Source organism: Mustelus asterias, chromosome 13 (genome assembly GCF_964213995.1).
Source record: "Mustelus asterias chromosome 13, sMusAst1.hap1.1, whole genome shotgun sequence".
NCBI lineage: Eukaryota > Metazoa > Chordata > Chondrichthyes > Carcharhiniformes > Triakidae > Mustelus > Mustelus asterias.
This window is the reverse complement of record NC_135813.1, coordinates 44657855-44777915: the sequence shown is the minus strand read 5'-3', so window position 1 is coordinate 44777915 and position 120061 is coordinate 44657855. Positions and strand designations below refer to the sequence as shown.

Here is a 120061-nt window from a genome sequence, read left to right as displayed (position 1 = left end):
GGCCTATCAAGTCTCCACCCACTCTCTGAAAGAACATCATGCCCAGACCCATCCCTCTGCCCTATCCCCATAACCCGCTCATTTAGCAAAACTAATCCACCTAACCTCCACATCTTTGAACACTAAGGGGCAATTTAGCACGGCCAATCCAACTAACTTGCACATCTTTGGACTGTGGGGGGAAACCAGAGCACCCGGAGGAAACCCACGTAGACACGGGGAGAAAGTGCAAACTCCACACAGTCACCCAAGGCCTGAATCGAACCCAGGTTCCTGACGCTGTGAGGCTGCAATGCTAACCACTGTGCCACTGCGCCAACCTAGGTTGAAGTCCAACTCCAAGATCTGATTGGCTAAGGAAAGTGTGTTCCTAATGAGGCAAAACAGGTTGAGTATCAACTTGTTAAATCCTTCCAACAAATGGTAGGCAGTAAAAATGGCAGGGATCCCTGGGCAGAACACTCTATCACTACATATAGCTCCAGAATATAACATGCATGTAAAAGTGTGTGCTGCCACAGCTCCAATTTATTACATTCTGATTATCTTCTTACATTCTTACATAAAGTTCCACTGAAACGTTAGATCACATGGAATCGAGGAGAGCTGGCAAATTGGAGATACAGTTGGCTTGATGGTTGGAAAAGGATGTCCCGAGGCATGGTACATTGGGGAAACCATGCAGACGCTGCGACAACGGATGAATGAACACCGCTCGACAATCACCAGGCAAGACTGTTCTCTTCCTGTTGGGGAGCACTTCAGCGGTCACGGGCATTCGGCCTCTGATATTCGGGTAAGCGTTCTCCAAGGCGGCCTTCACGATACACGACGACACAGAGTCGCTGAGCAGAAACTGATAGCCAAGTTCCGCACACATGAGGACGGCCTCAACCGGGATATTGGGTTCATGTCACACTATCTGTAATCCCCACAGCTTGCCTGGACTTGCAGAGTCTCACTGGCTGTCCTGTCTGGAGACAATACACATCTCTTTAACCTGTCTTAATGCTCTCTCCACTCACATTGTTTGTACCTTTAAGACTTGATTAGCTGTAAGTATTTGCATTCCAAGCATTATTCTGTAAATTGAGTTTGTGTCTTTATATGCCCTGTTTGTGAACAGAATTCCCACTCACCTGAAGAAGGAGCTTAAGGCTCCGAAAGCTTGTGGCTTTTGCTACCAAATAAACTTGTTGGACTTTAACCTGGTGTTGTTAAACTTCTTATTGATGGTTGGAAGCAGAGGATAATGGTGGGAGGATGCTTGTCAGACTGGAGGCCTATGACTAGTGGTGTACCTCAGAGGTCAGTGCTGGGCCCATTGCTGTTTGTTATCTACATTAACAATTTGGATGAGAAGTACGAGGCATGTTCAGTAAGTTTGCAGATGACACTAAAATAGGTGGTATTGTAGACAATGAGGAAAGTTATCAAAAATTGCAGCAGGATCTTGATCAGCTGGGGAAGTGGGCAGAGAAATGGCAAATGGAGTTCAATACTGCTGCATTTTGGAAAGTCAAATCAAGGTAGGACTTTCACGGTGTGTGACAGGACCTTAGGAAGTATTGTGGAACAGAGAGACCTTGGAGTTCAGGTGCACGGTTCTCTAAAGGTGGAGTCGTAGGTAGATAAGGCAGTGAAGAAGGCTTTTGGCATGCTGGCCTTCATCAGTCAGGGCATTGGGTATAGAAGTTGGGAAATTATGTTGCAGTTGTACAGGACGTTGGTGAGGCCCCACTAGAGTATTGTGTTCAGTTTTGGTCACCTTGCTATAGGAAAGATGTTATTAAACTGGAGAGAGTGCAGAGATTTACAAGGATGTTGCCAGGACTCAAGGGACTGAGTTACAGGGAGAGATTGGACAGGCTAGGACTTTTTTCTTTGGAGCGTATGTAACTATTAATCTTTACAATAACTTCAGAGGAGGTGGTCTTGGTGCAGTGTGTAGGAGACTGAAGTGAGATCTTATAGAGGTGTATAAGACCATGAGAGGCATGGATAGAGTGAATGTACTCAGTCTTGTTCCCAGGATTGGGGAATCAAGAACAGGAGGGCAGAGGTTTAAGTTAAGAGGGGAAAGAATTTGAGGAGCAACTTTTTTAGACAGAGGGTGGTGCGCATGTGGAGTGAGCTGCCAGAGAAGTGGTTGAGGCAGGGACATTAACAACATTTAAAAGACATTTGGACAGATACATGGATAGGAAAGGTTTAGAGGGATATGAGCCAAATGCAGGCAAATGGGGTTAACGTAGATGGGCTTTTTGGTCGGCATGGACCAGTTTGGGTCGAAGGGCCTGTCTTCATGCTGTAGATTCTATGATTCTTCTGTGAATTTCAAAAAGGGAAGTTAAGAGGAGCAACTTACATTTGCATGGCACCTTTAAGTGTAGCCAAGGGCTTTCATTGGAACATTATCAAATGAAATGTGACACTGAGCCAAATAAGGAGATATTCTGGCAAATGGCCAAATGAGATCAGTTTTAAGGAGTTCTTAAAGAAGAGTGGTGGAGAAGTTTATGGAGAGAATTCGAAGACTTAGGGCCCAGGCAGATGAAGGCATAGCTGTCAATTGTCAAAAGATTAAAATCAAGGCTGCACAAGAGTAAAGTTTATTTATTAGTTACAAGTAGGCTTACATTCATACTGCAATGAAGTTACTGTGAAAATCCCTGAGACACACAGTCGTTAGCACTGCTGCCTCACAGAACCAGAGACCCGGTTTCGATTCCCGGCTTGGGTCACTGTCTGTGCGGAATCTGCACGTTCTCCCCGTGTCTGCATGGGTTTCCTCCGGGTGCTCCGGTTTCCTCCCACGGTCTAAAGATGTGCAGGTTAAGTGTATTGGCCATGCAAAATTGCCTCTTAGTGTCAGGGGGACCAGCTAGGGTAAATGCATGGGGTTATGGGGATAGGGCCTGGGTGGGATTGTGGTTGGTGCAGACCCGATGAGCTGAATGGCCTCTTTCTGCACTGTAGGATTCTATGATTCTATGAAGCCAGAATTGGAAAGCTATGATGAGTCTCATCACTCACCTGATGAAGGAGCAGTGCTCCGAAAGCTCATGATTCCAAATAAACCTGTTGGACTTTAACCTGGTGCTGTGAGACTTCTTACTGTGCCCAGAATTGGAAAAACAGAGATAGTTCAAAGGATTCTGAGACTGCAGGAGATTATGGAGATTGGGAGGGATGATCTGAAACGAGAGCAAACATTCTAAAATCAAGGCATTACTGGACTGGGAACCAATGTAGGTCAGAGAACACATAGGTGTAAGGGGAACAGGACTTGCTCAATGCTAGAATATGGGCAGCGAAGACTTTTAGATGAATTCATATTTATTTATGATGGAAGATGGAAGACCAGCCAAGAGATCATGTGAATAGTCAATTTAATAGAGGTGTTCAAAATTATGTGGGAGTAAATAAGGAGAACTTGTTTCCACAAGGCAGGAAAGTTGGTAACCAGAGGCAACTGTCAAAAGAACCAGACAATAAATTGTTTTATGCAGCAAAATGTAATGACTATAATCCATTGCCTGAAAGGGCAGTAGCAGTAGACTGAATTGTAACTAGGAACAGGAAAATACGTAAAAAGGAAAAAGAAAATTGCAGGACTGTGGGAAAACTCTTTCAAAGAACTGACATCCATGCAATGGGCCAGATGCCTCCTTCAGTGCTGTACAATTCTCTAATTCTAGAACTCAAGGAGCTACAGCTCCTTAAATTCCTTGGAAAACAATTGCTGGAATTGAATAGCTCTCAGTACATCTACAAATATTTCCTGTCATAAATAAAATTGAATAAATCCGACAGATGTAATAGAGGTATTCAAAATTATGAGAGTTTTTGAAAGAGAAGTAAGGAGAAACTGTTTCCTCTGGCTAGTTGGTCAGTAACCAGATGCCATAGATTTAAAATAATTGGGAGAAGAGGGAAAATTTCACATGGAGGTTTGTTAAAGTCTGGATGCACTACCTTATGTTGGAATGATGTGAAGATGCTGGCGTTGGACTGATGTGGGCACAGTAAGAAGTCTCACAACACCAGGTTAAAGTCCAACAGGTTTATTTGGAATCATGAGCTTTCGGAACGCTGCTCCTTCCTCAGGGGAGTGGAGAGTTGGGTTCACAAACACGGCATTTATAGACAGAGACGCAATTGCAAGATAATGGTTGGAATGCAAGTCTTTAGAGGTAATCAAGTCTTTACAAGTACAGACAATGCAAGTGGAGAGAGGGATAATCACAGGTTACCTCTTTAACCTGTGATTATCCCTCTTTCCACTTGCCTGGTCTGGTGAGGTGTATTGGCCATGCTAAATTCTCCCTCAATGTACCCGAACAGGCGCCAGAGTGTAGTGGCTAGGGAATTTTCACAGTAACTTCATTGCAGTGTTAATGTGAGCCTACTTGTGATACTAATAAATAAAGAAATAAAAAGATGGCAGCCGCCAGAAAGACATGGCATAGTCACATGCCCATGGCAAGTGTTGGATTGGATTCCTCTCCAACTGAAATTTATGAAATATAAAAACCCCAAAACCTACAGACACAATACTGCAAATAAAAAGGCCAAACCGCAACACAGAAAACACACAGAGGCGGGTTATATTTATGGGGTTAATTTCAAGCGTTCTATAATTGAAGCAGAACTGATACTATGATAGGACATTGGGACATTATCACAGCAGTGGCACAAAATAGCTGTCATCAGATAACTCAGTTAAGAAGTTGAGGAGGCCATTATTACAAATGGTCCCAGACAACAGCATAAACAGCATTCACAACAGTCGAGAAGGAGAGGAAAATTGAGGCGTTTTACATGCATATCAGTTTGGGAGCCAGAATTACCTCGCTTTAATGGAGTCCATTGTTTTTGGTTATGGAAATAACATCAGCACTGAATGAGTCTGTCCGGACCAGGTTATGTAACACACAAATAAGATTAAAAGATGCGGCTTGGTGGCACAGTGGTTAGCATTGCTGCCTCACAGCACCAGGGACCCCGGTTTGATTCCCGGCTTGGGTCACTGTCGGTGCGGAGTCTGCACATTCTCTCCGTGTCTGCGTGGGTTTCCTCTGGGTGCTCCAGTTTCTATCCATAGTCCAAAACACACGCTAGTTAAGTGCATTGACTATGCTAAATTCTCCATCAGTGTACCTGAATAAATGTGGAGTGTGGTAGCGAGGGGATTTTCAAGAAGGACTTGGTGGATGATGAGTCTGGGAAAGGACATGTAGATAGTTTGAGTGATGTTGAGATCAAAAAGGAGGAGGTATTGGGGTTCTTAATGAAGGAGGAAAAATATACAGATGGGTACACATAAGATGGTGGCCTGGCACACAAACAGTCACCTGGGAAAGAGACATTAAACAGACACTGACTTTCAGTACAAACAGCCACCTGAGATTAAAACATTAAGGACCGACAGCTATCCAAAGTTAAACATGCAGGAATCAAGTCTTACAGGAAGCCAGCTAGGGCTTAAAGATAAGGACAATAGGGATAGGTAATGAGATTAACTACAGGTGGGATCGGGAATACATAACTGCAGGAAAACCAATTACTGTAAACTACTGTATGAATAGACCGAAACTAAAGTCATTGATAGTCACTGACGTAGAAAATGTATACATTCATAGAACAATGCGATGTTAACATGCTTATGCCTGTATCTGTCTGTATTTGTCTATAACGATGTGTTTAACGATCGATCACCTACTTGATTACAACGATGTGATAATGGCTAGATGTCCGGTCCATCTATTGTGTAAAGGGTATAAAGATGGACCGCTCCTATTGTCTCATTGAGAGAAGGTTTTGCTGCTTGTTAGTGCCTTTTCTCCACAAAGCTTTGTTAAATAAAACTGTATTGTTGAAACCTTCAAGTCTGACTCACAAGTGGCATTTTTCCCACAACATTAAGAAACATTAAGGTAGACAAGTCCCCAGGGCCTGATGGGACATACCCCAGAATACTGAGAGAGGCAAGGGAGGAAATTGCTGGGGCCTTGAGAGAAATCTTTGTATCCTCACTGGCTACAGGGGAGGTCATGGTGTGGAGATGCCGGCGTTGGACTGGGGTAAACACAGTAAGAAGTCTCACAACACCAGCTTAAAGTCCAACAGGTTTATTTGGTAGCAAAATCCGCTAGCTTTTGGAGCGCTGCCCCTTCGTCAGGTGAGTGGGAGTTCTGTTCACAAACAGGGCATATAAAGACACTAACTCAATTTACAAAATAATGATTGGAATGCGAGTCTTTACAGGTAATCAAGTCTTAAAGGTACAGACAATGTGAGTGGAGAGAGCGTTAAGCACAGGTTAAAGACATGTGTATTGTCTCCAGACAGGACAGTTAGTGAGATTTTGCAAGTCCAGGTAAATCGTGGGGGTTACAGATAGTGTGACATGAACCCAAGATCCCGGTTGAGGCCATCCTCATGTGTGCGGAACTTGGCTATCAGTCTCTGCTCAGCGACTCTGCGCTGTCGTGTGTCGTGAAGGCCGCCTTGGAGAACGCTTACCCGAAGATCAGAGGCCGAATGTGCGTGACCGCTGAAGTGTTCCCCAACAGGAAGAGAACACTCTTGCCTGGTGATTGTCGAGCAGTGTTCATTCATCCGTTGTCGTAGCGTCTGCATGGTCTCCCCAATGTACCATGCCTCGGGACATCCTTTCCTGCAGTGTATCAGGTAGACAACGTTGGCCGAGTTGCAAGAGTATGTACCGTGTACCTGGTGGATGGTGTTTTCACGTGAGATGATGGCATCCGTGTTGATGATCTGACACGTCTTGCAGAGGTTGCTGTGGCAGGGTTGTGTGGTGTTGTGGTCACTGTTCTCCTGAAGACTGGGTAGTTTGCTGCGGACAATGGTCTGTTTTAGATTGTGTGGTTGTTTGAAGGCAAGAAGTGGGGGTGTGGGGATGGCCTTGGCGAGATGTTCGTCTTCATCAATGACATGTTGAAAGCTCCGGAGAAGATGTCGTAGCTTCTCCGCTCCGGGGAAGTACTGGATGACGAAGGGTACTCTGTCCACCGTGTCCCGTGTTTGTCTTCTGAGGAGGTTGGTGCGGTTCTGCGCTGTGGCGCGTTGGAACTGTCGATCGATGAATCGAGCGCCATATCCTGTTCTTATGAGGGCATCTTTCAGCATCTGGAGGGGTCTGTTGCGATCCTCCTCATCTGAGCAGATCCTGTGTATATGGAGGGCTTGTCCGCAGGGGATGGCTTCTTTAACGTGTTTAGGGTGGAAGCTGTAGAAGTGGAGCATCGTGAGGTTATCCATGGGCTTGCGGTACAGTGAAGTGCTGAGGTGACCGTCCTTAATGGAGATGCGTGTGTCCAAGAATGCAACCGATTCCGGAGAGTAGTCCATGGTGAGTCTGATGGTGGGATGGAACTTGTTGATGTCATCATATAGTTGTTTCAGTGATTGTTCACCATGAGTCCAAAGGAAGAAAATGTCATTGATGTATCTAGTGTATAGCATCGGTTGAAGGTCCTGTGTGGTGAAGAGGTCTTGTTCGAACCTGTGCATGAAGGTGTTGGCATATTGAGGTGCGAATTTGGTCCCCATGGCTGTTCCGTGTGTCTGGATGAAGAACTGGTTGTTGAAGGTGAAGACATTGTGGTCCAGGATGAAGCGGATGAGTTGTAAAATTGCATCTGGAAACTGGCCGTTCTCGCCGTTGAGTACTGAAGCAGTTGCAGCAATGCCATCATCGTGGGGAATGCTGGTGTAGAGTGCCGAGACATCCATTGTGACGAGGAGTGCTCCTGGTTCAACTGCTCCATGTGTGCTGAGTTTCTGTAGGAAGTCCGTAGTGTCGCGACAAAAGCTGGGGGTTCTTTGTACAATGGGTTTCAGGATGCCCTCGACGTAGCCAGAGAGGTTCTCACACAAGGTCCCATTGCCCGATACGATGGGACGGCCGGGTGTGTTTGTCCCTACGGACAAGCCCTCCGTATAAACAGGATCTGCTCAGATGAGGAGGATCGCAACTGAAGTCGGTAAAAATACCTCTAAAGTCTGAGTCAAAATAGAGTAGGCTTTATTCTCACAAGCTTGTGGGAGAACTTGACCCCTTCAAAGCGGAAGCCAAAGTTCTCTCTGAACACAGAAAAGTGGGGATATATATACAGTGTGGCTCCCAGCACCAGTCACAACACAAACACTGGTCTGGTCATGAATCAAAGTCCATACAACAGTCCTCGATCGCGAAGCAGCAGTTCTCTGGCAGCTGTCGTCACGATACAGTCTGAGGTTTCCTGCTCTTCCACGGCCCTTCCTTTGAAGTTACCGGCATAATTGTAGCTGGCCCAGCGGGAGTCCTCCTTTAAATGGCCGTTATCATGCCCCACATCTTTTAATGCTTTCTTCCGTTGACATTTACCACGCAAGCCTGTAGAAAAGGTAAGACTTGCATGTCTGCAAGCACATACACATTTGACTATCTATTGTTATAAGAATAAAAGTTAACTTGTATTAATGTCAGAAGCAGTATAAACAAGGGGATTAGCCATAATGAAGGGTTATGCTTGTGATACATTCTAAGTACAAAGTTCAACCTTTTAGGTACAAAATACATTAACCCTTTAGGTACAAAATACATTGAGTACAAAAAACATTAACCCTTTCCCTTCTTCAGTCCCCCCTTTTGGTCGGGGACAAGTTCAAACATGGCCCCATGACCAACTCAGAGCCAAATGTTACCAATATATATGGGCCTACCTCCTTCATCAGGAAGTCTGCCCCTTCTGCCTGTACACTTGCACTCGGCATAATTCGGGCTGTTCGTTCAATCATGTCATATAAATACAACAAGCCATAACAATGACAATTAATACAATTAACCCGTGCATCAGGTATGATCCCCATGACCTGAACCATTCCCCCAGCCATCCCGGAGGGTTATAATTATGATATTGGTTCCCTTCACCTTGTATTGTCATCGTCACTCGTTTGATATGATCTGCCAAACGAGTTATATTTTCCGAAACATCTGGGATATATGTGCAGCATTCGGATTCAATTATAGCACACGTTCCTCCCTGGAAAGCCAACACATAATCAAGTGTCAATCAGTTCTGTAAAGCAACAGTCCGGATAGCTACAAACTCGGCTGATACTTCAGAGAAGGCTGTGCTCACCTCCTCGACCTGTCTCTAGTTTCATCCGCAATTCTCTCCAAGGTCGAGGCCATATGTATAAGTTCCTGTGCTGCTTTTGCTGTCTCATAAAGTGGGAAAGCTATCATAAAGAACCGTTCGGTCTCACTAATGTTGAATATAGGGTACCACATCTACTAAATAACACGATCCTACCCAATCCCAAGGAAGCCATGGGTAGGCATTGTTTCTACAGACAAAACAGGTACCATCATATGCAGTCATGCTGCTCATATAAGTAGAGGAGAGGCTGACCAGGACATCAGCAATGGGGCAATGGACTGTAATCTGTTGCACCAAAGCCCAGGCACCACTGGTGACATTAACCTGCTGGGTACAGTAGCTACGGCCAACAAGTATGGTTCAGTTTCTTACCAAACAGATAGATTCCCCCCTTGTTGGTTTTTCACAACATGCCTGATGGGGTTTTAAATGTCACTTTCCTCGTCCCATCTTGAGTTCCATTCTGATTCGAAATCCCCTCTACCATTTCCGGAGTTGACAAAGGGATAGGGAATAAAGGACTTTCCCCCCTTTCCTCCGTGCATGGGAATATGTAAGCAGACCCAGCACTTGTTCAAAATTTTGACTGCAATACATACAAGTGAGACATATACATAAAAGTGTTCATGTGATAGGGTCGGATTTTAGAGGATTGGTACAATGATCGCTTGGATCGACCAAATCTCGTGTTGATGTACACATCCTTCCGAGCCCTCCGCTGATGCCGGGTACAGGTCCATCCCGGTCCCTCAGCTAAAGACCAAAAATTCCAGTTACATCAAGTTACATTGCATGGGAGACCCCAATCACCTCGCCCCTCCAACAGAGTTGGCAACATGGCATGGTTAAGGAATCCCAAGCAGCGGTCCCTACGGGTTACCTCCCAGGGACTTATTCCATCTAGCTCGAGGGGCTAGATGGCCTACTCCTGCTCCTATTTCTTATGTTCTTATGTTCTTATGTATCGGAAGGTTACAATAGACAGAGCCATCGTTACAGAGATGCTTGTGATGCTCTGTCCTCAAGTCTACACAATTTCATCTATACTTCCCCTCCGTAACTAGCAGGGCAAGGGTCATGAGAAGCAGCAAGAGAATCATCATATCACTTAACTAATAATCCGCATGACTGTTATACAATGGTCCAAAGGCTATACCGCCCGCGCACCACTGCCCACAAACCCATTCAACCTGCTTGGAGGTCAACCGTCTCACATATCTGTGAATTAAGCACACTACACAATTTTAACCTCATAGGGCCCTTCCATTTAGGGGCGAACCCAGGTTTATCAAGTAGTGCTTTTACTAGGACACAACGTCCCGCCCGTCAGGGAGAATTTCAAGCTCTCTCTCTCTCTGTGTCTCTTTGTTCCGGATTGTCTTTTACCAATTTGCGCATCCCTTTTAGTTGGGTACTTAGTTCCAAAACATATCTCCTGAATTCTTCTTTTAGTGAACCTACATCATCGCCCATTCTGTCATTAATTCATAAAGGGTTAATCCGGTTGTCCGGTTTGTGGTAACTCTTAATCTCATCAGTATAGTGGGCAATATCTCTGTCCACAATTTCCCGATGTCTGTGTGGCTTTAGCTAGTACATTATACAGTTAACTACACACCCCCCTTCCATAGAAAGCTTAGTGTGAATTAAATAACACTTTACTCTGGTTTTTGGCTGCAGTTGGACATCTATTCATTTGTATATAATCTCATCAAAAACCATCGCATTCCCCATTAAAATCACATACCATACAGCTCCAATCTTTATATAATGTACCCCGACATTATCTCTAATTTAATTATTTGTATGGCGAGGAAAACAGGAAGCTCCTACAGAATTATGTTTTATCAATACACAACATATAATATATAACTATTATACAAAATTGGTGAAGGCTTTTCAGGATTTTATTGTATTTTCGGGTCTATATGGCAGTGCTATACTGTATAATAAAAATAATCAAGCGGCAGTTATATCATATCACTTTACACATCATAACTGTGATATCCAAACCCTTTTAATCCAAGCCGTTTCCAATTTTAAACTGAGCTTCAGATCAAACCCCCCGCCCCCGTTGAGGAAAACAACAGGCGCCACATCAAAACCAAAGTAGGTACAATACACACTAGTTAATTAATCAGTAATATTTTGGTTTGATTTTAACTGGCTAGATTTTAAGCTTGACAGTGCTCAATATTTGGCAAACTTTGAACAATAGATAGCACATAAAATTCCAACGGCAGTACATAATTGTAACCAGTTTACAGAATATTAAACTATCAGACATTTGTAAGGGCAATTTGCATTGGCAACTAAGATTTAATTGATTAATCTCCTGCTGGAACTTGAAATAAGCAGAATTACAATTCATTTCACTTCACTTAAAATATTTTAAACTGACTCATAGACAGTACATTTACCACATTCTTTTGTTCTTGTTTATCTACTTTCCCATAAAATTACTTATTTTCTCCCAATTCTCAACTAACTCTCTCATAATCTTCACTTTAAGACAAAGGAGAGAGCACATGGTTCACTCCAAGGTTTAAATCCTTTCTTAACAAAATTCAAACACAGGTTTAATCAAAATTCAAATTGGCTATTTCCAACTTCAATTTATGTACTTCGATTTTGAAATTTCAATTTACTTTCTAATTTTATTTAAACTCTGTATCAAACCCTCTGTTGTAAAATCACAACAAAGCGAACAACTTTGTAAACACACATAGACACACATGGAAGCTTCCAACACTCATTCAAACTTAACATCTTAAACTGAGATGTAAGTAAAACATTTAAAAGAATACAGAACTTGGATTAAGACAGTCACTTTTATTCTTCTTTCTTCCAAACTGTAATTAAAACTCAATACGAGTTTTAACAACACCAGGTTAAAGTCCAACAAGTTCATTTGGTAGCAAACACCATTAGCTTTCGGAGCGCTGCTTGAGTGGAAATGTGCTCTCAAACAGGACACAGAGACACAGAAATCAAGTTACAGAATACTGATTAGATCCAGATCATTAAAACTCAAAACAGAAGTAAATTCAAGAAATCTTATCACTTCAATCTTTAACAGTCTTAACACCTCCCCAGCTCTCCTGAGGCTATTATGAGGTCATTTATTACCCGCAATAAACACTCCACAAGAACAAACAAAGGCTTCAACAATTCCTGCTCTCAATTTAATACAACAACAACCACCTACATTCGACTAACACCCAGATCATACAAACACACTGAAAAACAAAACCTAAGAGCTCTCCTATCCACCTCCAGGTATGCCATTAGCCCATTCTACCAACTCATCATAGTTCAGGGTACTGAGAATTCCCATTTTAAGGATTTTTTGGTGAACACTAAAGAATTCATCCTTAAAAGCCTGGATGAACGCTCGATCTCCTCGACCTGGATTTCCTTGTCCTGAGCACTCCTGATGTACCTGGAACAACCATCCCCCACATTCAGAAGCTCCTTCTCCTTTTAGCTGGTTCGTTGTGGTAATTCTGCTCCAGTTAGTGGGAGCATTCCCTACCACTCTCAGAATTTCTACCTTAAACTGGGCGAAGGGTGTCTGTTGGGCATCTATCTCTGATGTTAGGGCAACTACATGTGTCCACCGTCCTCCACTATAATCCTGTGCTGGAGGAGCGGCGGGTCCACCTGCTACCTGCCTCCACTTACCCGCTGGACAGGCTGCCCTTACCAGCTGGTGTATGTCTCTCAGGTGTAATTGGCGTCCTACCCAGATTGTGTCTAATTCTTCCCAGAAATTAGTGTTTGCGCTTCTAGGTTGTAATTTACCCAGGGAAGCCATTATCTGCTGCCTCTCACCTGGGGTGAATGGTTTGTAATTTACTTTTGGCTGTGCATCTGTTCCCCCTTGGATTACTAGGACTAAGTTGTGTTCTAGCGCTTCCCACTCCTCTGGAAGAGCGTTTAGTCCCTGTTGTGTGGACTCATAAGGAGGTAGAGGAACGGTTTCCCCTCTCCATAGCTTTTCTTCTAATACTTGGTTTTGTTTCTCCAGTTCCCTTACTCTGGATTCTAACTCCATAATCCTTTCTTTATCCTCACTCCACTTCTTAGTAGAGGTGACTACTTGCTCAATTAGACCAGCTAACTGATGTGTTAACATTACTCCTATTTTCTTTGTCATGTTTCTCTTTTCTTTATCCAACCACTTATGCTGTTGGCCCAGAGGGTAGGATAAGTTCCACCCCCCTTTTCTCATCTGTTTAATGAATTTGTTCCTCTCAGTCATACACTCATTTATCAGGGATTCCAGAGGTCCCCACTGTCTTTGTGCTTGTGATCCCGCCATAATACAGATAAGTTTTATACTCACCACCTGGAGCCTTCTATTCTCCCTTCTCGCTCCCCCACTCGTAGGCTGCTCTCATCGGAGTCCGGTGTTACCTGTCAGGGGTGATCAAATCCCTCCGTACCACCGCTTACACTATTAAGCTTACACTATTAAGCTTACTTCTACTCCGGTGATCACTTAGACAGTTTCTCTCTCACACAGACAGTTTCTTTCTCACTCACGTCTGAACATCACACCTCAGGCAACTTTTCTCCAGTCTTTACACTCACTTGAGTATTAAAGACAAATGCCTCCTTCTCCGTATGTGTTCAGTTCAGACGTCTTTCACTCTCACACTCTCTCATCACATACGATTACCCCACTGTAGTTTGACTCACCCTATTAGGCTCAGAACTCTATTCCAGTACCCTGGTTGTGGCCATTCAACCTGAGCCTGCAAACAGATCCCGGGAGTCTCCCGGCTTTCGGCACCAAATTAAGTCGGTACAAATACCTCTGAAGTCTGAGTCAAAATAGAGTAGGCTTTATTCTCACAAGCTTGTGGGAGAACTTGACCCCTTCAAAGCGGAAGCCAAAGTTCTCTCTGAACACAGAAAAGTGGGGATATATATACATTGTGGCTCCCAGCACCAGTCACAACACAAACATTGGTCTGGTCATGAATCAAAGTCCATACAACAGTCCTCGATCGCGAAGCAGCAGTTCTCTGGCAGCTGTAGTCACGATACAGTCTGAGGTTTCCTGCTCTTCCATGGCCCTTCCTTTGAAGTTACCGGCATAATTGTAGCTGGCCCAGCGGGGTTCCTCCTTTAAATGGCCATTACCATGCCCCACATCTTGTAATGCTTTCTTCCATTTACATTTACCACGCAAGCCTGTAGAAAAGGTAAGACTTGCATGTCTGCAAACACATACACATTTGACTATCTATTGTTATAAGAATAAAAGTTAACTTGTATTAACGTCAGAAGCAGTATAAACAAGGGGATTAGCCATAATGAAGGGTCATGCTTGTGATACGTTCTAAGTACAAAGTTCAACCTTTTAGGTACAAAATACATTAACTCTTTAGGTACAAAATACATTGAGTACAAAAAACATTAACCCTTTCCCTTCTTCACAACAGACACCTCCGGACGTTGGAAGATGCCCTCATAAGAACAGGATATGGCACTCGACTCATCGATCGACAGTTCCGACGCGCCACAGCGAAAAACCGCACCGACCTCCTCAGAAGACAAACACGGGACACGGTGGACAGAGTACCCTTTGTCGTCCAGTACTTCCCCGGAGCGGAGAAGCTACGACATCTTCTTCTGAGCCTTCAACATGTCATTGATGAAGCCGAACATCTCGCCAAGGCCATCCCCACACCCCTTCTTGCCTTCAAACAACCTCGTGGAGGATGCGGAAAGTCTGCAGAGAGATTTGGATAGGGCGAGGATCTGGCAGATGGAGTAAAACGTTGACAAGTGTGAGGTTATCCACTTTGGAAGGAATAATAGTAAAATGGACTCTTATTTAAATGGTGAAAAATTACAACATGCTACTGTGCAGAGGGACTTGGGGGTCCTTGTGCGTGAATCGCAAAAACTCAGTTTGCAGTGGCAGCAGGTGATCAAGAAGGCAAATGGAATGTTGGCCTTTATCGCGAAGGGGATGGAGTATAAAAGCAGGGAGGTCTTGCTGCAATTGTACAAGGTACTGGTGAGGCCGCAACTGTGTGCAATTTTGGTCCCCTTATTTGCGGAAAGATATATTGGCCTTGGAGGGAGTACAGAGAAGGTTCACCAGGTTGATACCGGAGATGAGGGGGTTAGCTTATGAGGAGAGATTGAGTAGATTGGGCCTGTACTCGTTGGAGTTTAGAAGGCTGAGGGGAGATCTTATAGAGACATATAAGATAATGAAGGGGCTAGACAGGGTAGAGGCAGAGAGATTCTTTCCACTTAGAAAGGAAACAAGAACTAGAGGACACAGCCTCAAAAAAAGGGGGAGACAGTTTAGAACAGAGTTGAGGAGGAACTTCTTCTCTCAGAGGGTAGTGAATCTCTGGAATTCTCTGCCCATTGAAGCAGTGGAGGCTACCTCGTTAAATATGTTTAAGTCACAGGTAGATAGATTTCTGATCAATAAGGGAATTAAGGGTTATGGGGAGCGGGCGGGTAAGTGGAACTAAACCACTATCAGATCCGCCATGATCTTATTGAATGGCGGGGCAGGCTCGAGGGGCTAAATGGCCTACTCCTGCTCCTATTTCTTATGTTCTTATAACCTCAAACAGACCATTGTCCGCAGTAAACTACTCAGCCTTCAGGAGAACAGTGACCACGACACCACATAACTCTGCCACAGCAACCTCTGCAAGACGTGTCAGATCATCGACATGGATGCCATCATCTCACATGAGAACACCATCCACCAGGTACATGGTACATTCTCTTGCAACTCGGCCAACGCTGTCTACCTGATACGCTGCAGGAAAGGATGTCCCGAGGCATGGTACATTGGGGAGACCATGCAGATGCTACGACAACGGATGAATGAACACCGCTCAACAATCACCAGGCAAGTGTTCACAAGTGTTCTCTTCCTGTTGGGGAACACTTCAGCGGTCACGGGCATTCGGCCTCTGATCTTCGGGTAAGCGTTCTCCAAGGCGGCCTTCACAACACACGACAGGGCAGAGTTGCTGAGCAGACACTGATAGCCAAGTTCTGCACACATGAAGACGGCCTCAACCGGGATCTTGGGTTCATGTCACACTATCTGTAACCCTCACGACTTGCCTGGACTTGCAAAATCTCACTAACTGTCCTGTCTGGACACAATACACATCTCTTTAACCTGTGCCTAGTGCTCTCTCCACTCACATTGTCTGTACCTTTAAGACTTGATTACCTGTAAAGACTCGCATTCCAATCATTATTTTGTAAATTGAGTTTGTGTCTTTATATGCCCTGTTTGTGAACAGAACTCCCACTCACCTGATGAAGGGGCAGCGCTCCGAAAGCTAGTGGCTTTTGCTACCAAATAAACCTGTTGGACTTTAACCTGGTGTTGTGAGACTTCTTACAGGGGAGGTCCCAGAGGATTGGAGAATAGCCAATGTTGTTCCTTTGTTTAGGAAGGGTAGCAAGAATAATCCAGGTAATTACAGGCTGGTGAGCCTTACATCAGTGGTAGGGAAATTATTGGAGAGGATTCTTTGAGACAGGATTTATTCCCACTTGGAAATAAGTGGACGTATTAGTGAGAGGCAACATGGTTTTGTGAAGGGAAGGTCGTGTCTCACGAACTTGATCGAGTTTTTCGAGGAAGTGACGAAGATGATTGATGAGGGTAGGGCAGTGGATGCTGTCTACATGGACTTCAGTAAGGCCTTTGACAAGGTCCCTCATGGCAGACTGGTGCAGAAGGTAAAGTCGCATGGGATCAGAAGTGAGCTGGCAAGGTGGATACAAAACTTGCTCGGTCAAAGAACACAAAGGGTAGCAGTGGAAGGGTGCATTTCTGAATGGAGGGCTGTGACAAGTGGCATTCCTCAGGGATCAGTGCTGGGACCTTTGCTGTTTGTAATATATATATATAAATGATTTGAAGGAAAATGTAACTGGTTTGATTAGTAATTTTACGGACGACACAAAGTTGGTGGATTTGCGGATAGCGATGAGGAACATCAGAGGATACAGCAGGATATAGATCAGTTGGAGACTTGGGCTGAGATAACAGATGGAGTCTAATCCAGACAAATGTGAGGTAATGCATTTTGGAAAGTCTAATCCAGATAGGAAATCTACAGTAAATGGCAGAACCCTCAAGAGTATTGTTAGGCAAAGGGATCTGGATGTACAGGTACACAGGTCACTGAAAGTGGCAATGCAGGTGGAGAAGGTAGTCAAGAAGGCATACAGCATGCTTGCCTTCATCGGCCGGGGCATTGAGTTTAAAAATTGGCAAGTTATGTTGCAGCTTTATAGAACCTTAGTTCGGCCGCACTTAATATAGTGTTCAATTCTGGTCGCCAGAAGGATGTGGAGGCTTTGGAGTGGGTACAGAAAGGATTTACCAGGATGTTGCCTGGTATGGAGGGCATTAGCTATGAGGAGAGGTTGGAGAAACTTTATTTGTTCTCACTGGAACGACGGAGGTTGAAGGGTGACCTGATAGAAGTCTACAAGATTATGAGAGGCATGGATAGAGTGGATACTCAGAAGCTTTTTCCCAGGGTGGAAGAGTCAATTACTAGGGGGCACAAGTTTAAGGTGCGAGGGGTGAGGTTTAAAGGAGTTGTACGAGGCAGATTTTTTACACAGAGAGTAGTGGGTGCCTGGAACGTATTGCTGGGGGAGGTAGTGGAAGCGGATACGGTAGTGACTTTTAAGGGGCGTCTTGACAAATACATGAATAGGATGGGAATAGAATAGAATAGAATAGAATAGAATGGTCCCCGGAAGGGTCGAGGGTTTTAGTTAAGACGGGCAGCATGGTCGGTGCAGGCTTGGAGGGCCGAAGGGCCTGTTCCTGTGCTGTAATTTTCTTTGTTCTTTGTTTCTTTGTTCACAGTAACTTCATTGCAGTGTGTAAGCCTACTTGTGACATTAATAAATAAACTTTAAACTTTAAGCACTGGCAGGATGGCTTCAAGAAATATCTTCACCATTCAGCAGGATGTCTACAGGAAATGTGTTGTCATAGAGGTTTACAGCATGGACACAGGCCCTTCGGCCCAACTTGTCCATGCTGCCCTCTTTTTTAAACCTCTAAGCTAGTCCCAATTGCCCGCATTTGGCCCATATCCCTCTATACCCATCTTACCCATATAACTGTCTAAGCTCTTTTTAAAAGACAAAATTGTACCCGCTTCTACTACTACCTCTGGCAGCTTGGTCCAGACACTCACCATCGTCTGTGTGAAACAATTGCCCCTCTGGACATTTTTGTATCTCTCCCCTCTCACCTTCAACCTATGCCCTCTAGTTTTAGACTGCCCTATCTTTGGGAAAAGATATTGACTATGTAGCTGATCTATGCCTCTCATTATTTTATAGATCTCTATAAGATCACCCCTCAGCCTCCTATACTCCAGAGGAAAAAGTCCCAGTCTATCCAGCCTCTCCTTATAACTCAAACCATCAAGTCCTAGTAGCATCTTATTCTGCACTCTTTCTAGTTTAATAATATCCTTTATATAATAGGGTGACCAGAACTATACACAGTATTCCAAGTGTGGCCTTACCAATGTCTTGTACAACTTCAATAAGACGTCCCAACTCCTGTATTCAATGTTCTGACCAATGAAACCAAAGATGCTGAATGCCTTCTTCACCACTCTGTCCACCTGTGATTCCACTTTCAAGGAGCTATGAACATGTACCCCTAGATCTCTTTGTTCTGTAATCCTCCCCAACTCCCTACCATTAATTGAGTAAGTCCTGCCCTGGTTCAATCTACCAAAATGCATCACCTCACATTTATCTAAATTAAACTCCGTCTGCCATTCGTCAGCCCACTGGCCCAATTGATCAAAATCCCACTGCAATCCAAGGTAACCTTCTTCACTATGCCATCAATCTTGGTGTCATCTGCAAACTTACTAACCATGCCTCCTATATTCTCATCCAAATCATTAATATAAATGACAAATATCAGTGAATTCAGCACCAATTCCTGAAGCACACCGCTGGTCACAGGTCTCCAGTTTGAAAAACAACCCTCTACAACCACCCTCTGCTTCTGTCATCAAGCCAATTTTGTATCCATTTAGCTACCTCACCCTGGATCCCGTGAGATTTAACCTCATGCAACAACCTACCATGCGGTACCTTGTCAAAGGTCTTGCTAAAGTCCATGTAGACAACATCAACTGCACTGCCCTCATCTACCTTCTTGGTTACCCCCTTCAAAAAAACTCAATCAAATTTGTGAGACATGATTTTCCACTCACAAAGCCATGCTGACTGTCCCTAATCAATCCTTGCGTCTCTAAATGCCTGTAGATCTTGTCTCTCAAAATATCTTCCAACAACTTACCCACTATGTGAGGCTCACCGGCCTGTAGTTCCCAGGCTTTTCCCTGCGGCCCTTTTTAAACAAAGGCACAACATTTGCCACCCTCCAATCTTCAGGCACCTCACCTGTGACTATTGATGATTCAAATATCACTGCTAGGGGACCCGCAATTTCCTCCCTAGCCTCCCACAATGTCCTGGGATACACTTCATCAGGTCCCAGGGATTTATCTACCTTGATGCGCTTTAAGACTTCCAGAACCTCCTTCTCTGTTATACGTACTCTCCTCAAGTCATCATTATTTATTTCCCCAAGTTTCCTAACATCCATGCTTTTCTCAACAGTAAATACTGATGAGAAATATTCATTTGGGATCTCACCCATCTCTTGTGGATCCGCACATAGATGACCTTGTTGATCCTTAAGAGGTCCTACTCTCTCCCTAGTTACTCTTTTGGCCTTTATATATTTGTAGAAGCTCCTTGGATTCTCCTTTGCCTTATCTGCCAAAACAATCTTGTGTCCCCTTTTTGCCCTCCTGATTTCTCTCTTAACTCTACTCCTACACCCCCTATACTCTTCAAGAGATTCACTTGATCCCAGCTGCCTATGCATGTCATGTGTCTCCTTCTTCTTCTTGACGAGGGCCTCAATATACCGAGTCATCCAGGGTTCCCTACTTCTACCAGCCTTGCCCTTCACTCCAAGAGGAATGTGCTAACCCTGAACCCTGGTTAACACACTTTTGAAAGCCTCCTACTTACCAGACGTCCCTTTGCCTTCCCACGGACTCCCCCAATTAACTGTTGAAAGTTCCTGCCTGATACCATCAAAATTGGCCTTGCCCCAATTTAGAATTTTAACTTTTGGGCCAGCCCTATCATTCTCCATAGCTATCTTAAAATTAATGGAATTATGGTCACTGGTCCCAAAGTGATCACTTCTGTCACCTGCCCTTCCTTATTTCCCAAGAGGGGGTCAAGTTTTGCCCCCTCTCTAGTCAGGCCATCCACATTTCGATGAAATTTCGATAATCATCATAAAAAGGCCAAGATCAAAGGGTATGAAACTAGTCTAGAAGGAGGGTCAGGAACAGTCAATCTTCCACAAGGACCTACAATTCTTTCCAACTGTGTGGGGAGTTGTAAGTTATCGGCCAAATCCAAAGGTTACTGGGGCTGAGGTTTTAAAGATAACAACAAAATCCTGAGGGGTGCTTGGGTTCGAATTGAGGAAGGCTTTGGGCAGAAATGTGGGGTTTTTCAGGAGAGACTTTTTAATAATTCATGACGATTTTATCTGTTTAAGTGGAAGCCAAACTTTAATCGTGGAGGTATTTAAATCAGATTAACCAATGAAGTGTTGTGCAATTTACTCAAATTCAAAGCTCTTTGTATTAGGGCATTAGTTTTTTTAAAAAAATAAACAATAAGTTTGTGGTTGAGCCAAACCCCGTGTCTGTGTAATTTTGTCCTGTATAAAATCCAAAAGTCAAGAACAATCAATAAGTGGAAATGGGAGAATGAACCTCTTACACAAGCCAGATATGACACGGAGCACTGACTGCATCTCAAACCCAAACAACGTTTGGCTGAAGGCCCCTGAATGAAAAAGGCTCTTGTAACTGAAATCACCAACAGAAGAGCAAAGATTATTTCTTTTGAATTTGAAGTGAAATCTTAAGGTAATTATTCCTTATTTGGTTTATCAGTAAGGAGCCTTGCTCATTGGTGGAAAAGCTTTGAACGCAGTGACATGTCCTGTAATTTTGCTCATTCATATAAAGAATCCTGTGTGACGGTAGTAGTTGCAATAGATATATATAATTTTTTTTTATGGTTAAGGAGACTGTTTTATAGTTCAGCTTTTTCTACAGGCAGTCGGTATGTCTGGAGGGAATGCAACTCAGATGTTGGGAGAATAAGATAATTAGTCATTTTTGTCATGTAGTGTTTACTGAGGATATAGCTAATAGATTTTTGTTTCTAAAGTTTTCCCCTGGGGCTTTGAATGTAATTGATTGACAGGGTCATGTGACCATGTGGTTAATGGGAGGAGCTAGGTGTGCAGCAGAGAAAAACAGCTTTCAGTTCTGCCTGGGGTTTGTTTAAAGACAGAGGTCTGCAAGCTCTGAAACTCAATGGGCGGAATTTTTCCAAACAAATCCTAAGTGCCATAAAAGTGAGAAATTGGGAGTCCTCTGAGGTGGTCTTTTCGGCAAGCTTGGCACTGCAACCTTCCAGTGCTGTCAATTTCTTGCACGACCTCCTGTCATTGTGTATAGTCTCCCTGACCCCACTTAGCCCCACCTCTTGACACTGCCCTGGTACACAGTGCCCAATTGGGCACTGCCAGGCAGGCACTGTTCAGTTATGCCTCTGACCAGCAGGGGACTTCAATGGCCTCCGATTGCCCCGGCATGGCCACAACAGCTGGTCCCCGCTATTGCAGAACGGTAATGAATCTTGCCAGTGTGACATCTCGCCAGTGAGTTTGAAGCACCCACAAGGGGAGAAGCAGCTGTGCCTGACTCGATAATGACATGTAGATGCAGGCAGCCTAAACTTAAAGGCACAAAGCCGTTCTCGCCAGTAAAACAGGGTCGGGAAGATAGCAATTTGATTTGCACCTGGTGCAAATTGCATTTTTGGCATCATATGCTATCCTCCTGGCTCACCACACTGATCAACAGGTGCGGCGAACTGGGAAGATCCCGCCCAACATCTCTCTCTGAAAGCTTCAAGACTGACTATACCCTTTATAGCAAATATATTTATGGTTGCTAACTGTATTTATAGTGGAATTTTATGTCTGTAAGAGGATGTTGCTTATTTGGAACTGAAACAGTGATAAGTTATAAGTTAGGTCACTGTCTGTGTGGAGTTTGCACATTCTCCTCGTGTCTGCGTGGGTTTCCTCTGGGTGCTCCGGTTTCCTCCCACAGTCCAAAGATGTGCGGGTTAGGTTGATTGGCCAGGTTAAAAAAAAAATTGCCCCAATAGAGTCCTGGGATGCATAGGTTAGAGGGATTAGCGGGTAAAATATGTGGGGGTAGGGCCTGGGTGGGATTGTGGTCGGTGCAGACTCGATGGGCCGAATGGCCTCCTTCTGCACTGTAGGGTTTCTATGATTCTATGATTTCTAAGTTACAACTTAAAGCTGTTTTCTTTCATTTTGTTAACTATCGTTCAACTGTTAAGATTTAAGCTATTTCATTTTGTTAAGAGTTGTACTTACTAAATATAGTTTGTTTTACAAAAAATCCCTAAATTGTCAGTGGAATTATTCCTGGAGCAAGGCATCCTATCCTCATATTTATGCCAAAATAGAAAAATTGTTGGTGTCGAGTTTGGCGTCCAAATGTTACTTGGGATTCTGGTCCAGGATCCTAAGACCTGGTGCCACAATCAACATTTCTTAGCCAGTCCCATTGGCACTTTTCAATTTTAAAGCACAATAATTTTATTGAAAGCAGAGAAATCAGTTCTTCATTGAATGAGGGTGCAAATTAAATTAACATTGTTCACTCCTTATAAGTGAAGAGCTCTGTCATGGTCCATGCAGCACAATGAATTTGAAGGTCTCAGAATGACATAACTCAAGGGCTTTTTAAAGAAAAGTGTGAACCCTATTATCATGTGGAATTGTGGGCCCAAAAACTTAAGAGTTCTTTGAGAGGAGGACTGAGAAATATGATCACAGCTGAGAGAAGCAGATCACATTGAAAGGGAGAAGTGTGCTTGGGAGGTTAGTACACAGGTGAACTTTCCATTGTATAAATCTTCTCAAATGAAAGCTCTCTAGTCTATCACCCACCATCAGTTGAAGAATATGGCCATACAGCTTGATACATATGGCCATACAGCTTGGGGCGGCACGGTGGCACAGTGGTTAGCACTGCTGCTTCACAGCTCCAAGGTCCCAGGTTCGATTCCCGGCTCGGGTCACTGTCTGTGTGGAGTTTGCACATTCTCCTCGTGTCTGCGTGGGTTTCCTCTGGGTGCTCCGGTTTCCTCCCACAGTCCAAAGATGTGCGGGTTAGGTTGATTGGCCAGGTTAAAAATTGCCCCTTAGAATCCTAAAATGTGTAGGTTAGAGGGATTAGCGGGTAAATATGTGGGGGTAGGGCCTGGGTGGGATTGTGGTTGGTGCAGACTCGATGGGCCGAATGGCCTCCTTCTGCACTGTAGGGTTTCTATGATCTATACTGAAGAACTGGGACGAGTTTGAGACAAGACCTCGAAGATTCTTAATTCCACCGATACAAAATCAGTGGTCGTTTAGTCAAGAGACATTCAGATCATTTGTTTCCTTTATTCTGTCATTGGAACAAATGTTGGTATTTAAGATTAAAAAGACTTAAGGGGAAAAAACAACTCATTATTACACAAAAACACAAACAGTACAAAATTAATTTGATATCCTTTTGTCCTTCTGATTTTCTTTCCTTTCTTCATTCTCTCTTGAAGACAATGATGATCTCTTTATCTCATTAAAAGTGACCATATTTCACACGTGAGCATGGCCAACAAGTGTCAGCACCTTATTTGACTATAAGAACAATATCCTTTTCTAGCCACATGTATGACGGACGTAGCCAGTGAAAACAGGAGATGGTACATGGTGTGATTTTTCTTTCCTTGACCAGGGAGACTGGGTCCAATTGCAATGTCCCATTATCATCCAAGCTGAAATCAGCAAACTCAGTTGGAGACAGGAATTAAACACAAAACCGACCTGATCTGTGGAGGTTCAGCTCCATGTCAGGATTTCCATTTCTGCTTCAGTTGTACAGAGCCTGGTCAGACCAGATCTGGAGTATTGCCTCCCTTGAGTTTAGAAGATTGTGGGATGATCTCATTGAGACATCAAAAATATTAACAGAATTTGATAGGATAGATATGGAGAAACGATTCCCTCTGGAAATCAAGAATTCAGGGACATAATTAGAGCTAGACTGTTTGGGAGTGAGAGGAAATCAGGAAGCACCTTTTCGTGCAAAAAGCATTGGGAGTCTGGAATTCTCTTGTTCAAAAGATTGTGGATTATGGTTCTTATCCTGGAATGACCAGGAGATATCTGGAATCAAGGCTCCATATCCTGAGTGCTGCCTCCAGCAGTACAGGAGATGAATGATTTAAATATCTAGCCTACATTAGTGTGCCTACATTAATGACAGACATTTATCCGAGATACTGTATACAATGACTGGTAGCCTGCGTTGGGAGTCAGACTAAGGTAAATCTTCATTCATGCAATGTGGCGTTGCTGGCTAGGCCAGCACTTACTGCCCTTTCCTGATTGCCCTTGCGAAAGTGGTGGTGAGCTGCCATTTGGATCTGTTGTAGTCCATGTTTTGTAAGAACAGTCACAATGCTGTAGGAAAGGAGTTCTAGGATTTTGACCCAGCAACAGTAAATACGGCATCATTTCTCATTTTTCCACACAGTTTGACATAAGCAACTGCTTAAAGAAGTGCAGTCAGCGGTGGGGGGTGGTGGTGGGGAGGTATTGAGAAATCTGGCAGAGGTGGGGATCCCTCAAATCCTTGGAGACTCTGAAATCAGGGATGGGTGCCTCTGAAGTTCAGGGTTTGAGAGTGCCAGGTGGGGTGGGAAGAAAGGAATAATGGGGAATGGCAGCCTGGGTGAGATGGAGACTGGGAAATGGGGGATCACAGACTGCATGTTGACAATCACTGCTGGCTTACAGTGCCAGGGTTCCAGGTTCAATTCAATTCCAGCATTGGGTGACTGTGCAGGCATTCTTCCAGTGTCTGCATGCATTTCCTCCAGGTGCTCTCGTTTCCTCCCACAGTCCAAAGATGTGCAGGTTAGGGGGATTAGTGGGGTTATGGGGATAGGGCCTGGATAAGATGCTCTATTGGAGAGTCAGTGCAAGCTTGTTGGGCCGAATGGCCTCCTTCTGCACTGTAGGAATTATATGAAAGAGAGACAAGAATTGGGGGCGGTATCTACGGAGACAGAAAAACTGAGTTAATGTTTCAGTCGATTCCAGCATTTTCTGTTTCTATTTTTAGCATCCACAATGATTTTCTTTTGCATATATTTTACATAAAATTTAAAGTTTATTTATTAGTATCACAAGGAGGCTTACATTAACACTGCAGTGAAGTTACTGTGAAAATTCCCTAGTTGCCACACTCCTGTTCGGGTACACTGAGGGAGAACTGAGTGCACCTAATTCAGACTGTGGGAGGAAACCGGAACACCCAGAAGAAACCCTTGCAGACACGGGGAGAACATGCAAATTCCACACAGACAGTGACCCAAGCTGGGAATCGAACCCAGATCCCTGGCACTGTGAGGTAGCAGTGCTAACCATTGTGCCACCACCATGCCACCTGTACATGTCTAGGAAAAAAATCATATTGTCTATCCCATTTAATTTCCAAAGTATAATTCTGTGGCAGAAAGGTAGATTGTTATTCCTAGGCAGTGGTGTAATGGTATTGCTGCTGGATTAGCAATCCAGGAATCCAGTGTAATGCTCTGAATATTGTGGATCTAATGCTCTGGGGAACCAGGTTCAAATTTAAATTAAAAGTCTAATGATGATCATGAAATCATTGTTTACTATTGTAAAAACCCATCTGGTTCACTAATAACCTTTAGTGAAGGAAATCTGTCCTTGCCTAGTCTGTCCTTGTGACTCCAGGCCCACAACAATGTGGTTGACATTTAAGTGCCCTAGCAAGCCACTCAAATCTATTAAAGGAACAAACCCAGGATTTAACTAGGCACCAGAAACATCCAAAGCAAATCCAGCCCCGTCGACCCTGTAAAGGCCACCTCACTAACATCTTGAGGTTTGTGCCAAAATTGGGAGAGCTGTCTCACAGACTAGTCAAATAGCCTGACACTCACAGAATCATACCTTATAGATAATGTCTCAGACACCACCATCACCATCCCAGCAAAGGTGGTGGGGCAGCACAGTGATATACAGTCAGGAGGAAGTTGTCAACATCAACCCCTGACCCCATGAAGTCTCAGCACTGCCTCCCCCTCTGTCGGGAGAGAAAGCAAAGTTAAAGTTTTAAGTCCATTTGGCTTTTCATCAGAACTGATGAGTTTTTCCAGCACCCTCTGTTCTTGTTTTAGATTCCAGTAACCGCAGTATTTTGCTTATTGCCATCTCCATGCTGGCTGACTCAACTTGCAGAATAAAAGCAGAATATTGTGGATCTAAAATAAAAACCGAAAGTACTGGAAAAAACCCAACAAGTGTGGCAGCACTGAGGGGCAGCACAGTAACACAGTGGTTAGCACTGCTGCCTCACAGCGCCAGGGACCCAAGTATGATTCCCGGCTTGGGTCACTATTTGTGCGAAGTCTGCATGTTCTTAGAACATAAGAACTAGGAGCAGGAGTAGGCCATCTGGCCCCTCGAGCCTGCTCCGCCATTCAATAAGATCATGGCTGATCTTTTTGTGGACTCAGCTCCACTTACCCACCCGCTCACCATGATCCTTAATTCCTTTACTGTTCAAAAATTTATCTATCCTTGCCTTCTTCCAGTGTCTGCATGGGTTTCCTCCGGTTTCCTCCCACAGTCTGAAAGACGTTCTGGTTAGGTGCATTGGCTATGCTAAATTCTCCCTTGGTGTACCCGAACAGGTGCTGGAGTGTGGCGACTAGGGGATTTTCACAGTTATTTCATTGCAGTGTTAATGCAAGTCTATTTGTGACACTAAAAATTAAACCTGTGGTGAAAGAAGCAGTTAATGTTTGAATAATTCAAATACACCTTAGAGAATCCTAAAAATAGGGGGCAAAGGGGACATTTGCTCTCCCTGTCCTTGACCTGCCCACACTCACAGGTACCGGTGCTCAGGTGCGGGAAGACAGGTGGCTCAGAGAGCTCTGCGCATGCGCGCCGGCAGCCCTTTGCCGTGAAGTGTGGCGGAAGGGTGATTTTATTTTCCGGCTGTTCTTTTGCGACAGGCGGTAAAGCAATGCCGACCAGTTCGCTTGTCGGCAGCAGGCGGTGATTGGTGGCGCGGGACCGGCCGCCGGATTGATCGGCGCCGACATGTCGCTGTTCGGGGTCGACGATGACGACGTGGATTTCCTGTCACCGAGCGGCGGGTGAGTGAACCGGAGGGAGCGGGGCCTGGCCTGGCCGGCGCTGACCACCCCTGAGGCGGGCCGGCCGGCCGGCGCCAGCAGCAGCAGTAGTGGTGCGCGGTTGCCTCCCTCCCCCAGCGTCACTCGGCCTGACAGTTGTCACTTCATCTCCCTGTTGTTGCCCTGATTCCCGCGGGGTTGTAGCCTGTCCTTGGAGACCCCCCCCCCCCCCCCTCCTGTGAGCACTAAGGGAAGGTGCTGTCCTCCATCCATCGCAGCCCCAAGCTCAACCCTGACCAAAACCCGGGTCACCCTCTCTAAAGAAAATGCAAGGCCAACCTCTGGCCATGAAACTATTTTTGACAGTTAATCATTAATCAAAATTTGGAGATTTCTGGATCATGTGTGACTTGTTGCGCCGAAGTTTGGGATTTCTCATCAGCTGAGAGAGGTGATGGAGAGTTCTGTTGGAGCTGGGTGGTTTTTGTATGGCCTGGCCACTCCCTATCTAATTTGTCAAGCTCTACAATCCCTACTCCTATACATCCCATTTCTCTGACTCTGACCTCTTGTTTCTCACCGCCCTGTGGCACAGTTGTGCCTTCAAACACCTGGCCCTCCTTATTGTTCCCTTTCTAATCTCTCCTTAAAATCCACCTCTGACTAAAGTTTCATTCACCTCTCATCCGCTTGTCTTTTTTTACAGCTCAATTCTTGAATCTCTAATTGCATTTCTGACCCTGCTACAGCACTGAATCAGCTCAAATCAAAGTCACAAATGACATCCATTTGCCCCTGCTCCCCTGTAATCTTACACAGTTAATGGTAGGGCCCTGGGGAGTGTTGTCGAACAGAGAGACCCTAGGGGTGCAGGTACATAATTCCTTGAAAGGCATCACAGGTATACAGGATGGTGAAGAAGGCATTTGGCACACTTGCTTTCATCAGTCAGAGCACTGAGTACAGGAATTGGGATGTTACATTACAACTGTACAAGATATCCTGAGATGCGTAGGTTAGAGGGATTAGCGGGTAAATATGTGGGGGTAGGGCCTGGGTGGGATTGTGGTCGGTGCAGACTCGATGGGCCGAATGGCCTCCTTCTGCACTGTAGGGTTTCTATGATTTCTATGATATCGGTAAGGCCACATTTGGAGTGCTGCATACAATTCTGGTCGTCCTGCTATAGGATGTTATTAAACTGGAAAGGATGCAAAAGACATTTACAAGGATGTTACCAGGACTGGATGGTTTGAGGAGAGGCTGGATAGGCTGAGACTTTTTTCCTTGGCGCCGAGGTGGATGAGGAGTGACCTTAGAGGTTTATAAAATCATGAGGGGCATAGATAGGGCAAATAACCATGGTCTTTTCCCCAGGGTAGGGAGTCCAAAATTAAAGGGCATAGGTTTAAGGTGAGAGGGGAAAGATTTAAAAGGAACCTGAGGGGCAACTTTTTCACAGAAGGTGGTATATATATGCAATGAGCTGCTAGAAGAGGTGGGTAAAATTACAACATTTAAAATACATTTGGACAGGTGCATGGGTAGGAAAGGGTTAGAGAAATATGGACCAAACGCAGGCAAATGGGACTAGTTCAGTTGAAGAAATCTGGTCGGCATGGACGAGTTGGGCCGAAGGACCTGTTTCTGTGCTGTATATCTCTGACTCTATGACTCTATCTCATCTGAATGACATATAAATATGGAATCTGACTGCATATCGATGACACCCAGCATCACCACATCACCAGCACTCTTGACCACTTCATCGTCTTTGTGTCAAAATGCTGTCCAATATCCTGTCCTGGATGAGGCACAATTTCTTCCCAAAATCACAGAATTGTTAGGGTGTAGAAGGAGGCCATTCAGCCCATCATGTCTGCACCGGCTCTCCCATTGAGCATTATGACTTAGCGCCATTCTCCTGCCTTTTCTGTGTACCTTTGCACATTGTTTCTATTCATTCCCATTAAACATTGGGAAGACTGAAGCCATTCACTTCAATCCCTGTCAGTGTTTTTGCTGAGCCAGAGGTTCCATGCCCCCTTGTTGATTGAACCAAATTGCTTGCATCCTTGGCCCCTTAGATCATCCTGAGCTGACCTCTTTATTGTATGTCCTCCATCACAGAGATCACCTACTTCCACCTCTGTTGTATCACACATCTCTTCTCCTATATCTGCCCATTTGGTGTTGAGACATTCATTCACGTTTTTATCTCTAGAGTTGACTATTTTAACACTCTTGGCTGGCCTTCTGTCTTCCACCCTTTGCCATAAACTTTAGCTCACACAAAATTCCCATATGCTAGCCTTCACTTGAATCCTGTTCACTGATCACTCCTGTACTCATTGACCTAACTTGGTTCCTAGTCTGGCAACATTTAAAAACAAAATTCCATTCTTCTGTGCAAGCCCCTTCATGCCCTTGCACCTCCCTATCTTTGTTTACAGCTCTGTTACTCCCTAAGCATTCTGCATTCCTTCAACTATGGATTATTGTGCATCTCACTCCTTTCACCCCAATCTTAGTGTCTGTGTCTTCCAGCTGTCTGTTTTCTCTCGAAAAACCAGTTGGTGAAAGATAATACTGGAGCCAACCTTTACTCAGTCTTACATTTGTTTAGAGTTAAACATTGTAAGCGTACACCCCCAGCATAAGCCTACTACAGTTTCAATCTGTGTCTCTTTGTATGTGCTTATGTGAAACCCTAGTTAATGCCTACAACCTGCATACAATCAATATATATTTAAATTAGATATAAATTCTCTTGGGGCTAAAGGATCAAGGAATATGGGGGGGAAGGCGGGATCAGGATATTGAATTTAATGATCAGCCATGATCAAAATGAATGGCGGAGCAGGCTTGAAGGGTCGAATGGCCTACTCCTGCTTCTAGTTTATGTTTCTATGATCCATGTTCTAGGCCATAAACTAGAATTCCTTCCCTAAATATCTCCTCTTGCGCATGCTCTCGTGCTTTTGATCTCTTGTCCTAATATCTCTCTCTTTGGTTGAGATGATTTTAATCTAATTTTTCTCCTGTGAAGAATTTTGGGCCCTTATTCCTGTTAGTCATGCTATGTAAATGCAAGTGTGCACACTATCTAGGAATCTTGAACATTGCAGTCATTCTGCTTATTCATTTTGAATACTGAGTTATGTCTCCTTGAATCCCATGATTTTCTAGATTTAAAAAGTCCCCGTTCTTTAAACTTTCTATGATAATGATGATAATGGAAGTTTTGAAACTAGTATTACTTTTTCAGAGGGCTCTAAATCACCCAACATTTCAGGGGCACAAAGCAGTATTCCAGGTGAAGCTTGTACAGAGGTGCTTGGTTTCTTTAGTTGCGTGCAGACTGTCTTTGCTATATATTGCAGTGCTCTATTTTACTTGCTTTTGCCATGGGCTAAATGACACAAACATACAGGCAGTTGATGAATTTAATTGAGGTGCTGTGGTCCTGAAGATAGCTTTATGATCAAGTGTCCTTTACAGATGTAGTGTGTGATTATTTAAATCTGGAGAGACATATAATCTGTCACAAGGCTAGAGGTTTTACATGCTTAACACCTGCCTAGTGATGCTGTGGAAGTTTACATTTTTTTCTTTTGGTGGAGGATTGTAGGAGATAGTTGACCATAAGTGGCTCTTCGAAAAAGACTTGCGTTCGTACAACATGTTATACCTTTCGAGGTGCCAAAACACTTTCACAACCAATGAGTTACATTTGATGGCCACAATGGATTTGTAAAGATGCGCAGCGGCCAATGTGTACTCACCAAAGGTCTCACAGCAGCAAGAGATAAAGAAGTAAATCTTAAAGAAAAGCTAAGCAACAGTTACCATGCAAGATCACCACGTGTAAATTTAAAGGGGACAAGTTGTGTTGGACAATACTATAACTCACTCACTTGTTAGCATTGTCCTGCCTGTTTAATGCTGCTGGTCTTCCATTTCCTATTTGTTTGTAGTTTGTGGAATTGCCAGTGCACAGTTAAATCAAATTTTCTATTAACTAGGATGTTGTGTTGACCAAGAAAGTGGATTAAAAGTGCATTAACCTTTTGACATTCCAAAGAAATTCCTGTGGTGGTTTAAAATGGAGGATATAAGACATTACAGCAAAAAGACAGGAAAATGGAATTGAAGCAAATCACTCGACAATAATTAAAACGCATAGTTGTGATGGGCTGAATATCTGTGACTCGGTAAAATACTTTATGTTGAGTTTGGAGTCCTGTCCGACCAATCCTTGTTTGTCTGGTGACTTTTTTATTCAGGCTGGTACAACTGGGGCTCTAGGAGTACAGCTTTAACCACTTCTGTCCCTCCTCTTGTGCTCTTACAGGGATGGTTGGTACCACTGATCATAATGGGGTGAACAGACGCAACAAAATATAACAGCACTTCAAAAGGGAGAAGTTGATTTGTTTAGTTTCTTTGAAATAGATTATCTGCTTTATTGTAGAACAGTTAAAATGCTTCATCCAGATTCATATTTTGTAGGAAAAACAATCTTAACATCTCGAGCTGTAGCAGAATTGTTTGCAATTAAAACTTTGCATTTTAAAGGCAAGTTAAAATGTGACCAATACAAAGAGAAAAAGGAACTAAAAGGGAGAAGCCACAATACCAGGAAACCTCTCACAAGGAACAGTAAAGCAAACCCAAGTTTTGTAGCTGGAATTTTTTTTGTCCTCATGATCTGCTCAGGATATTTTTTTTTTTTTACAAATTTCACTGCAATGTCTCCCATCCTGCACAATGTGCTTGAGAAAGTGCTTTTCTTGATTCTTATTTTCAGGGTCAGCACAAATAATGCCAAATTCATTAGCACTAAGGAAACAGAAGTAGGGGAAGTGAAAGAGGGTATGTTTATGGCAGCTCAAATATTTCAACACTGATAGATTAGTTAGTTTACAGGAAACAGAATAGGCATAAATTGATTTTTTTCGGGTTGGCAAGATTTAATGAGTGGCGTGCCACAAGGATCAGTGGGGCCTCAACTATTTACAATCTATATTAATGAGTTGGATGTCTGATAAGCTTGCTGATGATACTAAGTTAGGTCAGAAAGTAAGCTGTAAAGAGGACATAAAGAGTCTGCAAAGGGATACAGATTGGTTTAGTGAGTGGGCAGATAGGGTATAATGTGGGAAAGTGTAAACTTGCCCACTTAGGCAAGAAGAATAAAAAGCAGCACATTATTTAAATGCAGCGCGATTGTAGAACACTTGAGGTCCAGATGGATCTGTGTATCCTGGTACATGAATTGCACTAAGTTAGTATGCAAGGACAGCAAATGATGAGGATGACAAATGGAATGTTGGCATTTATAGGGAAATGGAATATAAATGTAGGGATGTTTTCCTACAACTGTATAGGGTTTTGGTGCAAACTCATTTTCGAGTACTATGGTTTCCTTATTTAAGAACCAACATAATTGCATTGGGAGCATTTCTGAGAGGATTCACTTGACTGATTCCTGGAATGAATAGGTTATCCTTTGCAAAAAGATTGGACAAGTTGGGCCTGTGTATCCACTGGAGTTTAGAAGACTTGAGAGGTGATCTTTTTGAAACAGATAAGATCCAGAGGAGACTCGACAGGGTGAGTGCTGAAATGATGTTTGCCCTTGTGGGAGACACTAGAGCTAGGTTTTACAATAAGGGGTCTTCCATTTAAGACAGATGTGGAGAATTTATTTTTGAGGGTTTTGAGGCTGTGGATGAGGACAGGCTTAACAGACTGAAATTCATATGTATGTTTGTAGATCCACATAAGGATTTAATTCATTGGCTAAAGCAACATACTTGTCCATCAGCTGTAGTGCGATAAATAATGCTCTTTTAAATCCAGCAACCAAGACCACCCACAGAAACACCAGCAAATCTCAGATGATGTGATCCAATGGCACTATTGTGAAGAAGAGCAGGGGAATTGGCCCCAATGTCCTGGTCAATATCTGGCCCTCAACCAACATTTCAAAATCAGATTGCTGTTTGTGGGTTCTTGCTCTGTGCTAATGAGCTGCTGCATTCCCTCTACAATATAGCAGTGACTCCAAAGTACCTGATTGACTGAAGTACGTTGGGCTGTCATGTGCTATGTAAATATCAGTTCTTTCTATCATCGTATTTTATGGTCCTGAAACTCATTGAACCCAGTCTCGCAGAGCAGTTTCTACTATGCAACAGGTTGATTTCCTTTTCAACCCCACCTGATCTTATCCTACCCTATTCTAAGGGAGGGTTAGTGGAAGAAGTGCAAATTAAAATAACCTGGATACAGTGTCTCAATATTGGCAACCTCGGGACTGAGTCCATGCTGAATTTCGGATCTTACTAGTTTTTGATTGGACATGAAGAGTAATGAGAGTATGGTTTTCAAATAAGGATTACCAAGGACAGTTTTGAATGCTGCAAGATAAAACCTGAAAATTCTCTAGAGCTGCTTCAGGTCTGTTGATGCGTGGCAGAAACTCTGTTTATGCACAGAAATGGGATACCTGCTACGTGAAGTGTTGATGGTGGAGTGGGAGCAGCTCCAGGGAATTTTCCAGTTGTACAGTTAGACCAAAGATGTTGGTGAGGAAGAAAAGTCAGGTGATGGCAGCTTTAAAAAAAAGTCTGGTTTTCAGACAGCCAGATTTTGAGATGCTATGCCTATAGTTGGAAACAGTGAGCGGAAAATGAACCAAGCACAGTACCAACTATCCCCTTCAGTAGAGGTATCAGTCTGGAGTTCAATGATGAACTTAGACTAACTATTTAACCATGTTTAATTCCCTTTTGTTTTGCTGTCTGGACAAATGCACATCTTCCAGTTAACAATTTACAAAACGTCTTTGTTAATTTTTATTGGCCTGATTTCCCAGGGTAGCCCAGTCTACTGTATTAGGACTTGTCTTAAAGAATGCAAAAATCTGTGTCTTTCACAGAGATATGGTGCTTGATACAGTATGATGTCTGGCTCTAAATCTGTTAAGCTGTATGCACCCAATATGAGACTTTGAAGTAGTGATAATGTCACTGGACTAGTGAACCAGAGACCCAGGCTCATGCTGTGGGGTGATTAGTTCAAATCCCACCAGCCGGCAGATTAATAAAATCTGGTGACCATGAAACTATCGTAGTTTAGATCCCTTTAGGGAAGGAAATTTGCCTACCTTACCTGGATGTGGCTCCAGAGTGGCATGGGCCACTAGTTATGAAAAAGTTGCGAGAGGTTGACTCTTAGATGCCACTCAGTTCATTTGGGATGGGCAGCGGATGATGGTTTTGCTGGCAAAGACGATGTCTCGTGAAAGAGTAAAGGAAAAAGAAGTGTGCATTATGTTCTGACAAGCATGGAGGCACCCTTCTCCCAGGGGAGATCTCCAGACACAGCCCTCTGCCTTTGTCACATTGAGCACTTGATCGAAGGAAGAGTTGCAGAATTTGAGACTGAAAATTTTAACTTTCATTTTCTGTTAAGCTGAGGAAATGTCTCCTGAGTCATGGTCCTGTTTTTTACAGTGACTTTTTTCCCCAATGATTTACACCCAGTGTTATAATTACTGGACAGAATTTTACAATTATAATTTTGATATTCAACCAGCGACCTCTCTTTATTCATTCATGGGATGGGGGTGTTACTGGCTAGGCCATTATCTATTGCTCATCACTAATTGCCCTTGAGAAGGCGATGGTGAGCAGCCTTCTTGAACCGTTGCAGTCCATGGTGTAGATACACCCACGGTGCTGTTAGGGAGGGAATTTCAGGATTTTGACCCGGTGACAGTGAAAGAACGGATATATTTCCAAGTCAGAATGGCGTGTGGTTTGGAGGGAAACTTATAGGTGGTGGTGTTCCTATGAGTCTGCCACCCTTGTCCTTCTAGATGGTAGTGGTCTAGACCAATGCTGATTTTTGCAGTGTTCTGGTCTTAAGTCCAGACAGATGGTAAACTGCAATTTGAAACTAAATCACTTCAATGGTGACTGGAAAGTAAAAGCTTGAAGTAAGAGTCCATTAAAATAATTGGGACCTCATATCCTGATTGGGAACGTCATTGAAATGTTGGAATACAGGGTGTTATGTCCCGTGTATACTCTATCTCCATATTGCATGAGAGGTTGATAAAGAACAATGGAAAAGCACCTGTCGCAACTTTTTAGTAACCAGTTCCCTACTGCAATTTACAGGCAATTGGAGAGCGTTGCGCAGAAAGTGGGAAAGAAGGCAGAAGAGTTGATCAAAGGCATGGTCGAATGGATAGATTTGAGGTTTTTGAAAGTGCTTTAGTCAAGTGAACAGTAGGAAGGGTTGGGAAATTTCCAGAATTTAGGAGAACCATGGTATACAATCAGAATCCAAAGATTGGAGGAAGCGTACTGGAATGTAGGGGTCCATGGAGATTGCAAATTTAGCCCTGGCCATAGTGATATGAAAATGAGGGTGAGGATCTTAAATTGATGCATTTGATGGACAGGTGGCCAGTGGATGTTGGCAATGACATGGGTGATACGTATGTGGATGTTGGTGCAAGAGAAGATAAAGCTCTTGTGAATGAATTGGTGTTTATATAAAATGTAGCAGAAATCAAAACTAGCGGGGTTTGAGTGTGAGATAAGAATGCATTTTACTTTATTATGGGGGTGGAAGTAACTGGTTCATGTCAGAGTTAAACAGGGCACTGAATTGTACTCTGATGGTTTTAGCCTCAAGGAGAGTGAGTATAATTGGGAATTTGGTTCTAAGCGGGAATTTGGTGCAGAGGGAGAAAGAGGTGCTTTGGGTAAGATTTATTGCAAGAAGTGTGATTTAGAATAGAGTGCTGGGAGTTGGATAATTAAAGGAGTTAGGGAAGGTAGGGAAAGAGCTGCTCTTTTGCTTTTCTTTCTAACTTTCTCAGCCTTCTAGAAGTGGTTCTACCCTGCCGTGGGAGAAAATTTAGTGAGTATCTGGTCGGTAACTAAGATTTATTCTATTCCTGAGGTTCATAATGGTCTAGAAACTGGTGGTTATATAAACAAAAGTAAAATATATGATTGGATAACATAATTAAATAATTAATTAGAACACATTAAGAACGGCAGAGCAGGCAGGAAAGTAATTTGTGAAGAGGACATGAGGCTACATTTGGATGGCAGGTCTGACAGCGTCTGTTTTGAGAAAATAGAGCCAACGTTTCGATTCTGGATGACCCTTCTCTCCACAGATGCTGTCAGACCTGGTGAGATTTTTCAGCATTTTCTGTTTTTGTTTCCGATTCCAGCATCTGCAGTATTTTGCTTTTACATGTGAATAGGTGAAGTGAGTGGCCAAAGATTTAGCAAATGGAGTATAGTGTGGCAACATGTGAAAATGTCAATTTTGAAAGGAAAAATAATAAAGTATATTTTCTAAATGGTGAGAGACTGCAGAGCTGATCTGGGTGTCCTAATGCATGAATCACAAAAGGCTAGTATGCAGGTACAAAAGTAGGGAAGTTATTCTTCAGTTATACAGGGCACTAGAGAGATCACATTTGGAGTTCTGTGTACATATTAGTCACCTTATTTGATGGAAGGATACACGTGTGTTGGAAGCAGTTCAGAAAAGGTTTACCAGACTAATATCTGAAATGGGTGGGTTGTCTTATGAGGAAAGGTTAGATAGGCTAGGCTTATATCTGCTGGAGTTTAGAAGAGTAAGAGCCGACTTGATTGAAACATATAAGATCCAGAGGTGTCTTGACAGGGTGGATGTGGAGAGGATGTTTCCTCTTGTGGGAGAATATAGAACCAGGGGGTCACTGTTTAATAATAAGGGGTAACCCAATTTAAAATGGAGATGAGGAGAGTTTTTTTTCTGAGGGTTGAGTGCCTGTGGAACTTGTCTTTCTGAAAAGTCATGAAAGCAGAGTCTTTGAATATTTTTAAGGCAGAGGTGGATAGATTCTTGGTAAGCAAGGGGGTGACAGGTTATTGGAGGTGGGTGGGATGCAGATTTGAGGTTACAATCTGATCGGCCATGGTTTTATGAAGTGGTGGAGCTGGCACGAGGCGCTAATGGCCTACTCTTGCTCCTTGTGTGAGGTCAGGTAGGAGCTCAACAGGGTGGCTTCAGTCTTGTCAACGTGCTGGAGAAGGTTCTAAATTGGATATCCAAGATGATATCCAGCAGAAAGTGGCACAATGCAACAATCGAAGAGTAAAGAGTGATCCCAAAGTGGAAACTTGACTAATTAATTTGGAAGCCGAACCATGTTTGCTTTTGATACTGCTGAAGTTCAGCATGTGAATGAATAAAAGGAGATAAAAAGTGAACTCTCAGGGTAGCACAAACCCTTGGGTGACATATGAGGGAAGGGTTTCTGCTATGCCTGTGTTTAAATGGTCTTTGATCACTGGTGTGCTGTGTTACTACTGAACAACACGGCATGGCGGCACAGTGGTTGGGGCAGCACGCAGCACAGTGGTCAGCACTGCTGCCTCACAGCGCCAGGAATCCGGGTTTGATTCCAGCCTCAGGCCACTGTCTGTGCAGAGTTTGCATGTTCTCCCTGTGTTTGTGTGGGTTTCCTCTGGGTGCTCCGGTTTCCTCCCACAGTCCAAAGATGTGCAGATTAGGTGGATTGGCCATGTTAAATTAACCCTAGTGTCAGGGAATTGCAGGGTAAATATATGTGGGGTTACGGGAATAGGGCCTGGGTGGGATTGTGGTCGGTGCAGACTCGATGGGACGAATGGCCTCCTTCTGCACTGTAGGGATTCTATGAAAAGTAGGCTATCTTTGGGGGAAGGGAGGTGAGGGGAACAAACTAATTTGGTCAAAAAATTGCTAAATGTAATGAGCTAAAATTTGGAAAAATATCTTTGAATGCCATAATTCATATAATTCTGAATGCAGTTGTGCCTCATGTGGGTGTTCCCAATTACAAAAAAATCTTGTACTGGAGTGAATGAAAGCAGTTTAGTCATTGAGCTTGGAGTCCCTGTCCCAATGTGGAACATTCTGTAATTCCATTAAAACCATCCTATGCTTTAAATTAGCCAGTACACAGGCAAGTCATGAGGGAATCCTTGCTACTTGTTTGAGCCTTGAGTCAGACTCTTCGAACTCTAACTTGTTTGTTTCGCTTGAGCTGTTGCATTCTGCGAGAATGTGTGATGTTTGTTTTTCTGATCTGTGATTCTGCGCTGATATTCCTTGTGATCATCAGACCATGTCCGACATGCTGGGACGCTGGGGCACCGAGTACATGTGGAATGAAATTCAAGGGTCAGTATCGTACAGGAATTGCATATGTTAACTCTGATCTCTGCCTGCTTAAAAGTGCTGAATCCGGTTGTGGTTGAATGAAACCAGCAGCAAAACTTGGGAGTTTCTGGTCATCAACATAGCGTCCTTACCTGAACAGCTGGTCAAGGCACTGGATTGTTTCTCCATATTCTGACTCATCACCCCACACTCTCTCTCAAATTTTACGTATTTTGTCTCCGACACAATCCACTTTCCCCCAACCCCACTTCAGGCGTCATCTCTTCCTTATTCTCTGCTCTGCCGGAATTTTAAGTTTTATAGTCAGTCACTTCTGAAGGTGAGGTAAACAGACTGTGTTAAAGAAACCTCCACTCCTGTAATAGTCCTTTGGCTTTTCTTTCCACACATTAAGCAGCTCAGCAACCATAATCCCTGTTGAATCACATGAGACTGGAGGACTCCTGTGATCATTTTGCAACTCGAGTACTTCTCAACTAAGACTTTCTGTATATGGATGGACACTGTGTACAGCAATCCAATCACCTACATAGTGTACGAAGCATTTTTTAGTGTTCCCATGAGGTTAGAGTTGACTATAGCAGCGTCTTTTGGTTATCTACATGTTATGTACGTATTCATTACAGAAACTAAAAAGATGTGCTTTAAAATCCCACACTTTGGTGGGCCCATGCAACTTTCTCCTAGACTGTGTTATTACATTGTAATCTTTCTCATGTTACCAGAAGCTGAAATGGAGATTTTAGCATTCACTTTCTGAACCACTTGTGGGAGCAAGGATTAGGCTGTGAGAAACCATTGCCCATTAGTGTTGTAGTAAATTTGCTCCCAGCCTTTCTGTGCTCAATAAATTCATGAACTATCTATCCCTCCTCCTTTCAGTTGTCTCCAGCTGTACTTGGACTGCCTGATAATACAGTATACAAAGGCTAGTAAACTGTGGTTAAGCTTGAAAGATAAGCCTGTAGAAGGGTACAATCAGCAGTGTGGGGAGAACTAATTGGAGTGGGAGGCAGCTGGTGGAACATAACAATGGCTCAGACCATTTGGGCCAGCTAGTCTGTTTCTGTGCTGTAAGCTGTATTATATATGGACCTGCATTGGGATTGGCTGCTTGTATTGTTTGGGCATATGCGATGGAAGTCAAATTATTTATTTTTCTTTTATTGTTTCAGAAGCCTTCCTCACACCTATATAGAATATGCAATATCTCCTGAATCCGGTGTTATTGCAAACTGGAGGGCTTTATTACTTGGAGATTCAGATAGAGTTTTCACACTTGTGCATACTGGGTGTTTTCTGCTTTTCATCAGTTGCCTAGCAGTTCTATTTCCCATAATTATTCTCACTTCTATTTTAAGTTTTATTATTAATTTCTGATTCATGTTTTTAAAAAAAATGCTTTTCATGAGACCAGAAGAAATGTTGCAAAATAATCAACTGAATACTGACTTTACTTATGTCACATTTTTTTCTTAAACACATGCTCACAAGTTGTAACTTCCTCTTGGATGATTTGCTAACTTTTGCGCTTTCCCTCTGCAGGTCCAAACTGGCCTCTCTCTTTGGCATGGATCAAGCTTCCACAGGTCAGGGGAATGAGTCCTTCCAGTACACTGCCCCCAAGCAGCCGAAGAAAGGCACACCACCTCCTGGTAAGAAAATGGAATTAGAGGATGAGTGCATGTTATTCTGGTAGATGGAGTCCTGCCTGTTCCAGGGAAAAGATCATGTGATCCATTGAACCAGAAGATCCGCACACTTTCCTCCTAATGCTCCCCCACCTCTCCTGCAGACATGTATTCTCGGAGAGGCAAAATGCCTAAGGACAATTCAAGGGGAAGTAATCTGTGATCCATAGAGAGTCCAAATGCTCCTGGAGACAGTGATGACTGTTCCCCAGTGGCATACCTACTGTTTATATGCAGACCACTTTTGGGATAAAGTTGCTGACTCTGCTTGTAAAAAGTCCTGAAGCTATCATAACATGACTTCCAACAATCCCACTCCCACGCTCCCAGCATTGTTTGCCCAACAGGTTCCATTTCCTTGGCCAATTGGAAAGTGAACAGATGAATCGTGATTGGTGGTCAAACTTTCTCTTGATATGCAGTCAATATTTTGCTGACTTGTAGCAAAAACATTCAAAAAATGAGACTGAGAAAAAAGAAACATTTATTTAATGCCCCATGATTTTTCTCCTGGGTTGCTCTCAGTAGTGTTCTGCAGATTAATGTCAGCTCTAATTGCTGGACCGTTCAGGACAATCCTGGATGCTTGGCAACCCAATTACAGGAGCTGGTTCTGATCTTTATTCAATTCTTTCAGTGAATTCACACTTTGTGGATTCTGTGAGAAGAAATAGTCCCTAACATCTAATCGACTTCTGAGTTTCCATGATATAGCTGCTTGGTATGAGTCTGATCTTTTCATTGTTTCAAAGTGCTCCGGTTAAATTAAAGCCAGTGTTTTTTCAAAGTGAGAAGCCCAAGTTCTCTAAGCTTGGTAAGATGGAGCCTTAAACTGGATATCAATCTAGTGGCACTCTTCTGAACTATTTGCAGGGTCTCTATATCCTCTACCAAATTGGACAGTGTATTCCATCTTCAGCTGTTCCTCATCAACAACCTTCCCTCCATCATAAGGTCGGAAGTGCAGATGTTCACTATGCAATGTTCAGCACCATTCTAGATTCCTCAGAATAAGGTAGACATAGACAAACTGACAACACAAATTTAAGGTCAATGGATATAATGTAGAGATATGGTGAAAAGGAAATCAAAACTGGAAACTTATCATTCAGAGATATTTGACCTTGTGGAAAGACAGGAGGGAAAGAAAAGGTGGTGTGATAACATTGTTAACAAGGGGTGAAATGAGGTCAGTTGTGAGAGACGATCAAGGCTCGGATGATGTAGAGTCCATTTGGGTGGTGGTTTAAAAAAGACAGCAAGGGATTCATTGATAGAGTAGGGTATAGACTCCCAAACAGTAGCCACATTGTAAGAAAGGCTATAAATCAACAAATAATAGGAGCATGTAGAAAGAATAGAGCAAAATTATGGGTGACTTTAATCTTCTTGTTGATTAGGTTAATCAAGTTGGAAAGGGTAGCTACGACAACAAATTCATATTTGATTTATTATTATCACATGTATTATTATACAATGATCAGTATTGTTTCTTGCGCGCTATACAGAAAAAGCATACCGTTCATAGAGAAGGAAAGGAGAGAGTGCAGAATATAGTGTTACAGTCATAGCTAGTGTAGAAGTGTCCTTTGCCACAGAGAGCTGTGGGACAGATTCTTTGTGTATATTTAAGGCTGAGGTAGATTCTTGATCAGTAAAAGAATCCAGGGTTATGGGCAAAGGGCAGGAAAGTGGACATGAGGAATGTCAGATCAGCCATGCTCCTATTGAGTGGTGGAGCAGACTTGAGGGGTCAACTGGCCTATTCCTGTTCCTATTTCTTATGGTCTTATTAGAATCTCACAAGTGCTAGATAATGACCATCTCCAACAAGAGAGAGTCCAACTATCTCCCCATGACATTCAATGACATTACCATTGCTGAAACCCTTTGTCAACATCCTAGTGGTTACCATTGACCGGAAACTGAATTTGACCCATATTTTTGCTGTGTTACAAGAGCAGGTCAGAATCTTGGAATTTTCAGAGAGTAACTCACCTCCTGACTCCCCAAAGTCTGTCCACCATCCAGAGGGCACAAGTTAGGAGTGATGGAATACAGTCCATCTGCCTGGATGATTGCAGCTGCAGCAACACTCAGGAAGCTCGACACCAAGTATAAAATAAAGTTTATTTATAAGTCACAAGTAAGGCTTACATTAACACTGCAATGAAGTTACTGTGAAATTCTCCTAGTCGCCACGTTCCGACTAGGAGAATGTTCGGGTCAATGCACCTAACCAGCATGTGGGAGGAAACCAGAGCACCCGGAGGAAACCCACGCAGACACGGGGAGAACATGCAGACTCCACACAAACGGCGACCCAAGTCGGGAATCGAACCCGGGTTCCTGGTGCTGAGGTCTGTGCCAACCACTGTGCCACCATGCTGCTCTTGCCACCATCCAGGACAAAGCAGTGTGCTTGACTAGCATGCTATCCACTACCTTCAACATTCACTCATTCCAATACCGATGCACAATGGCAGTAGTGTGGACCATTTACAAGATGCACTGCAGCAACTTAGCAGGCTCTTTCAACAACACCTTCTAAACCTGAAACTTCTATCACCAAGGAGGGCACATGCATGGGAACACCACTACCTACAAGTTCCCCTCCAATCCATACACCATCCTGAGTTGGAACAGTATTGTCATTCCTTCACTGTTGCTGAAACAAAATCCTGGAACTTCCTCCCTAAGGCACCCATGGGTGTGTCTACACTACATGGACTGCAGCAGTTCAAGGCAGCTCGCCACTATCGAGGGTAGTTGAGATGTGAGCTTCACTGGCTAGACCAGCATTTATTGCCCATTCCTGCTTTTTTCTAAAAAAAAAGTATTTCTGTTCAATGTTCCCGTTCCTGCAGAAGTTTGTGTTTTTTGCTTAATGTTTAATTAACTTGGCAATACACTTTTTGCTTTCATTTTTCCATTATTGTAGCCTCATTACACTGGTTATTATGGAACTTCAAAGAATGTTGCTCAGTAACACCCAGGTCCTTCTGCTCAGCAGTTTGCATGCTCTTGAAATCGTGTCCACCCAAGTATATCTCACAGTATTTGTTGCTTTAAGAATTTGTGAAAGGATTAGTCTGTCTTCAACTTTTGCTTTAAATTGGGTTGCTCATGCACAATGAGGATTTTTTTGTTTGTACTACTATTTATTCTGCTGGGAGTTCAGTGCACTCCTCCACGATGCAACCCTCTTACAGTACCAGCTATTTAGGTTGATTTGCTTCTGACTGTCTTGTGAATGATTTCTGTGTCTGCACATTTGGTGGAGAGGAGCTCTTCTAAGTTGCTCTTGTTCCAGTTTATTTCCCTGTAAGTGCTTGGTATAATGTTGCATTACCTGGGGTTGAAGCCAGAGGAAAGCTCTTGATGATTGCCACTACAAATGGCAGGCTGAGTCACCCTGTCACTCTGTCCTGTGGCAGTGTTAACAGTGTCAGTAAATGTTATGGTTCTTTAAGTATGGAGAGGCTTATTTAGATTCAAACCATCATTCATTTTTTTCCTTTGCAGGAGCGAGTTCACAGAAGCCAACAGCTGGTGCTCCTCCTCCGGCAGTCTTATTTGCAACTGGAGTGCACGCTTACCAATAGTAAGTGCTGTTGTGGAGGGCAGCACAACAGAGGCTGGATAAGGGCTTTTTATGAGAGTGCGTGATGGAGTGACTGGTTAAAACTAATCTTGGTTCTGGAAGTTCATGTGTCAGCTTTCTACCATGGGGTTTGGAGCTACTTCCAATGTACAGTTGAATGGCTCATCCTTGTGTTAAAGTTTTTTAACTTTTTAGCATAGGTGGTGTATGAGTTCTTGTAGAAAAGATTATTGAAGGTCAGACACCCAAGCTAACATAATAGGGCTTTTATGAATTATTTAATAGGTGCTTAGTCCACCCTGAGAGTTAGGATTACAATAGAACGTTTCATTGTTCCACAGCTCTGAAGTACTTTCTTCTCGGTCTTTATAAAGGGAGGGGGAATTGACATAGTGACATAGTGTATGTGTCCTGATTGGAGTTTTGAACTTGTTGCTGACTGCATTCTTCATTGTATTACAGTCTGAATGGTCAGTATGTGAAGCAAGGGAAGCTGGGTGCAGCGATTCTTGGAAACCATGCTTCTGCAGAGGTGGGTCTTACTGATCAGAGAAAGTGGGGGTGCTGTGTGATGTGATCTTTCCCTTCAGTCGGTGGTGGAATGAGATGTACGGTTCTGTGTCTCTTTTTGCTGTGAGCTGATTCTTTTTCTCCTTCTCTGCCCCCTAAAGTACAAGATTCTCCTGTATGCTAGTCAACAGAAACGCATTGCTGCTGCTCGCATATATCCGACATTCACTTTTACTGTGAGTAACGATTTGTCTGAAGTATATGGAATTATTGAATATGGATTGTTACCTCCTGACAGGTGATTTGTTCATTACACAGAGTTTAAAATTCAGTCCTTAGAAACATCTTTCATTCAAATGTATTATTTCTGTTAATAGCTTCATTGGGTGCTGCTTCTGTGAAGTTACTGAGCTTGATGTGAGGAAGTTGGATATAAATTAGTATCTCGGTACATCAGTTTCAAATTTGTGCAAGTGGATGAAGGATGTTGGGGTTTCACATAATCTTTGTTGGTGTAATGTGTTTAACCTGCAGTATTTAATAACAAAAAACTCATCTTGGTCATTGGTTCTTTTGACTAAACTTTTTCATTTAAAATTAGTGAGATTCTGATTATGTCCCTTGTACTTGCAGTTTATATTTAAGTTGACTATGGTACTGGGAGCTTGTTAGGCTCTCCCCTTAGTTGATGACCTGAGTTGTTGTTGGAGGTTTGATCTGAGCAGAGTTTTAAGGAAGTGGCATGTTCCTATCCAATGTCATTTGTTCCTCTTGTCATTGTCCAACTTTATAAAGTGAGTTAGTGTTTGTAACTGTTTTGTATTTGGGACTGCATAATGGTTGTATAAACCAGGTGATTTTTAGACCCCACTTTTTTTTGTCTTTGTATACTTCAATCCATTTCCCCAGTCCTGACACTTCTTCATTCCTGGAAGTGTGAATAGATTTTGGGGACGGTTCTGCAATTGCTGTTAGTCCAGTACTTTAACCCATTGATCATTCTTACATGTGAACTCTGAAAATGCCAGAAAGTTACTTAACTGTGCCATGCATCCTAACATTGTTTCATCCTATCCAAAGACCACATTCAGCAGTGCAATGTCTGGAAAGCAATCAGAAGATGGATTGTTTGATTTTAGCCATTTGACTCTCTGTTTTTCCACCCTTTCCTGCTAAACTCTTGCGGTATTTGGGACCAATTCTTGCACTTTTTATTGGGTACTCTGCTTGAAAGGGGTTAATTTGATACACATGAGGATGGGTCTATGAACTTAGCAGTGTCTGTGGCTCAGTTCTGCAGCTGCATCATTAAATGAGAAGTTCATTGGAAGTCACTCTGCTAACCCATTTTAATGTTCTTTCTGTTCAGGTTCAAACTAATAATTACTGTGTGTTTTATGACGACCAGCGGCAGAATTGGTCAGTCATGTTTGATTCTGAGAAGGCTGTGGTAGAATTCTGCAAACAGGTAATATCTAATTGTTCATTGGAGGGTCTTTTGCTATTTGTCATAGCAAATCTTAATCTTAAAATCTAATGTAATCTTTAAAAAAAATTCAATGGTGGGTGTGAGGGTGAACTCCCGGAAGCTTCTCAAGTAAACGAGCAAACTTTATGTACAGGGTCGCTTCATTAACTGCGTGCTTTGAGTTAGTCCATTGTACACTTGTTATAACTAGGAAATCTCTCCTTGAGGAGATTCCATGCACTAGATGTTGATTTATTGTTCAGACCACATTGCCCTAACTCAGTAAGGCTGGTCTTAATGTGACAATCGCCACAGTGGGCAGAGATTGCTAAAGTTTTACAGTTGTCATGAGATGGAGCAAAGGAAGGTGGGGTTGCATGATCTAACTAAATTATCTGATCTGTTTGTGTTGCTGGTGAGGCCTGAGCTTTGTTCAGTCTTTGCAAACAGTGCGGGATTTTAACTCTGAACTCTGTGGATTGTTACTTCAGAGTCTGTTTCTCGATTATGAAACCTGTTACATATAATCACTTCACTACCATGACTTGTGGGTGAATGGTACATTTTTTTTGTCTGCCTTCAAACTTGTCTACTGGATCATCATTCATATAGAGCTAGCCTGGCCCCTCTACCTTTTGAGTGAGGATCTTTACCAGGCAGCATCCTAGAAGCAGACATTTTGTCTGGAATCTTGGTTGAGGTATCATAAATGAGAGTGCATGTCACATCCACCAAGCTCATTTGTGAAATGGGTGATATTATTGAATACTGCTTAGCTATCTCACCAAGCCAAACCTACAGCAAAAGATTGACATATAGAAACCCTACAATGCAGAAAAAGGCCATTCGGCCCATCGAGTCTGCACCGACAACAATCCCACCCAGGCCCTATCCCCGTATCCCTACATATTTACCCGCTAATCCCTCCAACCCTCATATTTACCCGCTAATCCCTCTAATCTATGCATCCCGGGACACGAAGGGGCAATTTAGCTTGGCCAATCAACATAACCCGCACATCTTTGGACTGTGGGAGGAAACCGGAGCACCCAGAGGAAACCCACGCAGACACGGGGAGAATGTGCAAACTCCGCACAGACAGTGACCCGAGCCGGGAATCGAACCCAGGTCCCTGGAGCTGTGAGGCAGCAGTGCTAACCACTATGCAACCATGCCGCCCCATGGTGACACTTCATTTTGTCTACTTTTTAAATCAGCGTGCACAGACAAGTTATGACTATTGGAGGTATTGCATCCATTCTTGCTGTCTATTCTGCCCTTTTGAATAAAGAAATTCTTCAAATTTTTAAGTTTTAAAAATTTATCTTGTAAATTGTGGCCTCAGTCCTATATCCTTGGATCGATCAAGTAATTTGGGATTGCCAGATTTTAATTGCATTGAAAAGTGATTTGTTTTGAGTTTGAATTCTTGCCTGTGTGCCTATGTTACTGAAAATCTTAAGAAGTATTTGAGTACAGATTAGTGATGCTGATTAATTTGTTCTTGGGTAATGTGCAAATATGTGCTGTGGGTTGGGTAGAGAATCGTTGGGGGGGCTGATGTTGCCATCCTTTACTGTTTGTCACTGTTGTTGTCTTTGAAGTTTTTTGCTTGGTGGATATTAAAGCTAACACAATGATTTTTGACCATTTTTTAGCATGTGACTTTCTCAGACCCTCAGTTTTACGTCTCTCTTTGCTGCTGCGCAGGTGTGTTTGGCCAAATGCAACAGCACCTCAACATTGGAATCAGTGCTGATCCAGGATCTGATCCCAGGAGAAGGGCAGGCAGTCGAAACAGGTGACTCGCTGGAAGTGTCCTACACAGGTTGGCTTTACCAGAACCACGCATTTGGGCAGGTAGGGGAAGTTAGAGGTGGAATTGACTCAGTGCGATGGCTCAATTCCTTGCTTTCTGGCTGCACTAAATTTGTTCTCTGTTCTGCTAAATGTTGAGGATTGTATTCTACTTAAAAGCAGGCTTGTTAGTCTGACATTTTAGCCACAAAGTTTGAGTTTAAATAGTAGCTGGTAGGTTCTTGGGGACACTGGGTGGTTCAGTGGGTCAGACACTGACCTTTTAATACAGCCCAGTTTGATTTGATGAAAGCCTCTGTGCTGACTGTAGGGTCTGAGGTTTGGGCAGTTTTGATTTCTTTAATTTTCCTTAATTTAAAATTTAAAGCATGCTGAAAGGACTGAATGTATGATCCCAAAGATCACAGAGTGACTAGTGTAGGAAATAGAAACTGAACACTGGTGCAGTAATAGTTGCTCTGCTGAGGCATGTTGGGAAGATCAGAAGCAGCTTTACTCTGCATCCTAGTGCATTTATGTCCCACTGTGACATTGCAAAGCTTGTTTACTCCGCCCAGCTTTAATTACCATTCTCCCACCCGGGAGAGGTCTGCATTTGTACTTCCATGTGTGTGGTGTTAGATAGAAAGAACAAACTTGCATTTATATAGCACGTTTCATGATCTCAGGATGTTCTAAAGTGCTTTACAGCTAATAAAGTATTTCTGAAATGTAGTTATTATATAAGAAACATGGTGATCGATTTGCACATGGTCCCTCTGTTTGTTTTTTTGATGTTGATTGAGGGGATAAATATTGATTAGTACATTGCGAAGGTCCTCTCTTTCCAGTCTTTAAATAGTCTTTTTGCATCTATGCCAGAGACTAGATGGAGCCTCAGTTTGTTTCCTATGCAAGATGACATCTCAGTAATATATTGAAGTGTCAGTGCAGACTTTGTGTTCAAATATTTAGAGTGGAACTTGAATCCATGCCTGACTGACTTGGCATGACACTGATCCAAGGCTGATACTTTTTGTCAATTAGCATTGAAATGTTTGGAGAGCATGGGTGGCATTTAATCAGTGGGCAACTTTGTGGTGGGAGGGTGATGCCAACTCTGGAATTATTCTCCAATTTAGCATTTTAGTAAAGCAAAAACCACGATTGGTCAGTGCTTTATTGACCTGTGATTGATACCAAAACTGGACAAGCTCCCAGATTTAGCATTACTTACATGTGCTACATTCACGTGGGGCAGAATTCAATGCAATAGCAGTCGTGCTGAGGCAAATAGGTACAAATTTGCTGTAGCGCATTGTTTGATGCCCCTCGTCACAGTTGTTCTTTCAACTTTGCTATTTTTCAGGTTTTTGACACAAATGTAAACAGAGACAAGTTGCTGCGGTTGAAAATAGGATCTGGGAAAGTGATTAAGGTAGGCCCAAGATCTGTGGACAGGATGCAAATGGAAGGCCTGGGGTGGGGTTGGTGCTGAAAAGAATGGCATATGGGTTGGGCATGGATAACGTGGGGTTGGGTGAAATTTGAATAGGCTATGGGATGTAATCTTGGTATGCACATAAAATAATCAAAATAATGCACTATAATGTTATAGTCTCAAGTTGCAGTTTTGCATGTTGAGTGTCCTGTAACAACTGCAGAGCAGTTTCATGCATCCTCGTGTGCTTTGTTTTGTTACCCTCCAGTTTTCCTTTTCTTTCCCCCACACATTGTCTGTTCCACCTCACCTCTCCCATGTCCCTATATCATGGTCATTCTTGGCATTGAAAGTACGTTTTGTCAACACTGCTGTTGGTTGGGGCTGGTTGTAGTCATTATGCTCCTGTCTGTTTTTTTCCATTTAATTTTATGAATTCTAGAAAATTTCCTTCCACTAAAATAACCTCACTAGCCTTCTGTTATTTGGCATGTCCCTTGTCTTTTTTTGTAACCAGGAGTGTAACATTTACTGTCGTCCAATTTATGACCATATTCCCAAATTCTACATCTTTGAAGAATCTCTGCAAGAAACTGTCTAGATAAAAGCAGATTATTGCAGATGCTGGAATCTGCAACCAAAAGAAACTGTCTAGATCTGGGCCCTTGTTTAATTTCAATTCCAATCATTTGTCCTGTACAATCCTGTCTATAAATGCCTGCAATTTCTAGCTTTAATATAGTCTATAGCTTTAATGTTATGTCCACTGAAGATTAAAGCCAAAATATTTGTTGGCAATCCTGCCATGTACTTATCCTCTTCTCATTTTATCTCAATCTGATTTTAATTATCCATTTCCTCCTCTCTCACCTTCTTCTGACCTACTACAAGCTTTTGACCATTGACCCTGAGGTTATCTGCAGTTTTCTTTCCCCCCATTTTATTTTCTTAAATGCTTTTGTTTCCTATTAGCTTCAGTCCTCAATTTAGCCAGCGCCCTCTTCCCTTGCCTAAACCATATTTTGATTAATACCTTGACTACACCTCTTCACACCCCACATTCTGTAAGCCTTCCATCCCATTCTCTCAGTTCCTTCACCTCCGTCGCATCTGTTCTTATGATGCCAATTTCCAAAATAGCTCTGTCAATATGTCTTCTTTCTTCCTCAGTCGTAGTTTTCCACCCACTGTGATTGACAGGGCTCTAAACCGCATCCAAAATTGTAGAAAGTGAAACACCTGCCCCTTTACCTCCTCTCTGCTCACTGTCCCAGGTCCTAGACACCCCTTTCGTGAAGCAACACTTCACTTGCACCTCCTTCAATCTGGTCTATTGCATTTGCTGCTCCCAATGCGGTCTACTCTACATCAGAGACCAGACGCAGACTGGGTGACTGCTTTGCTGCACACCTTCTGTCCGTCTGCAAGCAGGACCCTGATCTTCCTACCGTTTGCCACTTCAACACACCACCCTGCTCTCCTGTCCAATTGTCCGTCCTTGGCCTTTTGCAATGTTCTAGCGAACCCCAACGCAAACTGGAGGAACTCATCTTCCGATTGGACACTTTACAACCTTCTGGACTGAACATCAAGTTCAACAACTTCAGCGCATGAACTCTCCCCTCCACCTTCATCTCTTTTCCATTTATTTTATTTCATTTCGTTTCCTCTCATTCATCCATTTTATCGTCCTTCTTTCTCACTTCTACTTTTCACTTCTCTATTCTTGCTCTTAGCTCTGATGAAGGGTCATGTAGACTCGAAACGTTGGCTCTACTCTCTCCCCACAGATGCTGTCAGACCTGCTTAGATTTTCCAGCATTTTCTGTTTTTGATTTGATTAATACTACTCATCAGCTATGATTGTAACATTTTGTACATGTTTGGCAATCCACTAATTACCTTCTTGAATGGATTCCAATATTAATGATGATTCTTCCTTTCTACTCCTGTCAAACCTTTCTCGTTCCTTCACGATAAACCTCATTTGAACCCAGTGTCATGGTTTGTGTTGCTTACACCCTGTCTGACCTCAGCATTGAAACCTGATGAGCGATTCAGTCATATTATTGTCACTATTCCAAAATGGACCTTTACTTTTCCCTTTGTTTTCTGGATGTGGGTGGTATTTATTGCCATTCCTCTGACATGGTTTGCTAGGTCACTTGAAGGCCATTATGAGAGTCAGACATGCTGGTGTTACATGTAGGCCAGACCACCGGATGGCAGGTTTCCTTTCCTAAAGTCTATTAGCTGAACATATTGGATTTTTAATGATAAATCAATAGCTACATGGTTATTTTTACTGATACGTGCTCTTTATTTCCACATTAAGCTGTTGCGAATTTTTTGCTGAGCTTTGTAACTGATATATTTTGTAGGGCTGGGAGGTCGGGATGCTGGGAATGAAGAAAAATGTGAAGAGACTGATGATCGTACCACCAAGTTTGGCATATGGATCACAGGGAATAGCAAACCGGGTTCCACCCGATGCGACGCTTATCTTTGAGGTGGAGGTTAAAAGGGTGAGTGTCAGCTGAGCTGGCTCATTAAGCAATCTGATAACTGAATGTTTGGAAGTAGGGTTTTCACCCCACTTTGGGATGAGACTTTGGGAGGATAGCGAATGTGGTACCGTTATTTAAGAAGGGTAGCAGGGATAACCCGGGTAATTATAGGTCAGTGAGCTTGACGTCCGTGGTAGGGAAGTTGTTGGAGAGGATTCTTAGAGACAGGATGTACGCGCATTTAGAACGGAACAATCTCATTAGTGACAGACAGCATGGTTTTGTAAGAGGGAGGTCGTGCCTTACAAATTTGGTGGAGTTTTTTGAGGAAGTGACAAAAACGGTTGACGAAGGAAGGGCCGTGGATGTCGTCTATATGGATTTCAGTAAGGCATTTGACAAAGTCCCTCATGGCAGGTTGGTTAAGAAGGTTAAGGCTCATGGGATACAAGGAGAGGTGGCTAGATGGGTAGAGAACTGGCTTGGCCACAGGAGACAGAGGGTAGCAGTCGAAGGGTCTTTTTCCGGCTGGAGGTCTGTGACCAGTGGTGTTCCGCAGGGCTCTGTACTGGGACCTCTGCTATTTGTGATATATATAAATGATTTGGAAGAAGGTGTAACTGGTGTTATCAACAAGTTTGCGGATGACACGAAGATGGCTGGACTTGTGGATAGCGATGAACATTGTCGGACAATACAGCAGGATATAGATAGGCTGGAAAATTGGGCAGAGAAATGGCAGATGGAATTTAATCCAGATAAATGCGAAGTGATGCATTTTGGAAGAACTAATATAGGGGGGAGTTCCACAATAAATGGCAGAGCCATCAAGAGTATAGAAACACAGAGGGACCTAGGTGTGCAAGTCCACAAATCCTTGAAGGTGGGGAAGGTGGTGAAGAAGTCATATGGTATGCTAGCCTTTATAGGACGGGGTATAGAGTATAAAAGCTGGAGTCTGATGTTGCAGCTGTATAGAATGCTGGTTAGGCCACATTTGGAGTACTACGTTCAGTTCTGGTCGCCGCACTACCAGAAGGACGTGGAGGCTTTAGAGAGTGCAGAGAAGGTTTACCAGGATGTTGCCTGGTATGGAGGGTCTCAGCTATGAGGAGAGATTGGGTAAACTGGGCTTGTTCTCCCTGGAAAGACGGAGAATGAGGGGAGACCTAATAGAGGTGTACAAAATTATGAAGGGTATAGATAGGGTGAACAGTGGGAAGCTTTTTCCCAGGTCGGAGGTGACGATCACGAGGGGTCACGGGCTCAAGGTGAGAGGGGCGAAGTATAACTCAGATATCAGAGGGACGTTTTTTACACAGAGAGTGGTGGGGTCCTGGAATGCGCTGCCAAGTAAGGTGGTGGAGGCAGACACGCTGGCATCGTTTAAGACTTACCTGGATAGTCACATGAGCAGTCTGGGAATGGGGGGATACAAACGAATGGTCTAGTTGGACCAAGGAGCGGCACAGGCTTGGAGGGCCGAAGGGCTTGTTTCCTGTGCTGTACTGTTCTTTGAGACTAAACGATGTCCAGGTTATCTTAGGAATAGAGAGCCTGGTAACTTCTTCCACTACGGGTTGGATCATCGTGTGTGGAATTGACACCAACTTTGAAGACCTGCTGCTGAGACTCCATTTGATGAAGATTGTGGATTTAGTAGCATAGTTCAGTTTGAATGTGTGAGCAAAGAATAATATAGAGCAGTTGTGCAGTGATGGGTGTGGGGTATCCGGATGCATGTATAGCAATATGGAACAGGTTATCCTGAAAACTAGTATTTGGTGATTTTGGGCAAAGTGTGGCCTTTCTCTTTAAGGATTTCATTTTGTATATCCTGACATTTTGGGACCAACTGAAATATCATAGAATAGTTACAACACAGAATGAGGCCATTTGGCCCTGTCAACTTTATGTTGCATAATTGCATCGATAGCTGAACTAAACACTGATCGACGTTCATTGCTTGGTTGCTTCCTCAGTTAAGTGAATCAGTGTTGGGACAGGGAAGTGATGTTTAGATATTTTAGTACTGGAAAGTTCACTTGGTTACTGTCATCTCTGTCATAGGTAAAATTTGCGAAGGAATCTGGGTTTGACAAGCAGAGTACCAGCTCTCACGATTCAGTTGCGTCTTCGCCAGCTCCCAGTATAGAGAGCCTGGCCATGGAAACTTCGATCCCAGCACCAGTGTCTGTGCCTCCAAAGCCTGGGTATGAAATGTGTGGAATGTTGTGAGCTCACTGTTTTTTCTGTTTCTTTTTGACTTAAATTTCCTAATTATAATTTAATTAAAGTGTCTTTTGATATAGTTAGAGTTGGGTTTTCTATCTTGACAGTTTGGGAGTTTCTTTTGACAAAATGGTGGCCCATTGCTGAACCTGTCTGTGAGAAAGGACAGTATAAAATATTAGGATTCAGGCTGAACTGCCGCAACTTGTTCTCTAATATAAAGACAGAAAATGTTGGAAATATTCAGCAGGTCTCGCAGCATCTGTGGAGGGAGGAGCACTGTTAATATTTCAGGTCTAACACCTTTCATCAGAACCGAGAAAAGCTAGATAGGTTTTAAACAAGTCAAAGGGAGGAAGGTGGGAAAAAGAACAAAGGGGAAGTTCTGTTATAGGGTGGAAAGAGTGGTTAAATGACAAGAATTAGGCGTGTAGGGCCAAGGGCACAATTAAACAGAAGATGTGCTCTGAACAGATGTGGATTGCAGACTGATGAACAGCTGCTGTCGAAAAAGAAACGAGAAAAACAAAGATAAGATTGAAACATGCCAAAAAAGGGAAACAAAATGGGTGCAGAGGTTACAGTTAAACTCAGTGAGTCCGGAAGGCTGTAAAGTAATTAACTGAGAGATACAATGCTGTTGCTTGAGCTTATGTTGAGCTTCACTTCAGTCAGAGAACAGGGAGGTTAGCACGACAGCAAGGTGGGGAATTCAAATGACAGGTAGCCGGTAGCTTGGGATCGTTCTTGTGAACTGAATGGCGATGTTCCACAAAATGGTCACTCAGTCTTGCATATGGCCTCTGGAAGGACCATTCGGTAGGGCAATAATGGCTAGCCTTGCCAGCGATGCCCATATCCTGTGAATGAATTTATAAAAAAACATGGTCCTGAATTCGAAGCACAAATATTGTGCTTTTTGTCAGAAACTTGTGCTGCAGATTTTAGTACAGCCAGTACTAGTGCACTTGATAAAGCAGTGCAGTAGTTCAGTACCTCTACCAGAATGCAGTGGTTCGGCTCTTTGGCTTGTACAGTTGCGATAACTTGTGTCATAGGATTCTACTCCTCGTCAATGAGGACTGTCTGCTTCAGTGTGCAACTGTTTGTTTAGCATGCATTTGGTAAAATTGAAGCAGCGGGTTTGTGGCTTATTACTAATTTCTGTACTTGACATCCCAGTTCCCCTTCAGTTTATTTGGGAAAGGAGTTTTCTGGATATTATTGGAATGCAGTGAATTATCAGAAATATTTTTGGAGATGACGAGGGAAAAGGCTCATCTTTAAAAAGCTGTTAATAAACATTATATTCCTGTTTTTCAACTTTTTCAGAGAGCATGTGGTGCGGGCCAAGTCCAATTCACTAAGTGACATGTTGGCAGTAAGTATGAGTTCCACTTGCTGTTGTTGCACTGTGACCTCTGCCTGCTATTCAGCTATCTTTTCATTTTCCCTTTGGGTTTCGATTGCCCCCTCACTTGCTTTTATTTCCTGTACTAATCCTCAATCGGAAAAGCAATCAGTTGCTGATCTCTGCTACAATTGATCTACAGTAATGTGTGGAAGAGTTGCATCCAGCTCTCCTCCTTCCCCTGTGGCCTTTCTGTAACGTGATGTGACTGATAATGGACACTCGGCGTGTGGAAAGATGTGGATGTGAATGCATGATCAACCACTTTATGGTACAGGACTTTGATTTGCTTCAGCCATTATAAGCTGAAGACTTTGTGACCCACCCATTCCACTTTTATATTTCCAGTAGCAAACTGGAGAATTAAAAAAGTTGTCTTTTCCTTGTTGTTGCTTACAGTTAAAGGCAATTATTCTCCTTTCCTAGAATCCAGACACCACTAAAGCGAAACTAATTTCTCGAATGGCGAAGATGGGTCAGCCAATGCCATTTCTCACAGGAGCCCACTCTGCACAGTCTGACTACAGTGACTCGGAACTTGAGGTAAAAATAATTAGTAAGGTCCACACCTGTATTTGTCTCTGTATTCTCTGCACAACAATGTTTCAGTTGTTGTATCTGTTAATTCTCAGATACTTTCAACCAGTTTATTTACTCCAAGGTTTTACCCCGGTGCCCTTATTTGCAAGGTGGACAAAGGACAAACTCAAGTAAAGGTTCAACAAGTTTATTAATAATAACACTATTAACCCTTAAATTACCCACATAAAACAAGAGGATACCCCAGATTAAAGTATACTACCCGTAAAGATGGCTTGGTTAAACTGCAGGCCCGATTCTCTGAGTCCCTCTGGTCTGTCGTCACGAAGGTGAGTCTCGATGACAGCTTCTTCCTTCCTTCCTTCTCTGGTCAGTTTCTTTTTTTGTACTTTTCCAATTCAATCAAATCAAATCCAATTCAAAGTCTCAACAAGTTGAGACATTTCCGATCCAGGCTGACAAGACAGGGCAAGCAACCAAATTGCCCTGTCCTGGGCCTGATCTACATGAGCCAAGCTGATTGGAGGAGCAAAGCAATACCTCCTCCAAGACTTGAGCTCATTTGCATCTTAGCCAAAAGGCCGAGATGCCGCTTTTAAAAATTGCTTCATATGAAGCTTCAATGTAACCTAATGACCTCAACCAAGTGCAGCATCCGCATAACTACACTTGATCTTAGCCAAAAGGCCGAGATGTCTGGTCAGTCTTCCGAATGGTCACAGCTGCCTCCCTCGTCAAGTCTTCGCTGCAGTGTGCCTCTGAGTGTGTCCCTTTATCCCCAGCCTGCTTGTCTTTCCAGAAACTTCTCTGGCTTCCGGCCAATGAGGTCTCAGGAGGGGGTTCCGATACCCAGTGGGTTTCTTGATGTCTGCCTGACAGGACACCAGGGTCCGCCCCCCAGGTGTCCATCTCCATGTTGTTGAACTTGTTATCAGATAAGGTATCTACAGGAACTCTTGGTGACAGAAAGTCTGGCCCGATCTGGGCTTCTAACAATAGACCGAAGCATTTCAATGAGGTGCCATGATCTCCTGCTAAATCTCAAGTAGAGTGTAACAACCTTTGATGGGTGGTTGATGGGTCAGGCCCAGACACATTTGTGTATTGTACAATTGGCCTGCCTGAGGTTTGACTGTGTTTGATTTCAATATGTCCAATTCTTTAATTTAGAATATCCAATTTTATCAGCCTTAAAACTAGGCCCTGTTTATATCACCACACAGTTAACTGCTTCCTGCTTTGAATGAGGTTTCTGCTTGGCTATTAGCCCAAAATAAGTAAGGAATCGCATGATGTACTGCAGCAAACTCTATACTTGACTACTTAGAATCATAGAAACCCTACAGTGCAGAAAAAGGCCATTCGGCCCATCGAGTCTGCAACGACCACAATCCCGCCCATATCCCTACATATTTACCCTCTAATCCCTCTAACCTACGCACTAAGGGGCAATTTTTAGCATGGCCAATCAACCTAACCCGCACATCTTTTGGACTGTGGGAGGAAACCGGAGCACCCGGAGGAAACCCACGCAGACATGAGGAGAATGTGCAAACTCCACACAGACAGTGACCCAAGCCGGGAATCGAACCCAGGTCCTTGGAGCTGTGAAGCAGCAGTGCTAACCACTGTGCTACCGTGCTGCCCAATGAATGTGTAAAATTTAGTCTAATTGCTTGGATAGTTTTTATGTATACTTTTGAAGCCTAGATGGCATCCTAAACAATATTTACCATCTACAAGGTACACTGCAGCTACTCACCAATGCATCTTCTAAACCCATGGCCTCTACCACCTTGAAGGATAAAGGCATCAGATGCACGGTAACAGCACTACGTACAGGTTTCCTCCAAGCCCCACACAATCTTGACTTGGACCTGTATTGCCATTCATTCACTGTCGCTGGGACAAAATCTTGGAACTCCCTCCCTAACTCTAGGTATACCTACACCACATGGGCTGCAGCGATTCAAGAATGTGTGTGTGCCCCCCACCACCACCACCGCCTTCTCTCGGCAATTAGGGATGGGTAATAGATGCTGGCCTAGCCAATGAAACCCACATCCTGGGAAAGAATAAATTTACACAGAATAGAGCAGGCATCTACAAGACTTTATTGCTCCCTCCTATTTGCTGTAATGTGCAGATTCATTGTACTTTTATTGCACTATTTTTCCTGAGTGATTAACAACTCTGTGATCACTATGGTTTATCCGTTGCAGGGTTAAGATGGTGGCCTCAGCCTCTCAGTCTTTACCTGGAGGAAAAGGCAGTTTGGCAGCCTATGACAATTCATTACAGACTTAGAACATGTTAAAAATGCGATGGGCGGGGGAGCACTTATTGAACACTGGGGGAGGGTTCGGTCGCACTCACCACAATACTGGAAATTCCCACCCGAGGTCAGTGGACCTTTAGGGGTCCTGTCCTGCCCTCTACAATTCCTGTGGCGGGCAGGATGGGAAAATTCCACCCTGGGTATTTCTCACCTGGAGCCAAAAGGGGTAAACCACTAAAAATCTGCAAAGTTCCCTGACCACAGAACAATTAAACCGCCCCTCCAGTGTTCAATAAGTGCTCCCCCGCCCATCTCATTTTTAACATGTTCTATGTCTGTAACAAATTTTCATAGGCTGCCAAAATGTCTTTTCCTCCAGGTAAAGACTGAGAGGCTGAGGCCTTCATCATAAGCTGCAAACTCTTGCCACCAATTCCATCTCCCTTCCGAGCCACTGTCTCAGGCTGAACCATACTGTCCACAATCAAGGTGTTCTATCTTGGCATCGGAACGTATCTCCTTTCCAAGATGATGCCTGCCTACTATCATCCTGATCGGCAATTCCATCCATACCTCAACCCATTTGCTGCTGCAGCCTTCCCTTGTCACTTCTGGATTCGTCTATTGCAATCGTTTCCTGGCTCACTCCATGCTCCACCTCACTTAAGTTTTGATCTATGTTCAACGCTGCTGCCTAAATACTATCCTGCACCAAGCCCCACTCACTGATCTCTCCTGTCTTCCTCAAAATTCTTGTTACAATCTCTTCATGCCCTTAATCCTTGAAATGCCTGTAGTGTCCTTCAATCCTGCAGCCACAACCCTGTCCCCCACCTTGCCAAACTCTCCATGGCTCTGATTCTTGCCTGTTTTGCAACCACCAAAAACCTCTGGTGAATCACCAAGGGGGCACACCCTGAAATTTCTTGACCAAATTCATACAATACTCCATCCTCTTCTTGACAGCCCTTTTAAACATTCCCTTTGACAAAGCTTTTGTTCACCATCCTTCAAACCCTGTATTTGCTTCTGTCTCTTTTTGATTATGCCTCTGAAATGAAATGGATCATTAACTTGAATTTATATAGCACTTTTTTGTGGTATCCTTGGTCTAAGATAATTAAATCCCAGTTTTCAGAATCCAACTTTTTTATCCAGTTATAAAAAATTATTTACTGTATAAAAGGCCCTGATCTGTATCTTCACGTATCAGATATAATCTTGGCACTCCAAACACTGGGGCAGAATGAGTTGTTGTGGGCTTGTTTGGGTGATTGCAGTTGAGCACATGTTCTGATTTTCTTCCTCTGCTAGTTCCTTAATATTCTATATCAATCCCACAGGATCATTCATTGCGGGGTGCCCCACTTGCTGCTCCACCTTCTGCCCCATCATCAGTTCAGCACACTACACACCCTGTTCACAATCTGCCTGCACAGCAGCCAGCACCAGGTAAGGCCTCTGCTCAATTAACTTTGACCCCCTCTGCTAACACACACTCATAAATTTATCACAGTTTGAACTTTTGTGTAGAATTAGTTTCAAATGGGGTATGTACAAATTTTATTTGGATCAATTGATCAAATCCATACAATACTCCATCCTCAAATTAGTTGGATCAATTTGGATCAAATTAATTCAAAATTAATTTGAATATCAATTAATTCAAATTCGTATTTGAATTAATACAAATTCAATTAGTATTAATTGAATACAAATTGTTCTTAGTATTCAATTGACACAGTGCCCTGTTGTAAAGCCGCCATTGCTAATGTGGCAGTTGTGATCTATAACAGGTTGGAGTTTCAATCTGGAGTATCCTTCATCTTGTGTCGCTGAATCATGCCACACTGGCTATTCACCCACTACTGGGCAGCTAGTTCTCAAAAGTTTGCCAACTTAATTTTGCATTTCAACTACTCTATTTGTCATTCCTTGCAGACTTATTACTTTCTTGAATTATCATCAATTTTCTGTTTCTGTATTAACAGTGTCTGTTCCTATGCACCCGCCATCCTCCGCAGCATTAATGCCAGTCGCTATGTCTGCACAACAGGGGCTGCCTGGCAGTGGACATTCCTTCCAGGTACATTGCAATATCTTCCATCAATATTTGGGCTTGAGTGAGCAGAGGTAAGGGGCAAAACTTGTCGATCCCAACTTTTACCTAACTTAGGACTCTGAGATTTGTTCCTAACTCGTGTGCAGTAATCCAGAGTAGTTTCAGTTTTCGGTGACTTGAAATTGGAGTTGAATTTATCACATCACATCAACACGGTGGCTACAAGAGCAGGTCAGAGGCTAGGAATACTCCGGCGAGTAACTCACCTCCTGACTCCCCAAAGCCTATCCACCATCCGCCATGGGAAATAACATTCGTGCCACACAAGTGCCAGGCAATAACCATCACCAATAAGAGACACTCTAACCACCGCCCCCTGACATACAATGGTTTTACCATCATCGAATCCCGCACTGTCAACATCCTTGGGGTTACCATTGACCAGAAACTCAACTGGACTCACCACATAAACACAGTGGTTGTAAGAGCAGGTCAGAGGCTAGGAATACTGCGGTGAGTAACTCATCTCCTGACTCCCCAGAGCCTATCCACCATTTACAAGGCACAAGTCAGGAATGTGATGGAATGCTCCCCACTTGCCTGGGTGGGTGCAGCTCCAACAACACTCAAGAAGCTTGACACCATGCAGGACAAAGCAGCCTGCTTGATTGGCACCACATTCTACAAACATTTAATCTCTCCACCACCGATGCTCAGTAGCAGCAGTGTGTACTATCTACAAGATGCACTGCAGCAACTCACCAAAGATTCTTTGACAGCACCTTCCAAACTCACGAACACTTCCATCTGGGAGGACAAAGGCAGCAGATAAATGGGGACACCACCACCAAGTTACCCTCCAAGCCACTCACCATCCTGACTTGGAAATATATCGCCATTCCTTTGCTGGGTCAAAATCCTGGAATTCCCTTCCTAACGCCATTGCGGGTCAGCCCACAGCACATGGACTGCAGCGATTCAAGAAGGCAGCTCACCACCACCACCTCATGGGCATCTAGGGATGGGCAATAAATGCTGGCCAGCCAACAACACTCATGCCCCACGAATGATTTTTTAAAAATGGCCCGAATGAACCTGTTTCAAATAGCTGTGACTATTAATTTATCAGCTGACTAAGGGACTAAGAGCAGGAGTAGGTGGCAACCAACTACAATGAAGAATTATCACTTACCACAAACAGGAAACAACAAGTAGGTTTTATCATTCACTTTTTATAATTTTACAGAAAAAAAACTTGTGTTTCAAGACCATTGGACGTCTTGAAAGCATTTTATAGGTAGTGAAGAAATTTTGAAGTGTGGTCATTGTTGTAATGTAGTAAGTATGGCAACCAAGTTCTGCACACCAATCAGCAATGCGATAATGACCAGATAATTTTTATGATTGAGGGATAAATATTGGCCAGGACATGGAATTATTATATCCATCTGAGCGGGCCAGTGCAGCCTTGATTTAACAGAGCAGTAACAACCGAGTACAAATTCAATCATAGGGGATAGTAAAATTAAGGATGTTCGAATTTTTCAGTACATTAAATCCAATGTTTTTAGCTGACAAAACATATCAGTTAACTTCCCTAATAATAGCGTACAGGTAATTTTTGGTTATGGTCTGTGAAGGATGGTAGGCATCACTCTCCAGGGTAGAGACAATTGGTTACGTATTAAGCGCAACGTGGCACAAATGTGGGGCAAGGCAAGGAGGCAGGCTTCCATTACTACCACTATTGGGTTGGGTATTGAATCTGCCTCATTGGCGGCATTCTGCACTGCACTCTAGCCATCTAACAAACTGAACTAACTGACTGACTCTAAAATGAAGTATATCTAAGTACTGCACTGGACTATCAACCATGATTTTTTTTTTGTATTCGAGCCTTGGAGTGGGACTTGAAACTGGGACCTTGTGACTCAGAGCCACAGTGCTACCAACCGAGCCAAGGTTGGCAAGTGGAAGTAAGGACTGGAACATGCATGTGGGGTTGAACTGGAAGCTGAAATATAAAGTTTAAGAAGAAAATAATTTTAAAACCCAGTGGAATTTTTATCAGTGGATGAAGAAATTTGGCTTTCCACAAATATAAAATTTAGCTTTTCAGCTAATTATAACTTAGTCCGCCATTAATCCCATTTCATCTCCCTCAATGCATTATTTTTTTCAAATGGTGTAAGAAGTGAAAATTTACATCAGTTCAGTGATTGTTAAATGATTCACATCTGCAACAACATAAAATGGAACACCCTGTGGAGGAACAGCAAATCACTGATTTCTGCATTTAACTTGCACGTGTGTAGATGCCAGAAGTTGTCAGTTTCCCAGAATGATGATGGAGAACACTGATTGTTTTGTCATCATTCCGCCAAAATCAAGCCCCAGACCAAACAAAATTTTACACCAAGTTATGTAAGGAGATACCAGGAAAGCTTGATCAATAAAGAGAGAGAAGCAGGGAAAGAATTCCAGAGCTCGGAGCCGAGACAGCCGAATGCATAGTCTTCAAAGATTAGAACCATAGAACATTACAGCACAGAAACAGGCCTTTTGGCCCTTCTTGGCTGTGCCGAACCATTTTTCTGCCTAGTCCCACTGACCTGCACCTGGACCATATCCCTCCACACCCCTCTTATCCATGTACCTGTCCAAGTTTTTCTTAAATGTTAAAAGTGAGCCCGCATTCACCACTTCATCTGGCAGCTCATTCCACACTCCCACCACTCTCTGTGTGAAGAAGCCCTCCCTAATATTTCCTTTAAACTTTTCCCCCTTCACCCTTAACCCATGTCCTCTAGTTTTTTTCTCCCCTAGCCTCAGTGGAAAAAGCCTGCTTGCATTCACTCTATCTATACCCATCATAATTTTATACACCTCTATCAAATCTCCCCTTATTCTTCTACACTCCAGGGAATAAAGTCCTAACCTATTCAACCTTTCTCTGTAACTCAGTTTCTCAAGTCCTGGCAACATCGTTGTAAACCTTCTCTGCACTCTTTCAACCTTATTAATATCCTTCCTGTAATTAGGTGACCAAAACTACACACAATACTCTAATTTGGCCTCACCAATGTCTTATACAACCTCACCATAACATTCTAACTCTTATACTCAATACTTTGATTTATTAAGACCAAAGTACCAAAAGCACTCTTTATGACCCTATCTACCTGTGACGCCACTTTTAGGGAATTATGTATCTCTATTCCCAGATCCCTCTGTTCTACTGCACTCTTCAGTGTCCTACCATTTACCTTGTATGTTCTACCTTGGTTTGTCCTTCCAAAGTGCAATACCTCACACTTGTCTGCATTAAACTCCATCTGCCATTTTTCAGCCCATTTTTCTAGCTGGTCCAAATCCCTCTGCAAGCTTTGAAAACCTTCCTCACTGTCCACTACACCTCCAATCTTTGTATCATCAGCAAATTTGCTGATCCAATTTACCACATTATCATCCAGATCATTGATATAGATGACAAACAACAATGGACCCAGCACTGATCCTTGTGGCACACCACTAGTCACAGGCCTCCACTCAGATAAGCAATCCTCCACTACCACTCTCTGGCTTCTTCCATTGAGCCAATGTCTAATCCAATTTACTACCTCTCCATGTATACCTAGCGACTGAACCTTCCTAACTAACCTCCCATGCAGGACCTTGTCAAAGGCCTTACTGAAGTCCATGTAGACAACACCCACTGCCTTCCCTTCATCCACTATCCTGGTAACCTCCTCTAAAAACTAATAGATTGGTTAAACATGACCTACCACGCACAAAGCCATGTTGACTCTCCCTAATAAGTCCCTGTCTATCCAAATATTTGTAGATCCTATCTTTTAGTACTCCTTCCAATAATTTACCTACTACTGACGTCAAACTTACCAGCCTATAATTTCCCGCATTACTTTTTGAGCCTTTTTTAAACAACGGAACAACATGAGCTATCATCCGGCACCTCACCCGTGGATACCGACATTTTAAATATGTCTACCAGGGCCCCCTGCAATTTCAACACTAGTCTCCTTCAAGGTCCGAGGGAATACCCTGTCCGGTCCTGGGGATTTATTTACTCTGATTTGCCTCAAGACAGCAAACTCCTCCTCCCCTTTAATCTGTATAGGTTCCATGACCTCCCTACCTGTTTGCCTTATTTCCATAGACTCCATGCCCGTTTCCTTAGTAAATACGGATGCAAAAAACCCATTTAATATCTCCCCCATTTCTTTTGGTTCCATACATAGCCGACCACTCTGATCTTCAAGAGGACCAATTTTATCCCTTACTATCTTTTTGCTCTTAATATACCTGTAGAAGCTCTTAGGATTATCCTTCACCTTGTCTGCCAAAGCAACCTCGTGTCTTCTTTTAGCCCTCCTGATTTCTTTCTTAAGTAGTTTCTTGCACTTTTTATGCTCCTCAAGCATCTTATTTGCTCCCTGTTGCCTATACATGTCATACATCTCTCTCTTCTTCTTTATCAGAGTTACAATATCCCTCGAGAACCAAAGTTCCTTATTCTTATTCACTTTGCCTTTAATCCTGACAGGAACATACAAACTCTGCACTCTCAAAATTTCTCCCTTGAAGGCCTCCCACTTACCAATCACATCCTTGTCAGAGAACAGCCTGTCCCAATCCACGATTGAGCAATTAAAATCAAGAATACACAAGAGGGTGGACTTAGCAGAAGGTGGATATCTCTGGGTTATAGAGCAGAAGGTTACAAAGATGGGGAAGGGGCCAATGTCTAATGCTAATATCTACTCTTGTTTGAAGCATTTTTTTATGGGGCAGTGCCTCAAAGCTTTCTGCTCATCCCTGGGATATTGAGCAAACCTCTCCTTGTGTAACTGTATTAATATTCCCATGCTTTAACTTGCCAGACCACGGACTATGACTTCACCCACTTTAACAGTGAATCAGCTTCACCCGTTTGCATGAGTCTATATAGTCTGTGGTCACTGATTTCTGATCCATCACAAGGTTTATAAAGTCAGAAGGATGTCTGCCTACCCAGCTAATGGAGGAGTCATGTCACTAGCTGTGGTGGGCAAATTGAAAAATAAAGGAAATTTGACTTTTTTTAAAGATACAAAATTGCACAATTTATTTATCTTTTCTCTAATGCAGCCATATACAGGAATATCCTACGGTTACCCACAAGGTCATGCTGCCCAGACCCAGATTCAGACAGTTGCGCCGATGTTCCCAGCCCAAACACCCCAGTACCAAGGTATGGATGTTGTGTTTGTACCAGGCACAGCACTAATCAGTGGCATTTTCTGGTTTATGTAAGATTCTGGAATGAATCTTAAATTGTAAATCTTTAATTTGCAGCGTGAGTAAGTAGCACTTTGTGTGATCTCCTTTGCAGTTCTGTAGACATGGTTGCTTAGTCATAGACCCTTTGGACTTGCACCTGCCATTCATTATGATCATGGCTGATCATCCAACCTCAGTAATCTGTTCCTGCTTCCCCTCCACCCCACCCCCAACATATCCTCTGATCCATTTAGCTTCAGTAGCTATATCTAACTCCTTGAAAACATACAATTTTTTGGCCTCAACTGCTTTCTGTGGTAGAGTATTCCACAGGCTCACCGCTCTGAGCGAAGAAATTTCTCCTCATCTCAGTCCTAAATGGTCTACCCGCATCCTCAGACTGTAACCGTTGGTTCCGAACTCCTCCACCGTTAGTGTCCTTCCTGCATCTACTGTCTAGTCCTGTTAAAATTTTATAAATTTCTATGAGATCCACTCTCATTCTGAATCCAATGAATACAATCCTAACCGGCTCAACCTCTCCTCATACCTCAGTCCTGCCATCCCAGGAATTCGTTTGGTAAACTTTCACTGCACTCACTTCACTATAAGAACGCCCTCGTATAAGGAGACCAGAACTGCACACACTATTCCAGGTGTGGCCTCACCAAGGCCTTGTATAACTGCAACAATACTTCCCTGCTCCTATACTCAAATCCTCTTGCTTTTTGAAGGCTATTTACTGCCTTCACCGCCTTCTGCAACTGTATGCTTGCTTTCAGAGACTGATGTACAAGGATACTCCGGTCCCATTGTACATTCTCCTCTCTCAATCTATAGCCATTCGGTTAATTATCTGCCTTCCTGTTTTTGCTACCAATCCACATTATACTGCATCTGCCCATACACTTGCGCACTCACTCAACTTGTCCAAATCACACTGAAGCATTTCTGCATCGTCCTCACAGCTCACCCATCCACCCAGATTTGTCATCTGCAAATGTGGAGATATTACATTTAGTTCCCTCACCTAAACTATTAATATACATTGTGAATAGCTGGGGTCCCAGAGCTGGTCCTCCAGTACCTGACTAGTCACTGCCTACCACTTGGAAAGAGCTCAATTATTCCTTCTTTGTTTCTTGTCTGTCATTCATTTTTCTATCCATCACTACACTAGCCCCAATCCCAAACTCTTTAATTTTATATGCTAATCTCTCATGTGGCACCTTGTTGAAAGCCTTCTGAAAGTGCAAATAGTCTGCATTCACTGGCTCCCCCTCATCAACTCTACTGTTTACACCCTTGAAGAATTCCAGTAGATTTGTCAAGCATGACTTCCCTTTCGTAAATCCATGCTGACTGTCTGATGCTGACTCTGTCTGATCCTGCCATTGTTTTCCAAGTGCTCTGCTATTAAATTTTTTATAACAGACTCTTGTGATTCTTGTGTTCATTGATTATTTGGTTGGAATGTAGTGGGTGAGGTTGTGTTGTGCACTAGTACCGGCCTTACACAGTGGGTCTCCATACACAGTGCTTGAAATAAGTTACATTTATGGGACCTCCGTGTCCAAGGCGGTATCTTAAGCTACAGTGATTTGCTGTCCTGCACTCCACTCAGTGGAGCAGCAAATTCAAATGGGTAGCTTGTGATTTTGCTGGAGGTGGAATGCTGTTGTGTGTTTGATTGTGGAAAGTTGATCTCTAATTTACATTGCACAAATTCACACTTTGTAGGTTGCAGAATAGCAAAAACATTCCAACACTCTTTGCCTAAGTTGCTGTGCTTCTTGTTCTCTGTTTGTAGCTGCTGGTGATGTCACTTCCTTCATGATGACGGAGGCGCGGCAGCATAACACCGAGATTCGATTAGCTATTAGCAAGACCTCTGATAAAATTGACCAGCTTTCTCTTAAGGTAGGTTGCTGTGGGAATCTTCAGCCTGGCATGTTACAGAAGACCGTGCCAAAAACTGGCACAGTGGTTAGCACTACTGCCCCACAGTGCCAGGGACCCGGGTTCAATTCCCGGCTTGGGACACTGTCTGTGTGGAGTCTGCACGTTCTCCCTGGGTGCTCCGGTTTCCTCCCACAGTCTGAAAGAAGTGCTGGTTAGGTGCATTGACCTGAACAGGCGCTGGAGTGTGGCGACTAGGGGAATTTCATTGCAGTGTTAATGCAAACCTTCCTTGTAACTAATAAATTAATTTTTAACATGTGGTTGAGCATATTTAACACACACAACTCAAGTTTATGTCCACATCAGCACCCTAATTGACCACTAATGATCAAATTTTCTTTGTATAGCCAGTAAGCGTTGCTGTTGTTTGTTACTTGCTGTTCCTTCACTGTTATTGGGTCAAGATCCTGGAGCAACCTTCTTATAAAACTTAGTGGGTGTAGCTACACTGGATGGCCTGCACTGCTACAAGAAGGTGGCTCACTACTACCTTCTTGAGGGCAATGAGGGATGGGCAACAAATGCTGGCTGTGCTAATGACACTTAATCCTATGACCAAATAAAAAAAGTCCAAGACTGAAGAATTAATACATTTAAAAACGCTAGGTGAAGGCAGAATTGGACTTGGATATTGCAGCCTTCATAGTCAAATGGGCTGGTGCTTGCTACTGATGCAGGGGCTATCAATGATGAGTGTTGGGGTATGGGAGCTCAGGTGCAGGGTCAAGAATACAAGCTTGATGTATAATAAATAACATGTTGCATAAGTGTGAGGCTGCAGGTAGAGGAAAAGGAGTTAATAGATAAAAGATACATACCTCATCTTGGGAGAATACAATGAAGCTGATGTCTGTTCTTCCATGTCACAGATGGAAGATTTGCAGAAACATGTGAGCGGCCCCTCGTTGTTCCCAGGCATTTCCTCAGTAACGATGGAAACTAGCATGATCATGCACAACATCCAGAGAATTATCCAGGTAAATGCAATTGCTGTGTGTCTAGATGTTGGGTTTGTGGAGAAGAGACTGCAGAGTTGAGCTCCAGTTGAGCATACTGTGGTGTATCCAACTGCTTTCTTCCTACTACAATATGCAAGGAAGGATATGGAGTCCTCACAAACAATCAGACCGTTGCCTATAATGAAAGACCACATCATGAAAATTTAGCACTTTTTTCACAATCACAATTTCTCCGAAGGAGACCATTCGGCCTATTCTGGCTGCACCAGTTCTCTGAGCAATTTACTGACCAAAAACCTGCTGATGTTTGAATTGATTGTCATCATTCCTTTGTGACATTGACTTGCCATCATAATCTTCACATCGTCTCAGTCATCCCTTGTGCATCGGTACTTTCCTCTAGTCTGTGATTTAAGTTAGTTTATCATGCTGCCTCATTTGTGTATGTTATTCTACACTGATACAGTGGTGTCTATATTGTACCATTTGTTTCCTCCCTTGTACCTAGCAAATGATTTGTAGTCCCCTGTGTCCCCTCCCACACAGCCAATCTCCAACCAGCTCACCTGGAGTTATGATCTATGTAACACAGACTGAACCTGCAACAAAATATTGAGCAAGTTAGTAAGAGGTTGGGCTGAGAACTGTGCATTGTGGACTGTGTCTATATTGCACAATGTTAGTGTCCTGGTGTTTTTTTACCAGTTTAAACGGGCACTGATATTCTGAGTGTTAATGATCATTGGCCATGTATCCTGGTGTGCATGTTAATGGACACCAATGCTGGAGCTACATCCTTGTATATGTTACAGTTCACTTGTACTGGGCACTGTCATTGTACTCTGGTAAATGTGTTAATGGTCCAGAAATATTAATAGCACCTGGCACTATTTTTTTGGGGTCAGTGGAGATGGTGCTTTGCTTTGATGCACGTGTTAATGGACACTGGCACTCAGTGAGTGGAAAGTATTTCCATGTAATTGGTGGTTTGTATTTTGTTTGCCTTTTCCATTCACTCTGATCTTTGCAGGAAAATGAGAGACTGAAACAGGAAGTATTTGACAAAAGCAGTCGGATTGAAGAACAGAATGGGAAAATCAGTGACCTGATCCAGAGAAACCAAAGGTACTGTAGTAGAAATCAAAACTGCTTTGGTCCCAGTGTGAGCAAAGTTAAAGGGATGGGTCAAGAAAGAAATCGATCTTTAGTTTCAAATGAGTAGGCTTATTTGAAAAATGTGTTCATGCCCAGGGGTAATGGGGGCATGTTGCTCACACTTGGGGACAAGCATTCATTCTCTGTACAATCATAAAAGGATTGGCTTGATTTGAACCAGAGTGTGGTGAGTGTCTGAAACAAGCTGCCAGAGGTAGTAGGAGAGGCGGGTACAATTTTGTCTTTTAAAAAGCATTTAGATAGTTACATGGGTAAGATGGGTGTGGAGGGATATGGGCCAAATGCAGGCAATTGGGATTAGCTTAGGGGTTTTTTAAAAAAAAAAGGGTGGCATGGACAAGTTGGGCCGAAGGGCCTGTTTCCATGCTGTAAACCTCTATGACTGTTTGAACCCTGAACAGCTTAAATTAAAATAGTCAGTTTTCTGTCGATAAAGGTGTGCTGATCGTCTCTGCACGTGGATTAGGTGGTTTTCATTCACTTAATAATTGCCATTTTTAGACATCAGGGGATAACTAAGCTGTCCAGCTGCTGCTGTTATGTGTACTCATTGACTAAACTCCTCTTATTTATCATATATAAACATATCCCAGATGAACCAGTCTGTATTTATGATAGAACCACATCAGTCATCAATGCCTGGGCTTCCAGTTCACTTTGAAGCAATCCTATAAAGCAGTTCTCAATCAATAGAAATCATTTTTTAATGTTTTGCTCTCAACTCTCAAATGCAGTGGCGTGTCCCAATAGTGTGAGTGGATATAAATTCAGTACCTGTGATTTTTATTGATGAGGGCCAACTGGTTTGCATGGATTTAGCACAGATGCCTTAACGAATGCATTAATTAGTGGATAGAGTTTCAGTAGTAGCTTTCAAAAGGGAATTGGATAAATGCTTGAAAGGGTAAAATTGGAGTAGTAGAATGGGGCTACTTGAATTGCTGTTTGAAAGAGTTGGAGCAAACCCGATGGGTCGAGTGGCTGCTGTCTGTGCTGTGCCTGTCTACGGTTCTGTGCTTCTGTCAATGTGAGCAAGCTGACTTTCACTGACTTCAATATTTGTGCTTTATAAAGGCGTCTGGTGATAATTAAATCTTCCAGTACCAGCCTTACTTGTCTAGGTGCTGTTGATGAGTGTATTCATTAACCAAGCTCTTCCTGTGTTTCATGTATAAGCATGATTGACCTGTTCACATTTACTGTGGAGCAATCAGTTTGAATGTGTAGGCTGTCAGTTGACTTAAACAATACTTAAAGGCTGTTTGCAGTCAATGAAAATCAATTTTTAATACTTGTTCTCAATTCCCAAATAAGAACACAGGAACATCAGAGCTGGATGGAGCCCGGACATTGACTAACGTGGTTCCATCATAAATATAGACTGGGCCATCTTGGACACATTTGTAGATGATACACAGGAAGTATACTCATCAACAGCACTTGGGACAAGTACAGCTGGCACTGGAAGGGTTAATTATCCCTTGTTGCCTAAAAAAAAAGTTAAGTTGATGAAAACCAGAGTCCACTTCATCAGAATGTCAGCATGGTCACGTTGATACAAACCAGCAAATTATTTGAACATTTGAACTTGCGCCCCTTGAGGCTGCTCTGCCATTCCGTATGACCATGGCTGATCATTGGCTTCGTTCCATTTTCCCATCTGCTCCCCATATTGAGAGTCCATTTGGAATAAAAGTTTATGATATTAGTGACTGTATGCTCCGGCCTTGCTGATAACATCCTGGAAGTACCAGGCAAGTTCATTTTGTTTCTCTGTGGCCCACAGCACAAAACTAACCTCAGAATCAACATAGTATGGTGATTCTTATGAATGGACCTTGAGTCATGTTAATCAAAGAATAGGACTAGCTGTGTAATGTTGAGGTAGAGTGGACGGAGCTGAACTGTGCATATAACTTGATGTGACCTGGGAATGCTTGATGCTGAAACCAGGTGTCTCAGCCTTAAATGTATTCAATGATGGAGCATCCACAACCCGATGGGTTAGAGAATTCCAAATATTCACAACCCTTTGAGTGAATACATTTCTGCTCATCTCGGTCCTAAATGATTGGCCCCTTATACTGAGACTGTGCCCCCTTGTTCTAGACTCCTTCGCGGAAACAACTTCCTGTGTCTACCTTGTCATGCCCCTTTAGAGTCTTGCATGTTTGAGATCACCTCCCATTCTTCTAAATTCCATGGGGTAAAGGTCCAATTTACTCAGCTTCTTATAGGACAGATGTCTCTCATCCCTGGGACCAATCCAGTGAACCATTGCTGCAGCGCTTCGTATATCCTTCTTCAATTATGGAGACCAAAACTGCAGGGCGGCACGGTAGCACAGTGGTAGCACAGTGGTTAGCCCTGCTGCTTCACAGCTCCAGGGTCCCGGGTTCGATTCCCGGCTCGGGTCACTGTCTGTGTGGAGTTTGCACATTCTCCTCGTGTCTGCGTGGGTTTCCTCCGGGTGCTCCGGTTTCCACCCACAGTCCAAAGATGTGCGGGTTAGGTTGATTGGCCAGGTTAAAAATTGCCCCTTAGAGTCCTGAGATGCGTAGGTGAGAGGGGTTAGTGGGTAAATATGTGGGGGTAGGGCCTGGGTGGGATTGTGGTTGGTGAAGACTCGATGGGCCGAATGGCCTCCTTCTGCACTGTAGGGTTTCTATGATTCTATGATAGTGCTTCAGGTGTGGTCGCACCAAAGCCCTGTACAGTTGTAGCAAGGCTTCTTTAATACTGTACTCCAATCCCCTTGCTATAAAGGCCAGCGTGCCAAATAGACAGTGGCACTGATAGGGTGATGGATAAAGCTTTTATAGTCTTCAAAAGGGAATTGGAGAAATGCTTGCAGCGGGGGAAAGTTGTAGGGCATGGTGAATTACCGACACCCAATATCATTCCAGCGATTCTTTGTTCTACCCTCTCCAAAGCTGATATCGCCCTTCTGTGGTTTGGTGCCCAAAACAGGACCCTCTACTCCATATGGGGTCTGAACACCACTCTATAAAACCAAAGAACAAATGTGCTGGAGGTTACAAATTTTTGTATGACTGACTTTCAGGATTATTGTCCATTTGCTGTGATATCTGTTTCCTGCTAACTTCTATCAGAATTGCTAATTAATCCAGTAGGTTCAAGTCTGATGATTTGATGATATAAATCTGTCACGATATTTTACTATGGCCGAAAATAGGATTTGACCGGCCAAAATATTGTCAAGCACAGTAATTCAAACTTTGCCCTGCCTTCATTCTCATTTGCTGTTCTCCCTCACTTATTTACATTCCCCTTTCCTGTTTGCCTGTCTCCCTCTTGCAGATATGTGGAACAGAGTAATCTGCTGATGGAACAGAGGAATGACTCTCTGATATCCTCAACAGAGAATAATCAGGCTCGCATCCTGCTTGCAGAGCAAGAGAAGGTGAGATTATTTATCCTACACCCATATAAATGAGTTAAAGTTACAGTGAAGCCCGAGGTGGATTCTTTGAGTTTGAGAGGTGGCGTTGAAGTGGGGTGGGTGAGTAGCTTATTTCAGTGTGATAAAATCATACAATATTCAACCAAAAAAAGCCTAATTAAAATTCAGATTGTGACACCGTATGAACCCTTGAGTGTACTATTACAGAACACAATAAGGAATGTAAAATGCTGAGAGTCCATAAAGGTTTATGATATTAGTGACTGTATGTTCTGGCCTTGCTGATAACATCCTGAAAGTACCAGGCAAGGTCATTTTGTTTTTCTGTGGTCATGGGGCCCACAGCACAAAGATAACCTCTGAATCACCATCAGATGGTGATTCTTATGAATGGACCTTGAGTCATGTTAATCAAAGAATAGGACTAGCTGTGTAATGTTGAGGCAGAGTGGACGGAGCTGAACTGTGCATATAACTTGATGTGACCTGGGAATGCTTGATGCTGAAACCAGGTGTCTGAAATGGCAGGTGGTGCATCTTGCATCGGCACTCGCACACAAAAAACCATAATTTGTCTTGGGATTGACAATATTTTTGCATTACTGGATACTATTACTTAGAGGGCTTTCTTTATGGTTAGACCCTGCCAATGTGATATCTTTTTTGTGATGTCAGTAAACCAAGTACCAGTGGTTTCTGAAATGTATCACTGTCTCTACTCAGCTGGTTGAGAAACACCCATGTAAGCTCATTTTACTTGTGCTGTAGTCATTTGGACATTGTGCAAAGTTTTCTCGCAACTCTATTCCGTGTAGTTTCCATGCAGATAATGGTTTGTGACTACACGTTTGCTGTAACTGTTGAAGCTGATTGTTCTGGCTTGTTTCCAAGAGTAATCTGCAAAGACAAAGTTATCCTGTCTTTGAATGAAGTTTCATCTCTGATCCTTCATCTGGAGAATGGATTTTTTTTTTGTTTCCTGTCTCATTGCATTGTTAATTTGCTTGGCTGCCACTACCTTCAGTCGCAAATCGTGCTCAAACTGCCAACTCTTGTGTGTTGTGAAACCTGAGGGCAGAACACATGGATGTTGTAGAATACCAAACCAATATAATCTAAAAGTAAATTCTGTACATTTCCTCTCCTCATCTGAAGATGCCAGGGTGCAGTCATGCAGGCGTCAGCAACCCTCTATTTCACCCGGAGTAGGGTGGGGGAAGGAGAAGAGTGATGTGTACAGCATGTTTTTAGTTGGCTAGTTAAGCATGGGGGCAGCTTTCAATCAGCATAAAGTTTATTTATTAGTGTTACAAGTAGGTTTGTGTTAACACGGCAATGAAGTTCTGTGACAATCCCTTAGTCACCACATTCCGGCACCTGTTCGGGTACACTGAGGGAGAATTTAGCATGGCCAATGTACCTAACCAGCACGTCTTTCAGACTATGGGAGGAAACCCATACAGGCACTGGGAGAACGTGCAGATTCTGCACAGACAGTGACCCAAGCTGGGAACCGAACCCGGGTCACTGGCGCTGAGAGGCAGCAGTGCTAACCGCTGTGAGGCAGCAGTGCTAACCACTGCCACCGTGTCGCCCATCCTATCCTCTTTGGATAATGCACATGCAAGGTACTCTGGATATCAATCATGGGCGAGTCTTTCGTTTCTGTTGTTCTGTGCTGAGGACAGTTCCCTTTTGCAATTTCCTGTATCATAACATCCAGTTCTTGATAAGTAAAGTCACCAGTGTTTATTTTGTTAAGCTTGTTAAGTTTGATTGCTTATTAAATAAGATTGATATAACTCTCGCTCTTTGCTTATTCAAAGATTGCAATCTCGGGTGCATTGAGCTGCAAATCAACTGAGGTAGTTTTATGAAAGGCATACTCTGTGCTGAGCAACCTAAAACCTGATGCCAGGTCAAACTGTTTTGGGGTCCAGGAACTTGGTGTTTGCTTGGACACGATTGCACAAATGGTATGGGTGTAGAGTTCTGCTCAGTGCGTTCTAAATGCCAAGGATGGTGTGTTATATTTGGTGTTTGAAAGCTGCCAATGACATTTGGTGAGGAGGCATGAATATGGGAATGTTTTAGTGACTGTTGCTTTCATGCAAGCCTTTGTGCTCACTTGCTGTTCTCTGTATGTGTGCTTCACTTACTGTCAGTCTACTTTCTCTTCCCAGCTTGCACTGCCAGTGGAGTTGGCAAGAGCTCAGGTGAGGAGCCCATCTTGTGCTTTTAGTGTGTGCTTGGCATCATTTTCCACCCTCTCTGGGTTAAGTTGGCCTCTTGGATCAAGCAAGGTACTGGTCAACTCGAACATGATGCAACCTTCTTCCATGCTACTGCAGCTTGTGCTTAATAACAGCAGCAAAATCCATCATCTGCTCAGTTTGCCATTTGCAAATTATTACCTCACCAATGCTCACTTTCATGCTACCCATTGCAAGACTTCATCTCTGAACTTACACTTCCTCAGACAAAGTGAATAAGTGGAACAGCACCTGGTGCCACTCTGCTTTTCACCATTCTCCACCCATTAACATTTTTCTCCTTGTTCTGAAGAAACAAGCTTCTTGCTGGCTCTGCAGACACTGTTCAACTTGGTGAATGTCATGGATTGCATCCTGGGACATGGGAGAGGTGGAGCAGTCCTACTCTTCACCCAATACCCTACTCTGTATAGTGCAATGTGCAGAAGTTTCAGGAGCTCTCTAAAATGCCAATCAATTAGTTGAAGGTGAATGTGACAGGTAGTGGGGTGCCTGACATCATGCCTGATGAGCTTTGCTTTCACTGAGAGTGTCTGAGATTTGCGTGTACTCTGTTTGTTTGGGAGGGAATTGTGGATCAGTGTCCTGCTTCACAGGGTTGTTTGTCGAGTACTATTTTTGATCTCTGTCAATGTATAATACTCTCTGTCTGTAGGGATCAACTCATCCTGGTTCTTTATCATTGGCATTCTAAATAGCCACTGTGTAACGGAGTTGTCTCATGTTCTTGGCTTGCAACCTGACCTATTGAAATCAGAGATGGTGTGTATGCTGTTCCACATACACCCATTATGAGACGTGTCTGTGTTGAATTCAATTTTGATATTTGGAAGTGCTTGTAACAGCAGTTGTGCTTTCATTCAGAATTACGGAGTAGCCTATTATAACTCCCATGATCCCAGTTACAGGTTCCGGCCAGCAGCAATCTACAGCATCTAAGGCCATTTTCAAACCACACATTTGTCCTACCCAAGAACCTGAGATGTGGAGTTGCTCTCTCCTCACCTCTTCCCTACTTGCTGAGTGTAATTTAGTACAGTGCAATGATTATTGATTTCAGAATGTATAAAATGCACAACCTGAAAGTGATTCTACTGATGCTGTACTGAGGTCATGCAATATACTTTAACCTAAGAAAATGCAAGCTAATTGTGATTGGCTGCTTTTGTTAATATCATAGCTGGGTCAGATTTGGTGCTCAGAACTGTTTTATAATACTCCAATTGAGGCTAATTCAGTGTTTTATGCAGGTATTTATCATAACTTCTTTGTTTTGTATTCTCTGCCCCTACTTACAAAGTTCAGGATGCCATATACTTGAACCATTTTCTTACCTGTCCTGCCACTTTCAATGATTTGTGCACATATACTCCAAGTCCTTTTGTTCCAGTACCACATTTAGATTGTATGTTTTATACTGCCTCTTCATTTTCTTACCAAAATGAATCATTATCTGCCGCTTGCCCACCCATTCCACCAGCCTACCTATGCCCTCTCAAGTTTAATACAGTACTTCCAAGTACTTCCAAGTTTGCGCCATCTGCAAAATTTGAAATTGCACCCTATGCATGCAAGTCTAGGTCATTAATATCTGTAACAGAATCATAGAATTGTTACAGAACAGAGCAGGACCATTTGGCCCATTATATTTGCACCAGCTCTCTAACTGAGCAATTCACCCAGTGTCATATCAGGAAAAGCAGGGATCCTAACATTGACCCCTGGGAAATCCTACTACATACATGGGTGGCATGGTGGCATAGTGGTTAACACTGCTGCCCCACAATGCCAGCGACCCGGGTTCAATTCTGGCCTCGGGTGATGTGTGGAATTTGCACGTTCTCCCTGTGTCTGCGTGGGTTTCCTCCACGTGCTCCAGCTTCCTCACAGTCCAAAGATATGTGGGTTAGGTTGATTGGCCATGTTAAATTTCCTCTTATGTCAGGATGTTGTGGGGTACCTGAGATGACCAGTACAGTCAAGAAAACTCGGACAATACAAGACTCACGAAGTCGACGTTTTTTGTATAAAGACGTAACTTTATTAAACCAGCGACCGCCAGAAGATCATCAAAAAGGGTTAATCAGCTCCAACATGGAGCATCAAAACCTCTCCGATGATTCTAACAATACAATCAAAAAACAGATCAATTATAGATTTCTCTTATCAATCATTCCCTCCTTGCAATAACTTTAAATCAATCATCTTCAAGATACACAAATCAACAATAATACCTGTCAAATACTCTGGCCAATTGCACTCCACTTCTCAACATAACGGTATTTTATTAATCCATGAAATCCGGAAGCTAACTCCTGTCTTGGCTGACCCTCACACACTGGTTGCCTAGAGGCCTAAGATACTCAGCCCAAAGTTCAAATTAACATTCTCATGGGTTCCCTTAAAGTTTGCTGTCCGACCAGACAAACTCATGACGCCACATCTGGGCACCAGTATATCTCGCAGGGACTGTGAGTGAGTCCTATTCATAGAGGGCGGCATGGTGGCATAGTGGTTAGCACTGCTGCCTCACAGCGCCAGGGACCCAGGTTTAATTCCTGGCTTGGGACACTGTGCAGAGTCTGCATGCTCTCCCCGTGTCTGTGTGTGTCCTCTGGGTGGTCTGGTTTCCTCCCACAGTCCGAAAGACATGCTGGTTAGGTGTATTGGCCATGCTAAATTCTCCCTCCGTGTACCCGAACAGGCGCGGAGTGTAGCTACACAGGGATTTTCACAGTAACTTCATTGCAGTGTTAATGTAAGCCTACTTGTGACAATAATAAAATAAAAATTAATCAAATGTGATTACGTGTTCTAACTGTTTTCCCATCCAATAATTTAACTGATAAAACTTGCATATTTCCAAGGTTCAAATATTCTCTTGAAATATGGCTTCGCCCTAATGACTTTTACCATGATGCCTTGTTGTAAAATGCTTTTGACCAAAATGAACAATACTCAAAATCAATAATAATACATTTAAAATGTCAACATTTGTATTTTATGATCATAATCACTTATTTGAATCAATTACTACATCTCATATGTGCAAATTGCTTCTTGTTAGCTTATTTTAAAGTCATTTAACTGAATGCTGCTAGTTCTGTCAGTGTCTTAATGTATACTGATTTTAAAATCTCACTAATCTTATTACCTCACTTCAAGGGGACTAACACATGGGGTTACGGGGATAGGGTGGATTTGTTGTCAATGTGATGGGCTGAATGGCCTCCTGCACTGTTGGGATTCTATGAAATCTGAAGAACAACCATTTGCTGCTACTGCATTCTTTTACTCAGTCAATTTCATATCTATGCTGTTATTGCCCCTTTTATTCCATGGGCTCTAACTTTGCCGACAAGCCTATTTTATGGCTTTTTCAAATACCTTTTGAAAGTCTATATACACCACATTGCCCTCATCTATCGCCTCGATTAAATCATTAACAAACTTAATAAGTTAGTTGAACACCATTTGCCCTAAATCATGCTGGCTTTCCTTAATTAAATTTGTCTTGAGTGATAATTTTTTTCCAGATTATCATTTCCAGAAGCTTCCCCAGTGCTGAGGTTAAACCAATTGGCCTGTAGATGCTGAGCTCATTTTTACACTCATTTTTTGAACAAGGGTGTAACATTTGCAATCCTCCAATCCATCAGCCCCAATTTTAAAGAGGATTAGAAGATTATGGCCTGTACCTCTGCAATTTCCACCTTAACTTTCCCTCATATCTTTAGATGAATCTCCTCCAGTTCTGCTGACTTGTCAACTTCTATTGCAGGCAGCCTATTTAATGTTCCCTCTTCATCAATTTTTAGCCTACCCAATGTCTCAACTGTCCTTTTTCACTATGACTTAGACAGCATCTTCTGACTTGGTAAAGACAGGGGCAAAGTATTCATTTATGTAAGCATTGCAAGTTGTTAATGTACTGTAGATGATGAGAGCCATTGAATAAATGGAGAATACCCCTGCATCATGCTGTGGGACTATATTTAAGTGAAGGATATGTGACTTGTTTATGAACAAGTAAAATTGGTATTATATTCAGTTGAATCTGATCTGCAGTGTAATGAACTGAGTGTTGTTCGTTCTGTTGTTCTGGTTTATTTGTGAATCACTGTGTTAAAGGGCTGTGTGCATGTGGACTAGTTCAGGATTGGAATGGTCCAAGCAAGACAGTCTTGGTGGGGTGATACAACACAAATTCATCATGTCGTAGCGTGCGGTGCTGTACATGGACATAAAGAAAGAGGATGTGTTGGAACTATTGAATGGCATCAAGGTTGGTAAGTCGCCGGGACCGGATGGGATGTACCCCAGGTTACTGTGGGAGGCGAGGGAGGAGATTGCGGAGCCTTTGGCGATGATCTTTGCATCGTCGATGGAGACGGGAGAGGTTCCGGAGGATTGGAGGATTGCAGATGTGGTCCCTATATTCAAGAAAGGGAACAGGGACAGCCCGGGAAATTACCGACCGGTGAGTCTAACCTCAGTGGTTGGTAAGTTGATGGAGAGGATCCTGAGAGACAGGATTTATGATCATCTAGAGAAGTTTAGTATGATCAAAAGTAGTCAGCACGGCTTTGTCAAGGGCAGGTCGTGCCTTACGAGCCTGGTTGAGTTCTTTGAAAATGTGACCAAACACATTGACGAAGGAAGAGCGGTGGATGTGGTCTATATGGACTTCAGCAAGGCGTTCGATAAGGTCCCCCATGCAAGACTTCTTGAGAAAGTGAGAGGGCATGGGATCCAAGGGGCTGTTGCCTTGTGGATCCAGAACTGGCTTGCCTGCAGAAGGCAGAGAGTGGCTGTGGAGGGGTCTTTCTCTGCATGGAGGTCAGTGACCAGTGGAGTGCCCCAGGGATCTGTTCTGGGACCCTTGCTGTTTGTCATTTTCATAAATGACCTGGATGAGGAAGTGGAGGGATGGGTTGGTAAGTTTGCTGACGACACCAAGGTAGGTGGTGTTGTGGATAGTTTGGAGGGATGTCAGAAGTTGCAGCGAGACATAGATAGAATGCAAGACTGGGCGGAGAAGTGGCAGATGGACTTCAACCCGGATAAGTGTGTAGTGATCCATTTTGGCAGATCCAATGGGATGAAGCAGCAGTATAATATGAAGGGTACCATTCTTAGCAGTGTAGAAGATCAGAAGGACCTTGGGGTCCGGGTCCATAGGACTCTTAAATCGGCCTCGCAGGTGGAGGATGCGGTCAAGAAGGCGTACGGCGTACTAGCCTTCATTAATCGAGGGATTGAGTTTAGGAGTCGGGAGATAATGCTGCAGCTTTATAGGACCCTGGTTAGACCCCACTTGGAGTACTGCGCGCAGTTCTGGTCACCTCATTACAGGAAAGATGTTGAAGCCATTGAAAGGGTGCAGAGGAGATTTACAAGGATGTTGCCTGGATTGGGGGGCATGCCTTATGAGGATAGGTTGAGGGAACTTGGTCTCTTCTCCCTGGAGAGACGAAGGATGAGAGGTGACCTGATAGAGGTTTACAAGATGTTGAGAGGTCTGGATAGGGTAGACTCTCAGAGGCTATTTCCAAGGGCTGAAATGGTTGCTACGAGAGGACACAGGTTTAAGGTGCTGGCGGGTAGGTACAGAGGAGATGTCAGGGGTAAGTTTTTCACTCAGAGGGTGGTGGGTGAGTGGAATCGGCTGACGTCGGTGGTGGTGGAGGCAAACTCGTTGGGGTCTTTTAAGAGACTTCTGGATGAGTACATGGGATTTAATGGGATTGAGGGGTATAGATAGGCCTAGAGGTGGGGATGTGATCGGCGCAACTTGTGGGCCGAAGGGCCTGTTTGTGCTGTGGCTTTCTATGTTCTATGTTCTATGTTTGGGCCACTGGTGGGTTATTCCTTGCACTGTGTGCAATGCTGGACTGTGTTTGTGGGTTGACAGACAGTTATGGACTTGCTACATACGAGAGATTGTGCAGGCACTGGTCTTACCCACAATAAGGTGAATAAAGTTGATGAGCTACAAACCCAAGTGGCTGTGGAGAGTATAATTGGCGTTAATGGAAATTGGGCTTAAAAATAGTGAAGCTTAATATTCAAGTGTTCAGAATATGCATAGTGTTCTGAAAAAATAGAGAGGTGAGGTGCCGGTACTGATTAGGAATGGCGTTGTGTTGAAAAGGAAGGATGTTCTTGTGGATGCAAACACAGAATCCCTTTGGTTAGAGTTGAGAAGTAAAAAGGAAATAACCGTGCTACTGGATTATTCTATAGGCCTCAAAATAAGGGAGAGATCAAGGTGCAAATCTGCAAGGATGTACAAGAACTATAGAGTGGGGATATTGGGAGTCTTTTTAATTACTCAAGTATTAATTGGGGTAATGTTCAAATAAAGGGTAAAAAGGGGAAGGAATTTCTGAAATGTATTTTTCTTTCCTTGGCCACTATATCCTTGTTTCAACTAGGAAGAAAGCATTGCTGGATCTGGTGGCTGGGGAATGAGGTGGGTCAAGTGGACCAAGTGTATTTGGGGTGCTCTTAGGGGAGCTCTTGGTAAGAGTGATCATTGTATCATAAGGTTTAAGTTAGTAATGGAGAAGAACGCGGAACAGCAGTACTTTTAAATTGAAAAACTACTAAGTTCATAGGGATGAGAGGGGATCTAACTAGGGTAAAATGTAAGCAAAGATATACAGGGAAAACTAATGGGACAACTTCAGCACAGTGGTTAGCACGTTACAACGCCAAGGACACGAGTTTGATTCCGGCCTTGGGTGACTGCAAACTCCACACAGGCATTCTCCCTGTGTCAGCATGGGTTTCCTCTGGGTGCTCCGGTTTTCTCCCATGGTCCAAAGATGTGTGGGTTAGGTGGATTGGCCATGGTGAATACGTAGGGTTGCAGGGCTTGGAGTGCTAGCATCCCATGTTGCTAAAAGATTTGGGAGTGACGGTAGCAGAAGGGTTTGCCATAATCTTCCAATCTTCTCTCGATATGGGAGAGTTGCCAGAAAATTGGAGAGTGGCAAATGTGACACCTTCAAGGAAGAGTGTGAGGATATTCTTTGCAATCCAAGACTGGTCAGTTTAATGCCTGTGTTGGATAACGCTAGTCATAGAAAAAAATCAACAGGTATTTCGAGGAAAACTAGCAGATTTGTACAAGTCAGATCGTGTTTGACTAATCTAATGGAATGTTTAATGGAGTAACAAAAGCACTATGGATGTTGTCTATATGGGTTATAAGAATGTATTTGACAAAGTTAACAAGATGGAGGCTCCTGGAATAAGAGGGTTGGTGTCAGTTTGATTAAAAAACAGGTTTAAGATTAGAAAACAATGCGTCATGGTAAATGGTTGTTTTTCAGACTGGAGAAAGGTAGACAGTGGTGTTCCCCAAGGTTCAGTGCGAGGACCATTGCTTTTGGAGTCAGGAAAGATGATGCCAGTCTACTGCAACAGGACATTGGCAGAATGAGCTGACCAAGCTGCAGATAGAGTTTAATACAGGAGAAGTGTGAAGTGATGCATTTTAGTAGAGGCACTATGGACTAACTGGCGCAGCTCTGAAGAGTATGCAGGGATGATAGTTGTTTGGAGGTGGTAGAATATTTTAAGAGAGTAATTAGCAAAGTATATAAGATTTGTGTTTCATAAATAAGAGATATTGAGCACAAAAGTTATGCTAGATATTTATAAAGCTCTCTGTGGACGAAAGTACCGCCTCCAGTCTTGGTCATACTTTAGAAAGGATGTGAAGGTCCTGGAAAGGGACGAGAGGAGCGAATTGTTCCAAGGATGAAAGATTTTAACTACAAGGTTTGGGTGGAGAAGCTGGAGTTGTTCCCCTTGGAGCAAAGGAGAATGAGGGGAGATTTGGTAGAGGTGTACACAATTATGATGGGTTTAAGTAAGACCAAGAAGGGTTTCCATTAGCTATGGTAGACGGACAGGGAACACAGATTTTGGTCAAGGGATGCAGGGAGAATGTGAGAAAGAACTTTTATGTAGTGATCTGGAACTCTCTGTCCATGAAGATGGTTGAAGCAGTGATAATGAATGATTTGAAAGGAAATTGGATGAGCATTTGAAGGAAATAAACATGGGCAAGAACAGGTGAGTGGAACTAATTAGCTTACTCTATAGAGAGCCACATGGATGTGATGGGCTGAATGGCTGCCTTCTGCGTCATAATGACTCTGACTATAGAAAGCTGGTTGTGAGGATAATGAGAGAGGCTGCAGGGAGAAGCTACAATGCTAACCCAAAAAATAGCAGGAGTCGGCCGAACGTCCCTCTGAGCCTGCTGATGTAATGCCTGAACTCATCCCCACCTCATTATCAATTTTAGATAGCTGAGGCCAAAGCACTGATCCTTGCAAGACTCCATAAGTTATAGTCTGCCACCATGTGATGGGAATAATTACCAATACTGAATCTATGTTCATATATTACCGCTAATCCAGTGATCCCTAATTTTCTGCGACAACCTCACTTATGGTACCTTATCAAATGTTTGTTGAGAATCCAAGTTATATTGTATTCCATGGTTCCATTTATCTACATGATTCAAAATAATGTAAAAACTACAAAAAGGTAAGAGAACGAAGCCAAGGTTTCTTCCACAGCACCTTCCAAACTTGTGAACTCTGCCACCGAGAAAGACAAGAACAGCAGGTGTTTAGAAACAGCAACAGTCAAGTTCCTCTTCCAAGTCACACACCATCCTGACTTGGAAAATATATTGTTATTCCTTCTCTGACTATGGATCAATACCCTGGAGCTCTCTACCTAACATCACTGTGAATGCACTTGCATCTGTCATATTACAATTGTTCAAGAACATTCACCACCATCATCTTGAGGGTAATTGGGAATGGGCAATACATTTTGGCCTTGAAAATGATGCCCATCTCCTGTGAATTAATAGAAATTACAACTGGACTAATGAAGAGTAAGGAATGTGATGAGTTAAAATGCATGAGAAAAACTGGCACAGAGGAATGTCTGTTGTCCCTGTACACTAATGCATGCAACATAAGCAATGAAACAAATGAATTCGATGATCAAATTCAACTTGATGACTATCACATAGTGGCCGTGACTGATAAGCTTGGCACAACTGGAAGATAAGTATAACAGATTATAGGTTTGTAGAAAGAAGAGAAGTATTCATGTTGCACTTGAGGGCATCCAAAACTCTGCTGCCTGTGTTCTTGTTTGCACCAAGCCCCGTGCATCCATTACCCATGGCTTCTGGTTAAGCAGTGCTACTATTTTAAATTTCTCATCTGTGCTTCCATATCCCTCCATGGCCTCATTCCTCCCTGTCTCTGAAATTTCCACTGTCTCATTGGAGGCAATTCCTGCCAAGGCCCTAAACTCTTAAGACCCTCTCCAATCCCCTCAGTTTATCTATTCTCCTTTTAAGATGCCAATGAATACCTACTTTACCAAACGTTTGGTCATTGCCCTAATATCGCCATGTGTGACTTGACATTAAATTTTGTTGTACAACACTACTGTGAAGTACCTTGATATAGGGCGGCACGGTAGCACAGTGGTTAGCACTGCTGCTTCACAGCTCCAGGGTCCCGGGTTCGATTCCTGGCTTGGGTCACTGTCTGTGTGGAGTTTGCACATTCTCCTCGTGTCTGCGTGGGTTTCCTCCGGGTGCTCCGGTTTCCTCCCACAGTCCAAAGATGTGCGGGTTAGGTTGATTGGCCAGGTTAAAAATTGCCCCTTAGAGTCCTGGGATGTGTAGGTTAGAGGGATTAGCGGGTAAAAATATGTGGGGATAGGGCCTGGGTGGGATTGTGGTCGGTGCAGACTCGATGGGCCAAATGGCCTCCTTCTGCACTGTAGGGTTTCTATGATACTTCTATGATATTTTCTAACCGATTCACTATAATAATGCCCAGGCTAGAAGAGTTAAGTTATGAGAATAGGGTACATAGACTAGGTTTATGTTCCTTCAAGCTTAAAAGATTAAGGGGTAAGTTAATTGAGAGGATGAGGTGTTTTGAATGTGTTTATAAAGAGGAACTGTATTCTTTGCTTGAAGTCCTGAATGGTGGGCGGGGGGAGGGAAATGACAAATGAGGGCTATGCCATTCAGGGGTGATATTGGAATCACTTTACAGACTTTTATAAATTCCTTTATGGAATGTGGGCTTAATTTTTGCCATGGTGAAATTTGAACCTGGATCCTCAGCATTACCCTGGGTGTCGAGATTACTGGTGCAGTGGCAATACCACTACGCAATTGCCTCCCTGGACAAAAGGTCCTAAAAATCTGGAGCACTTTATACGCAATACCAAAAAAAGCTGTTGCTAGGTCAATTGAAAATTTCAAAACTGAGTTGAATAGATAATTTTCATTAGGTGTGCCAATGAAGGGTTATGGAACCAAGGTGGGTGAATGGATTGGGATACAGATCAGCCAGGAACAGGTTTGAGGGGCTGAATGACAAACTGCTGTTTCTGATTTCCATTGCTGAGCTTTTTATAATCTACAGTGCTGGAAATACTCATCTGGTCAGGCAGCATCTGTGGAGAGAAACACAATTAATATTTCAGATTGAGATGACCCTTTCGTTACTTCTGATGATGGATCATCTTGACCAGAAACGTTAACTCTGTTTCTATCCACAGCTGCTGCCTGACCAGCTGAGTATTTCCAGCATTTTTAATTTCTATTTCAGATTTCCAGCATCCGCAGTATTTTGCTTTTGTGCTCAGTTGTTTATGGTTTGATTTTCACTGTGCTGTTAGACCCAAACCTTGTACAACACAAATGTATTGGAGAAACTGGAGACAGAACCTTGAGGACATGAAGGCTTTTGTGCATAGATTTTAACTTAAAATTTAACAGATGAATACTTCTATGACACTCAGTGAATTGAGTCTAGCACAGGAGAAATTGGTGTCTGCTGTGTGCAAGATCTCCTGTTTGGCGATTTACAGTCATGGCAGTCTGAGATTGTCAGATAATATGATGTCTGTTTCAGTTGCTCTGCCTGTGACCAGATTGCTTTCTGTTGAAGATTTTCGTGTATTTACCAGACTGATTAATCTGTATTGCGGGTGCTCTTTAGCCTAATGTTAAGACAGTTAATGTAAAAGTCCTGTTTTTTTTCATTCTGACTCAGGTTAAGGTGACGGAAGAACTGGCAGTGGCCACCAGCCAGGTTGCCAGGCTGCAGCTGGAGCTTACAGCTCACCAGAAGAAGGAGATGGAGCTACGTAGCCAGCTTGCGTCAGCTTTGCAGGAGGCAGAGGGTCAAAGGCTACGGCTCAACAATGTGGAAATCCAGTTAACAGGTACACGGGATGGCTCCGAATTCCTTGGGATGCAAATCCAGGGTAGTAGGGAAGAGAGGTCTGTGGGTTATGCACGGAAATCTTTGAAGGTGGCGGGGCAAATTAGCTATTTTAAAAAAAGTCTCTGGTGTCCTGGGCTTTATAAATCACGTTAGAGAACAAGAACAAAGTAGTTATGTTACATCTTTATAAATCAGCGATCGGACCTCTGAACACCGAATGGCACCAAAGATGATAGACTTGAGTGGAGAGACTGGAGAAGCTAGATTTCTTTTCTCATTAATGCTGACAAAATTCAGGAGACCTTTAAAAGAAATGTTGATAATTATGAAGGCTTTTAGAAGAGTTATCTGGGGGAGGAATTGCACTTATTTATGGGAGACCAGAAAATACACACTTAAGATAATCAGCAAAAGAACCAGAGGGAAGATTGATTTTTGTTTTGTAAGCAACAACCTGAAAGGCTGGTGTGAGCAGATTCAAGAATAACTTTCAAAAGTGAATTGGATATATTCTTGAAAGAGAGATGTTTGCAGGGCAATGCAGCTAATTGGATTGTTCTTTCAAAGAGCTGACACAAGTACAATGGGCAGACTGATCTCCTGGGTTGTATGGTGGCACTTCTACAGCATGAGCAGATCAGCAAGCTTGTTGCTCTTTTCATCTTGTTCACAAGGGTGCCTGGGGTAATGGTGGGCAGCCAAAATGTCGTTATTTTGCTTCCCTTCTGCATGGGAAGCACCTGGTATTTTGCTTGCTGTTTCTGCTTTTACCTTGCGATGCTTGGATGGAAGATACATGGGAATCATGGCCAGAAACAACCAGACCCAAGCCATTCCTTTACCAAGCAGGATCCTTAAGATCAATCGGCTGCATCAAAGGTAAAACTGGTTAGTACATGTCCATGACACCACAGCTGAGATTGAGAATTCCACTGAGTGGAGAGTGATTGTGTCCTGTCGCTCAGGTGATGACAGCCCTATAGGTTTGCCTGTGATGCAGCTCTGTGGAATCATAGAATCCTACAGTGCAGAAGGAGGCCATTTGGCCCATCGAGTCTGCACCGACAACAATCCCACCCAGGCCCTATCCCCATAACCCCATGCATTTACCCTAGCTAGTTCCTCTGACACTAAGAGGCAATTTAGCATGGCCAATCCACCTAACTCAACTGGAGTTTGTTTGGGCTGACATGGAGGCTGCAACGAGTCCATGGTGGGTTAAGCCTATGACTGGCTGTCTCACCAGGAGAGGGTATTGTCTGGCATGCTCAGTAGCCGATTTGTTTACCAGTAATCAATTTGTGTGTCAGAGCTACAGGAATTGTCGGAGCGTGCTCAGGCTCGATGCAAAGCAGAGAAACAAAGCCGCAAGGAGCTCGAGGTAAAGGTGGCCAGCCTGGAGGAGGAGCTCACTGACCTGCGAGTCGAGAAAGAGAATCTGGAAAAGGTAGAGAAAGAGAAGTGATTAAATTGGATAGATCTTAAAGGCTACAACTGTGAATGATCCCAGAATGTTTCCTTGTTTGTGAAGGAGAGGCAATGGCCTCGTGGTATTATCACTAGACAATTAATCCAGGAACTCGGCTAATGTTTTGGGGACCCGGGTTCAAATCCCGCCACGGCTGATGTGGAATTCGAATTCAATTTTTAAAAATCTGCAATTAGGAATCCAGTGATGACCATGAAATGATTGTCGGGAAAACCCCATCTGGTTCGCTAATGTCCTTTAGGGAAGGAAATCTGCTGTCCTTACTCGGTCTGTCCTACATGTGACTCCAGAGCCACAGCTCTCAACTGACCCCTGAAATGGCCTAGCAGGCCATTTAGTTTCAAGGGTGACTAGGGATGGGCAATAAATACTGAAGATTCAGCGATGCCCATAAAAAGAAAAGTTCGGCAGTGCAGCATATAGTTTAGTAATGTGCTGTACAATGAGATGGTGCAAAGTAACTTTGTACCCATGCATTCTTAGTGACTCTGTGCTATACCTGATGCAGGCTGGAGATGTGCTTCTCTCCAGGTAGAACTGGGGTGAACTGCCTACTGTTCTCTCTGGTAATTGAGCCTTCTGTGCTCAGAGTTTAGCAGAAAGGAAGAGAAAAGCAGGAACGGAGCGACAAAGAGCAGAGGAGGAGATGGACGAAATCCGGAAATCATATGAGGAGGAACTGGAAAAGATGCGGTCATTGCTGAAGAAAACCCGAACGTCGACTGACCAGGTTGCAGCAGAGCAGGTAAAGAGAGTGACACTTCAACACAGCAGTAAGAGTGGGTGGGAGTCGAGCGCCTTTCACAACCATGTTTAACATTCCTTACCAGATGCTGGGTTCAATCCCTCTGATTTACTGCTCCTCTCTAATTCCTGGTCTCGACTGAAGGTGGCCACCAATGGGGGAAGTGATTAAAATCAGTGATGCTCAAGAGGTTGGAATGAGAAACATAGAGATGTCTGAGTTGTGGGGCTGGAGGAGATTACAAAGATAGGCAGAAGCGACGTTTGGGAGGAATTTCAAAGCGTAGATGAGGATTTTGATTGTGAGTCAGTGTAGGGGCTTAGTGTGAATGTAGGCAGCAGCATTTTGGATGACCTGCAGTTTGAGGGATCGAATGTGGGAGAATAGTCAGGTATGTGTTAGAATGGTCGAGTTTAGCAGTAACAAAGGATTTCAACAGCAGATGATCTGAGAGAAGGTTAAGAGGCGTTTGTGAATATAGATTGGGCCGTTTGCATGGAGGGAGAGATTTACTTGGAAACATAGAAAATAGAAGCAGGAGTAGGCCTTTCGAGCTTGCTCCGCCATTAATTTTGATCATGGCTGATCATCAGATCAATATCCTGATCATGTCCCTTGATCCCTTTAGCCCCAAGAGCTATGTAGAATTTCTTCTTGAAATCAGACAATGCTTTGGCCTCAACTACTTTCTGTGATCGTGAATTTCACAGATTCACCATTCTGTGGGTGAAGATATTTCTCCTCACCTCAGTCTTAAGTTAGGGAGGAGAGGACAGCAATAACCGTGGTGGAGAGAGAACATAGTGATTTCAATTTCCATCTCAATCTATCATGGACAGCTTTTCAGTGCAGAGATTGAAGCGGGAAAGCAGTGAAGATACCTCAGTAATTAAATTTTAATCGTACTTGGGAGGATGGTGGAGAACGATGATGTAGAACAAGGCGAGATGCTCAAAAAAGAAAGTGCCAGAGAGTAAAGGATTATGCCAAGGTGCCATCTGGTAACGCTACACCACCAACCCGACATTCTTAGCTTTAATTTAACAGTCACTTTGGATAAAACGCAAAAATTACTTCATTGTCCATTTTATAGCTGTGAAATTATTTATTTTCCCCAAACATGTATACTGGTCTCCTGGTTGCAAGATGGACCCAAATGAGGAGGCTTACTTGTCCCATCCTATAGCATCTAGGGGGAAAGAAATGATTACTGCCCCAACATAGTCTCAAGCGTTCAAGGAAGAATTCTAAACTTTAGGGCCTTGACAGCTGAAGGCATGGTTACCAATGCTGGAGCATAAACATTTAGGATGCTTAATGGAGGAGTGCGGCGCTCTAGGAGGGTTGTAGGGCCAGGGGAGATTACTGAAAAAGGGAGGGTTGAGGGCAGGGAGGGATTTGGAAAAATAAGGGTGAGAATTGTAAAATTGATGATTTTGCTGTATCAGGAGTCAATATAGGTTCGGCATCAATGATATGATGGACTAATAGGAGCTGCTGCAATTTGGAGTACAGACAATAGAGTTTTTGTAGCCTAAGGTTTATGGGAGGCTGGCCAGGAACACACCAGAATAAGTTTCAAGGTAATAAAGGTATGAATGAGGCTTTCAGCGACAGATAAGCTGAGACAGAGATGGAGGTGGGTGATGATATGGAGGTGGAACTCGGCAGCTTTGCTGATGGAGTGGACGTGTAGTCAGAAGCTCTGCTAGGGATGTAGGAAGGATACCAATAAGCAGGCTCAAAGGTAACAGTTTCTGGCTTGCTCCCATTGTCACGCACTAGTGAATATAGAAGTAGGGTAGAGCAGATGAATGCATGACTGCAGAGATATTGCAGGAGTTGAAGGCTTTAGATTCCTGGGACATTGGGACTGGCTCTAAACAAGATAGACTGAATGGCCTCCTGTGCTGTAATCATTTTGTGTATCTATGAATTTTAACCTGGAGAGTGAGTAGACAAATACTGCAGGTGTGGTGTGATTCTGTCCATATGGATAAGGTAACTGCATGGTCTGGCACTAACTACTATTTAAAAGTACCACTTTTATAGTTGGAAGCCTGTGTTATTTTTATATATTAAAATAAATAAACTTGCATGTGTTTTCATGTGCATCTTGTATGCACCTATACCATGGGCTGATGAAGCATATAGCACTGTGAATGTGCGTTTTACTTGAAGAATATTATTTGTGCATGCCATGCCACTAAAATATACTTGAAATTTAAAGCTCGAGGCTTCTTGAATAGCTCCCCTTGTGCTTTTACACAGATTGCAGTGATGCAGGCAGAGCTGGAATCACAGTGGCAGGCTAAGAGTGACCGGATGCTAGCCTTAGCCAAGGAGCAGCACAGTCAGCAGTATCGAGAAGTCTGTGAACAGCGGGAAGGCCAGGAGCTTAGGATCTCCCAGCTGGAGGCAAAGGTGTGTAATGCCTTGGAATACAGGACATGTGTAACCCTGCAGGATCCAGTAGTTTAAGTGCCTTTGTTCAAATGTGTCGAGGACTTGTCCATTGAGCTGGCACAATACTCGAGGAATCTTGTTTTAATTTTAATCATTCCTTCCAAAGGGACAGAAGTGTTCTCTTTATGCCTTTTGTACCACTCTGTATGCAATGACCTGTATCTTTCCTCAACTAGGAAACCGTGTTTGCTGCTGTGACCAGTTTTTGGGGGATTCATTAGAGCAACTTGCAATAACCCTCTGATCAACCTTTTCTCTTCTGAAATCAGTATAGCTATAAAGAAGGTAGAATTTAGGGAGCTGGGAAGTAAACTAGCAAGAAGGACCTCAAAGTTAGTTTCTGGATTGGTCCAGTTACATACCAGCGAGTAAAGAGTAGGGTTGAGTAGTTGAATGCATGTTTGCAGATTTCTGTGAGGACTTTAGATTCTTTGGGCATTGTGACTGGTTCTAGACAAGATGAGTTGAATGGCCTTCTGTGCTGTAACCATTCTGTGATTCTCTGAATTGTAACCTGGAGAATGAGCAGGAGCCTCTGTTTTATGCCTGGTGTGCTGTGTTACCTGGTATCACTGCTGTATTTAAAAAAATTATTCACCTTTCTTGTTTTTCCTCCTTCCACACACGAAACATTTCTCACCTCCTCTCTCGAAGTCGCTGCTGCCTAATGTCAGGGTGTAATTCCTCAAATGCCAGCAGTCTGTTGTCAACATCAGGAAAGATAGACAGAGCTCTCAATTCTCAACCTCAGGATATCAATTTACAGCCAATGAACTGTTGAAGTGTTGTAACTATTAGAAAAGCAACAGCTAATTTTTTCAGTGAAGTCCCATGAGCATCAAAGTAATATTAATCATATTTGTTTTGGCTATGTTGATCGAGCGATTAATTATTGGCAGTAGAACTCTACTGCTGTCTTTCCGAGCGTAGATACCTGAGAGGGCAGATGAGACCTTAGCAGGGTAGCCACTGTTCATCTAAGCCTAGATGGTGAATGTTAGCATCAAACTTAGCCTCATCTTGTTTTTGCATGGTGGTCATATGCTTGAGTTTTCCGGAAGGGGTGTTAGTTGTCTAGATAGGGAAGTGGGATGAGTTTGTATGGGGTGGTGAGTTTAGTCTGTCTACAAGGTTCTGGTCTTCATTATTAGAAAAAAAGGATGTAGAGGCAATAATGCAAAAAAGATTGCGAAGGTGATTCCAGAATTGATGAAATACTTTGCATGTGGAGACTCAGTAGGCTGGGGCACTTTTCATTAAGACTGAGGATGGATCTGAGCTTGAAAATTTTGAAAGGACATGGAAGGGTACATGTAGGGAAGATGTTTCCACTTATAGGGAGCCCAAACCTAGGGGGCCATAAATAAGATGGAGTTTGCACATTCTCCTCGTGTCTGCGTGGGTTTTCTCCGGGTGCTCCAGTTTCCTCCCACAGTCCAAAGATGTGTGGGTTAGGTGGGTTGGCTATGCTAAAAATTGCCCTTAGTGTCCTGAGATGCGTAGGTTAGAGGAACTAGTGGGTAAATATGTAGGTATATGGGGGTAGGCCTGGATGGGATTGTGGTCGGTGCAGACTCGATGGGCCGAATGGCCTCTTTCTGTACTGTAGGGTTTCTTTGATTCTATTTCTATGATTTAATAAATCCGTGTGGTATTGAGCAGAAATTGTTTATCTGTAGAGTGGATTAAACCTGGAACACATCAATTACCATTTGCAAAAGGGATTTTCAAACTTTGAACAATGTTAGTTTTATGTGCCGTCCCGGCATGTTTAGAATCATTGAATAGAATCATAAAATCCTACAGTGTAGAAGGACGCCATTCAGCCCACTGAGTTTGCACCGACCACAATCCCACCTAGTCCCCGTGACAGTAAGGGGCAATTTAGCAGGGCCAATCCACCTAACCGCATATCTTTGGACTGTGGGAGGAAACTGGAGCACCCAGAGGAAACCCATACAGACACTGGGAGAATGTGCAAACTCCACACAGACAGTGACCCAAGCTGGGAATCGAATCCGGGTCCCTGGCGCTGTGAGGCAGCAGTCCTAACCACTGTGCCACCATGCCGTTCAGCTAGTAACTTGCCATCTGATTCTCCAAAGCCTGTCTACTATCTACAAGGCACAAGTCAGGGGTGTGATGGAATTCTCCCCACTTGCCTGGACGGGCGCAGCTCCAACACACTAAGCTCAACACAGGAGAAAGCAGCCTTTCTCAGGAAGTTAAGGAGGGTATTGATTTGAAAGGAAGGCTGCAAAAATGACTGATAACCCAAAAGATTTGGAAAATTTTAGAAGCCATTGAAGGATGATTAAAAATGATACAAATAATCTATCTTGAGTTTGCTTTCTACTCATTAACTTGTACTAAGTACTAAAACATTAGACAAATATTTTAAATACTAACTGCCTGAAGCTTACATGAGCGCCACCTTCCCCCTCTGCACCAAGTTCTTAACTTTTACTTTCTGTGCTCTATGACCACTGTGTGTCAGCAGATACCACTGACTTTTTAGAAACTGTTTTACACTACACTCAGTTACATGAGCTCGTTTAGCTTTCTGCTCTGAGTATTTAGTTCAGGAAATTGGTTACAGCTGGTTAATGTTTCTGTGTTGGGACTGTTGGGGTGGACGAGGGTAATGAACATTGCTCTGCATTTGAAACACTGCGACATTTTCACATTGTGACTCTTTTTGTCATTCTCCAGTTGGCATCATTGAAACAGTCTCGTCAAGTGGAGGAAGAGAGGCTGTTGTCCCTCCAGGAACAGACAGATGAGCTGCAGGCACTGAAGGAGCGGGTAATGCTGTTTGTACTTGCATGGAACATAATATGTTAAACTAGTTGAGGTATTCAATTCTGCAAGAAGCAAAGTTTTTTTTGTCCAGCCCTGTTATGGTGGGAGGTGGATTGGGTGACTAACTTGCAGGGCAACATAAACATAAGAATTGATGGAGGCCATAAGAGAGAACTTCCGTTTCCAAAGCACCTTTCACATTCTTGGAGCAGGGTTACGGTTATACTGCATATTCATGAAATGCACCTGTGCCTTTTGGTCCCTTACCTAAGGAAGAACATACTTATTCTAGATGAAGTGCAAGACAGATTCACCAGACTAGTTCCTGGAATGATAGGATTGTCCTGTGAGGAGGATTGAGTAAACTAGGCCGATATTCCCTGTAGTTCAGATGAATGAGCAATGATCTAAGTGAAACATATCAGGATAGATGGCAAGAGGGTATTTTCCCTGGGTGGGGAATCTAGAATACGTGATCTTGGATTAGGGGGTTGACCATTTAGGACTATGATGAGGAGACATTTCTTCACTTGGTGTTATGAATCTTTGGAATTGTCTACTGTGGATGCTCAGTTGTTGAATGTATTCAAGACGGAGTTTGATAGATTTTTCAGTACCAAGGGAATTGAAGGAATCAACGAGGGAAAAGCCTACTAGATCATCAATCTACCTTATACCGATATGACAGTTTTAGTAGAGGTGACCATTGTATAGTCCTTGCAAAGACACAATCCTTTTCGCATTGAAAATGCCATCCATTTTGTTGTGTGTTACTATCACCGTGTTCATTTTTTGTGGACGTCGCTGGCTGGGTCGGCATTTATTGCCCATCCCTAATTGCCTCTGAGCTGAGTGCTTGGGCATTTAAGAGTCAACCACATTGCTGTGGGTCTGGAGTCACATGTAGCCTGACCAAATAAGGATGGCAGATTTCCTTCCCTAAAGAGCATTAATGAACCAGATGGGTTTTTACGACAATCAACGATGGTTTCCTGGTCATCAGTAGACAATTAGTTCCAGATTTTTATGAATTCAAATTTCACCATCTGTTGTGGTGGATTTGACCTGTGGTGAGCATTACCCTGGGTCTCTGGATTACTAGTCCATTGACAATACCACTACACCATTGCTTCCCCTATAAATGGGATAGATTCAGAACAGATCCATCAACTGAAAATTGCATCTCCATGGGACGCTATAGGCCATCAGCAGCAGCAGAATTGTATTCAACCACATTCTATAATCTCATGGCTTGACCTATCTCTCACTCTATACATCGTCATCAACCTTTGTTTAATGAAGTGTGGGAGAACATACAGATACAGCACCAGGCATACCTAAAAATGAGGCATCAAGCTGGTGAAACTACACATCCCATGAAATAATGAGAACAGATTTGGGGATAGTGCAGCAAGGTGGAGTTGTTGACCCCAACTATTTTCTTTCGCCAGTTCTCTTTCTTCAGTGTCTTGCTTCCCATCATTGGACTTCAACTACCTACCCACTTATCAGGCTTTGTTGACAAAATCCCTCTTGTTATAAAAGGTGTCCTCAGAGAGCGTTAGAGTTCTGTAAGTATCAGTTACTTCAGAAAAGCAGTTACCATTTGGGTAATCTTTCCCAGATTTAAAAATACCCTGCAACAGTCTGAAAAGGGTGGCTGAGTTCTGTAGGTGCTAGTTGAACTTGGTACTCTATTCAACCTATCTCTGTTTACTAACTCAGCAGATTGCTGAAGACATTGCTAATGTATGATGAATGCTGTTTTCCACATTTATAAGATGTTACCAGGAATCAATGATGAGTCCGATCTTTTGTTTAATGTAGTCTTGCTTTATTTATAACTTTGAGCTTTTTTGCTCTTTCTAATGCTTAGTTTTGGTCTCTGCGCACTCATGCCTCATTTAGAACTGATCAGCCTCTCGTGGATGTGGTTTCTTCTTGCAGCTTATTGTTCTATTGTGTAGTATCATTTTACACATCAAATAAAATTAGTGCCATATTTGCTGAGTTATAACAATGGTATCTGACAGTAATGGTAGACTCCTTGTTATTAGCTAATGTCCAATCTGTCCTCTCAGCTTGGACATCCACAGAACTGGTAGTTTATGATGTGGCTTTGATGCTTGGGGGAATTTCTGGTGCTGCACTACTTCTAGCCTTCCTCGCGGTACATTGGATATTGTGAGTTTGGCATTGATGGTCCTCGAAGCATAATGAACCAAATTTCAGTGCTTGCTCACACATGGGCCACTCGGATGCAGTGTTCTCTCGAGAGGTGGTTGTAATGCAGAAATCTGCAATGCTCTTATTTTAGGTGTCCTTGTATTGTTTTGACCGACAGTTCCCCATTGTGTCACAGTGGCAGTGGTTAGCACTGCTGCCTCTCAGCGCCACAAACGCGGGTTCAATTCCAGCCTTGGGTGACTGTCTGTGTGTAGTTTACACATTCTCCCCTTGTCTATGTGGATTTCCTCTGGGTACTCCAGTTCCCTCCCACAGCCCAAAGATGTGGGTACAATTTTGTCTTTTAAAAAGCATTTAGACAGTTACATGGGTAAAATGGGTATAGAGGGATATGGGCCAAATGTGGGCAATTGGGACTAGCTTTGGGGTTTAATAAAAAAGGGCAGCATGGACAAGTTGGGCCGAAAGGCCTGTTTCCATGCTGTAAACCTCTGACTCTGCAGTTTAGGTGGATTGGCCATGCTAAATTGCCCCCTGGTGTCCAAAAGATGTGTAGGTTAGATGGATTAGCCATGGTAAATGTATAGGGTCATGGGGATAGGCTGAGGGAGTGGGTAAGTCGGTGCAGGCTCGATGGGCCGAATGGCCTCCTTCTGCACTGTAGGGATTCTGTGATTTGCTGGGGAATCTGGCGTGATACATGTGGTTTGCCTATATAGGTTGAATTTTCTGGAGGGTGGTCTCCACGCTATTGAGCCCAGCATGATGAAGGATTTAGTTTGTGATTTTTGCCCTTTCATTGAATTCTCCTGATGGACTTAGAGTGTCTTTGGTAGAAGCACTCCGGAGCTCTAACTTGACACTACAGCAGACCCAGGATTCCACGCAGACAGTGGCCTGATGGTATAAGAACATAAGAACATAAGAAATAGGAGCAGGAGTAGGCCATCTAGCCCCTCGAGCCTGCCCCGCCATTCAATAAGATCATGGCTGATCTGACGTGGATCTGTACCACTTACCCGCCTGATCCCCATAACCCTTAATTCCCTTACCGATCAGGAATCCATCCATCCGCGCTTTAAACATATTCAGCGAGGTAGCCTCCACCACCTCAGTGGGCAGAGAATTCCAGAGATTCACCACCCTCTGGGAGAAGAAGTTCCTCCTCAACTCTGTCTTAAACCGACCCCCCTTTATTTTGAGGCTGTGTCCTCTAGTTTTAACTTCCTTACTAAGTGGAAAGAATCTCTCCGCCTCCACCCTATCCAGCCCCCGCATTATCTTATAAGTCTCCATAAGATCCCCCCTCATCCTTCTAAACTCCAACGAGTACAAACCCAATCTCCTCAGCCTCTCCTCATAATCCAAATCCCTCATCTCCGGTATCAACCTGGTGAACCTTCTCTGCACTCCCTCCAATGCCAATATATCCTTCCTCATATAAGGGGACCAATACTGCACACAGTATTCCAGCTGCGGCCTCACCAATGCCCTGTACAGGTGCATCAAGACATCCCTGCTTTTATATTCTATCCCCCTCGCAATATAGGCCAACATCCCATTTGCCTTCTTGATCACCTGTTGTACCTGCAGACTGGGCTTTTGCGTCTCATGCACAAGGACCCCCAGGTCCCTTTGCACGGTAGCATGTTTTAATTTGTTTCCATTGAGATAGTAATCCCATTTGTTATTATTTCCTCCAAAGTGTATAACCTCGCATTTCTCAACGTTATACTCCATTTGCCATATCCTCGCCCACTCACTCAGCCTGTCCAAATCTCTCTGCAGATCTTCTCCGTCCTCCACACGATTCACTTTTCCACTTATCTTTGTGTCGTCTGCAAACTTCGTTACCCTACACTCCGTCCCCTCCTCCAGATCATCTATATAAATGGTAAACAGTTGCGGCCCGAGTACCGATCCCTGCGGCACGCCACTAGTTACCTTCCTCCAACCGGAAAAACACCCATTTATTCCGACTCTTTGCTTCCTGTCGGATAGCCAGTCCCCAATCCACTTTAACACACTACCCCCAACTCCGTGTGCCCTAATCTTCTTCAGCAGCCTTTTATGGGGCACCTTATCAAACGCCTTTTGGAAATCCAAAAACACCGCATCCACCGGTTCTCCTCCATCAACCGCCCTCGTCACATCTTCATAAAAATCCAACATGTTCGTCAAGCACGACTTTCCCCTCATGAATCCATGCTGCGTCTGATTGATCGAACCATTTCTATCCAGATGCCCTGCTATCTCCTCTTTAATAATGGATTCCAGCATTTTCCCTACTACAGACGTTAAGCTGACCGGCCTATAGTTACCCGCCTTTTGTCTCCTTCCTTTTTTAAACAGCGGCGTAACATTAGCCGTTTTCCAATCAACCGGCACTACCCCAGAATGCAACGAGTTTTGATAAATAATCACTAACGCATCCACTATTACCTCTGACATTTCTTTCAATACCCTGGGATGCATTCCATCCGGACCCGGGGACTTGTCCACCTTCAGTCCCATTAGTCTACCCAGCACTGCCTCTCTGGTAACATTAATTGTATTAAGTATTTCTCCTGCTGCCAACCCTCTATCGTTAATATTTGGCAAACTATTTGTGTCCTCCACCGTGAAGACCGACACAAAAAACGTATTTAAAGACTCAGCCATATCCTCATTTCCCACTATTAACTCCCCCCTCTCGTCCTCCAAGGGTCCAACATTCACTCTAGCCACTCTATTCCTTTTTATATATTTATAAAAACTTTTACTATCATTTTTTATATTAATTGCTAGCCTAGCTTCATAGTCTATCCTTCCTTTCTTTATCGCTTTCTTAGTCTCTCTTTGTTGTTTCTTAAATTTTTCCCAATCACTTGTTTCTCCACTATTTTTGGCCACTCTGTACGCAGCTGTTTTTATTTTAATACTCTCCTTTATTTCCTTCGTTATCCACGGCTGGTTCTCCCTTTTCTTACAATCCTTGTTTTTTGCTGGAATATATTTTTGCTGAGAACTGAAAAGGATCTCCTTAAAAATCCTCCACTGTTCCTCAGCTATCCGACCTGCCAGCCTGCTCTCCCAGTCTACCTTAGCCAATTCATCCCTCATCCTATCATATTTCCCTCTGTTCAAACAGAGGACACTGGTTTGAGACCAAACTTTCTCCTCTTCCATCTGAATCAGAAATTCGACCATATTGTGGTCACTAGACCCAAGAGGGTCCTTCACAATAAGATCCTTAATTCTACCTACCTCGTTACACAATACCAGATCCAAAATAGCTCGTTCCCTCGTCGGTTCCGTAACATGCTGTTCAAGGAAACTATCCCGACAGCATTCTAAGAACTCTTCCTCCATTCCACCCTTACCGACTTGAGTCTGCCAGTCAATGTGCATGTTGAAGTCCCCCATGATTATTGCCGTTCCGTTTTTACACGCATCCCTTATCTGCTTAAAACATCTAAAAACATTTCCTCAATCATAGAATTTAACTGCAATTTGTTTGACTTCTCACTACACTTTGAATCAGATGTTACACAGTGTACTTGTGTCAGTGTATTTAATTAAAGTATTTGTGTATTTCAGTATTTATCCCTCCAGAGCAGAGCCGCTGCAATGAAGGAACACTATGACGAACAAATCCGCGAACTACAACAACGGCTCTCTGCAAGCAATGATGCATCCCATTCAGGCGACACTGCTGAGGAGGTATGGAGAGTGAGCTTTCATCAACATCACAGTAAGGCAATGATAGAAACTCGTATTGTCGAGCTGATCTTACCACTTTTTGGTTTTAATGGTATTTTGCCCCTTGGTTTTCCATTTTCCATCCTAACCAGGTGTTTGGAGCTCTGGTACTATGCCACAGTCACTGGAAGGTGCCTGTGAGTAGACTAGGACTTTCCATCGTTTTGCTTTAATTCTCCTTGAGAGGAAAATGCTTGGCTTATCTTTGTTGAGAATCTGGGTGCTTGGTGGCAGGCGACAACAGATACAAACCCAGCTCTACCTGCTCCGTGGCTCTGCTGTTCAAGGCTCCACTGAACTTAAAGGTGAATGTGGTGTCAAAAAGTTGACCACCTAGTGGATCCCGTGGATGATCTGACTTTAGCTGCCTCAGCAATCTAATATCCTGAACACAGCCATTACCCCTAGCCATGTGCGTCTGATATTGTCCATGGGTAACTTGCAGAGAGTACATTTGTGCCCGTTCTGTGACCATGAAACGGTCTTATTCCTTGTAAATGTCCAATCAAAGATCGTTCAGTTGTCCATCTAATCAGAAAATCAGGCCCTGTGTTTCTTCAGTTCGTGAAGGGATTATGGAAGTGTCTCACCAATGTGTTTCGTCAATGTGCTACATGGGGCGGCACATTTAGTCAATGTGCTACATGGGGCGGCACGGTAGCACAGTGGTTAGCACTGTTGCTTCACAGCTCCAGGGACCTGGGTTCGATTCCCGGCTCGGGTCACTGTCTGTGTGGAGTTTGCATATTCTCCTCGTGTCTGCGTGGGCTTCCTCCGGGTGCTCCGGTTTCCTCCCACAGTCCAAAGATGTGCGGGTTAGGTTGATTGGCCATGCTAAAATTGCCCCTTAGTGTGCTGAGATGTGTAGGTTAGAGGGATTAGTGGGTAAAATATGTAGGGATATGGGGGTAGGGCCTGGGTGGGATTGTGGTTGGTGCAGACTCGATGGGCCGAATGGCCTCTTCCTGCACTGTAGGGTTTCTATGATTCTTTCTATGATTCTATGTTGGGCAGCACAGTGGTTAGCACTGCTGCCTCACAGCGCCAGGGACCCGAGTTCAATTCTGGCCTCAGGTCACTGTCTGTGTGGAGTTTACACATTCTCCCTGTATCTGCATGGGTTTCCTCCGGGTACTCTGGTTTCCTCCCACAGTTCAAAGATATGCGGGTTAGGTTGATTGGCCATGCTAAATTGACCCAAGAGTCAGGGAGATTAGCAGGGCAAATGTGTGGGGTTACGGAAATGGGGCCTGGGTGGGATTGTGGTCGGTACAGACTCGATGGGCTGAATAGCCACCTTCTGCTCTGTAGGGATTCTATGATCCTATGTGACTGAAGGATGCTGCACAAAACAATGTTTTTTCTCCTATTCCTTCCCTCAACACAGCGCCACCCCTTCCTCTCCTCTAAGCCTTGAATAAATAGCCATCTCAGCCCAAGTTGTTGATGGTTGTGAGTTTCAAGTACATGACTGTCTATAAGCTGTCACCTAGAAACTAGAGCAAACATCACACTGCTCTGTGGTAAGATATGCTCTTCTGGGCTTTGATTTGAAGCATTTTAATGGGGGACATTTCTCTGCATCTAACTTGTACCTGACTTGAGTGTGCTCAATGGTGAATCTGGTAATGATGGAAATTCTTAGTTTCCCAATGTCTGTTGTTCATCCTGAAAAATCAACCTCAAAACCTGTTGTGATGAGCTGTAGGATGACACAAATTTTTCTTGCAGGTGAAGAAAATCATGAACGGAGTATTTCAGTCATTGCGAGGAGAGTTTGACCTGGATGAAATGTACAATGGCAGAGCAGTTCTGAGTGTCATCGTGAACACTATCAAGGTACAGACTTTGTCTGTTGTCGGTCAGCCCCAAGGAGTCAAAGGTTGGGCTTGTGTACCTGACCCTGCAATTAAAACCCACTGTCCATCCTGGCTATATAATCTTTTTTGATGCAGTCCTTTCCTTTGCCTATTCCCTCAGGCTTCAAAATAAACATCATGTGCAAATATAGCTAATATACAGGAGCTGGCCTCAGTCGCTATGCCTCCAGCTGTAGGAATAGATTTGGAGTTTTGTCTTTTTCTTTCTCATGCTGTGTGACAGCACATACACCACAACTTGTCAACAATATAGTCCCTTTATCCAATGAAGCATCTCAAAGTCCTTTATAGAATCAAAGTCAGGCGCAAGGTGACGCGCAGCCACATGTTAAAACTGGCCTGGTCGAAGAAGTGGATTTTAAAGGAGGATAGAGAGGTAGAGACAGAATTTGAAGGAGGGAAATGCAGAGTTTGGGCCTTTGGCAGTTCAAGGCACAGTCCTTAATTACGGAGTAAAGGAAATTGGGGGTGCACAAGAGAACTCGAGGATACAAAGTTTAACCACAAGTTTAGATAATGTGTGAATGGTGGGAATATGACAAGACCCATCGTATGTCTGCATTTTCCTGTGGGAAAATCCATGATCTCCTGTGAGAAAGAATGGAAATCTATTTACCAATCTTCCCTGACTGTATTTTGACACAGAAAAGCTTAACTTTAGCACAGCAGAGCTATTGTCTTGTCTTTTTTTCCAAAAGGCACAAATCTTGTTGAAAGTACAAGCCACACTGGAAGCAATATAAGAAAATGCAAAAATACATTAAAAGAGTGATCAGTGGAATAAAGATGATGCAGGAAAAATAACAGGCAATAGAGGCTAAACACACCATGAGCAAACATTCTTTCAGGGCAATCAGAACAGGCATTCACAAGAGAAGATATGTGCTATTTAGGAAAATCAGTAACTCCAATTATAAATGTTAAAAGGACTCGAACACATAAATTCTTAGAAAAAGATGGTGTTCATTTCAGAAGGCTGAGCGAGTTGATCTGTGAGGGATTTTGATTTGATTTATTATTGTCACGTATTAACATACGGTAAAAAGTATTGTTTCTTGTACACTATACCAACAGCATACTGTTCATAGAGAAGGAAACAAGACAGTGCAGAATGTAGTGTTACAGTCATAGCTAGGGTGTAGAGAAAGATCAACTTAATGCAAGGTAGGTCCATTCAAAAGTCTGACGGCAGCAGTCGGTTGGTACGTGACCTCAGACTTTTGTATCTTTTTCCCGATGGAAGAAGATGAAAGAGAGAATGTCCCAGGGTGCTTCGGGTCCTTAATTATGCTGGCTGCTTTGCCGAGGCAGCAGTAAGTGTAGACAGAGTGAATGGATGAGAGGCTGGGTTTGCATGATGGATTGGGCTACACTCACGACCTTTTGTAGTTCCTTGTGATCTTGGGCAGAGCAGGAGCCATGACAAGCTGTGATGCAACCAGAAAGAATGTTTTCTATGGTGCATCTGTAAAAGTTGGTAAATTTCCTTAGTCTTCTGAGGAAGTAGAGGCGTTGGTGGGCTTTCTTAACTATAGTGTTGGCATGGGGGGCCAGTACAGGTTGTTGGTGACCTGGACACCTAAAAACTTGAAACTGTTGACCCTTTCTACTTTTACTGACTGAGTACCTTTGTAATGGAGTGTTTGGATATGCCAATAAATTGGGATGAGGCTTATTTATAAAGGACTAAATTTACATGGGCAACTAGGTCCCTATAGTCTTCCATGTGAAAGTAATAGAACTCTATCAGAAGTAAGCTTCAGCATAATTTAAAATCCAGTAAACAGCATGGATTCGGAGGGGAGAAATCCTGACTGAGCAGCTTCCCAAACTAGATTGTGGAAAGTTCTGCACCATGCTATATCACCCATTTTCAAAGCAGTAGGGAACCAGGGAGTGGATAAGAAATTGGCTGAAAGGTAGAAAGTATTGTGTACTTGATTTACAAGTGTTGAGCGATGGCCCCAGAGCTCACTATTTCTAATTTATGTACACAAGCTGGATTGAGAAACTCAGTGCAAGCTGGTAAAATTTACCAACAATACTAAAAATTGGAAGACTCTACTTAGAAATCATAGAATGAACTGGACAAAATGAGCAAGTGGACAGAACAATAATAGCCAGTGAAAATGCAGCTAAGAATATAATACTGCATGTAGAGAGGAAGAATAAGCATTGCAGGCACCGAGTGGTCAATGGTGCAGAAAGAACTTAATGATTGAGTAAATTCTACATGGCCAACCAATGGAGAGCAACAATCAAAGCCAATAGGATGTTGAAAATCATTGCCAAATAACCATATCAGAGAGGAAGTCATGAGCTTTGGTTAGGTCAGACCATGCATACTGTTCATTTTTGGCAGCTGGGACACAGAGATGTCATTCAACTGCTGGTGGCAGTGCAGGGAAGGATAATAAGGCTGATTTCACCTGAATTGAGGGTCTGAGTGGTGTGGAAAGACTGGAGAGATGTGTTTTTCAACTTGGAAAGGCTGAGTTTGAGATGTGATCTTATAGAATTCTACCACTATAAACACTGGAAAAGTAAATTGGGGATACGTGTAGGACAAGGTGACGTGCATTCAAAGTACTAAATATTAATTTAGGACTGATATCAGGAAATTCACGCACAGAAAACAATGTACAGAATAGACTTCCAGGAATTGTAACGGACTGAAAATTCAGGGATTTTTTTGAAACACTTAGATGCTGAAATATGTAGAAATGATGGTGCAGGAGCCAGCCATTCAGCTCAACAAGTTTGTGCTGGAGATTACTCTCCATCCAAACAAATCGATCCAATTGCATGTACCTTCCTAGTTCCCACATTCCTTTAAACACTTCTTTTACCCCTATCTAACCTGATCTTGAACGGTGGCAGAGTTTCTTGTCAGTTATTAACTCTGGAAGTGGATTCCACACAGTCTCAAGTGTTTGAAGATTTTGCTGTTCTGTTCTAAGTGTCTGTATTTATGATTTCTTGGCCCTTGACCCTTTGATTCCTGGAAATAGTGTATTTCTATCTACTCTGTCACATATAGTAATTTTAAAAACTTCCATTATATCATGGAGTAACTTTTAGGATATTTCTGGATAGATGAATTACAATGGGACCCCTCAAAAAATATGGTTGGTTTGTGCTGGTGTTTGGTTCCACATTTACCCAAATGATCCGTTGTCTGAGAGGTTTGACAATGCTGATGGGCCATTGGAATATTTGCATCTCTCCAAAGCTCGTGTTATTCTCGCCCACAGAAACTTTCTGATCATTGGATTAAAACTGAGCACCCTGGGTCACTATTATTTACCCTGCATCGCTGCCCTAGCTCTAATATTCCAACTCAACATAAAATAGGGGTCAAACTTGGGACTTTCTTAACCTAAGTGCATTGCTGAGCTACTGACTAAAATGGCGAAGCTGTTCGGGCAATCCCATGATCATCCTTTAAGAAATGAGAGAGTTTGTCAGCAAGTAATTGAACTCTGAGGTATTGCAATCAAATCTGATCTCGAAAGGGATCTACATATGCACCTTATTTTTCCCCCAAATGTGACTAATTCAGGGCAGACTGGGAGAATAAAACCTGTATTGGTCAGTCCCACACTGGAATGTGCACCTCTAACTGATCATCATGGGACCCAGCAGCAACTTGTGCCCCAATGCTGGTGATGCAGTTTATCTACAAATGATCTTGTCTCGTTATTTCCTGACAGGTAGTTACCCTTCAACTCCTGAGAAGTGACCAAGACCAGCCAATCACAAAAAAAGACAATGAGGATGAAGAATCTGAGGAGGAGATTGAAGAGCAAGCCGCTTCCCCGATTGAGAGTCCGAGTACTAAGGTGAATACCTCTAAGACAGAAAATCCGAGGAATGCGGCAATGGACAAGGAGCTTTCCATAGCACCTGAAGCTGATCGGCTAAATGATGTGGCTTTATCATCCGGTCCGTCTCGTGAACCGGTTGAGCTTAAACTAGACCACGCTGAGGCCGGATGCTCAAAAACAAAACAGCTGGAGTTGGAGCAGTCGGAGGCAGTTATGAACCCTACCCTGAACAATGCCACTCTTGCACCAAGTCCACCTACAGCAGACCGTCAGGAGGATGCTGCAGGAGACTTGGGAAAACGGACAGGTGAGGGAGAAATCGAAATGAAAGTAGAATCGCCTCTGTCTGAAAAAGAAAGTGAAAAACCTCATGAACAAACCCAGATTCTTGAGCATGACAGGACAGTAGAGAACAGCCTTAACCCAGTGGATGGTGCCCAGCAGTGCGAGTCAGGTAATGCCTCCATTTTGAACAGTTCAACAGCTGGTGAAAAACAGGAAGAGCAATCTCAAACACCCAGTTTTGAAAATGGGGAGAGAAGCACTGGAATCCAGACTCTGCCTTCCGAGCCTCTGCATGGAATAATCCCAGCTCTCAATGGGGATGAAAAGAGCCCAGAAATCCCAGAGGGTCCAGTGTTCAATCCAAATGAAACACCCTCGGAACCGGAGACATTGCATGTGACCAAACGTGGTTCCAGTAGCACAAGAACAACTGAAGACCCCAAATCTAAATCTGTCTCCACACCAAACCCCTCCAGGTAAATAGCATACAAGTCACAGAAATCTCAAGGTTTATGGGTTTCCATACTTGGGGAATGCCCTTGGAAGCAGAAAATAAGATAGTCTGATCACAAAATTCTGGGTCAGCATGGCCTAATGGAAATGAAATGGTTGGATCCATTCAAAAAGCCATTGCTGTATAATAGGATTATATAAGTGCTCCTGTGGGGTTACCAGTCTTCAAGGATAAGATTTTAAAAATTATTCTAAATCTGATCCATTTGGCTGTAAACTGCTCACTAAGTGTGTGTGCTTCATGTTCCAGGTATTGCTTCCCTCAGGATGTGACTTCCTATGCCTTGCAATGCCTTCAAGCTGGGTGCCATTTGTAAATTGCATATTTCTGATCTTACCAAGGTCCTTTGTGTAATCTGTAATAAGACATCTTTACTCTTGCACTTCAATCCCTTTGTAATAAAGACTAACGTATCATTTGCCTTCCCAATTGCCTGCATGTTAACTTGCGGTGATTCATGTATAAGGACGCTGAGCTCTCTCTGAATATCAGTAGATAACTTCACCTTTTCAAGCACAGATTGACAGAAAACTGTTACTGTTTGCTAGACCCTCAGTTACTCTATTTCCAGAATGCTTTTTTGTATTTTCTACTGTCATAAAACTATTTGTTTAATGTCTCTGCCATTTTCTTCTTTCCTGTTATAATTTCTTGTATTTCTCTCTCTCCCTCTCTGAGACTGTTGTTTAGTTTTGCTAATTTCATCCTTTCTGGATAGCATGGTTTTGTGACTCTTGCTTGTTTGCTCTCCTATTATATCCTTGTTGTCCATTTTTGGTTTTTCCATTTAGAATTGTAGAACCTTTCCAATCCTCAAGGCTGCTAACTTTCATTAGCAATATAAGCTTCTTCCTTTGATCGAATTTGATCTTTAACTTCATGTTCATCATGGTTGGCCACTTTTTCTGTGGGGATTTGTATATTTGTTGTGAATTACAAACAATTCTTTAAAAGTCTTCTGTTACTTATCTACTGTCACATCTGTGAATTTTTCTTTTCCAATTTACCTTAACACCACTATGCCACCGCCTCCTCAAAGTTGATTATCACTGATTAGGGATCTAGAGACCATTGCTCTTCAGACCCAAGTTCGATTAGCAGATGGTGAAACCTGAATTCAATAAAAATATGGAATTAAAAGTCTGAATGGTGACCATTGTCAATTGTTGTAAAAGCCCATCTGGTTTACTAATCTTCTTAGGTAAGGAAATCTGTCGTCCCTAACAATGTGGTTGACTCTTAAATACCCTCTGAAATGGCCTAGCAAACCACTGAGTTATTACAAACCTTGTCTAAAAGAAATGAAAATGGATGGACCACCCAGCATCGACCTTAGCACTGGAAATTACAATAGCAAATTCAGTCCTGAAAAATTCTCCTTACTAACCTTGGGGCTTGGGCCAAAATTGGGATAGTTGTCTCACAGACTCGTCAAGCAACAGCCTGACTGTCATACTCTTGGAATAATACCTTACAAATAATGTCCCAGGCGCTACCATCACCATCCCTGGGTATGTCCTGTTTCACCAGCAGGATAGGCCCAGCAGAGGTGGTGGCACAGTGGTATATAGTCAGGAGGGAGTTGTTCTGGAAGTCCTCAACATCAGCTCCAGACCCCTTGAAGTCTTGTGGCATCAAGGTCAAACAGGCCATGGAACCTCCTGCTGATTACCTTGTACCATCCCCCATGCTCAGCTGATGAACTCCCCATATTGAACACCACTTGGAAGAAGCACTGAGGGTGGCAAGGATGCAGAATGTACTCTGGGTAGGGAACTTCAATATCTACTACAAGTGGCTTGGTAGAACCACTGTTAGCCTAGTTCTAAAGGATATAGCTCCTACACTGGGTCTGCCAATAGGTGAAGAGGGAAATAACATACTTTACCTCATCCTGCCTGATGCAGATGCATCTGTCCAAGGCAGTATTGGTAGGAGTGACCATCGCACAGTCCTTATGGAGACAAAGTCCCATTTTGACATTGAGGATACCCTCCATTGTGTTGTGGGGCACTACCATTGCGCTAAATGGAATAGATTTCAAACAGCCCAGCATCTCAAGATTGGGCAACCCTGAGGCACTGTGGGCTATCAACAGCAGCAGAATTGTACTCAACCACAATCTGTAACCTCATGGCTGGCATATCCCCCATTCTGATATTGCCACCAAGCCAGGGGATCAACTCTACTTGCATGCCAAACAACATAAGCAACAAGTAATAGACAGAGCCAAGCGATTCCACAACCAATGGATCAGATCCAAGCTCTGCAGTCCTGCCACACCAAAGTATTAATGATGGTGGACAATTGAACTCACTGAAGGAGTCCCAATCCTAAATGTTGAGGGAGCCCAGCACATCAATGCAAAAGATCAGGCTGAAACATTCACAACAATCTTCAGCCAGAAGGGCTGAATGGATGACCCAGCTTGGCCTCCTCCGGAGGTCCCTAGCATCACAGGTGCCAGCCTTCAGCCAATTTGATTCACTCAAAGTGATATTAAGAAATGGCTCAAACAAAGGCTATGGACCATGACAATATTCCAGCAATAGTACTGAAGACCTGTGCTCCAGAACTTGCCATGCCCCTAGCCAAGCTGTTGCACTACAGTTACAACCCTGGCATCTACCCGCCAATGTGGAAAATTGCCCAGGTATGACCTGTACATGAACAAAACAAATCCAACCTGCCCAATTACTGCCCCATCAGTCTACTCTTGATCATCAGTAAATTGATGGAAGGGTCATCAACAGCTCTACCAAGCGGCACCTGCTCACTGACGCTCAGTTTGGGTTCTGCCAGAATCATTCAGCTCCTGACCTCATTGCAGCCTTGGTTCAAATATGAACAAAAAAGCTGAATTCCAGAGGTGAAATGGCATGAGAGTGACTGCCCTTGACATAAAGGCAGCATTTGACCGAATGCAGCATCAAGGAGCCCTAGGAAAGAGCTAGGAAAACTGGAGTCACTGGGAATCAGGGGGAAAAGCTCTCTGCTGGTTGGAGTCACACTTTTCTTATTTTTCACAGGATGTGGGTATTGCTGACCTCCATTTATCCCTAATTGCTCTTGAGGGGACATTTAACAGTCAACCACAATTGCTGTGGCTCTGGAGTTACATGTAGGTCAGACCCAGTAAGGATGGCAAATTTCCTTCTCTAAAAGACATTAGTAAACCTGATGGGTTTTTACAACAATTGGTAATGGTTCTGTGGTCATCATTAGACTTTAAATTCCAGATTTTTATTGAATTCAAATTTCACCATCTACAGGGATTCAGACCAGGGTCCCCAGAGCATGCCTCTGGATTACTAATCCATTGGCAATACCTCTCTGCCACTGTCTCTCTGTTATCCCAACACAAAGGAAGAAGGTGGTTGTTGGAGGTCAGTTATCTCAGTTTCAGGACATCATTGCAGGAACTCCTCTGGATAGGGTCCGAGCCCCAATCATCATCAGCTACTTCCTTCCATCATTAAGTGAGAATTGAGGATATTCACATAATGTTTAGTCCTATTTGCAATTCCTCTGTTACTGAAGCAGTCCATGCCCAAATGCAACAAAACCTGGATAACAACCAGGCTTGGACTGACATGTGGTAGGTAACACACAAATGCCAGGCAATGACTATCTCCAACAAGACAGGATCTAACCATCACACTATGACATTCGCTGAATACCCCACTATCATCATCCTAGGGGTTGCCATTGACCAGAAGCTGAACTGGGCTTGCCATATAAATATTGTGGTTATAAGAGTAGGTCAAAGCTAGGTATCCTCCAGCAAGTAATTCACCTCCTAACTCCCCAAAGCCTGTCCACCATCTACAATGCACAAGTCAGGAATGTGATAGAATACTTTCCACTTGCCTGGAATAACGCAGCTCCAACAGCCCTCAAGAACTTTAACACCAGCCAGGACAAAGCATCCTGCTTGATTGTTACCTCTTCTACAAATAAACACTCATTCCCTCCACCATTGACACAACAGATGTACAAGATGTACTGCATCACCACGGCTCCTTCGCCAGCAAGCACCTTCCAAACCCACGACCATCCAGATGGACAAGGGCAGCAAACTCATGGGAACACCACCACCTGGAGGTTTTCCAAGCCACTTGCCATCTTGACTTGGAAATATAGAACCAATAATATGATGGCATTATGGCACAGAAAGAAGCCATTCAGTCCAGCATGTTGGCACTATAAAATATGTTGCAATTCCTTCCCAGTCACTGGGTTAAAATCCTGGAACTCCCTTCTTAGCAGCATTGTGGGTGTACCTACAGCAGTTCAAGAAGGCAGCTCACCACCACTTTCTAAAGGGCAATTAGGGCTGGGCAATAAATGCAGTAGTCGGCCATTTGGCCCCTTGAGCCAGCACCACCATTAAATAAGATCAAAGCAGATCTGATAGTGGCCTCAAGGTGCCTGTCCCCAATAACCTTGACTCCTTTGTCAGTCCGGAATCTAGCTACCTTGGCCTTAAAATATTCATGGACTCTGCCACCACCACTCTCAGGGGAAGAGTTCCAAAGACAACCCTCCGACAGAAAAAAATATCTTTGTTACGAGTGACCCCTTATTTTTAAGCTGTCCAATAGTTCTAGGGAAAACATCCTTCATCGTCCCCTCAGGATGTTTCAATAAGATCACCTCTCATTCCATTGTGTATAGGCCCAATCTGCTCAACATTTCCACATAAGATAGCCCCCACCTCCATCCCTGTTATCAGTCAATTACGCTTTGACTACTTTAAAAAAGTACTTTATTGGTTGTAACAGGCTGTCAGTTATCCTTGGGTCATGAAAGGCACTATGGAAATGCAAATCTTTGCTCAGCTCTGCTGCCTTTGTTGCTTTGCTTTGCTGCTGTTACATTTGTTAGGAAATTTTGGGGGATTTTATAATTAGCTTGGGAACTTCTTGGGCAGGGGACAAAGAGAAGACCAGCCATGGTTCCTCTCTCCTCACTGGATGGTGCATGTGTGGGTAGAATCAGTTTAGATTGGGATGACAATTTCTTCGGCCGAGTTACCAACTGGCACTTGCTACCTCGACTTAACAGATGAAGAGTGAACAGTTGGGCTTCTTTTAGAAGAACCTTATCCTATGCCAGTTGCTATCTGGAGAAGAGCAAGACATTAAAATAAACATGTAAATACTCCATGAACAGGAAACTTTGACATACTGATCCTGTGATCTTTTACCTTTAGTCTTTTCAGCGATGATGATGATGAGGGCTTGTTCAAGTCGGTGACTCCGAAAGTGGAGAAGATGGCAGTGAAGGAGGAGAAAGAGGAGGATGAAGAAGAAGTGGTAAGAAAAGGAGGACTTCTTTCTGCCTCAATGTTGTAGTGATGAGGATAGGCGTTGCCACAGTAATATCCTGCGGCATTAAGGGAGTTGTGAACTGAGTGTGTATAGTACAATGGAGGTGGGATAAATAATTTGCATGTAACCAAGTGATGGATACCTGGGAGTGTGATTGCAGACCCAATCTAATCTCAGTCCTGCTACCGTTCAGTAGCAGTGAATGTGTCAAGTGTCTCTGGAGTCTCACAACCCTTTTCTTTTCCCTGAAGAGGTTGATTGTCATGCCATTTATCACTCTGCACCTTTCTCTCTCACTCAGAGTATGAAGGGCCGCCCACCACCAGCCCCACTCTTTGGAGATGAAGACGAAGAAGATGACTTTGACTGGCTTGGATGAGGTCGCCTCTGTTGACATTACAGAGGAGATGGAACTGGTTCCTGAAGTAGCCAGGATGGACCCTGAGAAACATGGTGTTTATTTTGTAACGTACCACCCTGTGGAACTTCACATTCCGAGATTCTCTTAATGTTTGTAACCTGCTGGTCAGAGCCCGTTTGGTGTCAGGCTGTGTCCCCGCTCAGCACAAAAGGAAGCTGTGGATGAAAGTGCACTGACTCCAAACCATGTCGGTATTGTTCTCGAGCAGCATGTGACTCTGTTGCAAACAGATTTTCTTCTCATTTCCTGCTGAACTTCAATAAATTTGTACTGCTTATACAGCCCGGGCTGTTAATGGCTGTTGGGCAACCCAACTGTGCACAGGACAACTAATGACTGCTTCATAACTCTTATTGTCTGCTCAGTTTGGTTAGGAATCTCCTCCCTTCAGTTTTCATAGTTTTGAATCAGTTGTGATCGTCCCAATCCCTGGATGAGGATCATTCTCCTTGTTCTGTGTGTTGAGTGCAGCACGAATTTGGTTCAAAATAAAGTATCTCTGTGCCTTAACCTCCAATCACTGGGCAACCGACACTTCCATTACTGACATGGTTCTTTGATGCAGCTTGTATGGTTGCAATGGGGAGGTGGGTACGGAGGGGGAGCAAGGGAGAGAGGAAGAGGGGGCGTGGGAAGAGGGGGAGGCAAAAGAGGGAGGGAGGGGATATGGAGGGGGGGGCAGGATGGAGAGGGTGGGGATGGAGAGGGTGGGGATGGAGAGGGTGGGGATGGAGAGGGTGGGGATGGAGAGGGTGGGGATGGAGAGGGTGTGGGAAGAAGGGAGAGGAGGAGGCAAAGGCTGCAAGGGGAGGGTGGGGAGAGGTGGACAGAGGAGGGGGAGGCAGGGGTTTTAATGTTTTTAATTTTAATGGCCATCCCATTGCCAATTCTTGATTCTAATCCACCTGCAGTTGCCTGCTTCCAGTTGAGTGTTTTCATGTTTGAGTGTTCTGTGCAGTTTTCCATGACCGAACTTTTAATAATACAGCGAATATACCTGGTCAAAAAATACTGTATGCGAACTGCAGTGTGAAGAACAAAGACTTTTGATTGATCTGCACTGTGTTTGAAGCAATTGCTGAAAGGCCAGCGCACAGCGCCATCATTGTCCACAGCAGGGTGGCATGTGCAGCTCAGCAGCTTCCACAATGTTGCCTTACAGACGGGAAGCGAAACATGAAACTGTGGCTTCAAATAGTCACACGATTATTCTGGCCACAATGAGTAATTCCTCTGTTGGTCACAACTGTAAGCGACTGGGATTGATTTTGTCTGTGATTTTGCTCAACATCAATTGAAACTCTAGAATGCTACAACACTAGGACATTATTTGGCTCACCCTGATAGCACTGACTGCTTGAAACAGCAATCCAATTAATCCCAGTTCTCTGCTCTTTTCCTCTACGTGTATCTAATTCCACTTTGAAAGTTTACTACTCATAGAATCCCTACAGTGCAGAAGGAGGCCATTTGGCCCATCGAGTCTGCACCAACTCTCCATCAGAGCATCCCACCCAGGCCCTATTCCCTTAACCCCATGTATTTAACTCACAAATCCCCCTCACCTACACATCTTGGGAGACTAAGGGGCAATTTAGCATGGCCAAGCCACCTAACCGGCACATCTTTGGACTGTGGGAGGAAATCAGAGTACCCAGAGGAAACCCACGCAGACATGTGGAGAATGTGCAAACTCTACTCCACCCAAGACTGGAATCAAACCCAGGTCCCTAGCACTGTAAGGCAGCAGTGCTAACCACTGTGCTACCCTTTCAGGCTGCATTTCCACATCAGTATTTTTAAAAAATGTTCTCAACTTGTTTCTGGTTCTGTTGCTGATTATCTTAAATCTGCACCTGATGGTTACTGACCCTTCTGCCACTGGTTAGTTTCTCCTTATTTACTCTATCAAGACCTCTCATGATTTTAAACATCTCTAATAAATCTCCTCTTCACCTTTGCTTGAAGGAGAGTGGAAGTGGATTCCATCATTAGGGGAGCAGATAGGTGCCTCTGTGGCCATAGACGTGACTCCAAGGTGGTATGCTGCCTTCCTGGTGCCAGTGTCAAGGATGTCACAGAGCAACTGCAGGATATTTTGGGGGAGGTTGAACTGCCAGTAGTCATGGTCCACATTGGGACCAATGACATGGGTAGGAAAAGGGATGAGGTCCTGAAAGCAGATTTTAGGCAGTTAGTAAAGGAATTAAAAAGCAGGACCTCAAGAACAGTAATCTCAGGATTACTCCCAATGCCACCTGATAGTGAGATTAAGAATAGGAAGAATGAACAGTTCAATGCGTAACTGGAGAAATGGTGTAGGAAGGAGGGCTTTAGATTTCTGGGGCAATGGGACCAGTTCTATGGCAGGCAGGATCTGTACAAGGAGGATGGGTTACATCTCAGCAGGACCGGGACCAGTATCCTCGCGGGGAGGTTTGCTAGGGCTGTTGGAGAGGTTTTAAACTGCATTGTCGGGGGGGGGGGGGCCTGAGGGGAAATTCAGAATGGAGAGGAGAAAAACTAGAAGTAGAGAAGTTATAACTGATTGGGAGGTTGTATCAGACAGTAGTATCAAGGTAAATAGAATACTTGGGGAATTTGATAGAATTAGATTAGGTAATAGATGGGGTCAGAGTAATGGGGAAAGTAAAAAGCCAAAATCAGGATTAATGTGCATATATGCGAATGCACAGTGAGAGAGATTTTTAAAAATTGATGAATTGGTATTACTGTAACAGAGACCCTGCTCAAAGGACAGCACTGTGTGTTAAATATTTCTGGCTACAAGGTTTAGGATAGACAGGCAAGGAAGAAAAGGGGTGGGGGGGGGGGGGGGGGGGGTGGCGGAGGGAGGTGGCAGTATTAATTAAAGATGGCATTACAGTACTGGAGAGAGGGATCATTAATGGAATTTCTGGCTAGAGGTAAGGAATGAAAAAGGTGCAGCAACATTGATCAGTGTAGTATATCGACCACCAACTAGGGTAGGGGTATAGAGAAACAAATGTGCAAAAATTATAAAATAATTATAATAGGGGACTTCAAATATAGACTGGGATGGGAATAGTGCAAAGGGACTAGAGGAGCAGGAGTTCCTGGACTGTGTTTGGGATTGTTTTCTGCAGCAGTATGTTTCTGGCACTGTTGGAGCTGGTTCTGGGGATGAGTTGGCACAAGTGGATCAGATATCAGTGGGAGAGCATTCAGGGAACAGTGAGCACTGCATCAAAAGATTTAGGTGGCCATGGAAGAGGACAAGGAGCAATCCAAAGCAGCGATCGAGTCAAGTAAGTTGGAATCAAATGTTGGCAGAAAAGTCGGAGACTGACCAATGAGCTTCCTTCAAAATGTTTTGCTGGTAATCATAAAATCCCTACAGTGCAAAAGGAGGCCATTCGCCCCATTGAATCTGCACCAACTCTCTGTCCTGTTCCCATAACCCCACAAATTTACCCCACTAATCCTCCTAACCTACACATCTTTGGACACTAAGAGACAATTTAGCATGGCCAATCCACCTAACCTGCACATCTTTGGACTGTGGGAGGAAACCGGAGCACCAGGAGGAAGTCCATGCAGACAAGGGAAGAACATTCAATCTCTACACTGTCACCCAAGGCTGGAATCAAACCTGGGTCCTTGGTGCTGTGAGGCAGCAGTGCTAGCAACTGTGCCACCCTGCCACCCCTCAAGGTATAGTCCCTTGAGGAAAGGTAGGGCACACAAGTCCAGAGCACTCTGGATGATGAGAGAGGCGAATGTGAAAAGGCAGAAGTGAGGGTATGACAGATGTCACATAGAAATACAATGGAGAATCAGGCTGAATATAGAAGGTCCAGAGCGGAAATGAATAAACTAGAAAGAAAAGCAAGGCGGGAACATGAAAGAGACTGGCTGTTATATAAAATCCCAAGGTCTCCAAAAGCATGTGAATAATAAAAGGATGGTGAAAGAAAGAGTAGGGCCAACCAGGGATTTTTTAAAAATGGGGACTTACATCTGGAGGCAAGAGAAGCAATGGAGATATTAAACAAGTACTTTTGTCTTTACAGTGGAAGAGGATGTTACCCTAGCCATGGTGAGAAAGGAGGTAATTAATACACTAGAAGAATTTACAATTGAGAAGGCGGAGGTGTTAGGCTATCTTAAAATGAATAATGTGCCAGGAATCTGATGGAATGCATCCAAGGATACTGAGGAAAGTAAGAGTGGAAATTGCAGAGGCACCGGCCATAATTTTCCAGTCTTTCCTAGAGTCAGGTGGTGCCAGAGCACTGGAAAATTGTAAATGTTACATCCTTGTTCAAAAGGGGGGTGCAAGGACAAAGCTAGTAACTACAGACCAGTCAATTTTGCTTCAGTGTTAGGGAAACTACCGTTCAGGATGAAAGCAGCAGTCACTTAGCCAAGTGCAGGATAATTAAGGGAAGTCAGCATGGATTTATTATGGAAAAATCATATTCGACTTGATGGGAGCTTTTTTGAAATGGTGACAGAAAGGGTTAATAAGGGCAAAGCTGTTCATGTGGTGTACATGGATTTTCAAAAGGTATTTGATACAGTGTCAGACAACAGACTTCAGAGCAAAATTCTAGCTCATGGAATAAAAAGGAAAGTAGCACTTGAATAAGAAATTTGGATGGGAAACAGAGTAGTGATAAATGGTTGTTTTTCAGAATGGAGGAGGGTTTATAGTGGGGTTCCTCAGGGGTCAGTGTTGGGACTCTTGCTCTTCCTGATATATATTAATGACCTAGATGCTAGGGTTCAGGAGACAATTTCAAAATTTGCAGATGAAATGAAGATTGGAAACTTGTCCACTGAGATGAGGATAGTCTTGAACTGCAAAAGGATATGGACATGGTGGGCTGGGCAGACAAGTGGCAGAGCAGAGTTTTGGCAGGAAGAATATGGAGTGACAGTGTAAAATAAAGGAGAAACTCGAAAGGAGGTGCAGGAACAGAGGGACCTCTGTGTATATGTACATAAGTCATCGGCAACAGCTAACAAGGCTATGGACTTAGGAAAATGGGATTAGGATAGATAGATGCTTGATGCAGATACGATGGTCTGAAGGGCCTCTTTCTGTGCTGTAAATAATTCTTAATCAAGCATATGGTATCCTAGGTTTTATTAACGGGGCATTGAGTACAAGAGTAAGGAGGTCACATTAAACTTGTAGGCCTCAGCTGGAGAACTTGAAGGATGTGAAGGCATGGGAGAGAATACAGAGGAGATTCACAAGAATGATTCCAGGGATAAACAACTGTAACTATGAGGATAGATCAGAGAAGTTGTGACTACTTGATAGAGGTATTCAAGATCCTGAGGGATGTGGACAGGATACAGAGTCAGAAACTTCCCTCTCAAGAGAGCATCAAGAACTGGAGATTCAGAATAATTTGCAAAAGGAGTAAAAGTGATGTTAGGAAAAGCTTTTTCACCCAGAGGGTGGGTAGAGTCTAGAAGGAACTTCCTGAGAGGATGGTGGAGGCAGGTTCAACCGAGGTATTCAAAAGGGAATTGGATTACTATCTGAAAAGAGAGAATGTGTAAGGTTACTGGGATAAAGCAGGGGAGTGAGTTTAGGTGGAATATTCTTTCAGAGAGCCACTTTTCAATGCATCCCAATTCATGTGACGATAATAAATCAAATTACCAACCAACAAGAAGCACACTTGTGCTACGTGTAATTTGAACCTAGACTGGTTACTGTACTCTCTTTCCTACTTCACTGGACTGTGCCCAATCAGGGGCTTCTCAATCCACTGAATAGACCACATAGCGGCCTCAGGCAAGGCTAGGGGAGGTGGGGTCTGCCTTCTAATCAATACCTCGTGGTGCCTAGACGCAGCAACACTGGCAAGTTGCTGCTCCCCTAGAATACCTGACGCTAAAACGCTGCTCCTACTACCTTCTGCAGGAGTTCACCTCTGTTACCCTGACAGCAGTTTACATCCCACGCGGAGGTGAAGACCGCGCTGGATGAAATATACACCTGATGTGGAGATGCCGGCGTTGGACTGAGGTAAACACAGTAAGAAGTTTAACAACACCAGGTTAAAGTCCAACAGGTTTATTTGGTAGCAAAAGTCACACAAGCTTTCAGAGCTCCAAGCCCCTTCTTCAGGTGAGTGGGAATTCTGTTCACAAACAGGGCATAAAAAGACACAAACTCAATTTACATGAATGGTTGGAATGCAAATACTTACAGCTAATCAAGTCTTTAAGATACAAACAATGTGAGTGGAGAGAACATCAAGACAGGCTAAAGAGATTTGTATTGTCTCCAGACAGGACAGCCAGTGAGACTCTGCAGGTCCAGGCAAGCTGTGGGGATTTCAGATAGTGTGACATGAACCCAATATCCCGGTTGATGAATGAACACCACTCAACAATCACCAGGCAAGATTGTTCTCTTCCTGTTGGGGAGCACTTCAGCGGTCACGGGCATTCGGCCTCTGATATTTGAGTAAGCGTTCTCCAAGGCGGCCTTCACGACACACGACGGCGCAGAGTCGCTGAGCAGAAACTGATAGCCAAGTTCCGCACACATGAGGACGGCCTCAACCAGGATATTGGGTTCATGTCACACTATCTGTAATACCCACAGCTTGCCCGGGCCTGCAGAGTCTCACTGGCTGTCCTGTCTGGAGACAATACACATCTCTTTAGCCTGTCTTGATGTTCTCTCCACTCACACTGTTTGTATCTTAAAGATTTGATTAGCTGTAAGTATTCACATTCCAACCATTATTCATGTAAATTTGAGTTTGTGTCTTTATATGCCCTGTTTATGAACAGAATTCCCACTCACCTGAAGAAGGGGCTTAAGGCTCCGAAAGCTTGTGTGGCTTTTGCTACCAAATGAACCCGTTGGACTTTAACCTGGTGTTGTTAAACTTCTTACTGTGAAATATACACCACCAGAAAGAGCCTCGAGACGAAACATCCCGAGGCCTTGTTCATTGTGGCTGGGGACTTCATTCCGGCCAAGCTCAAGAGCGTACTACCAAGTTACCACCAACACGTCTCCTGTTCCACCAGAGGCCCAAACTCATAGACCAGTGCTACACAAATATCAAACATGCCTACCTCTCTATCGCCCGCCCACACTTTGGTAAATCAGACCACAAGGTTGTGCGCCTGCTCCTGGCTAAAACTGAAATGGGAGAATCCATCAAAGAGAGTCGTGCAATGTTGGTCTGAGGAATTGGATGATCTACAGGACTGTAGAGTCAGTGGACTCGTCAATATTCCCACCAATGATGGCAAGGTCTGCAAGATATAACAGTCTACAAGATGAAGGCATGAAAAATTACCGGCACCAATGCACCCCTCCCCGATGAGTTCAATGCAATCCATGCCCGCTTTGAGCAAGAGGTCAGTGAGAGCATGCCTTCCACTCCGGAAGCCTCGGTTGAACCTGTATCAGAGGTCACCAGCGCAGACCTCAGATCAGCCTTCTCGAAAGTCAGCCCACGGAAAGTGACCGGCCTAGATGAGCACTCAGATCCTGCGCGGACCAGTTGGCGGGGGTATTCGCAGACATCTTTAACCTCTCTTTACACCAATCTGAGGTCCCTATCTGATTCAAA

General features: G+C 43.4%; 1 protein-coding gene across 1 annotated transcript; it reads left to right on the top strand.

Annotated features, from left to right (window-relative positions):
* Window positions 1-27419: 27419 nt before the first annotated feature.
* LOC144502572 (FK506-binding protein 15-like) lies at window positions 27420-112993 on the top strand. Its single transcript, XM_078226676.1, has 29 exons — window positions 27420-27626; window positions 40404-40513; window positions 44075-44153; window positions 44616-44685; window positions 44825-44899; window positions 46033-46131; window positions 47842-47991; window positions 49298-49366; window positions 51751-51894; window positions 53947-54089; window positions 55441-55489; window positions 55946-56062; window positions 59681-59789; window positions 60329-60423; window positions 65548-65650; window positions 67490-67599; window positions 68511-68618; window positions 69631-69725; window positions 73098-73200; window positions 86597-86768; window positions 88081-88217; window positions 88849-89004; window positions 91276-91428; window positions 94183-94275; window positions 100039-100161; window positions 101932-102039; window positions 105794-106668; window positions 111922-112024; window positions 112341-112993. Exons 1-29 carry the CDS (start codon window positions 27571-27573, stop codon window positions 112416-112418), a joined length of 3882 nt encoding a protein of 1293 aa, XP_078082802.1. The 5' UTR covers window positions 27420-27570; the 3' UTR covers window positions 112419-112993.
* The last annotated feature ends 7068 nt before the right edge of the window (window positions 112994-120061 follow it).

Coding starts and splice junctions, on each gene's coding strand:
- LOC144502572 (XM_078226676.1), top strand. CDS start 27,571: ATGTCGCTGTTCGGGGTCGACGATGACGACGTGGATTTCCTGTCACCG. Junction 44,154..44,615: donor GGAGTGCACGCTTACCAATA/GTAAGTGCTGTT, acceptor ATTGTATTACAG/TCTGAATGGTCAGTATGTGA. Junction 106,669..111,921: donor TCCACACCAAACCCCTCCAG/GTAAATAGCATA, acceptor TTTTACCTTTAG/TCTTTTCAGCGATGATGATG.